This window comes from Phycodurus eques, chromosome 17 (assembly GCF_024500275.1).
Source record: "Phycodurus eques isolate BA_2022a chromosome 17, UOR_Pequ_1.1, whole genome shotgun sequence".
NCBI classification, from domain to species: Eukaryota; Metazoa; Chordata; class Actinopteri; order Syngnathiformes; family Syngnathidae; genus Phycodurus; species Phycodurus eques.
This window is the reverse complement of record NC_084541.1, coordinates 12600451-12742101: the sequence shown is the minus strand read 5'-3', so window position 1 is coordinate 12742101 and position 141651 is coordinate 12600451. Positions and strand designations below refer to the sequence as shown.

General features: G+C 41.1%; 11 protein-coding genes across 20 annotated transcripts in view; 6 read left to right on the top strand and 5 right to left on the bottom strand.

The window, feature by feature from the left end:
• The window catches only part of st6gal1 (ST6 beta-galactosamide alpha-2,6-sialyltranferase 1), a 14826-nt gene extending 7749 nt beyond the window's left edge, over positions 1-7077 (top strand). The window contains exons 3-9 of the mRNA XM_061703128.1: positions 214-420; positions 607-963; positions 1346-1610; positions 2419-2516; positions 2585-2686; positions 2829-3003; positions 4286-7077. Of these exons, the coding sequence (XP_061559112.1) occupies positions 214-420; positions 607-963; positions 1346-1610; positions 2419-2516; positions 2585-2686; positions 2829-3003; positions 4286-4545 (1464 nt within the window). The 3' untranslated portion in view covers positions 4546-7077. The remainder of the gene's footprint in view (positions 1-213; positions 421-606; positions 964-1345; positions 1611-2418; positions 2517-2584; positions 2687-2828; positions 3004-4285) is intronic.
• A 14051-nt stretch (positions 7078-21128) lies between these two features.
• Positions 21129-26931, top strand: LOC133415568 (post-GPI attachment to proteins factor 2-like). The gene is made up of 6 exons (XM_061701681.1): positions 21129-22200; positions 22743-22923; positions 23218-23467; positions 23611-23717; positions 23859-23967; positions 25121-26931. The coding sequence occupies exons 1-6, from the start codon at positions 21692-21694 to the stop codon at positions 25249-25251; spliced, it is 1287 nt and encodes a 428-aa protein (XP_061557665.1). The 5' UTR covers positions 21129-21691; the 3' UTR covers positions 25252-26931.
• rhogb (ras homolog family member Gb) lies at positions 26029-34995 on the bottom strand. 2 transcript variants are annotated; one of them, XM_061701684.1, is made up of 5 exons: positions 34883-34993; positions 30697-30758; positions 29270-29410; positions 27279-27449; positions 26029-27184 (listed from the first exon to the last, which is right to left on the bottom strand). In XM_061701684.1, the coding sequence occupies exons 3-5, from the start codon at positions 29396-29398 to the stop codon at positions 26909-26911; spliced, it is 576 nt and encodes a 191-aa protein (XP_061557668.1). In that variant the 5' UTR covers positions 29399-29410; positions 30697-30758; positions 34883-34993; the 3' UTR covers positions 26029-26908. The 2 variants fall into 2 exon arrangements, with proteins under 2 accessions (XP_061557668.1, XP_061557667.1); XM_061701683.1 differs by lacking the exon at positions 30697-30758 and having other exon boundaries at positions 34883-34995.
• A 2424-nt stretch (positions 34996-37419) lies between these two features.
• Positions 37420-53314, top strand: stim1b (stromal interaction molecule 1b). Of its 2 annotated transcripts, XM_061702465.1 has the most exons (14): positions 37420-37562; positions 37895-38002; positions 43677-43807; positions 43889-44003; positions 44218-44329; positions 44435-44550; positions 45353-45527; positions 46691-46868; positions 46953-47120; positions 47935-48035; positions 48156-48391; positions 49282-49368; positions 50190-50253; positions 52416-53314. In XM_061702465.1, exons 2-14 carry the CDS (start codon positions 37897-37899, stop codon positions 52801-52803), a joined length of 1977 nt encoding a protein of 658 aa, XP_061558449.1. In that variant the 5' UTR covers positions 37420-37562; positions 37895-37896; the 3' UTR covers positions 52804-53314. The 2 variants fall into 2 exon arrangements, with proteins under 2 accessions (XP_061558449.1, XP_061558450.1); XM_061702466.1 differs by lacking the exons at positions 49282-49368; positions 50190-50253; positions 52416-53314 and having other exon boundaries at positions 48160-48271.
• A 3446-nt stretch (positions 53315-56760) lies between these two features.
• dub (duboraya) lies at positions 56761-61635 on the top strand. The gene is made up of 7 exons (XM_061702051.1): positions 56761-57009; positions 58102-58182; positions 59065-59133; positions 59367-59432; positions 59507-59743; positions 59864-60220; positions 60303-61635. The coding sequence occupies exons 1-7, from the start codon at positions 56980-56982 to the stop codon at positions 60321-60323; spliced, it is 861 nt and encodes a 286-aa protein (XP_061558035.1). The 5' UTR covers positions 56761-56979; the 3' UTR covers positions 60324-61635.
• A 267-nt stretch (positions 61636-61902) lies between these two features.
• Positions 61903-66749, top strand: guca1d (guanylate cyclase activator 1d). Its single transcript, XM_061702053.1, has 5 exons — positions 61903-62042; positions 62155-62616; positions 63028-63177; positions 63934-64021; positions 64109-66749. Exons 2-5 carry the CDS (start codon positions 62419-62421, stop codon positions 64228-64230), a joined length of 558 nt encoding a protein of 185 aa, XP_061558037.1. The 5' UTR covers positions 61903-62042; positions 62155-62418; the 3' UTR covers positions 64231-66749.
• Positions 66750-67660: 911 nt separating this feature from the next.
• On the bottom strand, positions 67661-74576 carry alg8 (ALG8 alpha-1,3-glucosyltransferase). Its single transcript, XM_061702050.1, has 13 exons — positions 74482-74576; positions 73701-73779; positions 73402-73595; positions 73199-73308; positions 72736-72803; positions 72535-72661; positions 71884-71987; positions 71681-71801; positions 71241-71380; positions 70233-70372; positions 70043-70140; positions 69046-69118; positions 67661-68114 (listed from the first exon to the last, which is right to left on the bottom strand). The coding sequence occupies exons 1-13, from the start codon at positions 74568-74570 to the stop codon at positions 67883-67885; spliced, it is 1575 nt and encodes a 524-aa protein (XP_061558034.1). The 5' UTR covers positions 74571-74576; the 3' UTR covers positions 67661-67882.
• Positions 74577-75026: 450 nt separating this feature from the next.
• ccdc90b (coiled-coil domain containing 90B) lies at positions 75027-77771 on the top strand. Of its 2 annotated transcripts, none has more exons than XM_061702744.1 (9): positions 75027-75155; positions 75272-75391; positions 76304-76407; positions 76516-76617; positions 76694-76732; positions 76892-76963; positions 77023-77076; positions 77222-77336; positions 77474-77771. In XM_061702744.1, exons 1-9 carry the CDS (start codon positions 75104-75106, stop codon positions 77527-77529), a joined length of 714 nt encoding a protein of 237 aa, XP_061558728.1. In that variant the 5' UTR covers positions 75027-75103; the 3' UTR covers positions 77530-77771. The 2 variants fall into 2 exon arrangements, with proteins under 2 accessions (XP_061558728.1, XP_061558727.1); XM_061702743.1 differs by having other exon boundaries at positions 76691-76732.
• Positions 77772-78719: 948 nt separating this feature from the next.
• pcf11 (PCF11 cleavage and polyadenylation factor subunit) lies at positions 78720-90695 on the bottom strand. Its single transcript, XM_061702735.1, has 17 exons — positions 90356-90695; positions 87807-87932; positions 87382-87564; positions 87076-87252; positions 85726-86666; positions 85429-85600; positions 84951-85245; positions 84729-84872; positions 82745-83916; positions 81686-81749; positions 81455-81577; positions 81251-81362; positions 80274-80457; positions 80023-80178; positions 79618-79710; positions 79216-79251; positions 78720-79131 (listed from the first exon to the last, which is right to left on the bottom strand). The coding sequence occupies exons 1-17, from the start codon at positions 90587-90589 to the stop codon at positions 78904-78906; spliced, it is 4440 nt and encodes a 1479-aa protein (XP_061558719.1). The 5' UTR covers positions 90590-90695; the 3' UTR covers positions 78720-78903.
• Positions 90696-92178: 1483 nt separating this feature from the next.
• On the bottom strand, positions 92179-104965 carry ncbp3 (nuclear cap binding subunit 3). The gene is made up of 13 exons (XM_061702693.1): positions 104733-104965; positions 103240-103305; positions 103043-103148; positions 101594-101719; positions 101318-101437; positions 101103-101248; positions 98467-98575; positions 98279-98378; positions 97756-97865; positions 97320-97632; positions 96799-96968; positions 93027-93209; positions 92179-92651 (listed from the first exon to the last, which is right to left on the bottom strand). The coding sequence occupies exons 1-13, from the start codon at positions 104910-104912 to the stop codon at positions 92347-92349; spliced, it is 2034 nt and encodes a 677-aa protein (XP_061558677.1). The 5' UTR covers positions 104913-104965; the 3' UTR covers positions 92179-92346.
• A 1050-nt stretch (positions 104966-106015) lies between these two features.
• LOC133416145 (rap1 GTPase-activating protein 2-like) lies at positions 106016-139883 on the bottom strand. 7 transcript variants are annotated; one of them, XM_061702839.1, is made up of 25 exons: positions 139657-139883; positions 132642-132677; positions 122924-123008; positions 122698-122733; positions 121132-121179; positions 120365-120397; positions 118833-119063; positions 116934-117037; positions 116480-116558; positions 116297-116350; positions 116132-116215; positions 115818-115918; positions 114747-114876; positions 113621-113776; positions 113459-113530; positions 112497-112583; positions 112217-112363; positions 111620-111724; positions 111408-111499; positions 111220-111324; positions 110551-110638; positions 110241-110307; positions 110025-110095; positions 109893-109944; positions 106016-107849 (listed from the first exon to the last, which is right to left on the bottom strand). In XM_061702839.1, exons 1-24 carry the CDS (start codon positions 139698-139700, stop codon positions 109933-109935), a joined length of 2067 nt encoding a protein of 688 aa, XP_061558823.1. In that variant the 5' UTR covers positions 139701-139883; the 3' UTR covers positions 106016-107849; positions 109893-109932. The 7 variants fall into 7 exon arrangements, with proteins under 7 accessions (XP_061558823.1, XP_061558822.1, XP_061558827.1 ...); XM_061702838.1 differs by having other exon boundaries at positions 109913-109944; XM_061702843.1 differs by having other exon boundaries at positions 109913-109944; positions 122924-123001; positions 139657-139681.
• Positions 139884-141651: the final 1768 nt, after the last annotated feature.

Here is a 141651-nt window from a genome sequence, read left to right as displayed (position 1 = left end):
GATTCTAAATTGCCCGTAGGTGTGAATGTGTGTGCGAATGGTTGTTTGTTTATATGTGCCCTGCAATTGGCTGGCGACCAGTTCGGGTGTACCCCGCCTCTCGCCCGGAGATAGCTGGGATAGGCTCCAGCACGCCCGCGATCCTTGTGAGGATAAAGCGGTATAGAGAATGGTGGATGGATGTATACTTACAGGCGTCCCGATATGTTCCAGATTCCCGGGGCAGCGATGGACCGCGTGAGCCTGCTATGGCGTCTGCGGCGTCGTGCCCGCCGCGGTGCCCTCTGCATGGCGTTCTTCTGCATTTCCATGGCGCTGCTCTACGCCCTCTGCGCCGAGAACAGCGTGCCCGTCACCGACGCCATTTTCGGCGTGCGGGCGCGGACGCGGGCCCAGCCTCGCACGCACACCGTCGTCAAGGTACACGTCGCCGTGTTTGCCCATGGGTCAAGTCAATAATTTTATCGATTAATTCCTGTTTATTTGTTGAAATTGAAGTTGAAATTGTTTTTTGTGCAAAAAAATAATATTTTATTTTAAGGGCATAGTGGCCAGCCCTAGCTGCTAATAGGTCATTTTAATTCCAACCTGCGCCCTCCCCATCAGGTGCTGCGAGGTGGCGCCAAGCCCGCGTACGTGGATCCCCAGAAGCTCCCGGGCGTTGTCCCCGGCGACCCCCGCCGCCCCATACCCGTACTCTCCTCGCCCAACCGCACTTCTGAGCACCAGACCACCAAGCCAAAGCCCAGGGAGGTCGAGAGTTTCTTCGCGCGCATGTTGCCGCAACCCTTCCTGCGGGCGCTGGACACCCTCTTCGGGGGCCGCCGGCGAGGCCAGCTGAGCGGCAAGGGCGGCGATGCCGAGCTCTTTGGGCCCAACAGCCTTCTCGGGAAGGTGTGGAATGAGCACATGTCAAGTAGCATGCTGGGAAACAGGCTGAAGAAGGTGGTGAACAACTATCAGGTGAGGACAACGACAGTAATAGAATCAGAATCAGATGACACTGATTCGGCATTCACACAAATGGGTAGCAGAGGCTTTAAGTAGCCAAATATTATTATTAGAAGAACTGAAGGTTAGATCGGGGTGTAAATATTGTTACTGTGACATCGCACTGATGAGTGCAAGTTTTCCGACTAAAAGATATGTAAAACAAAGGTTTTTGGAATGTAACCACTGGCGAGACGCAGACCCTTCCTCCAGCATGATGGGTCCACAAGAGGGAGGGAAGCGGGGGGTGAAGCGAATGTGGGAGAGAGAGACAGCGCATTTAACGGCACAGCACGTGAATGTATTACAGTGCGTGTGTGCGAGACTTTTGGCTTGATTACACTTCTAAAACCAGGCGATGAACAAATATGGCGTCAAGCTCCCCGACGCGGCGGCCATGGCCGGCAGGCCCACGTTGAGCGGGCCGGAGCTCCTGTGCCAGCTCCACGAGAAGGTGGCGTTGTCCACGCTGACGGCCGACCTGCCGCCTTTTTCCTCTCTGCCGTGGGCCTCGCAGCTGCCGTCTAAGCCGCTCACCTCCGACGTGGGGCCGTTCAAGAGCTGCGCCGTGGTGTCGTCCGCTGGCTCGCTCCGCGACGCGGGCCTCGGCAAAGAGATAGGTGAGATATGCTGCCCAAGACACAAAAGATCCTTGACATGCACTTTTTTCTACCCTTTCCTTTCCATTTTCTCTCTTTTTTTTCTTTTTTGCCCTTTTCTTCTTTCTTTTTTCCTTTTGTTTTTTTTTCTTTTCTCCTATTCTTTACCATTTTTCCTGGTTTCCATTTTTTGCTTTCTTTTCATTTTTGTCTCTTCTTACGCTTTTATTATTTTCCCCATTGTACAAATTTCTTTTCTTTTCCCTTTTTCCTGTTATTTTTTTTCCTCTCCTTTTTGTCATTTTACTTTTGGCTCTTTTTTTCTTTTCGCTCTTTTTTTCTTTTGTCAAATCTTTATTGTCTCCCTTTCTTCCATTTACCCTTTTCCCTTTTGTCTTCATTCTCTTTTTTCACTTTTCATTTTGCCGTTTTTATCCTTCTTTTTCCCCCTTTTTATTTTCTACCCTTTTCATTTGTCTTTTTCTCTTTTTTCTGCTTTTTCCTTTTTCTCCTTTTTCTTTTTTGCTTTTCTCTAACTTTCTCTCCTTTTTTCTTATTTTATTTTTTCAGTGTTTCTTTTATCGCTACCTTTGTCTTGTTCTTATCTTGTTCCTCTTTTTCCCATTTTTCTTTCCTTTCCTTTATTCATTATTATATTTCATTTTTTCTTCCCGTTTTCTCCCTCTCCTTTTCATCTTTCTCTATATTCTCAGTTTTAACCCTCTTTTCTATTGTATCTCCTTTTGTCTCAATTTTCCCTTTTTCCCCCCCTTTCTCCTCTTTTCTTACCCCCCCCATTCCTCTTCTTGACATTATGCTTAAATGACAGATGCCCACGATGCCGTGATGCGCTTCAACAGCGCCCCCACCGCCCACTACGAGAAGGACGTCGGTTCCAAAACCACCATCCGCCTCATCAACTCACAAGTAAAGCCGCAGTAATAACAGCAGTAACTAACTTTACCCCTTTAGATTATAACTTGGATGTCTTGTAGGTGATGGCGTCTGATGACCACCACTTCCTGTCCAGCTCGCTGTACAGCTCGGGTGTATTGGTGGCCTGGGACCCCGCTCCCTTTTCCGCTGACCTCACACAGGTGTTGCTTACTATATATATATATATATATATATATATATATATATATATATATATATATATATATATATATATATATCCACATTAAATAATAAATTAAACAGTAAGCAGCCAACATTTTGCTGACAACGTCCATTTTGCAGTGGTTCAACCACACCGACTACCCCATCTTCACCCAGTACCAGCGCTACAGGCGGCTGCACCCTCAGCAGCCCTTCTACATCCTACAGCCGCGCTTCATCTGGCAGGTGTGGCAGCGAATACAGGACAACATGCCGGAGCCCATCCAGAAGAACCCGCCCTCCTCTGGCATGCTGGGTAATGTGCACTTTGATTGAGTTTCACTGTTGATCCCTCAAGCTAATCTAGACATTGTTATTGTTTTTTTTGTCATTGTGTCATTACATGGTAGCATATTGACAAACTAATTACATTAGTTCATCAATAATACATTAGGACATTTAATTGGAGGTATGATTTGATGGGCTTTTCTGCAAATGATTTTCTTGACCCCCTTACTAGTGAACTCTGACCTTGGGTGATCCCCTTAATGCTAACACCAATCACGAAAAATGAACCACCAGAGCTACTATCTACCTAATATGTAAACACCAAGTTTAAAGGGAATTGGATAAAAATTGCATACATTTTCAGTTTTGGGGGGTTTGACGGACATTAACGGTGACCGTTTGACTTGTGAAAAGGTCGAAAGCCAGAGAGCCAATATGGTAGATGTGCTGATTTGTCAGTTTAGTATGTGGTAGACAATGGCAGTGGTGGCTGGTCAACGACGCAACACAATAACAATATCAAGACAGTTTGAGTGACAAATGAGGACCGTCAGACTCTGAAGACACTGAGATCCATTTGTGTTAGTTTTCATGGAAAGGCATATGAAGCAATAGGAGAAAAATCCTATATATCAATAAATTCTTCTATATCAAAAATTCATCTTCTGAAAACATGTTGCAAATCATGAAACCTTTATTTCGGACACCTAACGGTCAAGACATTTTGGCATTCAAAGTTTGACAAATATTACTTTAGAGTGATTTTTCCCCTTAAAACAATTATGACCTTTTGATTATAACAACTGCCAATAATTCAAATACTCATATCAGCAATATTAATTGATTTTGAAAAGGAAATCAAATGATCAAATTATATGATATTGATCAAATTATATGAAAATGACTCATATCTACTTTTAGATGAGCAGGACAAATAGTGAATAGGTAATGAGTTGTTTTATTTATCTCTGTTATCTGTTTTCGTGATGTACATCTGCGCTGCGGTGCAAAAATCTTTACCCAATGACTCGTTAAGGCGCAACTTTCCAGCGCCCATGCTGGTGACATCACATCCGATTGTCGCAGCTCGATCACCATGGATTTCTATTGATGACAGCATAGGCTCGATTCTTGGATGTTTATGAAAGATTATCCTGAGCAATTGTCCTGTAATGTGGGGTTTGTTGAGAGTGATGGTTCCGCCCAGGGCTGACGATTTTAAATTTGAAACCTGTTAATCCAAGCAAATGAGGAGAAGCTTTAACTGTGATCCTTTTCCTGACGGCTTTCGTTCTCTTTCCCCCGTTCAGGTACAGTGCTGATGATGTCCATATGCGACGTGGTCCACGTGTACGAGTTCCTGCCGTCGCGCCGCAAGACGGAGCTGTGCCACTACTACCAGCGCTTCTACGACGCCGCCTGCACGCTGGGCGCCTACCACCCGCTGCTCTACGAGAAGAACCTGGTCAAGCGTATGAATCAGGGACTCGACCGCGACATTTACACACACGGGCGCGTCACGCTGCCTGGATTCAGCAGTCTCAACTGCAAAACAACGCATGCAGGTTGACGAGCAAACGAGAACAGACGCCGCGCTGGAACACACACTGGAGTTCAATCCTATATAATAGATGTGCCTGCTGAAAACATGTGTAATATACACTATATCCTGAATAGGGTTGCAAAATTCGGGAAATTGTCAAAGTTGGAAACTTTCCATTGGAATAAAAGGGACTAAACCAGGAACTTATACAATTGAAAGTTGGCCCTTCATAGGGAAATTAAATATAAATAAAAATATTAGAAATGAATATGAGTATATCATATAATACGTACATATATACGTCGCAGATCAAGTGAAGTGGGCAAAAAATAAGATAAAATGAAGCAATTACCTAACTCATTCACTGCCAGCCATTTTTAAAGCAGAACGCCCTATATTGCTAGCAGTTTGAGAGCATTCTTACTGATCTTTCAAGACCCACAGAATATTGGGCTCTGTGACAATATTAGCACAAAACCCACCCCAAAAAAGAGTAGACTCTATCTTTCAAGAAGACAAAAAAGATGGTCTCTAGCTTTTTCTGTTCTTTAGTAATCAGCAGTCGAACATTTCTGATTTCTGACCAAAAAGCAGGGAGCTTTTTGTGAAACCAAACGTGTCAAGCAGAACAGTGACTATGACGCTAATATTTTTTTGCTTTTGTGACACCACAAACTTTTAAACAAGACTGAAAAAGGGCTTTTGATGGGGAAATCATTATTTACAGATGGTACAGAAATGCACCTTGTGTGTCGCTGACTCACTGGAGAGCTTTTTTAAAGCGAGTTTGTTATTCACTCCATTAACTGTCATCTTTACGCCAGATCGTGACACACACTTTCTAGTACTTACTGCGACTTATACTCTGTTTATACGATTTACTGTATATACATACTCTGTCCGAGTGTGAGGTACCTGAACTTGTTTGACTTTCGTGTTGGGATTTCTCTCCCTCATAATCAACGTGGCAAGCCGAGATTCACGCCCTGATCTATCTTCAACTCAAAAGCCGTGCTGATCTCAAATCCGAAGCGATGCAAGGCCGCCATCTACTGGCATCTGTTAGTAATTACAGTGGTTTACAAACCTTAATTTCACAGACAAGCTGGGTCCTCTATGCCTACTCTTTGAAAAAACGTACTTGACAAATAGCAGAAACAGTTGGATTGACAAATATAAATGTCCTCGCATGTGGGCAAGGAGAGCGTTCTATTTTGCATGGATGTCTGTTTATGATGAAACTGTTTCTATTTATGCTTGCATGTAATACCTTATCATTGAATTACTGTCAATTCCCAGTTATCCTCATGGAAAGTTTCCACTTTGCAATATCTCCAAAACCAGAAAGTTTCCGTCCCTTTGTAACTAATCCTTAATGGAAAAGAAACTTAAGACAAAATACTACACATCATCTCAAGGAAAGAAAAAGGCAAAACGGGCAGTTTACTACGTCCAGTTGTAGCATACTTGATAACTGATCATTTTGGCGGGCTGAATGTCTTCAATTTGCACAACTCGACGTATTTTTTTTTTCTGTTGCTGAGCTGGAGCCATCCCAGCTGACTTTTGATGAGAGAAGTACGGTACAGTAAGATGGCGCCAAAAGCAATAGTTTTATATTAGACTGTTAGAATGTTATATTGAATAACGGAGGATCAGTTCCAATAGGTGAATCAGCGAGTCGCAAGGTACATACAGAAAAACTTCCATTTACATTTAAACTTATTTAGAGTTGTCCATGAACCCAACGTGTCTTTGGAATGTGGGGGGGAACCAGTTCCCCAGAGAACCCACGTAAGAACGGGAAGATTCAAACTCAGAACTTTACAACTGCGAGGCAGACGCGTATTCCACTGTCTACAGTGTTGTCTGAGAGAGTAGTAACTGCTATAGGAAATTTCCCATCCAAATTTTCAGCTTGGAAAGCTCATTGAAAATAACTTTTAAATTCAAATTTTGTTGACAATCTAACCGTAGACGATGCACCAAGGAGGAACCATTCAGTGGATTTTTTTAAAATTTGAAGGTGAACGCTCTTAAAGACAATAGAAGCATTTTCACTTGTGGAGGCAGCCCTTCATACACGCCATGCACTTGTCAGTTCGCAACGCAAAACACAAATACTCCCCAACTTCCCCAACCAATCAAGTATGTACCACTCATAAAAAGCTACCACTGTTCGCTAATGCTAATCTGTGCAGCCAACAAAACAATGCAGGTCTGCTTACCAAGTGGACATTTACATGATAGTGTCGACCCCAGCACGTTGACAACTTCACCAGACAATCGCGTGTGTGCCGCTTATCAGAAGCTAACATTGTTCGCTAACGCTAATCTGTGCAGCCAATAAAAGTTGGTGAGCTCTTCTTACCTTTTGGCTTTTTAGGCCTTTTTAGTCACAGGGGTGATTCAACAAGTATTTTGCTTCTTCACACCAGACATGCAGGACTGCATGACTTAAAATGATATCAAAATGACAACATTTTTAGTATAAGAACTATACAAATCTTCAAATGTCAAATTTAATTAGACTGACAGTTTCTGTGATGTCATATTCACAACAACAATATTTTATGATTCTTTTTTTTTTTTTTTTTTTTTTAAGTCTGACATTTCACCAATCAAATGTCATTTATCGATTTGTCGTCCTGTGTTTTTCTTTTCTGGCCCCTGTTGAGGTGGAGGCACAGTACAAGTTGCCCGTGAGCTGTCGCTATATGAAAAACTGTTTGAGCATTTCTAAGATACAGTATCATTCATATCCAGTTTAAGGTCTATGTACTAGTATGCGCTTTGCCCGCAATAGTAAGACAGTTCAGTGCACTTCTAGAATGATTAGCATGCATTGGTAATACGAGCATGTCTCGCTAGTAACGTGTTTTGACAAATGCCATCCACTACTGTACGACTTTTCTGCATACTACTAAGACAACTTTGGAATACAAGTAGCAACTATGTATTGCTATTCAGGCAAAACTGTGCACTAGTTGACATCTGTGCACTACTAGTACTACTATTGAAGCGCCAGATGTTAACTAGTAGAAATTCAAAGTAGTCCTACGAGTGAGGACAAAAGGTACATGGAGCTTAAGCTGGATATCGAGGCTATTGACAAAATTTTCAAACAGCTTTACATAATGCTGTCACCTTTGTGGCGTGTTCAAGTGCAGCCCTTTTTTTTTTTTTTTTTTTTCAGGAAGAAACACAAAAGTCAATGTCGGCCTCATTTGAGGAAGCTAAGCCAAAATGGAGCTCAGTAGCAACTTTCAGTGACTTTTAATCAGAGGAAAAACAGAGCGTAAAACAATGTTTGTTTTTTGTTTTTTTGTCGATTTCTATGCTTGAGGCAAACAGCTGAATAACGGATGTCAGTGCATTTCTGAGGGCAGCATTTTATCTCTCTCTATGCAGCCACTCACCGCACCTTGCATGCTTCATTTCTGCTGCACTTTGCGGAGAGCCTCTTAGCTTTCTTTTACCTCAGAGTCGCACGTCCTCTAGTTTTGCCTTCCTAGTCCTCTAGAGGATTCATTGTTGCTTATGTCAGGGGTGGGGAACCTGCGGCCCTGAAAAAAAAAACATTGCATCCAACCCTCATTCAATTCTCTAATAAAAGCACCAAAACATTGAACCCAGATATCTTCATATTATACAATAATGAACTTTTTTTTTTTTTTTTTTTTTTTTAACATTGTATCATATTTTTAATAGATTTAGTGTGGCCCTTGAGTGACTTCCCAGAAATCCCACACCCCTGGCTTATGTTGCATCATGGTGTTTTGTTTGTTTTTTGAGAATCTCGTTCACTTCCTTATAAGAAACCCCACAGACTTTTGTTAAATGACAAAAATTCTTAATTTCCATTTGGGTGTTTTCCAGGGGTTCGAATCCCACGTATGTGTTACGTTCCGTTCTGTCTTTCAGTGTAGGAAACATCAAGAATCAACGTCACTCCGTAAATAATAAAGTAGAATGTGGTAAAGGACTCTGCTTCAATGTTTCATTACTTTCTCTTAAAATGATATACAGTGTTATAAATACTCAACTAGTATCTGTCCAAAATTTGATGTTAGGATTAAAATTGGAGCAGGTATGGAAAGCCATTTGAGCATTTATTTGCTGTCACGGATATCAAAGCTGAGTATTTATTCGATAGCTTTGATTCCATCTTAAGAGGGACTTAAAATATATTTATCAGCATGTTGGTTGTGAGTCCTGGTTGACAAATCTGTTCATATTTTACAGTTTTGAAGGTATGGGGCTGGAATAGAAAAATCATGCCTCATTTTTGCGATTAACCCCTTCCCTGTGGAGCTGGCCACGCCCATTTTGGGGGTTTATACACTTGTATTATTGGCCCTGGACATTGTGAAAGCATACATTTGTGTGGAGTTACAAATAGTTGATCTCAAATCTAAAATGGTGCATTGCTGCCATCTGTTGGCGGTTGTGCCAGTAAAAACACACTTTTACTTAACCATTTGTTTATTCGTTTCAGTTTTCCATTCATCCATTTTCTGAGGCACTTATTCTCACAAGGGTCGCGGGAGTGCTGGAGCCTATCCGAGCTATCATCGGGCAGGAGGCGGGGTACACCCTGAACTGGTTGCCAGCCAATCGCAGGGCACATACAAACAATTAATTAACCTACCATGCATGTTTTTGGGACGTGGGAGGAAACCAGAGTGCCTGGAGAAAAGCCACGCAGGCACAGGGAGAACATGCAAACTCCACACAGGCGGGGCCGGGGATTGAACCCCGGTCCTCAGAACTGTGAGGCAGACGCTCTAACCAGTCGTTCACCATGCCACCTCTTTTCAGTTTTGAAATGTGTAATTCCTGTAAATCATTTAGACACGTAACGACCACCAATGAATGAACTCTAACCCACGAAAACCAAAAGTGAGGTAATGTTTGTATTCCAGCTCTTTCACAAATGCACAGTACATATTTTTGGGAGCTGCAATGTGAAATGGAAAGATGGAAGTGGGAATTTTTTTTAAAAAATATTTTTTTTATCAAGAGCAAACTCTTCATGTTGGAGTCACATGTGATTCTGTAAAACAGAAATAGAGCAACAATGTCAAACAGAGCCACATCCATGATGTAGATTACGAGTGATTTCAACAGCACAAGGTTCATTCAATTGAATAACAGTTATGGAAAACAAAAACAGATGTTTAATTTAAAATGGTTTATAGTCAGATGAAATCTACTTGTCAAGAAAAGTTAAGTGATCCTAATTACTTAAAAAAAATGGTGTACCCCATGGCTATATGTTGGGTCCCATTTTATTAAGAATCCTTGACAGATAAAATATTTCCTCAAATAGTGACTGTCCCTCTGATGAACAATTTTGTCGCCTCTGATAGACAAATTTGTCACCAGGTGTGTCATCAATTTAGGAGAAATAAATGCATCCCTTTTCCTGAACCGGTAACTGTAACTGTAATTACCTCAGTTTGTTTGTCGCTATCGGTTCAACACGTGGACATTAAACAGTAAACGTCTGAGCCCAGTTAAACTATGTTGTTTACCAAAACAGCAGCACCTATGGATGCACCTAAAAGCATAGTGTGGCTGTTTTAAGTTCCGTGTGCAGTACTGAAGATGATCTTGCGTATGTGACTCTCATGTGATCGCTCCACAATGTTGTGTCCAAGTTTATGTTCATTTGTTCCTCTTGTCTGTCTGCATTTCTACATAAGTCTTTTTTAATTTTCTATTTAACTCCAGTTTCTATTGACCTAAGTCGTACAAATGCATACAAATAAAGTTCACCCTTGAATAGATGTCTCCTCTCATCTGCAGTTGAGTAAATAATTACCCCTCTAGACTATTTATGCAAATACTGTATTTTTCCCCTCAGGGTGATACGAGTGACCTGACATGAGTTTTCGAGATATGGGCTGTAATTCAGCTGAATTTTTATTTATTTTTTTGCCTCGACTGGCAGGCAAAAATTTGAGATGCAGACGCTGCACGGTGCAAGTGAACTCAAGTCTTCACAAAAACCAGCAGTTTGGCAGATAGTGAAAAATCTAGTCAGTTAATTGCTAACAAACAATGCAAAATGCAACAGACGGGCTAACATATAGCATCAGTGTCGTGGTCTTATAACTCTTTAAGTAATGGATATTTGAACAGGGAAAATGGAGCAACACGTAGCTAGATAATAATAACAATACACACAAACATTTATTATTTATCCACTGCGAAGAGCGACTAATATTACTGCAGCTTTCTCAGGAGCTGTGAGTGTCTCCATGTATATGCGTATGTTTGTATTATACTTTCCCCAGGCGACCAAGGCACGCACACCAGAAGGAGCAGCAAAATGTCCATTGAATTGAAGCAAAAAAAATTTCAAAAACTGTTTATTTTCAATTTTGTCCAGGTGTGTATAAAATAAAATTAATATTTTTAAAAATGAATTTAAAGTAAGCCTATTAAGATTAGAGTCATTGCCAACTAGAGTGGGCTAACTCAATTTTTGTCATTTTGCACAAGGGTGATTAAAAGTTTAATGTAATCGTGGTCAAGGTCCGAACAGCCGTCAACTCTATCAATATTTCACGAAAGATGATAAATAACGTTCACTTATACTAAGATTGAGATGTAAAAAATAAATAAATAAGTAAAAATAAGGTGCTGAGTGCAATAATAGACTGCCCCGAGATGTCAAAATTGGAACGAAACCTTGATTCAGACCAGTATTCATCTGTAGAGTACAGTGGCATGTAGTTGTATTGTATTGTGAATTAAATGTAATATATTTCATTTTGGTGGTAATATTTGCTCAGTAATGCCTTTAATCGATAAAAGACCCACTTTAAAGAGGTTGCATTTACCTGACTATAAGAGTGTGAAGGCCAGCACTGAAACACAAATACACACATTTTCTTTAACAACTTTGACAAGTTAAAGACACACCGCATCATTATTACATGATTATATTATAGTTTACTCACAAACCACCAGTGTCAATTTGAGTGAAGCCATGTTGCCAATCAGGTCCTCCTTTGAATGACGACTTGATGCAAAGCTGAAGTTAACTTAAACAGCATTGATGACGTTTGTTCGTCGCTTTATTTGACTTCCAGCTAAAAGCGCATCGATTTAAAGAGGACACGCGACTCTAACGCCTGGTGGGTATTTGCCCTCAACAGTCGTTTCAGAGTTTGGGGGCTAATTGATCTCTGTCGGAAATGAGTCACGTGTCAAGATACAGTTACAATGTAGCTTCTACTGAGCGAGAACACATTATTCAGCAAGTGTGACAGACAACAACACTGCTACTACATTCATTGTTCTACTTTCCCCTGTAATTGGTGCCTGTGCTTCCTGTGGTGTAGCCAGTAAAAGCAAAGACTCTCTGCTACACTCTGCTACCATTACTATACCAGTACAGTAGTAGTAGTAATAGCATTAATATTGCTAATTTACACAGTATTACTATTGTTAATACAACTATAGTGGCGCCTGAGATACAAGTTTAATTTGTTCCATGACCAGGCTCGTAACTCAGAACACTTCAAATCATCTTTCCCCATTGAAATCAATGGAAATGCCATGAATCCATTCCAGCCTCTCCCCCCCAAAAAGCAAAAAAAAATTGTTTTTAATGACAAAACTAGCACTGTGTAATATTGTACTTCATAAAAGCATACATGACATAATTAAATACAATAATAATAATTAGTTTTTGTCACACATTCTCCTTCAATGGACATTGTGCTTCTCAATGTGGTGCATGAGTATTAGCCACCATGGGACAGTATAAAAGAGAAATCACCTACATTGAAGTTTGTTCTCTTGAGGCAAATGACAATATACAGAACGCACAAGAGATGAGTGTGTGCGCTGACTTCCGGACATTTCTGAACCGCAGGCTATCATCTCCATGAACAAGCTTGTGAGAATACAAGCTGAACAAGTAGGCTGCACATCATCAAATTTACAGCAAACTTTTTTTTATTTACGTTAAGGCATTGTAGGTTTTCTCTTGTTGTTTAATTTCCATTGTACATACAGAAAAGTACAAACAAAAAAGATGCATTACCTCGTTATATTGCCGATTACAGAGATGCTTGAGGACCTAGTCAAGTAACACTTTTGCATATATTTGACAAACTATAATGTTGAACTTTGTCTAAAAAGATATGACGTTAGTTTTGTAATACAACAAATTTATAGCCTGACATAGTTTTTTTGATAAAATTACAATGTTATGTACAATTTTCTTCAACTTCATTTTAATAACATTTTGACCCAATTCTTGTACCACTAACACCTTTTTGTTGTTACATTAAATCTTTTTTAAATGATTATTGCACACAAATTGTGTTTTGTATCTTACATTTTTTTTCTCGCTCAACTTAATTGTCGTAACATTGTGGCTGTATTCTCGTAACGTCACTTTCCGGTGTGACCCTCATATTTGTGAGTTTGAAGCTGCAGTTGTTTAGCAAGTTGTATCCTTGAATTATTATCCTCTTTAAAAATTCATTTATTGTTCTCTCAAATGTTTCACTCCTGACCCGATGTATCACGTCAAAAGTATGCATGTATAACCAACAACAGCTGACCAAAAGTATGTTTATTCACAGCTTAAGAGCAAGAAAACATCATTCGGTTAAATGTGTAAAAACAAGTACAGTATTAAAACAGATAGCCTCGATAATGGGCATCGTGGAGGATGTAGATGTAATTCAAATTCATTCCAGTTGACATTACGTGACGGAATCTAGTCAAGAGTATAGATGTTCTCCTGAACTGGTCTTCTCATCCTGATCTCGTAGATAATATGAGGAGGTTCCTCGTCGGAAAAACTGGAAGAAAGAATTCTACTGTCAACTTGCCCTTTCAATCTATCGAACATATACACCAGGGGTGTCCAAACTATTGCCATTTTGTGCCCCGTCGTCCGTTTTTTAGCAGCCCACGTCATACACTAAAATTACCAATTGACAGAAGAATGTCAAAGTGTCCCTTGCATCCTTCCATTTTTCTGTCTGCGGCCCTTGGAAGAAAAAGTTTGAACACCCCTGATCTAAATTATGCTACATCTTTGTTTGCCATCAAAATGCACTAGAGTGAATTTAAAAAGAAATGTGTGCTCACCATCTACTCCTTAAACCTGGTCTGTATAGCCCACCTGCATGAGAAACCACAATGACAACATTTCAGGTCAGTCTTCATTATATTATCAGGCTGATGATGAGGAAGATGAAAACGCACGTTTGAAGGCCAGAGAGAAGATAACAGCAGCAAGTGTTATCAGCACGGCGAGGGAGAGCGACAGGACAGGAACATTGATGTGAAGGGAGAGCGACGCTGGAGGGTTGATCACCTGAAAGACAGCGAGCTTTAGCAGCTAGCTACTTGCGCTAACGAGCTATCACAGCTAGCTACTTCCATTTATCTATTTTAGCAAACTTGTTTTCCAAGCAACCGGTATACCTACTCGGTCTCTCAAGCTACTATCTCACCTAGCTACTTGTCTGTCTGTCTGTCTGTTTGTCTGTCTGTCAACTAATTCAACCTCAGATTAAGCAGAAATATCTATCTATCTATCTATCTATCTATCTATCTATCTATCTATCTATCTATCTATCTATCTATCTATCTATCTATCTATCTATCTATCTATCTATCTATCTATCTATCTATCTATCTATCTATCTATCTATCTATCTAGCTGTCTATCTAGCTGTCTGTCTGTCTGTCTGTCTGTCTGTCAACTAATTCAGCCTCAGATTAAGCAGAAATAAGGCTTTGCGTGCTTGAGTCAAGTTTGTATATGACATTTTGCCCCACTCAAACGTGTTTATCAATCAATTACTTTCAATCACTTTATTTGTAAGTGTTTTTCATACAAAAATATGTACTAACTCAAAGCACTTAAAACAAAAAATGTGCTTCATTTCCCAACCTCATTTTAGTGCAGATAACAAGTCACAAATCTAGGGGGAGGTGAGTCTACAGTACGTAAATGTTTGAAATAAAACATTTCAGGTCAGCAGAGTAATATTTCTTACAGTGATGGTGGTGGAGTGCAGCATTGTTGAGTTCCTCTTGTCCAGCTGAGGCAACTGCTGTGTTTTCTTGTTAACTGCAAAAACGCAGAGAAGGAAAAAAAAAGTGATTCAGAGTGATAAAAGAGATTTAAAACACATTTAAATGATGAGCTATGTGAATTGGGAAAACATTCAAGTGATGTTAATTTGCTATAATTAAGTGAAACATAGAGGGGGGGGGGGGAACATGGAAAGCTAGACAGCGACCTCACATGCAAGTTAACTTACTAGCCAATTAGATGTACTGTGTAAGTGAAACATCGTAAAATGCAAATGTATCAGTACAGATATTTTCGAGAACAATTATTGCACACAACAAACATTTTGACATATCTGCATTTCCTTAAACATGACCATAGATGATTATAATACAATAGTGAAATAGCTTGAAATTGTTTACCCGTGACAGATTCACAGTCAAATTTAGATTCTGTAATAACCTATAGCATTTGAAATAAAATATTTATACCTGAAATAAGACAAATGAAAAGTGTATTTGACATATTTTAACAGGCTCGCTTCGAGGATCAGCCATACGGATGACATTGAAGACCACACTGGTATCCCCTAAAGTTCTGTACTAGGTCTATTGCAGGAGCTCCTCGGTTTAATACGATCCCATTATATGGCGTTTCAAGGTTACGAACGGTCCGCAATGAACCAGTCTATACCGCCATACTTACTGTTTTTCATTTGATTGTTTAATATTCAAGTCCAAGACCAATTTTTCATACAAATACAGTATTTATTGTATTTATGACTTTACGACTGTGTTAGCGTACCTTAGTGATATTACTACGGCACATTGCGACGTAACCCAAATATGCCGCAGGAAGGGAACTCCGTCGTAAACCAAGGAACCCCTAAAGTTTGACCTGACTAATTTCAATGGCCAGCCATAAAGATTACATCAAAGACCACACGGGTGTCCCGCAAGGTTTTGTACTAGGCCCATTATTGTTTCTTAGCATTGAGTGAAACAAGTTCTCTAATGTAATTTAAATGATTGTACTAATCAGTAGATCTGTTGTTGGAAATTGTCTCACCCACGGAAGTCGACTCGTCTGTTACTTTTGCTGTCGTCGTAGACGTTGTTGAAGATGACAACGTTGTTGTAGGACTGTTGATTGAAGCTGACAGAGAAAGAAAATGAGACAACCCTTTAAATAAACCTCTAAACGAATGAGTAAGTAGATGCATTTGTTTACGTTTACCCAATGACAACGCACCTTTGACCACCCGCAGGTTCATGATCACCTTCTTGTCGTTGAAGAGCCCGTCAATGTCCACCCTGCAGCAGTAGGGCCCGCTGTCGCTTCTCCTCACGTCCGCGATGTCCAGGTCCATCTGTCCTTCCAGTACGTCTCCTGTCAGCCGGTAGCGGTCCTCCGCCTGCAGCAGGATCACAGTCAGCTTTAGCTCTGTATTTTTCTATCTCGTCTTTTTACAAACTGATGATGAACCAGTGACAGAATGGAAAATAACCAAAGCAAATTATCTTCACTGGTTTAATACATTAGGTCGAATACACACTGCACAGTGGCGACTCATCAAATCCAACAGTTAACTTTTATATTTAATACAGGGTAATGATTCAATTGCGAATATAATACCTATAATCAAGCTTGTCTCACCTTCTTGTTCTTGGTTGCTGCTTGTTCTAGCCATTTTGGCTGACATAGTTATGTAATTTTTTAGAATCTGATTTTTTTGGTTGGTAGGATTTTGGATAGTGGTTCGCACGTCTGACTCACAGTTCTGAGGTTATGTGTTTCAATCTCAAATGTCACATTTGTGTGAGCTTTTTGCGGGTTTTCTGCGGGTACTCCGGCTTCATCCCAGATTTTAAAAACATGCATGCTAGGTACATTGAAGACCACATTGTCCGTTGGTGTGAATGTGTGTGTGAATGGTTGTTTGTCTATATGTGTCCTGTGATTGGCTGACGACCAGCGCTATAGAAATTGCTGGCCTTGACAGTTTTTTTGCATTACGAGCCGTTACTTGGTCAATTATTTAGCTTTTTGTTGCTAGACAAAATTTGAGGTACGCCACCATGTCCACGAAACAGGCCCATTTATTGAAATATGGGTAAATTGAGTTACAAGGTCAGACACGCAACAAATTAAATTCTAAACTTAAGGTAAAATACCTCCTTACCTACCTATAGACCTTGTTTGTGTGAGGAATTGGATTTCTGCCTTGAACAGATGGAATGTTTGTACTGTATACATATACACACTACTGCCACAGAATAGAGGTTGAAATTGTCCCACCAATATTCCGCCTATGGATGTAGTATCAGAGCCATAACAGACATTTCTGAACAAGGATGTGAAGTTTCATACTCGCAGCTGAATTCTCCTGCTCCGTTGTGGTGAAAGCAGTTGAGACAGTCAGACGACCATTTTACACGGTATACCAAATCTGATTGTGGGATGCTGGTTCTGTGTAAAAGGGAGAGGTGTCGTATTACACCAGACATTCTGTCAAGACTTCACCTTTGAGATGACACCATTCTCGTCGGTCTGGATCAGGATGTTGCTGCACCAGAGGGTCCCGCAGCCGCGGCCCCAGCACACCCGACTCAGGCCATAACGCTGCACAGAGTACTGACAAGACAGGGATGCCACGCCACCTTCGGTCACTTTAAAACAGGAAACGGGAACGCCGCCGCCTGGAGTGAGATGCAAACATTCTTTACATGACTTCCGATTCAATACAGTTAGATTACATATGCACAGAATTATCCATCCATTTTCCAGTCATTTTAGAGTCATTAATGAACCTATCATGCGTGTTTTTGGAATGTGAGAGGAAGCCGAGTAGTATTCAAAAATTCACGCAAGCATGGGGAGAACATACAAATTCCACACAGGAAGACCGAAGCCACGATTTGAACCCTGAACCATGGAATTGTATGGCAAACGTGCTAACCACTCAATCACCGAGTTGCCACATGCAATAAAATGACATGCAAAAAAGGTTCAACCGCAACAAGTCAACATCGTGATGTAGACAAAGAGCTTCTTTAAGCCTTCTCGTTGCTTGCATTTGTTTATTGATGTCGGCAGTGATGCATGTTGTGATGTCATCAGTCAGCGGCTCACCTGACATGAGGAGGAACACAGCAGCGAAGGTCTGCGGCGTGAGACGGCGGCGAGGCGACGCAGAGGCCATCATGGCGTGTGTGTGTGTAGGTGTGTGTGTGTGTGTGTGTGTGTGTGCTAATTGTCGGAGGACTCACACTGACACACACTGACCCTATGACGGAGCTCTTAGTGTGTGTGTGTGTGTGTGTGTGTGTGTGCACGCGTGGGTGGGTGGGTGTTACAGACAATGATAAAGACTTCATTGATTCGTGCTGAATGTTGGCTGTGTGTTTTGTACCCTCACAATTCTATATTAATGATAAAGATGGCAAATGTTTTTTGCAAACTCAAATTAAGTGGATGACCAAGAGAAGTGTAACTTTGATATAATATGTACAGTACTTCATTACTTTAATGGGCCCATATTTTGGCTATTTAGACCTCCATAGAATGACTCTCTAACATTGACTGAATATAAAAATGTCTATTTGATTTTTTAAAAAAAACACCTTGGTTTTGTCATACGAGTGAGTATTCAGAAAAGTTCCAATTGACAGCTACAGTACTTCTGTTTGACCAAGTTTTGCATCCTCCTTGCACATATATGGCTAAGACCGCCCCCTTTCGTCTGATTCATTGCCTCCGTGTAGAAGACCCACTTGTGAGAGCAAACGTTTGTTATGCTGACAGCGCTGGCTCAGAGAGGAGAGGTAGGCGGAGATCTTCGCTCGTGACATAGATAAGCTCGAGAAATTCAAATGACCTGATTTCAGGCCTGATGGCAGAAAAATGTCTGGAACTCAGGAACGCGTGGATGAGTTTAATTCATATTTCACATGTTTACTGAGGCACTATAGAGCCAATATAACATCCCAAATACTAGAAAAGGTTGGTTTGTTAAAATATGGCACCTTTTAAGCAGATGCTGTTTGTAGACTTTAATTTTATAAAGGAGAGTACTCCTTAAAAAAAATAAAAAAATAAAAATACCAGGATGGGCTGATTGATTTTCATTCTTTACAGGGGTAGCTTGAGATATGAGTTTAATTCATGCTGTGACAATGCTCATAACTCAAAACACTGGTATCTCAAATTATCTTTCCCCACTGAAATGAATAGAAATGCCATTAATCTGTTTCAGCCTGCAAAAAAAATTACAATGTGTTTTTCAATTAGGAAAAAAACACCATATAATATTTTACTTTATAAAAACAGAAAGAATATAATTAAATAGAATGTAAAGAATTAAATAATTTATGCATCATAATTCATTGTGACTGTTCTGCTCCTTTTGGTGTGCACACCTTAGCCACAAGGGGACAGTATACTACTACATATGGCTATAAATGGAGACAGAAAGCTATGCCTATGAGTATTGTGATTGTCTGTCTGCATGTGTTGCTCCACTGTTTGTGTTTAAATAGCTGTTGATTAAACAGTTATAACACCACAACCCTGATGTCATTCGTTAGCCCATGTATTGCTTTTTCCATTGTTTGTTAGCATTAAGCTATAGGGAGTTTCCTAAAGCAAAGCTTTGTGGTTATTTCAAATACAACATGTATAATTCTCTTTGTTGTATGTTTTGTTTTGTGTTTGGTTTGACAGTAAACTTCAACTGGGAGCAGCAGTAAACAGCTTGAAGATTTTTGGGGGGAAGAATTTTTCTGTCACTGTACAAAAATAAAGTGAAATGACGACAAGTAACTGAATATTAAAATTGATTTCCTCATTCTTATTGTTTTCGTTTCCTCCATTCAGAATTTAATTTTTTTTTTGTTACGGCCGATGAAAGAAAACAAGAAATTAAGAAATTAAGTGATGGAAGGAAATCAGGCCTACAAAAGGACTTTGTGTTTCTCTCACACACACAAACACGCACTCACACACGCATAAACACTCACACACTCAATGGCCAACTGTGTGGCCACGTCAGAGACGTACAAACTACCCCATTATTTGCGTCACATATTCCCCCTTTCATTTCTTGTTTCTTTCTCTCTTTTATGACACTGACAGGCATTTTAATTTGACAGAACCAGAGGACACTCCAGATGATTTTACGAAATGTAAGATTTTAGAAAAGTGGTCATGGAGCAGCCAAGATAAAGCCCTCTAATGTTTTAAAATTCTGAATTATAGAGAAATTAAAACTGGGCCAAGGTAACAAATGTTGTATGTACGTTTTATCTACTAACCAGAATAAAATGTTCGAGCCCACAATAGACCCTTGGGTCACCCCACAGGACGATTTTTTTTTTTAACTCCATTCAGATTTTGTGGATTATGGTAATTTATGGATTTAACTCGCCTGTTTATTTGGAATGTTTAGGCCACTCTAATGCACTGCAATTACAACACTGTTGAAGTATCACACAGCAGACTATAAATTACGAATACATACAATGAAATCATGGGTTGTGTCTTCTAGTTTTGAGGGATATTTTTGCCTCTCTTCTTGCCAAAAAAGCTATTTTGAACAGCATCATCGAAATAAGGGAAAACACACAAGTAGGACAACAAAAAAATGCAAAGAATAATTAATACGGTATATAATCCAGTAGTCAGCCTTCATACAGTGGGTACAGAATCAGATGAAGTGATTATCTAGATGCTCTGTGTCTCCCCTTTAACTCAGGTTGGCTGATGCTTAATCAGAAAGACATGAAAAATGCCAACAGATGATAGTTTCGCTTGTTGTTGTATTTTTCATTTGTAATCCATTATTATGATAATGTTACAGAACTCGCCTGCACGACTGGTTAGCACATCTGCCTCACAGTTCTGAGGACTGGCGTTCAAATTCCTGACCCGCCTGGGTGGAGTTTGCATGTTCTCCCTGTGCCTGCGTGGGTTTTTAAGCATGTATTTGGGGTAAAATTTTTATTTTACGTTTCATTTTCATTGAATCATTCAGGTTTTTTCTTTCTATATTCAATCACAGTTTTAATGTACAAACTGAACATAATGTTACTGTGTTTTTTTTTTAAAGTTTTACTTAAAAGGTTTGAGAACCACTGGTCTAATGTAAAGCCTACTCGAACTTTTAAGACTGTCTTTATTGAGAAAGTAATTTAACACTTCCGTCGTTGTGTCAACTGTGCTTTTATTTTTAAATCCGCTACCGGAAGTGGTTCCTGTCCCTTATCGGTTATGGACACTGGATGTAAGGGTAAACTTTGCCCGTAGCAGAGTAAAGATGTTTTTAATGGGTCGTTCATATTGAAGTCACCACAACAGTTGAGAGGAAAGGCAAAAAAATGGAGTTAATGTTTTTAATTTGATATCATAATTACATTTTGTGTAGCAGATAGGTCTACTTCGAAGCTCCGTTTAGCCGCCGAGCTAGACCGAGCTAACTGGACTCTTAGGAGGCTGAACGCGGTGGAATGTCTCGGGATAACACGCACAGAGAGCAGTAAACGTGAGTTTTTGACGTGGAAGGGATTTAATTACACACAATAGTGATGCGCAGCGACGTTGAGTCACGTCACGGGAAATATTTTTACACGCTTGACTGGATTACACACTTTAAGACGAAATGGAACACTGACATAATGTAGCACTTTGTTCCGCTGGCTGTCGTTGTCAGCTTCGATTAATGAGCATCCAATTTAAAAAAAAAAAAACAACAACAACAACAACAACAAAAACCATTTATTTCAAGGCCGTATAAACATGAGGTTTGCGTATGTTGCAGATATTAGAGTGAAGTGGAGGCCCAAAGCAAATAAAGAAGACATACTGTGATTTTTTTCACGATTTAACACCTACCATATATTTTTAATAATCGAATGGCAATGACCTATGGGATCCCTCAAGGGTCAGTTCTTGGACCCCTCCTGTTCAGCGTGTATATGCTACCCTTGGGTCAAATTCTTCAGAGCTTTAATTTTGACTATCATAGCTATGCAAATGACACACATTTATATCTGGCAGTGTCTCCACGTGGCTACAGTTCAATTGAGGTGTCGTGTCACTGTCTAAAACATAAATAACTGGATGAGCCAAAATGTTCTTCAATTAAACCACAACAAAACGGAGATAATTGTTTTTGGCAATAAAGAAAAGAGAATTGCTGTTAGTAAATACCTGGAGTCACTCTCTTTAAAAACCAAAGACCAAGTCCGAAACCATGGTGTTCTGAGAGATTCCGACCTGACTTTCAACAGTCATATCAAATCAATTACTAAAACTGCCTTCTACCATCTGAAGAACATATCCAGAGTGAAGGCTTGCATGTGTCAAGCAGACCAGGAGAAGGTCATCCATGCTTTTATCTCAAGTAGACTTGACTATTGTAATGGTCTTCTGACTGGACTCCCTAAAAAGAGCATTAAACAACTGCAGCTCATTCAGAATGCTGCAGCGACAGACTCGGGTCAAATAGTGGAGCACAGAGTCCAAAGCAAACATGGTGAAGCAGCATTTAGCTATTATGCTGCACACAAATGGAATAAATTGCCAACAGAAGTGACGTCAGCCCCAATTGTGAATGTTTTTAAATCCAGGTAACAAACTCGTTTTCTTTTTTCTCATGCTTTTTAGAGTATTTCCATTTTTAAATGATATTTCTTGCACTGTGTGCTGTTTTAATTGTACTTTTATTTATTTGTTTCTTTTCTTCTCTGTTTTAAATGTTTATAAGCTTTTATTTGTTTTTAAATGCTTTTAATCATGTAAAGCACATTTGGTTACCTTGTGTATGAAATGCGCTATATAAATAAATTTGCTTTGCTTTAACATTTCTCAAAATATCCTAAGGATCAAGAATTAAAGTACACTTTCTACACCCTGTTGCTTGAAAGTGACTCGAGTATGGAGCTTTGTCCAACCTAGCTGATCATGTCAGAAATACTGTGTAGACCGGCTGGCTCTCTGACAGACTTATTTTCAGAAATAGACCCATTACAAAAGATTTTCTTGACTGCTTAATTTCATATTATGCTTGAACAGGCATTCCAGAGATCCTATTGTATAGAAGCCATTAAAAAGTTTATTTTTCCATAATGTTCCCACTTAAACCCCTGACCCGGTTTCTATTTTCTGCTAGTACCCAGGCCAGGATGCTCCACCTCCCATACAGCAGTCTGGAACGGGATCGGCCCCTAATCCGGCTTTCCTACACCATCTTCGTCATAGGGATGGTTCTTCTCCCTGTGGCTGGCCTACTTTTGTCCCTGTTCATTTCTATCATATACCACTTTGAAGATGTCAACTACACGCACTGTCATGTAAGTTCTGACCAGAGGTGGCAAAAGTACTCACACTCTGTACTTAATTAGAAGTACAGATACCGGCATAAAAATAAACTGGTAAAGGCAGACGTGTTGATTCTAATCCTTATGCAAGAGTTTAAAAAGTACAGACTCTGAAATATACGTCCTCTTAGCCATTTTTCTGCTGACATCCGCAGAAGTCCCAGTACTAAAAACATGGCATCGTTTCATTTTTGATGGTGAGGTATCGCGGTACTTATGTAGTATCGGTATACTATGAAACTCTGTGCGTGTGTCACCTTCTACCAGGTGTCCAACTACCTCCCGTCCATCAGTGCTGCCATCAGCCACGTGCCGGAGCTCTACATCTGGCGCTTCTGCATCGGGCTGCACTCAGCGCCACGGTTCCTGTTGGCTGCCACGTATTTCAGTTTCTACCGAAATCGCTTTGCCGCCAGGCTTCCGGAGCTGCTCCTGAGCTGGCTGGCGTTCGTGTGCAACCTGTCTGAAAACTGTGCCCTGCTGCTCCTCACCTATGTAGCGTCCACAGAGATCTACAGTGAGTATGCCGGTTCATAAGATTACAGGACGTTTTTTTATATATTTTTTTGCCAATCAGTTTCTACACAGACTTAAAAAAGAATGTGTTTATTGTTAACTGTATACAAAATGTGTAATAGTATCTCGTTTTTCTCTCTGCAGCTGTTCACAAAGGCGGCTTCCTGACGTTCATTGTGAGCTCACAACTGTACATGCTTATTACATGCAGATTGTGGTATTTGATCAAGACACACTATGTGAACCAAGAGGTAAATTCCACTCGTGTTTGTGTGTTTTGCTTTTCTTGTTCGATAGATTTGTCTTGACACCACTGTGTTACGATGATTTAGAGTTACATTTGGAGGGGACGCAGTGCCTTTAATCGATTAAACATATTTTGTCCGGGTCAGGAGCTGAGGTCGTACAGGTGGAAGGTGCGCCTGCTCCTCTTCAACTTGAGCTGCTGTGTGGCTGCCGCGTACTTCTTCAGACGCCACAACATACACTGTGAGGCCGGAGGTGAGCCTATTTATGACTTGATGTCTTTAAAGACTCAGACTAAGTATGCATGTATTTTAATGAATGTACAGTATGCGTAGCCTTCTTAAAACTCTCCTTTTAAACAAAAATCTCTCCATATCCTTGATAAAATGAGTAGAACCTCCGAAGTAAAGCACAATCTGTTCTGTGATGCTTGTTGACTTTATAGCTCAATAGCTCAACTTTAAAAAAAAATAAAAAATAAAAATGTCCTATCTGAAATTGTCTGTTGCCGCAGAGTGTACTAATTTATGATGATACTTAAGGAGACTAGAGGCAATATTTTAAGTGATATTTTAACATTCTTAACATTTGACTGCCATACAAGTGACAAGAGATGTTAACAACTGTTGAATAAACACAAATAAAACTAAAACAGGGAGGTCCCGATCACATTTTTTTGCACCCAAATCTACATCACACCAATCTGATACCACATTGTGATAAAAAACTAAGCTATTATAGTTCCATTTGTAAATATGATACCTCAGTAGTATTTTGTCACTTCATGACCTTTGGGGGGTGGAAAAAAACAATATTCTCCGTTCAGTTGAAAGTTTCATGATCAGCCCCAATTTCAGATGACGTGATCAGATCGCACGGGTCTAAAAGTGAAGTTACAGTACTCACATTGACATTGAGAGTGTCACCTAGTGGCGTTTTATAAGTAGTGCTGAAATTCACAAGTATTGTGGAGTGGATAATCACTGTATTCGTTTGTTATTGTATTGTTCCTATTGTATTAAGCAATCAGACCTTTTCCTATGTCATGTTAAGTGTCATTGTTGGCTCTTTAAATTGTACCACTTTTGGGGGATTCAACTTTGGAGGTTCTATTGTACGTTTATGCATACATGTGCTAAACGTCCTTAAAATCAGCACTCGAATGGCTGTCGTTTTGTAATTGCAAAAAAATTCAATAGTGAGGATGAAGAACATGGTTGTTGACATACTCTTCTGGTAAATACCACATACAATTGGACAATTGATGGAATTTTGGAAAGTCTACAGCCTGCCCCATGTTTTCTGAAATGTTGATTTTCAATGACAACCACGCCAAAATGCAGAGGAGAAATAAATACTTGGTCTCATTGTGCCTACTTATTGACGCTGCTTGCTCTGCTGTCCTCAGTCTACACGCTGTTTGCTTTCTTCGAGTACCTGGTGGTCTTCTCCAACATGGCCTTCCATACCACGTCGATCTTGGACTTTGGGAAAGAATTTGTGGTGGTGGCCATACTGCCTGAAGACAAAAAATACTGAAAACCACAGGACGCAGTTTAAATTCTGTTTAAGTTTACCGTAGTTGTCGGGTGTGCTAAAAGTGATTGTTCCTCCCCTCAATGTTTAAGATCGCCAATCTTTATGTGAGTGGTCAACACTGAGTTGGACCTGGGAAGAATTTGCCACCACAATGTAGTTACCAGTTAAGCTAACTGTTAGCCTAGCTTCTTCAGTTTTTTTTTTCTTCTACTACCACTTGTTTTTCTTTGTATTTTCTGGAAGTCTGGATGCCCTGTGGCACTGTGCTGCCTCTCACAGGCCAGTCTTGGTACTACAGCAGACATCAATGTATGTGTGGCGTGCCGTTGAACGTGTTAGTTTCTATGATGTCTCCTTTTTTAAAAATGGTTACGATGATGTTTTGTAATCTTAAAGAGCCCATAAAAAGTCTAGAACCACAGTGATGTGAACAGTCAGTGTCGCGTTGAAATCTGATCAAATGTTTTTTACAGTTATATGACCACAGATCAGGTATGCGAGAGCTTTTCCCCATCAGGCGCCACTTCAGTTTTTATTGTCATCCTAGGGCCTTTATAAACATGTGTGTATACACACACACCTTGCCCATGAAGTCTTTTTACACTTTCCAGTGGATGTCTTTCGGAGTCTGTATCCATTTCTATTTTTTTAAATAAACCACAATACTTTGTGCCTTTTGATAAGGAACAACCATTTATCGGGGTTTATTGAACATATATTTTCAATTGCTTTTGTAATACGTTTTCAATATTAAAGAGACTTGGTGGACACCCTGTATCACGCAAAGATCAAACAAATATTTATTCTGATATATTATGGGTATTTTCGGTCATTTTGTAACAGCAGTTAGTTTTATAACTACATGGCGGGCCTTAGGTTCCTCTGACAGCTCGACGACGGCTTGAAAGAAAGGGAAAGAGTCTACAGACAGGAAGAGGAAACGGCTTCCCGCCTCCGAGGAGTCGCCGCGGCGGAAAAGGTGACATCCGTAAACGTAGGAGAATTCATGCCATCTCCGGTCGGCTCTTCCTCCCCAAAGGCCTCTGCAGGAACTCTTGTTGTTTGTCATTTTTCACAATCAAAGAGATTCTGAGACAATGTTTCACCGGAAACATTTCATTTCAACTTCAAACGTATAAGTATATGTATTTCATCTCAGGGAATAAATTTCAGGGCACTATTGAAAGACTTTCTTCACTTGTGATCACCCACCCCCCAATCTATTATTACTGTATAGTCTTTATTTCCATAGAAAAATATATTACAAAAGATCGGATTTTGTGAAAATGTTCATACATTTCTCAATATTTACTGATAGGAGAAAATCATACAGTTCTGCTGGCTCATTTTGAGGTGGGTGGGGTCAATTTTGAAGACCCACTTAAATTACCTGATATAGAATTAATATTTTTATTTCCAGTCATTATTTATAATTCCACCCATCCATTTTGTATTGCGCTTGTCATGTGTTGAGCTGGAGGCTAAACCAGTCTACTAAGGTCGAAAGGCGGGTTACACCATGGACTGGTCGCCAGCCAATCTCAGGCCATATATAGACAAATCACAAAAAAAAAAATCCTAATCACATTTTTAAAAGATAAAAACAAGTCTCTTAAGCACAAATGAGACCTGTTCAGTCCAGTCGGTGTTTTGGTTCTTAGAGCAGCACGCAAGGCCTCTTGGTGACGATGGGCTCTGGGTTGAGGAAGGCCCTGACGGCCTCGGTGAACACGTCCTTGATGCCGTCCTGATTGAGGGCGGAACACTCCAGGTAGCGCACGGCTTGGATCTGGCGGGCGAGCGCCACGCCCTGGTGATGAGTGACTGGCGCCTGGTTCTGCTCCTTCAGCTTCCTCTGGGTGTCTACGTCGTTTCGGAGGTCGCTCTTGGTGCCCACCAGGAGAATGGGGACGCCAGGGCAGTGGTGTGACACCTAAAGGGATGAGGCAATGTAAGAAAACCCCGAACACTCACCAAGAACTGTCAATCAAAGACGTCACGTCAGACTTTTTTTTTTTTTTTTTAACCTCAGGGTGCCATTTGTGTTTGACATTCTCGTAGGATGCTGGGCTTGAGATGGAGAAGCAAATGATGAAGACGTTGGTCTGCGGATACGACAGCGTCCTCAGGCGGTCGTACTCCTCCTGGCCCGCCGTGTCCCAGAGGTTCAGGCTGATGATTCTGCTGTCCACTGTCACCTGAATGCACCACGAGCACAAAGTAAGTACAGTGGTGCCCTGAGAAAGGAGTTTTATTGATTCTGTGACCATGCTGGGAACTCAAAACGCAAGTATCTCAAATCGTCTTTCCCCAATTAAATAAATAAATGGAAATACCATTAATCTATTACAGCCCTACCCTGCAACATGTATGTTTTTAATAAGGTAAACTCGCACGCTATAATATTGTACTTTATAAAAAACAGAGCAATAACAAAATTAAATAGAATGTAAAGAATTAAACAGTACCTGCATCATGATCTAATGCAATTCAATTCATCGTGGTGCTCTTTATGTGCCCGCCATGACCACGAGGATGCAGTACAATAAAATTATGCAGACACAAATGAAGAACAGTATTACTTCTGCTTCAGATGCTGTAATATTAGTTATTTTTCATATGGATAAAAAATATATGCCAAGGAGTATTTGTATAGTATTTTCTGTCTGCATGTGTTGCTCCAAAATTAGTACGACTATCGACGCTCACAGTTAAGCGTTTTCGATGGCAATTTCTATTACACAACCTCAATTCCAATGAATTTGGGATGTTGTGTTAAACATAAATAAAAACAAATTACAATGATTTGGAAATCATGTTCAACCTATATTCAATTGAATACACGACAAAGATACGATATTTAATGTTCAAACTGATAAACTTGAATGTTTTTAGCAAATAATCATTAACTTAGAATTTTATGGCTGCAACACGTTCCCAAAAAGCTGGGAGAGGTGGCAAAAAAGACGGAGAAAGTTGAGGAATGCTCATCAAACACTTGTTTGGAACATCCCACAGGTGAGCGGGCTAATTGGGAACAGGTGGGTGCCATGTGCCATGTGCGTGGGAAAATAGTCGAACAGTTTCAGGACAATGTTCCTCAGCGTACAATTGCAAGGAATTTAGGTATTTCATCATCTACGGTCCATAATATCATTAAAAGGTTCAGAGAATCTGGAGAAATCACTGCATGTAAGCAGCAAGGCCGAAAACCATCATTGAATTCCCGTGAGCTTCGATCCCTCAGGCGGCACTGCATCAAAAACCGACATCAATGTGTAAAGGATATCACCACATGGGCTGAGGAACACTTCACAAAACCAATGTCAGTAAATACAGTTCGGCGCAACATGCGTAAGTGCAATTTGAAACTCTACTATGCAAAGCAAAAGCCATTTATCAACAACACTAAGAAACGACGCCGGCTTCTCTGGGCCCGAGCTCATCTATGATGGACTGATGTGGAAAAGTGTTCTGTGGGAGTCCACATTTCAAATTGTTTTGGGAAATTGTGGACGTCGTGTCCTCCGTGCCAAAGAGGGAAAAAGGGCTTCGTAGTAAAAGAGTGCGGGTACTAGACTGGCCTGCCTGCAGTCCAGACCTGTCTCCCATTGAAATGTGTGGCGCATTATGAAGACCGGAGACCCCGGACTGTTGAACAGCTGAGGCAACATTGTTTGATTCTTTTGAATACACAACATGTAATTCTCTTTGTTTTGTGTTTAGTTTGACAGTAAAGTTAAACTGGGAGGAGCATTCAACATCGTGAAGTCTCTTTTTTGATGAATTGTTCACTATTTGCCAAACCGCTGCTTATTGTGATTGAAAAAAAAAATCAGACGAATGATGGCTCATATCTTGAAAATCTTGTGAGTTACGTCACTCATATCTCAAGGCCCCACTGAATATACAGTAGGTTGGTCTTGGACTGACTGGTCCGTATATCACGTATATCTATTGAATAATAATAGTAATTATTTAAAAAAAATAAACAAATACATTTAAAGATGAGAAGCACCTGGCTGCTGTAGTTGTCAAACACAGTGGGGATGTACTCTTTGGGAAAGGCTCCAGTAGTGTAGGAGATGAGGAGGCAGGTCTTCCCCACGGCGCCGTCGCCAACCACAACACACTTGATTGTCTGCATGATCACGCCAACCTGCGACAGACACACGCATATATAATTTATCTGATCGGCCCGCATATCCTAGCTAACTTTAGACAAGAGACAATAACAGTTAAAACTGTAAATATATAACAAACTATCCCAAAACAGTTTATTATCATTTCAGATTCATCTTTCAACATTACCCTTAAAAAAAAAAAAGGGAAAAAAAGACTTACACATGATTTTCATTTGAAAAATGCAAGAGCAAGGAAGTGTGCGTATACATGGACACATGGCGAAGACTCTCCTAACTTTCACCAACAACCCAGGCTAAACTTTGCTCTCCCCCTCTACAAAGGTTGCCTCTCACTCGAGATGTGTCACTTCAAAAAACTTCGTTGACGCCGACTCCGATTTAGACTGGCCTTTGGACAACGCAAATAGGTGAATTTGAATAGGTGAACTGACTAAGCAGGAGATTACTGTACCACCTTTTACATGACAAATCAATTCACACTTACCAAATGTGTGTACAGTTTTCTGAGATGGATGTGAACCTAGTCAAAGACTCTTACGAACACAAAATAACAAAATTAAATCACGATTGGGAACATTAAGTCAAACGAAGGGATGTTTAACACTTAAAGGGGACATTGTTTTCACAATTAAAAACAATTCCCGGGTGTCTTAACAACATGCCTGTGACATGCTTTTGTCAAAAGGATCAAGTATTATAGAATACTTACACCCTGTTATTCAAGCCTAGCAAAGCTTAGCCTATTTTGAGGGGGCGGTCCTATCTGTGTCATGACAGTGAGTGGAGGCTCACCCTGTCTGATACACGACTGAACCAATGCCGAGTACAGCTTGCGACTGGGGATGGGGCTAGAGGCCTGCGACGAGGTAAGCAGGGACGACTTGGGTAAAAGAAGTCCAGGGTGGAGTGTGGGGGTCATTTTGCACACATGAAGGCAGCACTACATACACTTTGCTTTCAATTTTTGATCACTTCTATGCATGTGCCGCATGCGGCGGAGCTCAAAGATCAGCAAACACAATAACCGATCCCCCACCCAAACCGTGTTGACCACTGCACAGAGGAATCGAGTATGAGCTACTTATCAGAAGGTAACATTCATTGGCAGATAACAAAAGGTTTACTTGGTTGTTTAATTTCATGCATGGTAGGTAGGCAGGCACTCTAGAGACCCAAATATTTTCCAAATTATGTCCTCATTAATGCATTTTTTTTGTTTTTGTTTTTTTGAGCAAACTGAATTAGAGAAGTGCACACAAATGCAGTATTTTTTGGGAGACACACAGTATTCTGCCTTTACCTGTCCGTCTTATTGGATTCAATTAATTATTTAGAGACTCGTTACATCCCATCGTCTGGCTCCTGAGAAGAGAAGAGAAGAGAGGAGAGTTTGTCCGTGTCAGTGTTTGAAGATCTGCAAATGCTACATTTTCAGTTACGAACATGGCCACAGAACAAGGCACTTCTGTATTACATGACAATATTACAAATTGTCTCTATTGTAGCTGGAGTCTTATATGATCACAATTGATTGATGTGGCAAGTCAACTTGATTCAAAGAATTACTGTCGGTTTGAGTAAAATCAAATCATTCACGTGATAATCACCTCTTCACCTGTAAATTCAACACAGACCTGGAGTATTAACTCAATTGGAGGCCAGTGTATCTTTGGAAATAGTATTGAGATCCTTGACGTTAGTTATGCGCATAGTTGCCGTGCAGAAAAAGTGATCGTATTATTCCTGTGGACATGGCGCCAAAGAATGAAATACAAACTGTGAGAATGCAGCTCAGCCCAGACTCCTGGGATATGGCCCCACCCTCATCTCACTCTGGGTGGAGGTCTGCTCAGTTCACTCATTCGACAAACTTCAACCTCCACTTGCACTTTGTTTTTAACAAAAACATTATCTTCTGTTGTTATTTGACATCATGTTCATAAGGTTTGCTCACATCTCCCAGATCCCATTAGCTTAGCCACACAAACCTCAACCTCCTCAGCCTGTTGAGAGAGAAGATGCTAGAATCTCCCAGTGGCCTACAACCAGCTGGAGTAGCTTCATCCATGAGGCTGCCAAGATGCCCTCCCAGCCACTCTCTAAGTCTTAGTCTTACTCACCCCAAAAATGTTGCAGAGAGATATGGAGTAGAATAGAGCAGGAAATCATGTGCACAAGGGAAAAATTGTAAAATACATCCATGAATTGTTACTATATCTACTGTGACTATGACAAGATGATGCATTTAAAATGCACTCAGGCTGGCTACGTGGTGACTCAAGAGACGATCAGGAGACTGATGAAAACACTGGACCCGCATGGTGTGCAACTGAGGCGCCGGGATCGGCTTCGCCGGCGTATGTGCCACAATCCTGGCCCAGCAGTAATCCGCCATTAGTGAGTCCGCAAAGAGTCACTTGCAGTTCGCAGGTTCTCGCGTGAGTTCGATGTGTCCCGATAACTCAGAAAAAAATTGGTCAGAAAAGCAGGTGGAAAAAAAATTGTCAGAAAAACGGGAAAAAAAACAAAGCCCTCAAAAAAATTACTCAGAAAAACAGGAGGTTATTTTTATCCAAGTGAATGCAATACGCTTACGAAATTAGGCACTACTATAACTACTACTATTATTACTAGGACTAGTATTCCTGTATCTAAAGTAGACATGCATTTTTCGCTAAAGTTTGAAAGAGTCCTTCAGGTTTCTGAACCTGCCTGTGACGTGTTTGTCAAAATACCCCAAGGATCAAGATTGCAGTGCACCTGTTTTGCCTCATACAAATGAGCCATTGCTGACCCAGCCCCATCTACTGCAGGGCCAATGTTGATCAACTACAACATCCCTCCATTTCCTAGAGCACTTGTCCTCATAAGGGTCACAGATGAGCTGGAGCCTATCCCAGCTGACTTTGGTCCAGAGGCAGGGTGCACTCACCTATGGGCAATTTGCCGTCAAGACGTAGAGGACTGTGAAAGAAATGTGTTGCAATGTTGGAATGTGGAAACTGAAACGTTAAACAAAAAAAAAGGAAGCTTTTCTTAAGCAAAAAGTCCTTGTGGTCTCATGTTGAAATGAAAACGACACGTTTCGAATGTCACACTTTGAGAAATTCTTCAGTTTCTTAGTAATAAAATGCCTGAAAACATTTAGCTCGTAATATATGACGGGGAAAAAATCTATCATCAGATTATATTGTTTCACTTCATGACTGAAATGGCCTCTGTTACGAAAAGGTTCCTATTACTATTACAATAAAACAAATCCTCATGTTATTTTCTAATAAATGCTATTAAAATGACAAGAACCGAGCAAGTCATGTGCGTGTCACAGTATGTTAATGTGAAAACTGCAAGCTGTAAACCGGCCGGACAGAAGAAACGATTGAGTGGAAGAAAGGGGAAGTATTGTGAACAGGGAAAAAAGAGGAAGAAGAATGAATATCAGTCAAGTGCAGCAGCTACAAGTGACTGATGAACATGTTCATTGTGTAAAAACACAACTTCAAAGTCATGTTAAATGATGATAGTGATGTCTTAGAATGTTGATAACCATGCTCTCAGGTTTCACAATATTGTTTTATAGTGTCATACACTGAGGGAAATTAATCATCAAACAATTTAGTATTATAATAACATTAAGCTATTATCTTTATTGAAAGTTTAATGGGACCGTAACGAACGAACGAGTCCTCTTTATGCGAGCATTATAAGGAAGTAACAAAATGCTTCATTTCCTTCTGGTCAGCTGAGCCCTCTATTTTTACTTAATCTCGCTCGTTTTTGTGTCTGCTGACCTGTTGAGGAACTGCCTCATCCCACGGACGAAGACTTGACGGGAACATTTCTAATAATAGCTCAACGTTGGCTTTCTTGCAGGTGCATCATCTTATTTTTGTTATTTGGTGTGTGTGAGTGGGGGTGGGCGGTTCTTGCAAAAAAGCAGAAATCCCAAATTTGTCGGGTGAGAAGTTCCCTCTCTCCAAAATGGCAGCTGACCTTTGGTGTCAATTGTGTGTGGTACTGTATTTTTTTTTTAAAACAAAGATAAGCAAAAGATGGTTATGAACAAAAAGTATACAGTATTTGTCTTTTTGACTCACATACGATTTTGAAATGCAACAATACCAATAGCATTATGCTAAATATGTTATACCAACAATCTCTTAGCTTATATGATAGATCGATACATAGACAGATAAGAAGAAGAAAGAAGTTATATTGCTAGCCCAGATATTGAATAAACTATCCATCCATTTTCTGAGCCGCTTCTCCTCACAAGGGTCGCGGTTGTATAAAAATAATAAAATATATAAGCTATGTAGCTAGATAAAACAGAGCGATAGAAGAAAACTCGCTTGTTAAACGATACATCAATAGCATCTTTGTAATTAAAAAATGAGCTTGCTTAAATTGGTAAGTTAAGTAGCTAGTCAAGATAGATCAATATTATGAGTAAACTAGTTTGCGTTAATGGTTAAGTAGCCAGATTGGACAGATAGGCTAACTAGCTAGCTAGCTAAAGAAAACTAGCTTGCTATAATAGAAAAGCTAAGCAGCTAGTCAAGATAAATAGATGCACTTCATTAATGAAAATGTAAAGGACGTGAATCCAGTTTTTATTTCTATGTTGCTGTGGTTTCATGTTATAGTTATACAATACCAAGTAATACTGTACTACAGAGAGATGTGCAGATAGGTGAACCTGTCTTTCCACTGATTTCACATTCCGACTGGAGTTCATGCGAGTGTGCGAAAGACATCCATGTTTACAGTATGCCATCTTGCTGACAATCGTGCCTCTCATAGTCTCTCAGACTGACAATAGAGGAACTGTGTGTGTGTGTGTGTGTGTGTGTGCGTGTGCGCGTGTGTGCGTGCGCGTGTGTGTGTGTTGAAAGTCAAGCAGGAAAGGTTTGTCACTGCTACTCTTCATCCAACGCCAGTAGCAGCAGCATCCAGAATGAAGTATGACCAACTATAATAATGTAACCAAAATCAGACGACCATCAAAACATATCATGGAATATAATAACAGTAATTTAAAAATGTAAAATATTCAAATTGAAAAAAAGAATCAACTGCTATATTGATTGTCAGTATTATTGAAGTACTTTATTGTTAATGTGTTCCAATGAGACAATTTTCTGTTTTTTTTCTCATAACAGTTGAATTACCCTTTAAATTTACATTTTACTGTTTTATAGTGGTATCCATTTGTCTTCTGCGGTTAAATCACCAGGGCAACCAATGCATACATGTACTTGTAATTCAATATTGTTTAATAATAGCTGTCATTTCCATAATTATCAGTGATGTTAACATAATTATATCATGGTTAATATGTGTTATGTCAACTTCTACAAACATGGTCCGGTGGTGGGCCACTTGGAATATCCTATCTTTGCTTGACTCAAGTTACTGTTTTTTCTGTTTGCTATTATTAAAATATGTATTCAGACACACTCACAAAGAGTCAAAAAGCTACTCACCGTCATCAGTCCTGCCCGATCACACCCGCTCCGTTCACTTCTGCTCAGTGTGTCTGTGCATGGTTGTGGTGTGTGGATGGGTGGAGCATGAAAGCAGCAGCAGCAGGAGGAGGAAGAGGAAGTTTACTGGCGTCCGCTCTGTGGATGTGTGTGCGTGTGTACTGGTATTCCTATCTTTTGTGAGGAGTTTAAGCGGTCCAGTGGAGGCCTCGGGACTCGCGTCGGTTGTGACTTAGTGGAAGCAGTTTGACTGTATCAGTGGTTCTCAACCTTTTTTTTTTTCTTTTTTTTTTAGATCTAATACTACCAAAAAAAAAAATACTTAGCTCTCCAGGTACTTCATGACCAATAATAAATGCAGTAGGGTAATAGGCCTAAGTCCTCATCAAAAAGGACACAGAAGTGAGAAGTGAAGAGTGAGCCGACGTGGTTTTCAAGATACAAGCCGTTGTTTAGATACAAACCGTACTTTTGCTTTGACTTACAAGCTAAAACTTTGAGATAGGACCACTGTATGGTGGCAGGGAATTCAACTCACTTCACGACAGGCAACGGTTTGGCATAGTGAATAAATATTCAAAGAAAGAGGCTTCAAGTGGTTTAATGCACCTCCCAGTTTACTGTCAAACTAAACTATATCTTTATCCTTTGTGAAAAACACTAATATTACTTACAGTGGTTGAGTGAAACTCGTCTTCGTTTGTTTACATGACTGTATTATACTTCCTCCCGGTGGCCAAGTCGCACACCACCACTTTACATTCTATTCAATGATGTCATTGTTTTATGTTGTTATAATGTACAATATTGTAGATTGCTATTTTTCTTATTAAAAACATTACTACAATTTTTTATGGGGCAGGCTGGAACGGATGAATGGCATTTCCATTTATTTCAATGAGGAAAGATGATTTGAGACGAGAGTTTTGCGTAACAAATGTGGCCATGGAACAAATTCAACTCATATCTCAAGGCACAACAGTTTCATATTATTGAAAGCCACTAACATTATGCGCAGTTTGAACATTAACACTGCGTAAATATAGGAACATTAAAAACAGTTCTTAAATAAGTGGTCAATTAAAATGTACCACTCATAAAAGTAAAAAAAATAAAAATAATCCTAAATCAAAGTTTACAAACAAACAGTACTTAAAGATGAAAGTCAAATGCATTGTACTAAAAAGTTAAATAGAGCTGAACTATACTTAGGATTGTTTTGTATACAGTTAGAATGGAGCCTGTGTGCCACTAGTTGTACACGAACCACACTTTGAGAATCTGGTCTATATCATTGCATATTATTGTCCTCATAGGGGACTTCTTATACTGTACATAGTTGTCTTTGTCAGGGTAGTATTTCTGTAAAAATAGTAGTATTTTGTTTGTTTGTTAACGGTTTACTTGTACTGTAGTTGGTTTCCCTCCTATGGCAGGATTTGCACGTCCTGTCTTTGACCGTTAGGGGGCAAACCCTGACTGCGGAATTATAGGAATGATGCCTTCCGGTCTCAGTTGCTGTCGGAAATTAGAGAATCCTGAAACAAACTGGGCAGATCAGAGCAGCATTTAGCTGCCAATTTTAAAAAAATAAATAAAATAAAAATAAAAAATACAGCTAAATTTTAGTAGGATTGCTGTTGTTGTTGTTGTTTAATCTTAGGACACAAGGGTCATGTAGTTTGTAAATGATTTTAGGCTGAAAAAGCTGTCATATTTACAAAGGAGTATTAAGGCCACGCTAAAAAGGGAAAGAAAATGCAGACAAAATGGTTAGATTTGGGGGATGGTTGTTCTGGAAATAAAATTCACAATTGTATGAAACAAAGTATTTTTTTTTTTCCAAGGAAGAAAGTTGCATATTTTAAAAAGTCCTGTAATTTTGAAGGAGAAAATTATTTTAGAGGGTTAAACTGTTTTTTGTAGGGAGAACAAATATTTTTAAGAAAAAAAGTCATCTTAAAAGAAGAAAATCGTATAGTTTTGAACAAAATAATTTCTGTGGAAAAAAAGTTTAAAAACATGCATGCAGGTTGATTGAAGACTCTAAATTGCCCGTAGGTGTGAATGTGTGCGCGAATGGTTGTTTGTTTCTATGTGCCCTGCGATTGGCTGGCGACCAGTTCAGGGTGTACCTCGCCTCTCGCCCGAGGATTGCTGAGATAGGCTCCAGCACGCCCTAGTGAGGATAAAGCGGTACAGGAAATGGATGGATGAAAGTAAATTAAGGATATTAGAGAAGCAGTCAGATTAAATTCCCGTAAAATAACTTTTTACATTTTAAAAAACTACAGCTTAACACTTCATTTTTATAAAAGTGAATACAGTGTTTCAAATTCCTAATGCTGTGCGCTAGGCAACCTCTAAAATTCAATCGCAGCATTGAGAATAAAGATACAGTTCACATAAGAATATAACGAGCATTGCAGGAAATCATGAAGTAACATCTTTAGGTGAGGGTTCCTGAAGGCAGCAGAGGCGGATCGCTGCATGCCCCCCCCCCCTCCCCCCCCTCCCCAACACACAAACCCCTTCTCAACAGCTGTTCCAGTTTGACTCTGCCGGAGAAGTAAAAGTGTCATCATAGGTGCTGCTTTTTTAATGATTCCCCCTTCTCGTCCGCTCATTCGGACCTGATCGGACGGCCCCGATGGATTAGAGAAGAGGCCACGCTGCACATGTGAGTGATGATATGAGTTTGAAGGCGTTTGTGGACACATTTCACAAGGAATGTTGATGTTAAGCTGAATAGCTTCCTGACTTCTGACCTCCAGCACAAACTCTTATGAGGAAATGGAAGATGTTGATGTTTGGGGAGGGGTTCTCTTCCTGTAATTCAGTTTAAATACGTATTGTGATTTGCATAAGTCTTAGAGTTTAGTATCAATCTTTTTTTTGTATTCTTTAGTTCCTTTTGTATGACAGTGTGATTGTATGTGCTGAGGTGTCACATTTCTTTTCATAAGCAGATCTTTTAACCATGTCCTGGTCTGTCCTGTCTGTCATCCCCAGTAATGGCGCATGTGTGTTTGTGGCTGGTGTGCTTCCTGAGCGTCCGTGTAGGCAAAGGTGATCATGCCAACCCAGACCATCAACATCACCGTTACGACGCAGTCTCAGGTAGGGGACAAAGCTCTGTACGTGCGTGTGTGTGTATTGGATTAATTTCATTTTCAGGCATTCATTCGTTTTCCGTACCGCTTATCCTCACTAGGGTCCCGGGTGATTTCATTTTTGGCTACCAATTTTTACATATAACACCCTATAATGACAACATGAAAACGCTGCCGCTTGAGTGCTAACCCGATCTAGGAGAATAAGTATTCACAGCTTTTGTGCAATACTTTGTTGATGCACCTTTGCCAGCATGTAAAACCTAAAGTTATTTTGAATAGGATGCCACAAACTTGGCACACTTATCTTTGGACAGCCTTGCCCGTTCCTCATTGCATTGTACACATATCTACAATATGAATGACCAGCCCCATCTGTCCCTTTTCAAAGAATCATATGAGCACAAAAGTTTGCCCACCCCATCCCAAGACTGTATTAATTACAATTACTCTATACCAGGGGTCACCAATGTGGTGCCCGTGGGCACCAGGTAGCTCTCAAGATCCGCATAAGTAGCCAACGGGTCTGTTCTAAAAATAGCTCACCACTGATGGGTCATAGTGATTTTCTAGAAATACTGTAGGAGTGATCATTTGAAAATATAAACACTGGAAGAGATTTATAGAACTAGTTTATTTAAAATGTATCAGTTTCCTAATTATAGTGAGAACTTATTAACATGATCAGTATCTTCACAGAAATGATTATCATTAATTATTAAGAATAACATAACGATAACATTATTAATGGTAATTTGAGCAAATGTGTTCTTTCACAAGTGTGTATCAAACAGGTAGGCCTTTGCATTAATCAGTGTCCAACAAGTAGGTCTTAGTTTGAAAAAGGTCGGTGACTGCTGCACCTATAACATGATGCTAAAGGTAATGGATAATAAGATTATACTTTAAGAAAGTCAAAAGTTCAATTTTGCACATACATCCAGTGCAGCTCCATGCAAAAGTCAACATGGCATTTTAAGGGAAATAATTTACATATGACGACGACTTAACATGAGTGTGCATCAACGAGAGTTAGCGGTTAGCAGCTCACCACAGCTTCCGTACAACGTCACAGGCAGGAAACGTGACAGAAATAGATCCTTCCTTAAGTTAAGTCTATGTGCTAACAGTGTTTTGTTTGTTTTTCTAATTGTAGTAGGGAGATTTAAAATGAACATTACTGGTTAACATCCCATTGATGCTATTGAGGGAGAGTAATTTGATAGTCGTTTTATTTGAAGTCGTTCAGTTTTTCCGTTGTAATGAATTGGTTATGTGTGGGATGAGGGTCAATCATCAGATGGTGCTGACTATATTTTTTTTCGAATTGTCGAGTTCAGTGGCATTCGGTCACTTGGTGTACACTACAAAAAAATGGATTGATGTAAATTTTCAGATTTCTTTCAATCAAACTAAAATTGAAACTGAACAAAATGGTAATTTTCAGAGAAAAATGTTATCATAAGTCGTCAGTGTTACGCGAACGCTGACTTTGACTTGACCTTCCGGCTGTTTCTTTATTTTTACCCTCCCAGCTGTTGACTTTAATCCTATAATTCAACGATGATGTCACTTCATCTGTCTCTCTTTACCTCAGGGTATCCCCACTTTATATTTTTTATTTTTATTTTTATTTTATTTTATTTTTAATTTTTGGGTGATGTACAAGCGCCCAAACTGACCGAGGGCCAGTTTGATGGACAGGGTTGATGACCGCAGAGAGCTTTTCCACTTCCCAAACAAAACAATGGCCACTAAGTTTCCACTGATCTCTTGAGGCCCTGATCTTTTACTTCCTTTTTGACACGTATCAGTCCCTTTAATAGACTAGTCTACGAGACACTGTGCCCCAATTAGATGCTCATCCACGAAAGAAAAATAAATTCCTCCCTCAAATAGATGCCATTTCATAGACGCTAATGTTCACATTCAGCCTTTAACAATTAAACTACAGAGCACATATGAACACTTTTTCAAAACAGTAGCACATAGTCTTACCATTGATAAGATTTTCATTTTACTATCTTGACTATCATAGCTATGCAGATGACACGCAGTTATATCTAGCAGTGTCTCCAGATGACTACAGTTCAATTGAGGTGTTGTGTCACTGTCTAAAACAGATAAATATCTGGATGGGCCAAAATTTTCTTCAATTAAACCACAACACAACTGATATTGTTTTTGGCAATAAAGAAAAAAAGAATTGCTGTTAGTAAATACCTGGAGTCACTCTCTTTAAAAACCAAAGACCAAGTCCGAAACCTTGGTGTTCTGAGAGATTCCGACCTGACTTTCAACAGTCATATCAAATCAATTACTAAAACTGCCTTCTACCATCTGAAGAACATATCCAGAGTGAAGGCTTGCATGTGTCAAGCAGACCAGGAGAAGCTCATCCATGGTTTTATCTCAAGTAGACTTGACTATTGTAATGGTCTTCTGAGTGGACTCCCTAAAAAGAGCATTAAACAGTTGGAGCTCATTCAGAATGCTGCAGCTCGGGTTCTGACCAAAACAAAGAGGTCAGAGCATATTACTCCAATTCTTAAGTCTTTACACTGGCATCCAGTCAGCTTGAGAATAGATTTTAAAGTTCTGCTACTGGTCTATAAATCACTAAACGGTTTAAGTCCTGAATACATGAATGAAATGCTAATGGAATATAAACCCAGTAGCTCTGAGATCGACACTCAGGTCAAATAGTGGAGCACAGAGTCCAAAGCAAACATGGTGAAGCAGCATTTAGCTAGCCCTGGCCCAATGGTTAAGATCTTTGCCTGCCGCCGTGGGGGACCTAGATTCAAGACCCCGACTGGACCATCCGCCAACATCCCCCAGACTCACGGCTGTGGTGTCCTTGAGCAAGACACTGATACCCAGACATGCTCCCCGGGCGCTTCAGCTGCCCCCTGCTCCAGTGTGTTCCACTAACGTGTATGTGTTCACTGTGATGGGTTAAATGCAGAGAACAAATTTCATGTACATCCATGCATGTTCATGACAATAAAATATGATTCTTCTTCTTCTTCTTCTATTATGCTGCATACAAATGGAATAAGTTGCCAACAGAAGTGACGTCAGTTTTGTTTGTTTTTAAGTCCAGGTTAAAAACTCTTCTTTTTTACCAAGCTTTTTACAGCATTTCCACATTAAAATGATATTTATTGCACTCTATGCTGTTTTAATTGTATTTTTATTCTATTTTATTTATTTATTTTTATTATTACTTTATTTTATTTTTTGTTTTGTTTATAAGCTGTTTTTTTTAAAAAATGCTTTTAATCATGTAAAGCACATTGAGTTACCTTGTGTATGAAATGTGCTACATAAATAAATTTGCTTTGCTTTACAATGTTACCCTTAAAAATAATTGGGTTGCAGATTATTATTATTTTTATTTTTTTTTCCAATGCACCAGAAGTCGCATGTACAATAACATTTGTACATCTGGCGAAGACTCTCCGTAACTTCCACTGACAACCCAGGCTCCATGGCATACAAAGATTTTGTCTCTTAGTCGAGATGCATCACTTGCACAATACAGTGGTACCTTGACTTTTGAGTTAAATGTGTCCATAACCATCCATCCATCCATTTTCTGAGCCGCTTCTCCTCACTAGGGTCGCGGGCGTGCTGGAGCCTATCCCAGCTGTCATCGGGCAGGAGGCTGGGTACACCCTGAACTGGTTGCCAGCCAATCGCAGGGCACATAGAAACAAACAACCATTCGCACTCACAGTCACACCTACGGGCAATTTAGAGTCTCCAATTAATGCATGTTTTTGGGATGTGGGAGGAAACCGGAGTGCCCGGAGAAAACCCACGCAGGCACGGGGAGAACATGCAAACTCCACACAGGCGGGGCCGGGGATTGAACCCGGGTCCTCAGAACTGTGAGGCTGACGCTCTAACCAGTCGTCCACCGTGCCCATAGCCAATATATGATATATTAAATCAATTTTACTCATTGAAATGAATTGAAATGCCATCAATTCGTTCCAACCTCTCCCCACCCCCAAAAAATTGTTACGCATAATTGTCAGCTCATAACTTGAAAAAACTCGTAACTCAGGGAACTCGTAAGTCAAGTTACCACTGTACTTCCTTGACATCAATTACTGCTACTTTCCGATTAGCCAGGGCTTTGGTACCATCTTGTGCCTAGGTTTTACAGATAAAAATGCAAATAGGTGAATTTGTGAATTGCAAACCCCTAATAGATGTTGGTTCACTGTACTTGTTCATACATGTAGTTCCACAGTGAGCAGCAACAGTAATTTATATACTATATAAATAAATGGACACATGCAAGATTAGCTAGTGTGTGTGTTCGTGTGTGTGCGCGCGTGCACGTTTAACTTGGAAAGGTATCTGATCATTTACAGTCGGTTTAAGTTTGTCGTCCACTGCTTCCCAGACGATGAATCCTAAAGACTTCAAACCTGCACAAAGTGTGTTTGCCTTGTCGCTTCCATTATGGTACGCACGCATGTAAGCGCGCGCGCACACACACACACACACTCGCACACGCACAGCCGAGCGATCATCCTGAGATTCTCTCAAGAGGCTCGAATGACCAAATGTAGGCATAACGTCCCTGCTGTGATGTGTGCAACTCAACTCAGTTGTCATGGCGACCAAGCCAGCGGAAGGCATCAGGTGACAGCTCAATGCTAACTGCTAACTGTGGCTAACGGGAAGTGGTTAGACCATTGCTGCAAACAAGACAATAACTTTTTTTTTTTCAACACAAACAACTTTATTAGGTACACTGAACTATCCATCCATCCATCCATTTTCTGAGCCGCTTCTCCTCACTAGGGTCGCGGGCGTGCTGGAGCCTATCCCAGCTATCATCGGGCAGGAGGCGGGGTAAACCCTGAACTGGTTGCTAACTAATGGGATTATCATGGGTACAGGGAGTATATAGACAAATTACACATTCACACTCACATTCTTTAATGAACCTAATATCCATGTTTTTGAAATGTTGCAGTACCCGGACAAAACAAACGCAATCCTGAGCTGAGATTAAAATCCAGAACCTCTCGACAGTGAGGCAAATGTTCTAACCACTAGCCCATAAATCAAAATAGTTATTTTAATACTTGCCGCTTAACACTACTCAAAATTGAGCATTTTCATCTGTATAAAGGTAAAATTTTTAACACAGCTCTTGTATAGGACATCAATAGATTGTACTTTATATTTCGACAAACGCTATTCAGGATGGGGCAAAACTTATACTTATTTATTACAATTATATTTATTAAACACTGTTCAATCTCATCCTTCAACACCGCAATTTACCATGGCTTGTGCTGGAAGATGAGACAACAAAAATGTCATGTAAAGCTTTTTAGAACATCTGAACTTTATTTGATGTTTATCAGAGGCACTTTAAACTGTGACAGCTGTGTGCTGACTCCCGTTTAACGAGTTTGAACGTGTTTAGTTAATTCTGAACACAGCCACATCACCAGTTATAAGAGCGTGTGCACACTTGTGTCACCACATTATCCCAGTTTCTATCTCAGTCATGGCTTTTGAACAGGGGTGCGTGTACACTTTCTGTATCCACCATACATACAGTATCTGCATATATTGGGTATTCAAATCTAAAACTGCCATAGATTTGAGCAAGTTTCATTGTGTGCTGTACACATGGTCTGTTGCAGGTCTGTGTGCGATGGATCAGCAGCTGTGTGAGGACGAGAACGCCCTGTTGAGTTTCGAGGCCATTTGCAGCATCCACAAACAGATGGACGACGACGCCGACGGCACGGTGGACGCGGCCGAGACGGACGAGGTGAGGACCCATCCCCCTCCCTCCACAAAAAAAGAAAAGTCTCTTGGCTTAAGCCTGACTCGTATCTCGACTTTTTGTCAGTTCCTGCGGGAGGATCTCAAGTATCACGACCCGAAAGCCAAGCACAGCAGCTTCCACCGTGCAGACCTGCACATTAGTGTGGGGGACATGTGGGACGCCTGGAAGAACTCAGAAGGTGAGTTCATTAAAAAGGACAGAGGGAGAGAAGGTGGGTGTAGTTACTGGAAAGTTCAAATCTATGGTACTTTACAGCTTTTTTGTAAACACACACAGAGGAAGTGTGATTACATTTACTACAGTTATTGCTGTTAATTCAGAGCAGCGATGGCAAAAATATGACTTTGAATATAATACATTTGTTAAGCAATTGTAATACTGTATGTTTTCAGTATATAACTGGACAGGCGAACAGGTAGAAGAGTGGCTGCTGCTGAGCGTGGAGCTTCCCCAATACGCCGAAACCTTCCGGAAACACGGGCTGGACGGCAAGGCGTTACCAAGGTAACGCTCAACTGTACGTGTCACACTCGGCCTGTGAGGACACGTTTATCGAGCTTGAGGGCTCGTTGTTGCCTCTGTGACCTCATCCCTCTCTTTTCCCATCAGGCTGGCGGTGAAGAACACCACCCTCACCGGCTCGGTATTGAAAATTTTAGAGCGTAGTCACGCTCAAAAGCTGCAGCTAAAGGCTCTGGATACTGTGCTGTTTGGACCACCGCCAGGTATGCTTAACACTTCCTGTTTAGCCAAACATCACACTAGAATAGCACTTGGTAGATAGAGCGCATACCTCAGCTAAGGCCAAACAATTCTTAAAATGATGTGCCTGGTGGGACTGTTCCACTCCAGGCCTGTAGGTGGTGATCTTGTGTACAAAGTTGTAAGAAGTGGTCTGCAGTAAACCCCAGCGAATAGCATATAGTACATTCCAGTGGCAACCCGTGAAGCTCTAGGATTTTGGCGTTTTCATCATTGCTGTTAGCAGCAGGCCTTTGACTGCATGATTTACCAAGAACAGATCCTGTTTCGAGAAACGTGCCATGGATGGCAAATTTTGCAACACTCCTCCAATGTCAATTCACGAACCAAGGGCAAAGGAATGATTCGCTTAGAAAAATTTCCAAGCCTAAGATGTCAAATGCTGGTGGCCTCACATCTGTCCAAATAATCCCTAAAAAACGAACTAGAAATATTAAGTGTAGACTAGAGTGACTTTTGGGACACCATGTATAGTATTTAATGTCATTATGACTTTACTACAGCATTAGTGATAATGGAACTCACCGTAAACTGAGTACCCCCTTTATGTATTATTTTCCTAGTCCTAAATAACGGACAAACTAATAAACCCACGAGTAGAGGTTCATATAAAACTAAAGATCAGGCTTATAGTACGTTTGGAGTTCAAACTACAAGTCCTTTTTAGCAGACACTCCATCACTCAATGACACCCTCCTCGTCCATCTATTACCGTCTGTTTATATAACCCTGTGTGTGTCTGTGTGTTTTCGTGCGTGAGACTAGGCCGACAGAACCGGTGGAAGGACCTTGTTCTGGGCGTGTCTATCCTCGCGGCGCTGGGCGGCTGCTGGTTTGCGTACGTCCAGACGAGGAGGTCCAGGGACGACCTGAGCAGGCTGATGAAGGACCTGGAGGGTCTTCAGCGGGCTGAGCAGAGCCTGCTGGACATGCAGGAGAAGTGAGTTGAAAAATCGACCGTAGGAACTGACTCAAGGGTGCTCACAAATCTGAGTGTGTGTGTGTGTGTGTGTGTGTGTGAGTGTGTGTGTGTGTGTGTGTGTGCGTGTGTGTGGATCGAGCAGTGAAGAATACTCCGGTTTAAACTCCTTTTAAGGACAAAGGGAGACGAGGAGCTCCCTTTACAGTCTGTCCTATGCCCGCTTGAGCTCCTACACATGCACGCACGCACACACACACACACACACACACACACACACGCACACACACACGTTTGGATTAATGCTACAGACTCCTTCTATTTGTTCCATCACAATGGCGTTCTATTGTCCTATACTCAGCTGTGCAACTGATCCAGTGTCAGTCAATTCAACTCAAACAGGTGGTAATGTACCCATGACAAAAGTTTCCTCTCCCAAGTGTGTGTGTGGCATGTTTTCACACACTCTTGAATTTCTTCTCCATTCGCACATCGTGTGGCCACAGCGCCACCTGCTGACAGCAAGGTCTGACAGCGTTTAAATAAAATAAGTAATGTAAAAAAAGAATTGGTAATGTAGTCTAGGTGGAGCCGTGACACCTCACTAAGAACGTAAAATCATATGAAACATAAGCACGGTACTACTAGCGGTTAGCAGGTCTGCTTCACATTCGAGAAGTTCTAGGTTTGAACCTCGTGGAGTTTGCATGTTCTCCCCGTGCTTGCGTGGGTTTTCTCCGGGTAGTCCGGCTTCCCCCCACATTACAGAAACATGCTTGTTAGGTTTATTGAAGACTCCATATTGTATGTGGCGCCTCAAAACCAGACAGGGTTCTAATATTTCCTCTGCAGTCAGTGTGCCAGTGCATGTACGGTGCTCAATCCCTTGGTGTGTGGCGAAGTGTCGCCAACTGTATTTTTTTCCACAATTGCCCAGTAGACTCGCTTTGCGGCCGTGTCGCTCGTTGTGCGGCGGCCAAAATATGCTACAAGATGGCAACGAAGCCCTAGGTAATAGGAAAGAATATAGGGAAGTATCAAAATTTTTGGGGTGCTGACAATTACTTGTGATTTTTCGCTATTCGTTGTACGGCTCTAACTGCAGAAAATACTGTTTTACTGTACTTCAATGCCGTGTTAATCTGATTTACAAAAGTGGCCGTTGTTGTTGTTGTTGTTGTGAGGCTGCAAAAGGCCCAGGAGGATCAGCGCTGCGTTCAGGTGGAGAAGGTGAAGGTTGAGGAGGAGCTGAGGAACGAGATCAACACGGCCAAACAGGAAGCCCAGCGGCTCCGGGAGCTCCGTGAGGGAACCGAGAACGAGAGGAGTCGCCAGAAGTATGCAGAGGAGGAACTGGAGCAGGTCGAGGACAGCGAACGCACCGCAGCTCGAGTCTTAGACATAGGTCTAGCGAGGAAGGTTTTACTTCCGAAGACCTGATTGCAGGTGAGGATGGCACTGAAGAAGGCCGAGAGGGAGCTGGAGTCGCGAGCTCGCTGGTCGCCGCCGGACACGCTGCAGATGTGGCTGCAGCTTACGCACGAGATAGAAGTTCAGTACTACAACATCAAGAAGCAGAGCGCCGAGAGGCAGCTGCTGCAAGCAAGGGAGGGGGTGAGTAGATGACTAGTCAAAGTCACACAGTGCAGCTTTACATTTGTTCTTTTACACTAAGGTCACGTTTACACGACAACAGCTTAGTAAAAACACATTGCATGCCAAGCCACTAGTTGGCGATGTTTGTGAAGAAGCACTACTCGCATGCACATCTGCTAGAATTTACTCTCATACAGAAACGAAATGTATTAAGGTTACCGCATCTGGATATACATAAATTAGTGATAAAGATTAGAAGTATAGTTAGCGAAAACACATGCATTTGAAGTAAGAATAATAATAATAACCGTTGCCAACAGCCTCTTAAAATATCTACACTCTCTCCTTCATTGTCACCTTTTACCTCTTCTTTGTGGCCATCCAATTCTTCCTTGACAATTGCATGTTTTTGTTTTTCAATTAAAAAAAATAGTACAATACAATATATTTTACGTGTGGCCTCAAAGCCTGATGCAGGGTCACATTTTTTCCATTGCAACTCACTGGTAGTTTGCTTGGTGTGGTGTGGAAGAGCTGCAATTTTTTTTTTGCAAATGTTCAATTCAGTCACTTTCGGCCACGTTGTTCAGTGCGCGGCATGCTTTAGGTTTAGGTTAGTTGAAGATGCCAAATTGTCCATGTCCATTGGTGTGAATGTGAGTGTGAGTGGTTGTTTGTACCCTGGCTGGTGACCAGTACAAGGTGTACCCAGCCTCCTGCTCAGTCAGCTGAGATTGGCTCCAGTTTACCCCCACGACCCTAATGAGGCCAAGCAGTATGGAAAATGGATGATATTATGACCATAATGATGATGATATCGCTGATATTTCAGGCCGAGAAGATCAAGAAGAAGAGAAGTTCTCTATTTGGGACATTCCATGTGGCTCACAGCTCCTCGTTAGATGACGTGGACCACAAGATCCTCTCTGCCAAGTTAGTGCTCTTTGACCCATGGTTCCATATATATTGTCAAAATGTCTGTAAAAATGTTAAAAAGAACCTCTTAAGTCATGCATACTGTACCTCAAATCAACATCCAGATGTCTCCTCCAGACAGGCCTTGGCTGATGTGACAGCCGCGCTGCGAGAGAAGCTGCACCGCTGGCAGAATATCGAGTCCCTGACGGGTTTCTGTCTGGTCACCAACCCTGGCCTGGGTGCGCTGGCTGCCGCCCTCAATTTGGACCCGTCCTTCCTAGGCCTGCGACCGGCGACGCCGCAGCACCTCCTCCTGTCCGATGACCTGGACGACATGGACGAGGACATCCTGTCACCCGGGACGCTAAAATGTGAGTTGTTTTCACTTGAACTACATTGATTTCAGAAAATGTGTGAGCCCTGCAATTTGTAACTACTGACTTATTTATAAATAATTTTTCATTAATTATTATTTATTATCAATATCTGTCATTTCTAGGTCTAAACAAACACTATAGGAGCCCAACGGTGAAGTTTATAAGCATGTTACTAATTGTTTTGACATTAAGGTCATCAAAAGTTACAAATGTAATGAGAAATTGTGGTCTGTGTTTTTTTTTTGTTTTTTTTTTTGTGGGGAAAGAGAACCACGTTATCGCTGAAATTGAAAGAGTTCTCATTAAAGCACTTCACCATAATTGGTGGTCTTTTCTCGAGCACTGAAATGGAAAGCGGCCGCATTCAGCACATCATAATGCTGGATCCTCTCTTCACTGAAATTTAGGCAGCTGCATTAAATTCACTATTCTAGACAGTCTCTCTGCAATCACTGAACTTGAAAGAGTCTGCATTAAAATACTTTGTGATGCTAGATTGTCTCTATCACCAAAATTGAAAGAATCTGCATTAAAACACTTCACCATGGTGGATTGTCTATTCCTGATTACAGAAATTACAGTATAAGACTCCATATTCTGCACCTAATAATGGTGGAAGGTCTCTCCTCGATCACTGAAATTTAAATAGTCGGCATAAAAGAACTTCACAATGCTGGACGGTCTCTTTTCCATCACAATGTGCCTCCTTTGCTGTCTCAGCTCAAATTCTTCTTTTCCACTGCTCAGTATCGTTTGGGCTCAACTCTACTCGCTTCGGTTTGGGGTCGTTGCTTTTCCAACGGTAAAGCGTCTAGAGCCAGTAGAGACGCATCAATCCGAGTAGGTCTCCTCTTAGCATTTCTCTCCTGATCGGCTCCATCTAGATGCAGCCTGGCAGATGGACCGACGAGTGAGCGACCTCTGGCCACTGAGCGGCATCGCGGACAACCAATCGCCGTGGAAGCTCTCTGGTTAGTCCCTCCCTATCCACTATGAACAGTTTTTAAATTTGTTGTTCTCAATATGCCTTTTTAATGGGGAAAGTTGGGGATATTGGGCTTCTGGGTGACATCCCAGAATGAACCTAAAATGCACTCTAAAACCATTACAGGTGAACTGGTTTAAAAAAAAAAATGGTGTGTCCACGTTGAACATTCACACATCCTCCCAGCTTTCCCCTCTGCTCAGGAACTACTGGGGGAATGCTAGGCGCTAAGTTTAGGCTACTTGCTCCACACCAGCTAAGTTATCGCTGCTAAACACTGTCCTATCACGACTCTATTAAGTCACCAATACTGACTTCTGTGGCAGCAAATAAGCTACACTTCTGACAGGTATCATCGAGAAGCTCATTAAGATGGAGAAGGCACGCTAACCGCTAAGCTAACGTGAAATGTAAAGCCGCGAAACACCTTGAATAAGTGCTCAAGTGATACAGTACACTTTTAACATAAAGCCTGAAGCGCATTACACAGCGGAGAGTAACCAACTATGAACAGCAAATTAACATGTTAATGATTTGTTTCGGGAGAAAATAATACAACAGCTACACAGTAGGCAGTAGGTAATACATATAGTAGATTCAATATTTATATCAGCAATGTTATTTGTGTTCGTTTGCACTATTGTGACCCATAGAGTGTTGGGTTTATATTGTGATATTTTAGGTTACCATGAAGGTATTTACTTTATACCCTGATATGAATTTCAGGCCGTATCGCCCAGCCTTAGCTTTGGAAACGTATCCCTAACTTTTTGTGACTAGTATGTCACCTTTTTGTATCACCCACAGCTCAGAGTCTGACGCCCCTGCAGCAAAGGACGGGAGACTCCGCTATGATGTTCAGCTCTCAGAGGTTGGTTGACGCAAATGTCCCGCATGAACAGGAAGGGTGTGGCCCAAGTACCTGCCCTATGGGGGGGCCACGCACGGCAGAAATGCAGCCGCTCCATCGGCCAGCTGGAATTCTTCCACGTACCCGCCCCGCCTCTCTCATCTCCCTCTCTTACCATTCTGTCTACCAGGCCTCGCTTCCTCACTCCACTCTTCTCTCACTCTGTCGCAAACCCCCTTCCCCTTCCCCCTCCTCCTCTATGCAAACCGTCCACTTCCTACAGTGAGGGAACGCCTTACTTTTCTTCTCTCCTCCTCCAATCTGCAGCGGCGGCGAGCCGGAGGCAGCGCTGTCGCTCCGACAGCTCGGGGTACTTCGCTCTGCTCGGCCCTTTTTCCAAACTTACTGTTGTGCGTGTGTGTGTGTGTGTTTTTTTTTTTTTTTTTTTCTTTGTTTGTTTGGGGGTTTTTTGTTTGTTTTTATGTTGCACCAAAGTACCATTGACATGTGCTATTGACCGAGTACCGACGACAGTGGATTTTTTCTTTTGTAATACAGTACATAATGATAGAAATGGATGACTAGGAAAATTATTATTTGTATCAATATGCTTTAGTTAAAACGCTGTATGATCACACTGTGATAATATGGAATTTATTTATTTATTATTTGATTTGTACTATAAGAGTAGATAAATTGCTTTGTTAATACAGTAAGCCAGACCTGCAATGAATGCAACGTTATCATGTTGGTAAGATTAGCATTTCCAGCGTTGCTTACTGGGGCTGCTTTTACAGTGCACAATTCAGAATTAACGCCGGTGTTAAAACAATTTTTGATGTTGTCTTTTTCCATATACATTTCAAGAGACACATATTGTTAGCCTAACAGCATAATTGCCTACGTCATTTTTAACTTACTATTACGATAGCAACAAAAACACCAATGCACTTGGTAAAAATTCAGGTCACGGTTGGAGGTTGAATCGAGGCAACTGAACTCTTCTTGTTTTTTGAATTTGTTGGTTTTTTTCTTGTATTCCGAAAACGGTCAAATATGACTGAGGCAACACTGCTGTTAGGTTAGCCAATATGGCTGTGTTAATACTGATGGAACACAAGTAAACAGTAATCCATAAATAATACAAATATTAAACTTTACATAGCGTTTACTTGGCCTGGGCTGACTCTTCCCTCCATTATTTAAAAGGAGTGCAAACTTAGGTAATTATTTACCTTATTTAAGAATTAACACACCTTAATTGTAGCATATTTGATGGTCTATGCTTTCGCTCTAAAGGCTTGATTTACTGTGATTCCACAGCGGGTTCCAAATTGCATGTGTTACCCACTAACAGATTGTGGCCGCTACTGGCAACAGATGTAAAAGTGGTGGAGGCCGCTGCATTTGCAAAAGAGTTTAGCGCTTTGATTGTTTTCACCGTGGAACATTTGGGAGAGCACCGCAAGAACAAAATGAAGTTTGCAGTGATGGAATTGGAAGTGTTAGTACAAGAGGCAAACAAATAAATTACTGAGTTACAGAAAATAAATCAATCGCTCCGATCATTTTGGGGAAGCCAGCAACCACATAAACTCGCCCCAAGTGCATGGCGATCGGATGCATGTGCCCGTCTTGTATAACAATGCGTTTAAAACATGGTCCAGCGCACTCGAAAAACTGCCCTGTGAGAGGCCAGCACCAATTGTCACAGTGCACTGACATGTTGCACGAGAAATTAACAATTTAAAGTTTTGTCATATATGGCATGACGCCTTCTTGTGACTGGCTTCAAGTCAGCCTGCTCTAAAATTGCATTGCTGAATAGAAATACATTGCAATCATTTTTGTTCCTGGCATTTCAATAACTATTTCCTGAGTGGAATAGTTCGCTCCGCCGCCTCTCACTTTGCGTGTTGTTTTGCACCTGCCTTTTCAATGCCATATTTCAAGACGCAAAACCAGCCATCTTAATTCATCTCAGTTTTGATGAATCACATTGCGCATAAATGTTTCCATATATTTTTTCAAGCTACGCTCCGATGATGCATATTCCGATTGTTCCACTTGAGGGCAAAAAGTCTGAATTGTGTCTTTTGAACTATGCAGTGTAAATCCAGCCTCTGATATCAGACGAGTAAATTGAAGTCTTAATTATCCAAACGATTCCTTTTCACCCTCAGGGACATTATGGATCGCTCCAACTCGGACTCCCCGCTCCTGATCTCTCACAGTGAATCAAGAAGCCCGTACGGTTCCAAGACTCTCCTCTTGCCCACTCGACTCCAGCAGACTCAGAGCCCCAGAATCAGAGGAGGAGGAGTAGGAGGCCTAGAAAAGAGCTCAAGCCTCGGGGAGCTGAGGGGTACTTCCGCCGCCGTCCTCTCCTCCTCCTGCTCTACTCGCTCGCTGTGCATCACGGCCGACACCGCCGACAGTCCCGTCCTCTTTTCGGCGGTTCAGACACCCCCTAGGTGGAGTCCTGTGGAGGACGGACGCGAAGAGGGTGACGTGTCGGGTGGCGGGCGTCGCAGAAACGCCTTTAATAAAATCTTCAAAAAGAAGAAATGACATCGCTGAAGAAAGACTTCAGAAACTCTCACTCTCTAATAACCAGTGACGAAACAATACCATCTAAAAAAAAAAAAAAAAAAAACACACACACACACACACACAACACCAAAAAAATAAACAAATATCATCAACACAATTGCTTTTCTTGAAAAGGGGGACATGTTCTGTTTAGTCCGCCAGGTAAAAAGACCTGTGAGATAAATCCTTCAGCTCAAGTTTTTACAATTTAGTGCTGACACTTGAAGGCAGCATGCAGAGTTACACGCAGGCACGTGCGCGCACACACACACACACATATTAATTCATAAATCAGGTTGTGTGTTAAAGTGTCATGTCCAAGGCAGGATGTTAAGTCAACTGTATTTACTCTGAACAAAGTGAAAAGTATATTTATGTAAAGAAAACAGCTTTTCCAAAATATTCATTCCTCACATGTCCAGTTTTTGTAGAAGTTCCAAAAATAGAATATTATTTTAAATGTATTAATAAATAACTGCAATAACGGTGATGACGTCAGTGTTCTTGAGTCTTGTTAACACAGTCAGCAGTACTTTTTTTTAATTATTATTTTACAATTAAATTAATGTGCTGCAACAGTGGTTCGGCAACGTTTTACACCAGGTACCACCTCAGAAAATACTTGGCTCTGCAAGTAGCATCATCATGACCAATATTAAAATTTTGTCGTAACAGTAAGTCCATCCGTCCATTTTCAACACCGCTTATCCTGGTTAGGGCAGCGGGACGGTGGAGCCTATCCCAGCTGACTTCGGGCGAAAGGCGGACTACACCCTGAACTGGTCGCCAGTCAGTCGCAGGGCACATATAGACACGGACGACCATTCGCACTCACATTCACACCATCACTGAGTGGGAACTGAACCCACGCTGCCCGCACCAAAGTCAGGCGAGTGTACCACTACACCATCAGTGACCGTACCAGTAAGTGTTCATCAAAAATGATAAAGTGAATCACAAATAAAAAAATAAAATTGGAAGCTACTGTAACATTATACACCCTTTGAACATTAATACCGCGCTAAAATGTAGGAAAATAACTACTTGGCGATTAATTAAAATGTATTGCACATAAAAGTTCAATCAAAATGGTGCCCAAATAAAGTTGTAAAGGATTAAATGCAAACATGTGGCACTTTAAAGTTAAATACAACTGAACTAGGTTGAAAATAGTTTAAGCCACTGTAACACTACGCACAGTTTGGAAATTTCATTCAGTGATTGTTTCGTGTACCACTTAAGGTGCACGTGATGTACCAAACTTTGAGAATCGCTGTGCTCCATGGTACAAGTACGAAGTGTGTTTTATGGGCGGAAGTAAAGGAACACAAAAAGAGAAGTGAAAGCCGTTTGCTCGGCTGTTGTGACTCCATTTCCTTTAAAGGTGGAGACATCTTTCAGCGCTGCGGGTTCCTCTTGAAAAACTGTTCCCATCCTCTGAGAAGCGCGCCTTGAATCAGTTTTTTCTTTTCCTGCCCCATGAATCACTGACACTGGCTGGCCACGTACTGTACAGGTATTTTAAATTAGCGAACTGCATTTGTGTAAAAGATTAAAGTACAGCGGTGCCTCAACATACAAGTGACCCGACTTACGAATTTTCCGAGATGCGAGCCGTCATACCGATTCCTTTGTGTTGACTCACGAGCAAACATTTGACATACAAGCACTGTATGGTGGCAGTGAACTCAACTAACTTATAAACAGGCAGATGTTTGGCAGATGAGTAGTGAATAATTCTTTTAAAAAGAGGCTAAAAGCTGTTTAATGCTACTCCCATTTGAACTAACCATAAAACAAAGAATTACACGTCTATTTACAACAACCACATTGATTTGCCTTCGGAATTTCCGATTAGCTTAATGTTAACAAACAATCCAAAACCCCATTGACATGACAATGGTTAGCATCAATCGTCGCAGATTTAAAACCCTTTAAGTGACGATTATTTGAACACAAATGGTAGAGCAACACATGTAGACATTAGATAGACAATATCACAATACTCAGAGAGAATAGTGGCAATTTGAAACAAATACTGCAATTGGGTGTTTTCGAGTATAACAGGGGATGGGTTCCCCTCAAAGTGTCCTTGCACAGGTGAATTTGCGAATGCCGAATCGTGAATATGTGGGTTCCACTGTAGTTAGATAAAAGAATGGTATGTAAAATATTTCAATCTATTAAGTCACTCACTGTAAGTAAAGTAGTTAAAAGTAATCAATAACTATACAAAATAGACTACTTAAATGTATATAAAATAGTTGGTTCAAAATAATCGTATATAAAGTACAGTATCTCAATCTATAAAGTAGCTAACTATATTAAGTCGTGTAAAGTGGTTAACACTAGCTAACTGTTAAAATAATGTATACAAAGTAGTATAACTGTATATGACATAAAGTAGCTAAAACTAGTTAAAACAGTGTAAAAGAGTTGAGAAAGTGAGAAAGAGGAGTTAACAGAACTCATCAAACCCTACTTTATATAAAATAACATCATGTAGTTCATATTAAGTGCTTCAAAATAGTTCAGGGTATATTAAGTGTTCTTTATACATTGCTAACCATTAAAAGTACTTCAATAGCTAACTGCATACACAAGTAGTTTCCATTTTGGAACATATTCAAAGGAACACACCTCATAGGGGATCCGATATTCGTGGGATTGAGCTTTTTGTTTTTTAATTAAAGAATGCAGAAGGAGCGTGGTCTGCATCTGAGAAATGATTAACATGTGACTGAACATGAGCTGCTGTGTATCTGTAGTGTTCTATATTTAACCCGCGGGCCTGCTCGGTCTCTCTCGCACATACTCGACATAAAGCAGCCCAGACGCCACCAGCGGGATGGAGGTAAAACTCTTCTAATGTTACGTCTGCCTGCTTTTGTGTCTTTTGTTTTTGTTGCAAAGTTTGGATTTGAGCGGCCAGACAGACATGCAGCAGCTGCTTTTATATCGCTTTTTATTATTGCTTTATTCTGACTTATTTTGGACTAAATATGCCAATGACTGACACGGCTCATATTTGCTTTTTGCATTATTTTGAGCGTATAATTTTAAATTATTAAGCAAAACCTATTTTTTTCTCTGTTGCATACAGTTTTGGTTGTTTCGATGCATAATATGCTTCTGCTTTTTAAACAACATTAAAGCATGCAATACACATGTAACACGACCATCAGACTATAATCTCTTGACAAATAAAATGGACATTTCATACATGCAGTGCTTTGTTAAACCACCTGTCCTTCCTCAAAATACAAAAAGAGACAACCTTTCCTTTCCAGTGATCGGGAAGAGACCATCCAATGTTGTGAAGTGCTTTAATGCGGACTTTTTCAATTGAATTGATCGGAAAGAGGCCATCCAGCACTGTGAAGTGCTCTAATGCAGATTCTTTCAATTTTAGTGATTGGTAAGAAACCATCCAGCATCCTGAAGTGCTTTAATGTGGACTCTTTCAATTTCAGTGATCAGGAAGAAACCATCCAGTGTCGTGAAGTCAGTGTCGTGAATTACTTTGATCTGGACGCTTTCATTTCATTACTCAAGAAGAGACCATCCAGCTTTGTGGAGTTGCAGACTCTTTGCATTCCAGTGATCAAGAAGAGACCATCCAGCATTGTGAAGTGCTTTCATGCAGACTCTTTTAATTCAGAGGATCTTGACACTGGCCGGTGGTCTACTAAAAGTCTTGGGCATTTTGTTTTCTAATCCTTTCAAAAATAGAATGATTAGTTCTCAAATGTAATCAACAGCTTTCGTTGCAGTCGTCGGCTTTAATTCTTATGTTGATTGGTGGCACAGGAGAGTTCCAAGTGAACTGAATCTCTCACTGAATGAATCAATCAGAACAACAGCAGATTACTGTCAAGCTTGTCAGTAATTTGTGTGTTGAACTGATGTTATTTTGAGTTGTGCTGTGCTGCGTTGTGATGAAATAGAAAGCTGCAGAGCTGTCTGACTTCCTGCAAGCTCTACGTGAGACACACGCCTCGTGTTTGCCACAGCGATAGAAAAGATATTCTTTTAAAGTAGTTGCTCAAATATTGCCAATTTTGTTTATATTTGTAAACAGACGATACAACGGCGTACAAATCAGTGATTGGGTGAAGTGGCTGCTGGAATTGCAGTTTTTACAAAGGGAAAAAAATGCAGGAAGAACGGGAACAAGAAACTGAAGTAAGTAAAGATTTTTTACCATATACTCTTTTCTTCAAAGTCAAATTAATCTTTTACAATCTGTTTCTTCATTGACTAAGATACGAGTGAAAAGCCAAAGCTAATCAGCGATCATCGCTGTATGTGTCAATGTCTTCAGTGATGATCATTTTGATATGAGGGCCATGTTAGTATTTGTATTTTTTTTTTAAAGTCTCTTAATATTATGTGCAGTTGGCCACTTGCCACAATAGCTAACCTCTTCCCCAATCTGATTTTCTTGGTGTAATATTGCTTGCAGCCACTACAGGGCGCCTGTAAGGCTCAAGTGGGTTCCTGTACACCTTTGACTTCAACACTATGTGAAATAATAATTGGTTGGAATATGAGTTAGGACAGCACAAGGTCTTAAGTCTTTAAAATGTACATTTTTAGTCATCAAAGTTGGAAACTAGATGTCAGGAATCATTCCGAGTAGCACTCACGCACACGGACATGCAAAGAGAAACACGTAGAAAGAGGAAGTGGTGCAACAGTTGGGTGTTTGTCCTTTTTTTTTTTTCCTGTCAAATTACAACTTAACTGCATGTGGTGCACACGCCCATGACCCTAGTGAGGATAAGCGGTCCAGAAAATGGATGGATGGATGTTCTCAATGTACAAGTTGGTCAAAACGACCCCACAAAACTTGAACATGTCGGTGTATTTGTATGTGCGAATAATCTTCCAGGCTGCGTGATGAATTCATTATCTGTTGAATGTGAGCAATGTGTGCCCTTCGACTGAAATGGACATGGATCAACCGCACATTAACAGCTGTCTGTGTGTCTGTGTGTGTGTGTGTGTGTGTGTGTGTATGTGTGTGTCTGTGTGCGTGTGTGTGTGTGTGAGGGAGAGAAAGAGATAGAGAGATAGCGGGAGAACGAGTGCGGGAGTGAGTAAGCGAGCGAGACTGTGTGAGTGAGTTAGCAAATGAGAGTGTGCGTGTGTGTGTGTGTGGCTGTGCTCCAAAAGTGACATAAGTCTGCGTGCACGTGTGTGTGCGTACGTCAACAAAATGTTGTGTAGAGGTGTCACCTGATTGTAACTGAACTCCCTTCCATCCTCCCTCAGGAGAGGACGGCGTCCCGGCCCACTGTGGCTGAACTTGCCGGAAGGTTCAAAGGTGCATCTCCACCCCCTGCCAGCGAGACAGTGAGTTTGTTAACCATACATCGTAGTGACACTGATATAATAGCAGGGAATACACAATTCAACAGTCGGGTTGCGCTCTAGAGTGGGGTACACCAATCTACAATCAATCTGCTCCTAAAACTGTCAGGCATCGGTCGACATTCGACTATTGCAAATGTTAAACCTGTTCAATATTTGCGTTTGCTAATCTTTGCAATTTGTTGTTCATTAGATATTGTGGTCATTTTGATGTTTTCTGGTGCTGCTGTAGAAATAATCACTGTCAGTGCGAAATATTCAGGATATACAATATCTATATCATAATACAGTGATGGGCAAAGTGTGGTAGGAATACCGCTACTGGTACGCAGGCTCTCTCTAGTGGCATGCGAAATAATTATGAAATTCAAAACACTAAATGTATAACATTTACCAGATGCAATATCAAACAATAAAATAAAGCTTGCCGCTATTTCTCCAGCCGGTTTAAACTTTTTAATAATCCAGCAAAGTACAGTTCAGTTCTATTTAACTTTTAAGTAGAGTGCAATACATTTGCATTTGATATTTGCGTTTCATTTGCATTTAATACTGTATTTAAGCACACTTAGTTTTCAAATATTGAAGTGGAATTTTTTAAACGTTTTAAAAACTTTTTTAAAACTAACCCTTATCGCAATATATTTTAATTAAATCATCATTTAACGTGTTAACGTTACAGCTGTGCAGAATGTTAAACGTCTTTTTTAGGAAAAAAAACTTTACCTTGTTTTTGTAAACATATAGGCCTACTACATTATTTTAATATTGGTCAGTAAGGTCATTACTTTTTGAGGAAGTACTTGGTGTAAGAAGTTTGAGAACCACTGACTAGTATATTATGATTCAATGTATGTTTTTCAGGAAAAGCCAGCCAGACGTCGACCTCCTCGCTCCTTACAACTGCCCAAAACCCACGTAGACGAGCATGAGGTGAGAAGTGAATCCACTGATCTGAATTCTGGTGGTTAGAATTCATAGCTCCACCTCCATGTGCCTGAATTTTATTTAGATTCAAGCATTACCTGCTGAGAAATCCCACAGTTGAGAATCCCTGATATAAAGCGAAAATACCTGTACATGTAAACAAAAACGTAAAAAGAAAACAAAAAACATGACCACAGTTCAAAACATTTACCTGATTGAGCAAAACCAATGTTTATCAGAGGCCGACAGGTGTGACTTCCCCTGTCAAAGCCAAGAGGAACTCTGCCCTGATTGAGAAGCTTCAGGTGAGTCCACGCTGCTCATCCTTCACTCCACCATCACCATCACCCCTATGACATCATCATGCTTCCTCTTCCAGACCAACCTGGTTCTGTCCCCCGCTGCCCTGCTGCCCTCACCCAAAAGCCCCGGTTTCAGGCTCCTGCCACACTTTAGCCCGCCGTCCTCGCCCAGCCCCACCACGGGGAGCCCCTCCTCCACGCTGACATCTCCCAGTCCCGTTTCCACATCTCTGGTGACCGAGGAGGAGGGGCCGGTGTCGTTTGAAGCCCCTCCCACTGCGGCGGAAGGATCCCTCTTGATAAACGTGAACAAGGTCGCTCAGATAGTCACTGTTTTTTCTCCCTTAATTGATTAGCAAGAATTCTGCTGATTGCAATAGTTCAAGCATTGTTGATCAAGGTCGTTTACTAAGTTCTGATTGGCTGTCCTCTAGAGCCGAGCTCGCCACTCCCTCAGGCGACGCCCTCCGTCCCGCCGCCACAGGAAATCCAGTAGTGGAGAGGAAGTGGGTGTGGCCACCGAGGAGACGGACACCCCCGCGAGTGAATTAGACCATAAAACAACACAAGGAGAAGGAGAAGATGTCTTCAGTAATACGAATGGAGATCATATGAAAGAGGACAAATCAGACCAAACCCCAGAAGAAGGCCAGACCAATGGGGACATCCATCTCCGAGGAGAAGAAGAAGATGAGAAGGAGGGTCAAGATGGAGTCAGTGTTGAGGAAGATAACCAGGAGAAAACCTCAGGAGAAAATCCAAACAACAACCAAGAAGAAGAAAAAAGTCTTGTGAGTGTTTGTCATGAAAAGTTTTAGGGTATCTCTGTTTCTTTTGCCCATGAAGGATTTTTTTTCTTTGTCTGCCCTATAGGGTTCCACGTATCAGAGTTGATGAGAAGTTGAACAAGGTCGTGGTTTCTGAGCCACTCCAAGGGTTTCTTAGTTCGGAAGCACTGTGGGACCAAAGACTTCCAAAAGAGAGCGGAAACAAACTCTTTTCCACAGAGATCCCACAACATTGGCACATCAGCGCTGTCACAGAATACCTGGCATCAATCCGCCTTTGTTTTTGAAAGACAGCATGAGACAATGAGACTGAGACTCTTACATAAAAAACAATTTTTTCCCCTCTGTGTTTCATTTTTAGGTGTCAAGTTTTGCACACTCTGATCCTTGTCGCTACTTCTGCAAGAGTTTTCATGACATAAAACTACCAGTTTACAACACATTGACTTTGTGTTAGCTCATGTTGCTCACACACAGATAACAGCACTAGTAGTACTGTTTATCAAGGTCACTGAAGGGTCTGCGACTCGAACTAGTCATCTCCTGATTACCCAACAGCCGCTTTCACACCAATACAATGCGCTGTTAAGAAATATTGCGGGAATCAGACTCACAAAGGCAGAGAAATACAGGATAATTAAAAGTGTAGTAGTAGTGTGAACAGTTCCGCAGTCAAACAATTCAGAATTTGACCAAAGAATCACGTCTGAAATGCCCTCGATTCCAAATGCCATGACCGAAAGGTGTTATTTAACTACTTAAATCATGGTCATTCAGCAGCGCTGATGTCTCACATCCTTGATCATGTTCAGATGACAAGAGGATTTCCCTAATGTTGGCCTCCTTCCACACTGTTCAGCCACCCTTAATTCTCACGAAAGTTAATTTAGGAAATGACCAGAAGGTAAAACTTGCCCTTTCGCTGTGGGTTTAATCTAATTTTGATAAGCGTTCTGATCTGATATTCAATCGCACTGTTGCCGCAAATATACACACAGGTGGAAAGTGAACACTCACTGACCAGGGAGGTCAAAGGCAAACTGGAAGGGTATTTGGTGGTCTTGGTGGGTAATGACCTCTTTCAAAGTGAAGACAAGGTTTTCAAGATGTCTTTTGTGCCTTCAGTTGAGGTAATCCAAGATCATGACAATTCAGACAGATCCGGATCACAACACAATAAAGACTATTAGACAGACTGTATATACTGTACACGCCCCTCTAAATTGCTTTAAATTCCTTCGGTTCGACATCCAAAGATGAGACGAGATAAACATTTTATCATTGATTTCCAGGTATTTACATCTGGATCAAATGCCTATTTTAGAAGATAGTAACTTTTGTCTGAATTTACTCGTTTTTTCATGAGAGAAATGTATTGGACTGACAGGAGCGTTTTGTTGCCGTGATTATTCGAACAATAAATTGTGCCTAATGTCAACAGTCCATTTCTGATTTGGGTTTTGTCTGTGAAGACGACGTTTTTACTAGTTTAGAGAGCTGTCAACGAGTGAAAAACAAGTAATTGTGAAGCTGAGAGAAGATTATTTTAGAGTGGGCTTAAGCTCTGTATCAATTGGTCTTGGACATACTGTATGTCATGCAGTCTACATTTCTAGTGGAGAGTCTCTTGTGTGGTCACCTTTGAATTAAAGGTGACAAGGTGCTGAAACAAGATCCAGCGGCCTTCTATCAACCGTTGTGGATGACCACGACCTAAAGAACTGAGATCTTTCTTGGCATGTTGCATTGTGATGACAAACTGCCGACTCATGATGAGGGCATGCTGTTTGGGCCGCCCAGTGGTGAACCTCTCCGTATGACCAAGGTATGTTATGTAACCAGGACCGGGGCAGGTAAAGCATCAGGACACAGCGGCATGGCTGCCTGATCCCATTAGAGGTTTTATTTCAGGATCTTCTTCTTCTTTCTCGTTCCAGGACCTAATAGGGTTAGAGTGTCCTGAAGTTTGCGCTCTGCCTGCACTGTCACTGATGCAGGGCCATTTGACCATCCTGGAGCTTGCTGGCCTCACTGCCATGGGGTTTTAGCCTTTTTTTCCTCCAAAAACGGACTGAATCCTCACAGCTAAATTTGTAGCTAGGGTCTTTGAATGAAGCCCTAAGCCCCCTAAAAGCATCACTCTTGACCACCACCGACAAGACTCTTCCAAACGAAGACTCTTCTTCCTTGGTCCGAGTCGGATGATGGGCAACCGCGGCTCCAGCCTGGACGACATCCTCGCTGAGGACATGCACCACTGGTACAACAAGTTCATGCGCGAGTCGCCGTCGGGTCTCATCACGCTGTTCGAGCTGAAGACCATCCTGGGCCTGAAGGGCATGACCGAGGATGCCAACAGCTACGTGGACCAGGTTTTCCTCACCTTCGACCTGGATGGGGTGAGCCAATCCTGATTTAACTTGGAAAGGTCCAGTCTAGCCGTGTAAGGCTGGATTATATTGGAAAGGACATTGTGGTTGCCTCAAAACGGACAGACATCTTCAGTACAGTATAGTGTCTCACTTGCTAAAAATACAAAATACTTTTTCCGTCACAAATCAAAGTGTTTAAAATAATCTCTTTAGTGAAGCAGAATCTTTGTCAGATCGCTGTCTAATTGGCTTAGGAGCAACAGCGTGCAGAGCCATGATCCCGGCAGTGTATTTATTGGATTCAGAGTCATGATGAGGGGGATTTAGGAAGTTCAGTAAACAACAAAAGCGATCACCAGTTTTATGTCATTTGGCATTTTTGGTGGGGTATCAGGATATTTTCACGAGAAATAACAATGACATGCTCTCTCTATACAGGATGGTTATATCGACTTTGTGGAATACATCGCCGCCGTCAGTCTAATGTTGAAGGGGGAAATCAACCAGAAGCTGAAGTGGTACTTCAAACTCTTTGACCAGGATGGAAACGGAAAGATCGACAAGGAGGAGTTGGAGACTATCTTCTCGGTAATTAGGATGCATATACAATAATACAATACAATACAAAGGCTTAACCCATGATTCTGTTTTACATTCCGTATTACTTTTTTGCTTCTTTACATACTTTTTGTCAGACAGACTGGACAGATTCAGGCCAGATGCTTAGTCACAAAAATCACCTATTTCCAAATGTTGTGAGGTTGTTTTTTTTGTTGTTTTTTTTTGTAATAACTGAAAAACCTGGGGGGAAAAAGACAAAAACTAGAGACAAAAGCTTCTTGTTGGAAATATAGTCAAATGCTGTTAAAAGAAGAAAATACCATTTATTTTGAGATGTGGTATTTGCATTTGGCAAAAATCTGACTTCCTGTCCATACACTTTTACCAAATTTAAATTCAGGATTAAGGAGACGGACACCCCCGGAGGATTAAGTGCGAAATCAGTCAAGTGCTAATCTGCTGAATCAGATCAATGCATCAGCCATTAGCAAGCGGCAGGAACAGGGACTGCCGACCCTGACCTAGTTTTGTTGCTCAGCAGTTAACCCTCATAGCACCACCTCTCCGACGGGGATTCCTGTTTGCGTTGGAACATTTAACCACTTACTTATAAATATGCACAATAACCAATAATGTGATGTTATTTATGTAGATAAACACGAAAAAGCTGGGCGTTTACGTGAAAAGTTGGACTGATAAGAAACCTTATGTGACCTAGCGGAAAACAGAAACGTGACTTGCGATAGGTAACATTAGCTACGACGTCTTTGTCTCCTCTTACAGGCCATCCAGGACATCACACGAAACAGAGATATCGACCCTGAAGAGATCGTCACTCTCATATTCGAAAGAATCGATGTGAAAGGAGACGGTAAAGCACACTACAAAAATAGACTGATAGTTGTCCTGCTGTTATGCTAAGCTAATGCTAAGGTACCTCCCTAATGTATTTGCGCAGGTGAGCTGACCCTGGAGGAGTTCATCGAGGGTGCCAAAGACCACGAAGACATCATGGACATGCTGAAGAATCTGATGGACTTGACGCCGGTGTTGGTCATTATTGTGGAGGGTCGTAGGTAATGAGGGGTCAAGCTGACCGGAAAACAAAACAAAAACTGTTTAAAAAAAAAAAAAAAAAAAGAACCTGCTTCAACCCCCAGAGATTAGTCAGTGACGGACCGTCGTCTCCGGCGATCAGGTGGGCAGAAAAACTCCAAACCAGAAAATTTGGGATTTGCCTGTATACTGTAAAAGTATAACACATAGCTTTGATTATGCATCTTTGACGAAATTCAATATTATAAAAAAGTTAATGGCAAAGTGTATTACTTTTCCTTATATAGTTAACTATTGTGCCTAACACTATAAGTTCTGTTCATAATATTAACATAGGCTACTTTAGGTCGTCAATAATCTATCAAATCAAAATTAATTTGGTCATTTATGCTGACTCACGACATTTTTATCTCTGCTGTCATGTATATTTAGTGACACTATTCCGCAGTGCATGTTGTGGTTCTGCTGTGGCTCCGCTGGTTTTTGCTCTGATCCTCTACACGGATTGGCTTGTAATGGAGAACCACATGAAGCGCCTTTCAACAAAGACCAGTAGTCCTGTCCATTGGGAATCATTTTCAATGAAAGCTTAAGCCAACAAGTGTCTAGATGATTGATGTGAAAAAATATTTTTTAAAGGAGAGACTAGTTTGAAAACTTTTTTATACTGTGTTTGTAATAAGATCAAGAGGCTAACGTACATTAAATTCTAAACTTACTATTGTGCTCCAGAGAAAATGAGTAGAAATTAATAATTACCTGCTAGTTGACAGCTGAGCTTGCTAGCAATAGTGCTAACGTTATTGTTCATTTGATTAGAAATCACTGCTCAACTTGTAACTAACAGTTGGATTCAGTTCAAAATTTGTTAAATTGGTTACAATGACTGCTAAATGACAGGTGAGCTGGTTATAATTCATGTTAAACTAGACTACCTAAACCTGTGCTAACCTAGTAACTGATACCCAAACTTGTTAGCATCGGTGCTAAGATGCTACTTGCTTGGTTAGTGATTAAATTACTTACAGTATAAACTTATGATAGTTTAAATGGTTCAAATCACTTCTGACAATTTATCTAGCTTTAACTAATTCTATTTCATTATCTAAGTGGGAAAACCCTGTGGTAAACCTAGTAACTGATGGCCTAACTTGTTAGCATCAGCACTAAGATTCTAATTCATTGCTTAAAAGATGAGAAATCACTGATAAACTTATGATAGTTGAACTGCTTAAAATCACTGCTAACTGACAATTTAACTGGTTTCAATGCTATGCTACGATCCAAGTGGGAAAACTGCTCACCTGGTAACTTATAGCTGAACTCTGAATACAGAGTCCTCTAGCACTTAAAGCAGTTTGAATGACTAATATAGCAATAGTCCGGTGCAATGACCATTGAGCAAAGGGCGCCGAGACTTCAAGGAGTGTATGCAAGTTTAAAGTGACTAGTAGCGCGATAATCTGGGACAATGTTGATTGTGCAAATGTTGCAGATACTCCTCAGTCAGTGTGCAAGTGGTGCAGGTGCTACTCTGGCATGAGTGGCCAGTATTGGTCAACAGATATGCAAATAGTGCAGCATGACGAGACTACTACAGTGAGTGCACGAGTAGTATATAATTGGCCCGACAGAAATGTGAGAACAAACTCAAGACAAAAAAAATGGCAGCATGAAAGAGGGAAGAAGCTGTTGGAATGTCTGCTAGTTCTAGTTTGCATTGATCAGTAGCGCCTACCTGAGGGAAGGAGCTGGAAGAGCTGGTTACCGGGATGTGGAGGGTCCAAGAGGATTTTGCATGCTCTTGTCTTAGTTCGGGCAGCGTGGGTAGGGGGTACTTGCTTACATTGTTTAGAATCAGTGCTAAACTTGTATCCCATAGTTGAACTGGTTAAAATCACTGATAACTTATAGTTGAAGTGGTTATAACCAATACTAACTCACTATCAAAGTGGGAAAAATGACTAATCTGGTAACTGACAGCCACACTTTTTAGCATCAGGGCTAAACTGGGTAGCTGCAAGTGGTAATGTAAGTGCTAACCTGTTAAATAGTTACTTAAATTGGTTAGAATCAGTGCTAAACATGTAACTTAAAGTAGAACTGGTTAAACTCACTGCTAACTGACAATTGAACTGATTATAACCAATGGTAACCTACAAAGTGTGGAAAAATCTGTGCTAAACTGATGACTGACAGTCAAACGTTTTAGCATCAGTGCTAAGATACTAATCAATAACAAATTTGGTTAAAATCGCAATTCTAACAAATAGTTTACTGATTGAAATAAGTGTATACTTGGGAATTAATCTCTGACCTGGTTGAATTCAATGCAAACCGGCTCACTAATAGCTGAAGTGGTTTGCAATGAGTACTAACGTGGACAGCCGAACTTGTTAGCATCTGTGCTAAGCTGGTAACATGCTTAGTTACTGATTATCAAACATTTTTGTGCAATAGATTTTTTACAGTGAGTCCCCTTAAGTTCATTGTAACTAATCAAGTTGTGTGTTGCCTTATCAATAAAAAAAAAGTGTTTTCAATGTTTGTTGTTTAACTCCCTTAATTAAGAACTGAAAGTTGTTGAGCGTCATTATGATCTATATCTTATATATATACACAATATACACACACACACACACACACATACAATTTAATCACTACTATGCAAACAGAAAATTGTTGAATTAAAAATGGTATATAGTTGGTTGAAATCCCAAAGTACTCCCAATGAAACCTGCATGGAGCTTACGGTATTGATTGAAGGATAAATTATTTTCTCAAATCAATTTCGCACCAGGTGTGTAATTTATTTAGATTCCTCCTTAATGACGGACAGTACTGCCCCATACAATTCTGGAATCGAATGTGACAAGAGGGATAGCCTCCACACCCGCGACCCTAGTGAGGATAAGCGGTTCAGAAAATGGATGGATGGATCTTTCCTACAGCTAGTATCCTGTCTTTTGTTTTCTTCTCTTCCTTTATTATTTAGCTATCTTTTCACTGTCATTTCCTTTTCTTTCTGTCACTCCACTTTAAAACTTCGTTCTGTCCGACTGAAATTTTCAACTAAACAGTGGCAGTATCATGAACTCCAACATGGCACAGTAAAACTCTTCCAGCATAAAAGGGATACAGATTCTCCAATCTGCTTGACTAACAGCCGAACAGGTCGTGTAAAAAATATAAATAAAAATGACAAGACCGTAACTGCAATTTGATATAGTTTGATACTGTGCTGTATTCATCCCCTGACCAAAATTAAATTGTAATAATACAGTATTTTGATTTGTTATTTAGAATGGTCCTACATTTAAGGGTGTCACTATTAACTCAAAATCGTTAGTTGTTAATTAAATTAAACATATGATAGCCTAAAAAAATATATATACACACACTAATTAAATACAGTTTAAAAAATTAAAAAACACTCCAGTAAGTTTTGGTCCAATTGTCTTTAATTAAAAATGGGAAATAAAAATACATATCTATTCAGGATAATAAACAATGGGACACAAACACGCTAACAGGCTAACACACGCTGAAGCGCTGTTATCATTAAAGCAGAAACTTTACTGATCCCTTGTGGGAAACAGTCCAGTTGCGTCCCTGCTTGTTGCCCGGCCGACTAACTTCACATTCAGTGCAGGAATCAAATCCGCAACCTGGCGTCTCACAGCTGTTTGGATTTTCTGCCACCGCCCCGCCGCAGTATTGTGATGTATAGACGCACGAAGGAGTAGGAGACGCCCAGCGAGGCATACACGGATGTCGCCAGCAGCGGCAGGAATGGTAGCTTCTGTTGCCACGGCGACAGAGGAAAGACTAGCTCGCAGGCGACGGCCACCACAACCAGGCCCGACAGGTAGACCGCCTCCAGTGGACGCAGCAAAGACCCCTGCGCACTGAAATGAGCCAACAGTTCAGCAACATAATCTACACAAAGCATTGTGCATTCTATAATATAATATGATACGATATATTTCTGTACTGTCTTCTAGTTATACTTGTACGGAGAAAACAAAGAATAAAGTCATAATTCAATGAGAATAAAAGTGGAATTTTGTGAGGAAAAAAGTTCCATGTTAATGAAGTTGGAACGTTATGAGAAAAGAATAAAGTCCTAGTTGGAGACTAATGCATTACACAGAGAAACACAATAAAAGTAGTTTCATTTAAGAATAAATTCTAATTTAAAAAGTTTACATTTTACGAGAATAAAGTAATTTATGAGAAAAAAGTAATTTCACTCGTCTTAAATCTTAATATTAGACCTATAATTTACGAAAGACGTTACGTTCAAGTCAAAAATTGAGAAAAAGGTATTTTGATAATTGTATGATAGTAATAAAAGAAAGGTCCTAATAGAATAACGTAAAAGGAAAGGCAATTTAATGAGAATAATATTGTGATTTAATGAGAATAAGGTCGGAATTTGAAGACGATTAAGTCATTGTAATAAGTCATAAGTAATATTGTGATCATAAAGGTATACTTCCATTAAGATGACCGTTGAGGATTTGGTGATGATAGACTATGATAAACTTGATAAACACTAAAATAGAAAACATCCAATTAAATCCATTTTATGCTGGTAACATTACAACTTTTTCCTCACAATATTTAAGAACATCATCATCATCATTGTAGTTGTTTCTCGTACTCTTTTCAGTGTGGTCCTAATGCAATACAAACGTACTGTAATTCATAGTTATGATGTGAAAACATGGTTTACTTCCCACCATCGTATGACGATACTTCCAAACAATATTAACTCATGTTGTTCTTATTTATGGAAACGCTCAGAGATAAGGGAGCGGGCCATGTTTCTCACACCTGTGGAGTTTCCCCAAGGCATCGAACGAGAAGATGGTGAACATCAGCATCAGCGCATATTTGATGGGCAGCTCTGCGTAAGAAACAGTCGTTTGCATCACCTCACGATCACAACACATGCGGTACGATTAATACAGAAAGATTTGAAGTCTAAATACAGCGGTGCCTTGACTTACAAGTTTACGTTCCGTGACCACGCTCACACCTCAAAACACTCTTCTCTCAAATCATCTTTCCCTATTGAAATGTATGGAAATGCCATTAATCTATTCCAACCCCCCAAAAACAACAAAAATGTTTGTAATGTGTTTTTAATAAGAAAAATAACTCTCTACCGCATTGTACTTTATAAAAACATACAGTAATAACATTGTTAAATAGAATGTGAGGAATTAAACAGTTTGACATACTACACAGATTTGATGATGAAACTTGGAAGATCGTCGCAACTAAGCTGCAGAGAATAAAGAATATACAGTGGAATAAAGAATACACAGTTGAATTATCATACTGTCTGTGTGTATGTGTTCCTTTCGTTGGTGTTGAAATATAAGTTGTTCATAAAGTTTATAATTACCACAACATCGGTGCTGTTTTGTTAGCCCATCTATGGTGTTTCCATTATATGTTAGGTTAATGCTAGTGGATTTTTGTAAAGCAAAGTTATGCAGCAATTTTCTTTGTTCCATTTTAAGTTGACAATAAACTTCAACTGGGAATGACAATAAACTGCTTGAATCAAGCACTTGGCGTCTTTTTTGAAGAATTATTCACTATCTGCCAAACTGCTACTTTTTGTTAAGTGCGCTGCCACCAGCTAGCGCGCTATCGCAAATTTTTGCTCACAAGTAAAAAAAAAAAAAAAGAAAAGAAGAAAAAAAAGCCAAGGAACAAAACCTTGTAAGTTGGGTCACTCGTAAATCAAGGTACCGCTGTACAGAGTGAGTTTACAGATGGTGGAATGACAGCTAAGACGGTCAGACTCCATAACATGTACCTGCTGGAGTGAAGAGCAGCGGGAATAGTGAGTAATGACCCGTGGTGCTCAGAAGCAAGAAGATCCCAGCATCCTCTCTGCTCTCCACTGCCAGCAGACTACGTCGGGGGGAGAAAAAAAAAAATACACAAATCTTAAAATGACCAACTTGTATTCTACATAGGAATAACAAAATGAATCAGTGGTGGACCTGAGAGGCAGAATAGCGATGAGGATGGCTTTCTCGTGGACGTGCCAGCCGAACGCGAAAGAGGCGAGCGCGCACAGCAGCAGGCAGCGCAGGAACCCTCGAGGGCCACGAGGACGGCACCAGATGGACGACAACGCCGGCTATCAAGTCACACACAAATGTCGAAGGACGTCAAGCTTACGTGCTTCAAATTTGGTAGCAATTGCACAAAAATAGTCTTTTGAAAGAAATGGGCAAAGAGCCAAAAATGGCTGCTTTAGACAAAAACTGCAGACTTCCTGTGTTGTTTCCGGCATGGCTTTTTCACGGTTTGTGGATTTACTTCACAGCTGTTGAGTTGTGGCCCATGAAAGCTTGTCACAATTTTTCCTGGACTTCTGTTTAAAAGTAATTTCCCGTCATAAAAATCATAATACAGTGGTGCCTTGAGATACGAGTTTAATTCATTCCGTGACCACGTCACTCAAAATACTCGTATCTCAAATTATCTTTCCCTATTGAAATGAATGGAAATACAAAAAAATGGTTCCGATCCCTCCCCTCCCCCCAAAACAAATGTTGTTTGTGGTTTTTTAATCAGGAAAAATAGCACTCTAGATTTTAACATAAAACATAGAGTCAAAACGCAATTAAATAGAGTATAAAGAATTATACAGTTTCTGCATCATGATTTATTTAATGCCGCAATCCAATTCTCTGTAATGCTCCTTCTGGTGTGCCCACCTTGGTCCAACCAATACAGACCAGTAGAACACAGTCATGTCATGCAGACACAAATGAAGAAGAACAGTATTTCTTCTACTTATACCCTGAGTGACTCAGTAAGATACTGTAATTTTAATTATTTTTCATAGAGAATAAACAATTTACCGGTATACCTGCGATTATTGTTATATTACATATACATGTGTTGCTCCACTGTTTGTGTTCAAATACCCATTGCCTGCTTTGATGCGAAGTGAGTGCTCTGACGAAAAAAGCAACAATAACAATAAAAATAGGACTGACCAGAATGGACAGCAGAGTGCAGACGAGTGTGACGGACGGAGTTACAGAGGGAAGGACCGAGTGCTGGAACTCCTGAACCAAACCGCCCGTCATGGAGGCCTGAGGGAGCGTTGTCTCATTCAGAAGCTTCAAACGAACACCTGGAAAACACTAGACATTATTTGTAAGTCGTCACTGTGGATTCCAAGTAAATTGACGCAACAGTAGAATTGGGATTGTTTTTTTCCCCGCTTTTGCGTTATGGACAGAACTCACCAAAGCAGGACATACAGTATGTGTGCTCAGACTGCAGTCCCACCACGACAGTGGTGGGACTGCAATTACTATTTTACTGTTTCATAAATTTAAAAAAACAAAAATATCACCGAATACATGCTTCCTGCCATCTGCAGTTGAGAAACTACATTATTTTCAAGAATATGTTCCGTTTACATTCTTACCCAGAATGGCCATGCTTTTATCCAGGACGTTGTAGAGGGCCCACACGTTTGGCGCCCAGTAGGCGTGACAGAGGCCTCGCTTGAAGGGGAAGAGGCGGGACAGCACCTGAGGAAGTTGACCCTGTAATACACACAAAACACGGTGATTCTTGAGTCCAGCCATCCATTTTCCATAGCGCTTGTCCTCATTAGGGTCACCTCACCATGGCAATAAACGGGCCGAAGGAAAGCGCGCAGACGGCCACCACGATGCTGCCGAGGGCGAGCAGGCGAAGCGGACTGAAGCTCCTCCATTTTATGGAGCCGCCTGCAGACAAAAACACAAAAAGTGATTCTGATTATTGATACAGGTAACATGTTTGCCCACTTAGAGCATAGGGTTGCTATAAGCACTAGGATCTTATTTTTAAGCATTGGAGGTGGAGAATCTTTTTCTTAACGAGGCCCATTTCAGTTTTAATCAAACTGAAATCTTGCATTGCCCACATGTTCAAAAAGGCACATGTACAAGCCCGCCTTACGTTTGTACATGGACATCTAAATGACTCAGAGGAGGCTTAGGAGAAAGTGATGTGTTTTATAACTTTTAGTCTTTTTTCAACATATTTTAACTGCTATTCTGTCTATTACCATAATCAATAAGCAACCATAAAAATTAGAGACTGCTAATTTAACCGTAAATGAGCAAACTTACAAATTCAGCAAAGGTTCAAATTATTACTGAATTTCTTCACCGCGTACACATTTTAGACTCATCCTGGAATTTTACCCCGAAAGCCGAATACAACCCCTAAATTTGTGTGAGTGAGGTGTGAGCATTTGAGGATCGAATGTTTTAGGTCTCTGTGTCATACCAATGTCGTCCTCCGTAAAGCAGTAGCTCCTCAGAAGGAAGATGCCGTACGCCGGAGCAACGTACAGGTAGATGTGCTTCAGGTTGAGCAGGATGGCAAAGAGCAGCGCCCCCTGCAGGTGCTGAGACTGCTCAAGACATAAAAGACTAGGTTCACGTATGGATTTGACAAAGCAAGAAGGCCTTTTCGAGTCATCTTAACCTGCAGGTGTTTGGCGACAGACAGCAGCAGGAAACCCAAGAGGAAGCCGTTGTACTGAAAATGAATGTCTGAGGAAGGACATCAATGCATGTTAAGGGAAGACGTTATATCAAGTAACCTGATACCAGTGTCCGCATTTTGTTGTTTTTATGCCTTATAGCGGTTAATTAAAGACTTATTACCACACTTCTCCCATTTAGTTAAACCACACCTAGTATGCAACTTGTATCGCGCAGTGTTTCACCCCCTTACATCTGGATTTTGGCCTGTTTTACTGCCACTTCTGCTCTCTCCTTGATCACTCCTCTCCTGCTCGGAAAATTGGCTGTCAAACAGTATTGGCTGTACCCTGCCTCTCGCCCAAAACTCAGCTGGGATAGACTTCATTTCACTCACTAGGACAAGCACAGCAGGTTTCGAAAATGAATGACTGGAGACGTTCAACTTGAGAACTGAAGGATACGATCAACAATTAGAAGGCCAAAGTTCCAGAGCAGCAGGACAGCAAGGACAAAAGACGGACGATTAAATATGTCCCGGGCACCTCTCCGATTCCGAACACACCTGCAGCACCTGCACACAAGATAAATAAAAGAATATCACTATGACGGCCAAATAAATACACAAATACTTACACAGATTTACACTAGTGGTGGCCACACTCACTCTCTGGCCGCGTAGATAAAAAGCAAGTCGGAGAAGATAACAGAGAGTCTCTGAAAGAGGACGGTGGCCGGACTGGCGTAGTTCAGGTTGTCCACGGCCAACATCTCGTTGTCAAAGTGCCGAGCGACATGGGAAAGGCCGAACTCAAACCAGGCGAATAGCGGCGGATAGTCCAGCGTCCACTCAGATGTGTTCTGCAAGGAAGACAAAGAAACAAAGACAACATCTTGTAGAAATTAACTCCCCAAATCAACACTGAAAAGGAAAAATAGGGGGGAAAAGCAGTGTTTTAAACTTACCTCGTGATACCACCTCGACACTGGCAAGCTGTGTGTGATGGCCAACCAGTTCCTGTGGACCTCAAAGTCTGTGGAGTGACTATAGAGACGCAGGTAAAAAGTCAGCAACATAAAAATCAAACACGACAATCGTTGTAATGTTTTTATTTTATTATTGGTTTATGCTGCCATAATATCCTTCCACTCATCCACAGTGCTACTCATGTCATAATAGTCAAAACAAAACGAAATAACCTGTTGTTGTTATTTTATGTACAGTATTCTTAAAAGGTATATGATGACACCAAGGGAAGGATGCTGTCATATTTACTTATACCAGATTTGGTACCTTCATGGAACGTATTAAGGATACGAACAGTTGTTTTCTACTTATTTGTATTAATGGCCACGACTAGAGATTTTCATTCAAATATTTATTGTAATTAATAAGACTATACTACGAGAGTACGCGAACTAAAATTCAGCCTCAAAAGGTGAAACAGCGACATCTTGTGACTATGAGGCTAAATGCAACCCATTTAAACAGACGTCATGCATTAGTGTGAAATTTTATCGGTGCGTATACTGTACAAGTGGCAGTATTTAATGTTAAAAAAAAAAACTCTACAATCTTCATAAATTCGTTATTTTAAAAAACTAAACCATATTGTTGTGGCGTTATTATCATCTTGAGCCATTCAGTCTGTGTTAGCCCGGATTCTAACAGGGTTGTTCTAAACGACCGTCTGGCTCAAATGGACTTAAAAGAACACATGTCTCACTTAAAATATATTCGACTCACTAGGCGTTGATAAACAGAGCTTTGAGCAGGGAAACCCCCAAAGCTAACGCTGGAAACCAACTCCCTCTGTCCACCGTGGCGGACGCCATGATGGCTCTTCCTTGATTGTTTGAATTCAAAACTTTACTGATAGCAAAGTAAATGAACAGTGTTAGGAAGATTACGTTGGAAATGTAGATACAATTATAAGTTAGACTGTTGTAAATGCAAGACGTAGTAGTTTTACTATTTCAATTATTTTATCAAGGTAATATAATTAATTAGATTTGATTACTTTTATAATTTTGAATATCTGCATTAACAGGATCCTTGGAAGTGTCCTCCAAAAAGTGGATTAAAACCATAAACATAACTACATTACACATAACTCGTGGCCACAAGTTAGCATTTTGTAAGCGTCATGCCTGTGATTGAGAGATGTATGTAAATCCGTGGATTTAATTCCAAACTATGTTTTGTTTTGTTTTGTTTGTATTAGCAGTTCAAAATTCCGAGAGTCCAGGAAGGCAGCACCTGCGCTCTGTTGCTTACATCCGGGTCGTCATCCAACAAGGAAGTGTCGCAGTTCATCACATTTCCATACCTAAGTTTTACTTCACTTTAAAGTCAAAACGGGGGCCGAATGAACACATTGTTGCGGCGCTGGACGCTGCGGCGGCTCTCAAACTTGAGAGGTAAATAGCTGTGGAACATATAAACAATGAAAATGATTGTGCAGACCTTATAAAGCCCCCTCCATCTTGTCCTTGTCCCCTCAACTCAAGCTGGTGAATTTGTATTTGTGTGACAGATCTCCATGTCGGCGCCCCGGTGGCGACTTTTGACGTGAGGAAAGTTGAATTAACTCCTCTGGAGCAGCGAAAGCTCACGTTCGACTCCCATGCCATGGTGACAGAGTTGGCGAGCAGTGGTGAGGCAACTACTTAGCAGTTTTGGGACAAGGCGAAAGTCACAACGACAATTGGCACTTTTCTGGACCCTCGAGTGCCCCCCCCCCCAAAAAAAAGAGCAATAAGCAACAAATAATGAACAGACAAACATCAAACAAATGGCACATGCCAGCCATTGCTTGAAAGTGAGTCTGGATCTTCCCCCAGTATAGCTGGTCAAGGCATGGGTGGAGGAGCTCGCTGCGAGGGTGTTTAAAAAATAATAATAATAATCATAAATTCGCTAATTTGCATGTGTATGTCACAGTCAATTATCCACAATTCATCCCCTTTAAAAAAAAAAAAAAAAAAAAAGGTTTCTGACATTATTTGGTCAAAAAACACAAAAGATAAACATTTACAACACTTTGTATCCACCTGTCACATGCTGGTTCAAATCACTCAGTTTCTGTAATGAAAAAAAAATAAGTGTTGCCAAATTAGCGACTTTTTCGAGACCGCTAACGGCTATTTTTTTTTTTGTTTTTTAAATAAGTAACAACAAATCTATTGACTTTCTTGTGGGCGACTTCTCACTCTGAGACTCCCACCAGAGAAGTTTCCAGACTGCAGATGAATGGTGCATGCGCAAAGCCACCACTGACTAATTCATTTATTCTTTTCCTTTTTATTAATTCCACATAGATGGAAAATCAGTAAGATGTACAAAAAAAATCACACCCATCTCAGTTTACAGTTCACTTACAACCAGTATTCAAATGCAGATACTGTACATATATTTTCCAAATACAGAGGGAAAAGTAATACAACCCAGGTTTGCATCTCTTAACAACACAATTTAAAAAGCAAGGAAACGAAAGAAAACACTAAGAAATAAGGCACCACTGTAAGTAAGTTCCTTTTCCTGTTCTGTGGTTATCATCACACCCCAGGTTTGGACAAATGCCAGGCCGAGCTGATCGTCTCCGCCCTGGTGACGTTGACGACGGCCAACATGGACATCGTCTACAAGGACATGGTGACCAAGTCGCATCAGGTAAGGAAAAGTGCGCCGCCATCACCGAGAAGATGTCGCATTCACTGTGCTTGTAGCTCTGTGGATGACTATCGATGAAAAAAAACAAAAAAAACATTCTCGTCACAGGAAATCGCCCTCCAGCAGATCATGGCCCACCTGGACGCCATCAGGAAGGACATGGTGATCCTGGAGAAGAGCGACTTTGCCAACCTGCGCTCTGAGAACACGGTGTGATTCACAAACAGATAGATACCGTGAGCGGTCGACTTAGCTTGAAACTCTCTCGCTCTCTGTCTTTCAGAAGATGAGGCGAGAACTGGAGCAGCTGCAAAACCGACTAACTGTGAGTGAGAGAATGGGTCTGGGTGTGGTGTGAGAGGGAATGAGAGTGTGTGTGTGTGAGAGGGTGAGTGTGTCTGTGTGAGAGTGAGCTAGACAAAGAGAGAGTGGGTGAGTGACTCAGTAAGGAAGCAAGTAAGTAATCAAACTGTCTTGTGTTTAGGAGGAGAGTCAGAAAGTCAGAGCGGAAACCAAACTGGACATCAACCTGGAGAGAAGCCGTGTTTCTGACATGGTGAGGATGTGTACATGCGTGTGTGTACTGAACGAAACTGTTCTCCTTTGTTCTATCAGTTCACAGAACAGGAGCGGAAACTAATGGAGGCGAGCACAGATTTCCATCAAAAGGTCAATGCAAATTAACACTACTACTACTATCCACGGGCAGCACGTCGCACTAGTGCCGAGCACGTCTGCCTCACAGTTGTGAAGTTCTGGGTTCTAATTTGTTGTAGTCTAATATGTCTTTGTTGTATGTTGACGTGCGCTGAAGAGAGCCGAGCTAGAACATGACAACATGGAGACCAGCAAGAAGATGGACCTGCGCGTGGCTTCGCTCAAAACCGTCCTGGAGTCACTCAAGCTGGAGACCATTCGATACCTCGCAGGTACCAATTCTGATAACCACACGTCATTTTAATTAAATCATATATTGTCTGTATGATCATTTTTAGGATTTCTTTTTCAACATATTATAAACTGTGTCTTTATAAATGAATGCATAATGTGTTTTGTGTCTCCATAGCGACAGTGTTCTCCTGCCTGGCCATCGCTCTGGGGGTTTACCGGCTGTGGAAGTGAAGCGTTGTAAAGCGTGTCGTTTTCATACGCCTCACAAAGTAGTGCCAGCCAGAACCGCTGCTTTTAAACTCCCTGTTTATTTGTTTTTATGTTAAAGTGGAAGCTTCAGTTATATAATCTGTTTTAAAATTGACATCAGGACTGTTTAGTGATGTGTAACACAAGTTTACATACTCGTTTGTTTTTTAAAGGAAAATATGAAGTTCATAAGTTGCCAATCATGATGTTTTGAAGTAAAATTCAATAACAATTGTTTTGTGATCAGCAGTCATTCCACCCCCCCCCCCCCCCCTGCACACACCCCTCGTAAATCTGGGCATGCCACAGATAATTGGGCTGAATTTGCATATTTTTCCAACCCCATGAGATAAAATTGTCTTCTGACATTTTCCTGTCTCAAATAACACCCGATTGTGTGCATCCAGGCAGAGTGGGGAGGTCATGTGTGAGGTTAGTAAAGGGCTGCGGCCTTGTATGTTTTGGATGACCAAAGGCTAGGCTCACCACTGAAACTGGTTAGTGCCAGGAATGGCATCAGACCAGAAAATATTTGCTACAATTATAAATTATTTCCTCCCTGATCTTACTTGGAAAATGGTTTTAAATTGTAACAGAACAGTCCAGGTGTGATGCCCTGAGAATGAAATGACCTGCATGAAAGAGAATATTAACAGGTAACCAACCTATTACAAATCCTTGGTCTGGGTACTGTTAAATCAGAAGTGTCATCCGTGTCATCCAATCATGACCCCTGTGCCTGGTCAGTTTTCAGATTCACCTTTGATTTTTTTTCCAACTAAAATAACCACAAAAATAAGTTATGATTATCAAAAAAAAAAAAAAGGGGGGTGCTAAAATGTTAAATCAGCTTTACCCCACTTTAGTCAAATCGTACAAGCATGAGACAAAAACAAGAAAATGTTTAGATTCACCAAACCTTTATTTTGAACTTCAAAAGCAGAACAATTAAACCAAAGATCACACCAAAAATTTTCTGAACCTTTATTGAAATGACACCAAAAAGGGAAAAAAAAAACACCCCCCCCAACTTTCCAATGAGCATGTGATCTTCCACAGGCCAATGCAATTGATGCTTACCTTCATCATGGCCACAAACAACTCAACGCCTCCAACTGCCCATCAACAAATCAACTACAGCAGTTTCATTCAAATCACTGGTACGCCAGAGATTCCAAAAATACTTTAATGTATAAATTAAATCATTTACACGTTGAGCCCGAAAAGGAAAGGTTTCATTTATCGAAGCAGCAGTGTGTTGAAGCACTCGGCACAAATACCAAAATGTATTCAAATCGCCGACCAACCAAAGACTTTTTCCTTCAAAACAAAGAAAAAGTGCAGCCGAGAAGCTGCTCACAGTCTCTCTTCTGATTGCACGTCTGTTAAAAGTGCCTCCTCCTCTTCCTCCGTCTTCACCACACACTCGCCTTCGCCCTCGTCCGAATCAGCTTCCTGCTTGACTGAGGCAGCGAAGGCACAGGACTGAGAATCCTCGTCTTCCTCGGCCTTCATGAAAACGCTCAGTGGATGTTCGCTCAGCACCTTGTTGGGCGATGGCGTTATGTCCAGGTATGAAGATGTCTGCGGGGAAGGGCATCGGCAGGTCAGACAACACCAAATGGCTCAAAAAAATTTTCAGGTGACATCTTTGCTTTTGATACTCACATTTTTATAATCCTCAAAACAGGAAGGATGGAAGTTCTGTGGTGAGAGAGAAAATGTGACCAAGTGCTGAGTCAGCAAGTACTTTGATACCACGTGTTAAAAATGTGAAAGTAGGGGGGGGGCGGGGGAGTCCCTCCAATGTTCTGAAACGACTCTTTTAGATAAACTCAACTTCAACTAAAATCAGAATAATGGCAATAGAAACACAGAAGGAAAGGGGAAAAGCATAAGTCATGTCAAGCACTGAAACACAAAAATAATATTCCTATTAGAATTTTAGCCGAATGAAACCAAGTTTAACTTGTCTCAGAATGATGGGAGGAGAATGTATGGCGAAGGAAGTAACAACTCATGATCCAAAGCATAGCACATAATGTGTCAAACAAAGAAAGTCCTACACACCTTATCATCAACCTTGATGGCATTCTTGAGGAACCAGTCCTCCTCTTCTTCCACCCAGTACGTCTCGAACGGTTCCTGGCAGATTTCGCACAACTGTAGACACAAATTTCAGCCTTAGGACTCAAACTGTTTTTTCCCCCTCTACAGGGGGTCGTCTGTTTATTTAAATAAAAGATTTCCAATAAGGTGCAATGAATTAGTTTGTGCAGCGGTGTGAGAATACAAAGGCACACTCAAGTTACCGCTGTACTTATTGTATATTGATGGCCTCGTAGTGTTTTTCATTAAAATATAATTTTACAATTGCGTTAAAGATAGGTTAGCAACAAAATTCACCACCGCTGGAACGGAACTCTGCCGTAAACCAGGGACCCAACTGTACCAAAGAAGAGTTCTGGCGCTCACTTCTGCGACTTGGTCTTTGGCAGCCTTCACGCTCTGAAACTCCTTTTCTTTGGCCGCCGCCTGGTTCTTCTGAACCTCCACCTCGTTCTCCTTCTCGAAGAAGAGGCTCTTGGCTCGCTCCTCCAGGTCAGCGATCTCCTCAAACTCGATCCAGTCCTGGCAGAGGAAAAAAAAAAAAAAAAAAGTAATCAATATGATAGCCTCACACTTTGAGACTGAAAGCCTAATAAAGAAAGTGCCTGGTTTCTTACCCTAAGGCCGTAATACCAGCGGCGGTGGGTGATCTTTTTGCCAGCTACCTTGCCGGCGTGGTTCTGCCTGAAGTGCCAATCCAGGTGGTCGGCATACAGGTCTGTCTGCGCGATGGTGAACCTCATGCTGCACAGGCAGCACTGGTTCCCCGAATACAGCTTGGTCACCACACTCTCATAACGTCTGATGGACGGGGGTGGGGTTGGGACAATGAAAGCGTGACTGAGTTAAGCTACTGAACCACAACTAGAGATGATGAATGTGAACGCTACATTATTTTATTTACTCAACTGCAAATAGGGGAGAACGTATCACACATTTTTGGATTCATAATCTATATCAGTAATTCCTTATCGGGTGTGCACTGGGATAGAACCCCATTTTACCAACTTGGTCCAAAAATTATTTTCTACTAATATATCTTTGTTCATCTATGCCAGTGACTTATAGTGACAGACAGAAAACATAATTCTCTTCCACTACTTGGTAAAATTAACCTGTGTATCGAACTGTTTATTCATACAAAAAAATAGCTTTGTGTTCAACTAAACAGGTTCATACATATTTCACACAGAAAAAAAAGGCACATTCATTGCTCACTGCTTTTTTTGAGGGGGCGGGGGGGTCATTACACAAGCTGGAAAAGTTGCTCAATATAGTGACAGTTGCTATTTTGCCAAATGCTTTTTGAGCCATCACGGTAACTAAAGCCTTATTCTGCATTTGCATGAGACAGGACTGTGTCATAAAACAGGGATTTGAGAAAGAAAGTGGCAAATAGATCAAGCATTGTATAATTTTTTATCCTTTGTGTAATTTGACAGGAAGAACATACAAACTTAAAATACCTGGAATCCGTTGTAAACTGAAAAGATTGTGTAACCGAGGACTACTAGATCACTGTGTCTGTCAGGGAACGGCCACCATTTTGGGAAACTAGGAAATATTGTTTGAGAACAACTGTCAAAAAGCTCACTGTTTCATGTCGTCAATCTTGAAGTTGGTGAGGTCGGGGAAATCGTCCTCCAACTCCTCATCATCTTCCTCCTCTGCAGGAGGCATGTCTGGTGCTGATGAAGGAGGTAACTCTGGACCCAAAAAAAGACACGCTCAACTTTAATAAACTGGCATTCCTCACTGGGAGCACTCATCAAAATGTGACACAAAGAGACAGACTGACCGTTGGTGGGGGCTGTGGTGTCCGGCTGTGACCCTTTGATGATGCCAGTGGAGATGAGTTTGGTGAGCAAGTCGTTGACGTCAACCTGACTGAAGTGGTTCTCTGCGTGGGGCATTTGGGGAGCTACGGGGAAACAAAAACGTCACAGTTTAGATACATCGTGAGATGTTATTCATGACTATTTTGACCAACTCAACACGACGACTGTGACGAGCAGCAGCATGATCTTACTTTGCTGTCCAAAAGGCGCTGGGTTCTGAGGCAGGAATGGCTGGTTCATGTTCAACACGTTGACCTGAGAACATGAAAAAGCGACATGAACAAGTGAAAATAAAGTACAAATTTGAAATGTACGGAGAAGCCCTGCCTATTCACAATTTTCTCTGGAACCTATCCTCAGCTATCCATCCATCCATCCATCCATCCATCCATCCATTCATTTTCTGAGCCGCTTCTCCTCACTAGGGTCGCGGGCGTGCTGTAGCCTATCCCAGCTATCATCGGGCAGGAGGCGGGATACACCCTGAACTGGTTGCCAGCCAATCGCAGGGCACATATAAACAAACAACCATTTGCACTCACATTTCACTGAAAAACATGTATTTGTGTTTTTGGGTGCCGAATGTTGGCCTGAGATGTCACAAGATGGCACCAAACACCTGGCTAAAAAGAAAGTAGTAACTGTTTCAGGAATTATGGCCAAGTGATACATACGATCTTTTCATGTCGGGAAGACACTAAATTTGAACGAGTAGGAGTTAGTAAGAGTCTTTGTCGCAAGGTAACGGAAATTTCGTCGTTTGTTGAAAATGGGTAACTAGTAGGAGTTAGGAAGAGTCTTTGTCGCAAGGTAACGGAAATTGGTTGTGAAGGAAACACGTGAACTTTCAGTGCATTTTTTTTCAAAGTCAATTCATCTGTAAGTCATTTATTTTTCAGGTAAATTCAGGGCAATCTTGTAAAAAGAGTTTTAAAACGTGTGTTGGGATCATAGTTTGTGGTATACAGTATAGGGACCACGCCCTGCCTCTGTGAGCAGCGAAAATGTTTGAGTGATCGACAGCCCCGCCAGCCCCAAAAAAAGCTTTGTATCGAGTATAAATACCACAAGATGGTGGAAATGCACTACTTTGGCCAACGAAACTCAGTTCAACAGTTTCCGGGCACCAAGATGCCAGCAAATCACTACTTTTGTCTAAACAAAGCTACTCACCAAATTTACTTCTACATAGTTCCTGGGTACCAGCATGCCACAATATGTTGCCAAAGTAATACGTTTATTGCACTCACCGGCTGCTGCATGTTGATGGAAGCCACTGTGCTGTTGAAGAAGGGGGTGGCACCCGCCTGGTTGAATGGAGGGCCGGGCAGGATGTTGAAGTTGGCCGCGGGCTGAATGTTCGGCAGCGCGGGGAATGCCATTGGCCCCGGGTGGAACTGAGGGTTGATGGACTCCGGGAACGGCTGCGGGGCCATAGTGAAGTTTTGCGGTGGCTGAAGGGCGTTGTCGTACATGGGAGGGGGCATCGGCCGCATAGGTATGTTGAGTTGAGGCGCAAACCTGGGGGGACCCTGCTGGGCAGGTGGACCATCAAAGCGTGGGCCCTGAGGAGGTATATCAAACCGGGGTCCCTGCTGGCCAGGTCCCTCAAAACATATTGGACCAGCAGACCCTTCCAGACGCAATGAGGGGTTCTCAAAGGGAATCGGTTGCTGCTGCTGGAAGCCCATTGGTGCAGGACCGGGCCCCTGGTTGTTGTTAAAGCATGGGACTGGATTTTCAAAGTGCCCAGGACCCGGTCCGTCAAACCTTGGGGCAACCTGTGGGACCGAAGGACCGTCAAAACAACCCATATTGTCTGCGCCTCTCAATGGTCCCTGAGGCATGTGTGGTCCATTAAACCTCTCTGGCATGTTGTGATGAGGGGGTCTGCCTTGAGGACCCTCAAAGTGGGATGGCTCATTGTACCAGCCTGCAGGGTTTGGCCTAGATGGGCCCATGTGTCCGGGAGCGTCAAACCGGGACGGTGTGGGGCCTCCGTCGTGCGGAGGGGTGTGTCCTGGGGAATTACTTGGCTGATGAATATTAGACAATAGTGCCCCGAGCACAGGCCCCTGGAGGATAGATTGAGGAGTAAGGGGAGCGACAGAGGGGAGCGGCCCGTCATCGGAGTGTACGCTGTTGGGACTCTCGAAGCGCGGAATGGGGCTCATGTCACCCATTTCCTTCTGGTGGAGCGGCGATAGGCGTTCACGCTCAAACATGGGGGTGGTAGTTTCCAGAGCGGTCGGGCTTGGACAGTTCCTGAGAACCGGGGCGCCGGAAGGGGGGAGCCCATCCAGACGCCGAGGGTCGGGGTGTCTTGAGTCTGCCGACGGGACGTACCGCCGCGGCGCGTCGTAGCCGCTCTTCTGCTCCTCACGTTGACGCTCAGTCAAGGGGGAGTTCCACTCTCTCTCACCTGGAAATAAAAAAATATAAATCATGAGATGTTGCATCAGATGTTACCTTTTTTTGTCATTTCTCTGCCATTCCCCCCCGCTTTTTTTTTTTTTTAATGATTCAAACCTTTCCACCATCAAATTCTGCTTATTCAGGTCATCTAGGTAACCATTTCTCACATTCCTGCACATGTGCATTTTCCATGAAAAAAAAAATATATCAATGGAGGAATTTTTTTTTTAATATAAATGCAACTCATCCCTTACATATTTCTCATATCACTCAACCAATTCAAAGCATTCAAACTTTCTATGCGTTTAGCTCATTCAGGACATCTTGTAGGGTTTTTGAAAATCTGAAAATAGTTTCCATTTTTCAGCATTATGCATTTTCAGAGATAAATCAAGACATTTTACAATTGTAACCAATCGTTTCATATTTCAAACAATTCTAAATTCCAAATAACTCATTCAGGACATCTGTGAACTTTTTTCCACATTCCCACTTCTCAGAATGGTAAAATCAAGAGATATTTTACACATTTAGGTGTTCATTCCACAGTTGTCAACTGATTCAAACCATTCTAAATTGTTCTGCTCATGAGGAAAATTTGCAGTTTCCATACAGTGGTTACTATTTTGCTATACATTAACAGGTCAACTGCTTTTATTTCACCATGGTAAAAATTGTATTATATAAGGAAAAAAAAAAAGCCAAGTACTACATTTCAATTAAATTATACAGCATTTCAGTTCAGGGCTAAATTTTAGGTTTGCAACTAAAACACCAGTTCGCCAATACAATGTGATGCAATCCATGTTGTATACTCACTGGTCTCTCTGGGGTCTGCCCTCCTCCTGAAGCGAAGGCCTGGCAAAGATTTGAGTGCGGGGAACTCTTTGCCATGGTTGTACTCCTCTACCATGGGGGCGAGCGGAGGTCTGGATTCTTCACGTTCTATGCTTCTCCTCTCACCTGTCAACAAATAAACAATTTAAAGATTAACACATCCAAAATATTATGCCTGCTGGCTTCTTAAGATCAGTTCCTCACCCAGCTCACGTGGCGCCCGGCCTGGCCCCTCACATTCTTCCAAACTTTCCCAGCCTTCTCCAGTGGAACGGTGCGCCACTTGTGTTTTCTTCAGCTTGGACTTGTGCTCAAAGTATGTCAATTGAGCCGCGTCCATGGGCTCGGGAGGCGTGGCCAGCAACGTCTTCTTGGCAGGGCTCCAACTCTCTGGGCGCTGTTGCTTCTCCTCCTGATACTGGAAGAAGTTCTTGATCTTGTGGGCCATGTTCAGGAAGTCTTCCTGCGAAATCTCACCACTCTCCAAGCTCTTGCTTGCCTGTATATATCAAAATACTAGTCATGAATTAAGTCAACAAATAACTACAATGAACCCATTTTTGTATGTTGGTAATTTAAGATAATTTTGAAATGATCAACGGTTTTATGGCTGTATCTTTATGTCCTGGTTTACTGTTCTTGGATGTAAAAAGTTCATATATGTTAGGCAGCCTAGACATACCCTTCTGAGCAGGTCTTTCTTTGATGCAGAGTTGAGGGCTTCAGGTATCTGGAGGTTGGCATCCACGCTTAGACGGTGTTTCGGAGTACGGGGGGTGGTGGGACGTGTTGGCGTGTTGTAGGGTTTATGCCTCTGGGGTCCAAGCTTTGCGTGAGAGTCCCCTGGCTTAAGACTGAAAGTGCAAAGATACAACTTTTTATCAGAGTAAAATAAGAGTACATCTATTAGGGCCACCTTAACTGTCCACAACGTAACAGCAGAGATGATTATGAAGCCTTAAGAACATGAGTGACTCACTGTTTGTTCTCATCCCAGCCACTTCTCCAGCGGGGAGGAACATCTTTGGCTTGGTTGCTCCCTCCATCGTGGCTCCGTGGAGACTCTCTGGACTTGGAGCGGCGGTCGTCTGCTGGAGTCTTTGAGCGCCTGCTCTCCGCTTGGTTCTTCTTGGATGCCAGCCGGTCGTCCCGGGCAGTCTTACTGTGCGGCGGCTCATCACCCCTGGCCCTCCTGGGTTTCGCCACCTTGCGCGATGGGGATGGTGACAGGGAGCAGCTCCTGGTTCTGCTCTTGGGTGACCGCCTGTCTTTCCTCTTTGGCGAGGTGGGAGACCGCGATCTGGACCGAGAGCGTTTCCTGGCGTGCGTCCGGGCGTTACCGCCGACCGTCTCTGCAGACTCGCCGCGCTCGTGTTTGGTCACCAAGCCGTTCTGCAGCCTTCCTCTGTAGGCTTTTGGCAGCTCGGCTCCCCGCGCAGACTCATCTCGCTTGTTGTTGCTTCTTTTCTTCTCCTTCTGCTCATCATCATTGTCATCTCCAGCCTTGTCAAGGCCACGTTTCTTCAACTGGGGATCTTTCTTTGTGTTGTCTGCAGATTTCTGGTTCTCAACCTCAGCATGCTTGTTCTTACTCTGGATGTTTTTAATCATTGGAGACTTAATGTTGGGCTTGTCATCCTTTCTCGGGATCTGCGGCTTCTCTGACACCCGTTTCTCTGGTGTAATAACAGGGGTTAATATTGTGGGAGGGGTTTCCTTTTTCCCAGTAGGGTGCTCTTTGCCTTTGAACGGTCCTGGGGGTCCAATGCGGTTCAGACGTGGGTCTCTAGTGGGTAGCTTTGGCTCAGTCTGAGGCTGAGGAGTAATCACCTGTCGGACCACGGGAGTGGGCTGGCCAACCGGTTTCGGGGTTGCCATGGGAGGTACTGGAGTTGGCATTAGTAATGAAAATCCTCCTGCCTGGAAGAAAATAACCTTCTGTTGGAACTAATTCAGACTGATCCCAAGCAAAAAGGTGGTAAAGAGCCTTAGCAAACACTTCCTGGAAACATGTTTAATTTCAAATACTAAACATTTCACTCTCTAAATAAGGGCTGGGAAGCTACAGCCAGCCCATAAATCCCTGCATTGTTCTTCATAAATTTAGAACTTAATAAAAAAAAAAAATGACCTAAATAATTTACAATGTCTATACTTAAAGAAAAGCTTGTTTGCTTCACAGATATACCGGTCAAACACTACATTTTCTACTCAGGCCAACTTGGCGTTCAACAAATGAACAAAATACTAAGTACTGAATACTAATACTAGTGTGCGAACACAAAACAGCAAAATTAAAACTTTTTGGAATCCAACTTGTTTGCCCTACCAGCTGTGCTTTGGTCTGCTCCAGTTCCAGCTCAATTTTCTTCTGCTGAAGCTCAAGAAGCTGCTTCTGTTTGGCCAGCAGCTGCTGTCGGATGAGCTGCTCTTGGTTCAGGCTTGACTGAATTACCTGCGGCGGCGGTTGCGAGGGGGTAGGCCGTGGAGAAGGTGCCTCCTCAGACTAAAGTCCAGGAACCGGGCATAGAATGGACAGAAATGACACTTTTAGAGACCACAAAGTTGACTCCCTTCCAGGTACGATGGTGCCTTTACTTTTCCAAAAGATCAATCAAATTATCTTACTACACACCTGTTTTAAAAACTTTGGGTTGACATGGATGCTGGCATTGACTGTTGGCGGCAGAGGCTTGATGGGCCACGCCGGGTCCACAGAATTGACTCGTACGTCTAGTGCGTACAGTTTCTTCAGAGGGAACACTTCGTCCCATGTCGATCGCAACTTGAACAAACTCTTTCTAGTGTTCTCATCCACCTACAAACAAAGGACATTGCTTGGTCCAACGCTACTCGCATAGCAAATGTGAGCTCATTAACATCGCAATGATTTGTCATTTAAAGTTGTTTATAGCTTAATCCCACCAATAACTTTCAATAGCACAACACTTAAAACACAATATGCAAGAAACTACAAATTAAAGCAAGCAACAAGTGTGGCCGCTACGAGTGATTTGTTTTTTTAAAAAAAATGCAAAAATGCATCAAGAAGAACTTTACCTTTTCAAACACACATATAAATGAAGTGATTAGGTTTTTAGCAAACACTGCGAGGTACTCTCCTCCGACATTCTTCACTATGGAATCCACTAAGTACAAAACTGGAAGCTTCTCAGCTGCTGGGGCCTAGAGCGAGAGAACTCGACAAGTTTAGAACACAACAGGGGTTAAAAACATTTCAGAACAAATGCAGATAAATGTTCAACAGAAGCAAAAAGAGCCCCCAAAGTCTTTAGTAGGTGAGTAACAGCGGTCCGTGTGGAAAAAAACTGAAGACCCAAGTTGGACCATCCTCTTTTAAAAAAAAATTTTTTTTTAATACAATTAAAAAAAAAAAAGCATCCCCTCCAACAATCAGCAAAAAATGTCCAGGATTTATAAAAAAAAAAAAAAAAAAAAAAAAAAAAAAGTGTATGGAGTCCTTGAGAGCCAGTTTACCTCCAGAGAGGGGTTTTCCCCCACTCTCTGTACTTTACCCGGGCGACACGTCAGTCTTCAGCTCTGCGCCCAATGGTTTCTTGTCACTTTGTTTTGCAGTCATTTTGAAAATGTGGGGAACAATTACCCTTTAAAAACAGTTCATTTATTTTGGGAGACATTTTAAAGCAACTGCTTTTAAACTGCTGTGACTCAAGTCTGTGACTTAACCATGCAGCATCTGTTGAATGTTTTTTTAACAGCCAACCGGATCAGGCTCAACTTTGTCAGTAAAATAAACCAGACTTGTACCAATAAATTACACTGGGAAATAAAAAGACAAAAAGCACATTTCACATTTTTTATTATTAAACATTTTAGCCAGTCAAGAACAGTTTCAAATTTCACTCCCGGATAAAAGCAGAGGAAACGAGATCGAAATCAGACTTGTTTCGTCATGCATCAAAATGCAAACAATGAGCACTAAGGCACACTGCTGACTGGAATTTACGTAACTCGAAGCCCACATCTGTTGTCCAGCTACCCTTTCGACTCCATTTATCACTTTGGAACTGATGGGAGGAAAAAGAATATCACTGTTGTCTCAATGGGCAGGTTTTTATTGAACTGCAAGAACATAGGGAATGGCCCAACAACTGCACAGGTAAAGCAGAAATCCACCATGAAAAAAATAAATTAAAAATTACAGCTACTGAAACACTATTTAACTTCTTCGGTAATCTTTACTTGTACTGTGCTCAAGGTCGAAACTGTTTATTCCATCTGGAGGTCATATGCTGGACAAAATGGACCCCAACTCTTTCGTTAGAAATACCCTGTAACACGCCAGTACTAAATTAAGTATCAAATAGATACAGTATATGATACTCATTGTTAGTAACATTTTACTAATGTTTACTGTTAACAAATGGCACTAACTTTTTGCTTCATGACACAATTGACCTTAGAAATGACTTACCCTGAAATTATCCCAAAATACATGCCATGAAAATTGGGTAGAAAATATACACTATATTGCCAAACGTATTCAGTGATGTGCTTTGAGTTGCATTTAAAATTAAGTGACATTCCTTTTATAAATCAAGTTTTTTTTAATATGATGTCCATCCACCCTTTGCAGGCCTCAAGTCCTTTGGGAAGGCATTCCCATAAGCTTTCGGTGTGTTTATGGAGAACTTTGACCACTCTTCCAGAAGCACATTTGTGGTCACACACACACTGATGTTGAAAGAGAGGGCCTGGCTCTGTCGCTGCATCCAAAAGGTGTTATATGACTTCTATCGGGTTGAGGTCATGTCAGGAAGAACTGTCAAAAATTCCCATAAACACACCCCTAAACCTTGTTGAAAGCCTTCACAAAAGAGTTGAAGCTTTTACAGCTGCAAAGTGGGGACTGGCGTCATATTAAATCCCAAATAGGATGTCACACAAGTTCATGAGTGTAAAGTGACTAAAGTGACTGTAAAGTGACTACTACTAACTTCCTTCTTGATGTAATGGAGGCCTCTAAAAATTAGTACTGACCATTAAAATCGGCCCAAATTACACGCCAGGTCTAAAATCGGGTATCAACAAAATAAATGTCTTAAAACGGGGCTTATCCCTCTTTGCTTACTATTACATAAAAGCACACTAACTTCCTGCTAGACGGCGTTTTTTTAAAGACCTCTAAATGTTAAAACAACGACGGTTAAAAATGGGCCTAGACTGCTAAGTGACCGAACACAACGGCGCTAAATGTCACTGTTGATAGTAGTAGATAAAATTACTGTCGCAAATTTACAAAAAATATGTTTGTTTTTTTTTTTTTTAATGGTGGACTTTGCGTCACTTTCGGAGCACGAAGGAATTCCGAGTTAAGCGACCTTCGATTAACTTCATGTAACAAACAATGTATGACTAAAATTTCACATTTAAAATTAAATAACTACAGATGAAATAAATGAATTCCACTTTCGCGTTAACAGGAACGTAACCAAGCTAAGGTGAGGCGACTTGTTATAGGGTAACTAACGCCCGCCGCCATGTTATAGCTAGCAAGCCGCTACCACACATCGACAAAAACAATCAGAAATCATTTGAAACAAAAAGAATATTCTTATCATAAAAACCTTGCTTATTTGTGCTTCAATTATCGAGACGATATCCTTGGCGAAGTTGACGTTTTCCTCGGCCAGAATGGTCAGCATGTTGATGTGCGGCTTGCTGTTGAACGTCAGGTCTTCCAGCGAGGACTTATATTCTTGGCAGGCATCTTCCCTCGCCGCGCTGTCGTCCATCTTCGAGGGGGGGGAAGCTACACCAAATTTATCGCCAGCGTATGCATTGAGCAGCAGGCAGTCCATAAACTCGTATGGTGAGCCGATTTCGTCGTGTACTCTCTCGCTGTTTGGTTTCGGCTCGTTTACGTTGTCGAGCAGCGTCCGTTGGACCCTCTTCACCCCGCTTACGCCGACAACAAAATGGCGATTCAGACCAAAGGCCTTTATACGTCACCAAACACGAAACGCATCCGCGCGTTACCATTGGCTCGTTTCATTTAAACGGAAGCGAATGTTTGATTATCATTGGCTCCTCCTCATTAACAGACAGGACGACTAGTCAATCAGAGTTGGGAAAAGTGGTGCCAGTTCAATAATTACGTAACGTGTGTCGACGCAACGTTTAAGTAAAACATATTTTACTTCACAAAAAAGGAGAAAAAACCCCATCGAAATACTTTAGATTATTGCTGAAAGAAAACCACGTAGTATTGTCTTCCTCTGCGTTCATTATGAAGACTACACTTTTTGTGCTAACTAGTTTTGGTCATGTATTATGGCTACGTTTGAAACACTAACGGCTATTTGCTAACGTTGGACAGCAACCACTTGTTTTTCCATTTAAAAAAACGGCACATTGTACTAAGCTGCCCCCAATTGACTGGAAGAGTGAAAATTTAGTCACGCGACTACCGACGTACCGGTACAGTACTTTACATTTTTAAATTTGTTTTATATTCATGGCATACAAGGGTTGTTTTGTCAGACAATTTTATATATAATCAGTTTACTTTGTCGCCTTAAATTGAAATGTCTCTTGCCAATCTCATATCAACTGATTGAGAACATAAAACGAGGGAAAAACCCCAAAGAAAAATATTTAAAATAATTTGAATCACACTTTATGCTCACAATTTGAACGATTTCTATTGGAAGTGAGCCTCCTATTAACTAAAACACTATTGAGTCTTGGAATAAAAATAAATAAAAAAAGGACCATGTTTTATTTCAGATGGAAGCTCTCTTTATGATCCATTCATGCTCATCAAAAGTAGAATCAGTCCATTACTGCTATCTGCAGTTTCACCACATTTTATTTTAGCAAGCTACTTAATTTTTTGGTGAGCCTATTACTAACAAATGTCTTGGCAGCAATTTGTAGGAGGGGGGGGGGGGGGGCGCTTACACTGATGTCTTGTGATGCCAATTTTCCTCAAGAGGGCCATGTTGATATTAAAAAACATGACATGGCAACGACAACGAAGCATTTAGAACATGTACAAACCTAATTTCGAGCTCTCAGAGGTGGGGAACTTTATTATGATACAAAATTAGTATTGTGAGTTAAATGTTTTGTTCCTCTGCGGTTTATTTGTTTCTTTAATTGCATGGCAGGCCTCGTGTGTATTAGACAGGTCGACAACTGTTCCACACACAAATGACTATTCAGTGATGATGAAATAAAACATTAGGTCCCGTTTGAGAAGCTTCCCATGACGCTAAAAACGATTACCTTATCAAAATGTTTGCTAATTAACCTCATGTCATCAAACAACATCACGGGGTAATGGTCCTTTCATAAAAAACGGCATTGTTCTGTTACCTGTACAAAGTTCTTCAAAAAGGAAATTGAATTCAAAATATAAAAAGTAAAGTTGAATGCCACCCAAAGCAAATATTGGATGTTCTGTATTAAAATAAACAATGTGACACAGGAGGGCCAGCGGGACCAGTTGGAGGGTCCAGAGAATGTGCCAAGCAGATTCTCTCAGTGATCCATCCATGTACAGGATTGACTATGCGCCACAATGAAATCCAGACGATATTGAATTGTTTTAGTCTCAAGCATCAGAGTCCTCGCTGCTATCTCGACTGATCTCAATCTGCAGTGACGGCAGGTTGTCCAGCCGGCTCTTCTTCAACTTGTGGCTGAGGCGCTCTTGCTTCTTCTTGATCATGGCGCCCCACACCTTCTGCAGCGTTGAGTCGTCCTCTTCCTCGCCTTCCTCCTCCCTGCCCTCCTCTTCTCTCTTCCCTCTGCGTCTCCTGCTGCGCCGTGACGACGAGAACAGTCCCGACGACCCGCTGCTCGGTTCGCGCTCTCCCGTCTTTTCCTCTTTGTCACCCAGTCGGCTCCATAGGCTGCCTGCGCACAATAGAAAAAATAAAAATTATGTTAAGTAAATTACCACCTAAACTTAAGACCAGGCAAGACTACATAATTTGTTTTCATCATTAAAATGCAAATGGGTGGAAACTTCCTTCGTTCACCCGTTTATTTCCACTCAATTTGGACCAAGTTTCAAAATTCCATCCATTTTCTATACATGCATTCCAAAAACATGCAGGTTAGGTTCATTGAATACTCTAAATTGTCCTGCAATGGGCTGGCAACCAGTCAAGGGTGTATCCCGCCTCTCGCCCCCAAAATCAGCTGAGATAGGCTCCACCTCACCCATGTCCCGAATAAGGACAAGTGATACAGAAAATAGATTGATGGATGGACGTATGATGTACTCACTCGTCTTTCTGTCTTTGGATGACTTGGATGAGCCGCCTCTGTCCCGGCTGACAACACCCAGTCGGCGGTGCACATCACTGATTGGCTCTCTGGTGGGGTGAGGCGAGTCTCTCGGGGAGATGGGGGAGGGAGAGTGCCTTCTTTCAGGGGAGTAGCGCCTCTTCCCAAGTCGCTGTCGGACATCTTTAAAAACATCAACAGCGAAACATCTGCCAGCGTACCATTTGAAATGACTGTCGCATTACAGTGAAACCCCATTTATGGTGGGGGGATATGTTCCCAACTGCTGGGGAAATTTCTCTTTGACCTCTCTTCTCCCCACGTATAATACACACCATCGATTTGCTGGTATCCATTCTTAAAACAAGTATATTGGAAACAGGTGAGTGTCATGAGTATAAAAGAAGCATCCTCGAAAAGCTCAGTTATTCAAAAGCAAGGATGGGGTGAGGTTCCTCACTTTGTGAACAACTGTACAACTTTGTGAACAACAACTGCAAGTAGTCCACAGTTTCTCCATGTACAATTGCAATGAATGTAGGGATTTCATCATCTAAGGTCCATAATACCAAAAGATGCAGAGAATCTGGAGAAATCTCGGCACGTAAGTGGCAAGGCCGAAAACAAACATTGAATGCCTGACCTTCGATGCCTCAGGCGGCACTGCATTAATAAACGGCATCATTGTGTAAAGGATATTGCCACGTGGGCTCAGGAACACTTCAGAAAACCATTCTCAGTTAACACAGTTTGTCGTTACATCTACAAATGCAATTTAAAACTGTCATGCAAAGCCAAATCCATACTGTACATCAACAACACCCAGAAATGCCACCGGCTTATCTGGGCCCGAGCTCATTTGAGATGGATTGACACGAAGTGGAAAAGTGCTGGGGTCTGACGAGTCCACATTTCAAATTGTTTTTGGAAGTTAGGGATGTCCTGTCCTCTGGGCCAAAGAGGAAAAGGACCATCCGGATTGTTATCAGCTCAAAGTTAAAAAACTAGCATCTATGATGCTATGGGGGTATGTTAGTGCCCATGGCACGGGTAAGTCGCACATCTGTAAAGGCACCATTAATGCTGAAAGGTACATACAGGTTTTGGAGCAACTTATGTTGCCTTCCAGGCAATGTCTTTTTTGGGGACATCCTCCTTACTTCAGCAAGACAATGCCAAGCCATATTTTAAATGTGTTACAACAGCGTGGCAAAATAATAATTATAAAAATATATATATATATATATATATATATATATATATATATATAGATCCTCTTTTCGATTTTCTGACTCATCTTGACTTGAGAGGGGGCTGCCCACCTCTCCCGAAATATCAGAAGAGTACAATCATAGGCAAAAAAAAAAAAAAAAAGCTTAGTCTTTTTAAAAGTGAAGACATTTAGCAATTTTGGGATTTTAGCAAGAAACGAAGTCGATGCACATGATTTGCATTTGCGGGCCACACAAAATGATGCGGCGGGCCGGATCAGGCCCTCAGGCCTCGAGTTTGACACCTGTGCTCTAGAACATACCCTACTGCTTCCAGACGAAAAAAGTATCATGTGACTTAAGTGTGGCGGCGTTAATGTTTCCCACTAACCCTAACCCATTGGAAACCGCCTTAAGCCTCAACCCTAGCCCTAAACCAAACCATAAACATCTTTTTTTTTCCCCCTCTCTCTTTTGTGATGGGCATCTCGTTCCATCTCCCCAGCCTGCCTTTCCTGTAATACAGGAGCCAATCATATTGCAGTGGGGCGTGTCCTGCCTGGAAACTGCGAATCCTAATGACGCACCCGCGACAGGTGAAAATCTGCAGTAGAGCATAATTTATTTATTTATTTATTTATTTTTAAAGCTTTACCGCTGCCACACTGCAAATGTTCTTTGGAGGGAAACAAATTGCAAGCATATAATGTAGAGAAAATAGTGTACAAATTGTCGTGTCTGTGCACATGCATGTGTCTTTTAGAGGCAGGGCGTGGGGTAGGGGTGCCGACTAACGGCGGTGAGTCTGTGTGAGTGTCTGGGTGAGAGCTGTGGCTGGCAGCAGCTTCTGCATGAGTTTGATTATGTACTTAACTGTTCTCTCGCCGAACAATAAATGGCTGAAAAGTGCATTGGGGACTGTGTCTCTGATTCCCACATGCAATGCAAAGACATTAAAGTACAGTAAGCAAGCAGCCAATCATATTGCAGTGGGGCATGTCCTGCCTGGAAATTGCGAATCCTAATGACGCACCCGCGACAGGTGAAAATCTGCAGTACAGTGACCATAATTTATTTATTAATTTATTTATTTATTTATTTATTTTAAACTTTACCGCTGCCCCACTGCAAATGTTCTTTGGGGGGAAACGAATTGCAAGCATATAATGTAGAGAAAATACTGTACAAATTGTCGTGTCTGTGCACATGCATGTGCCTTTTAGAGGCAGGGCGTGGGGTAGGGGTGCCGACTAACGCCGGTGAGTGTCTGGGTGAGAGCTGTGGCTGGCAGCAGCTTCTGCATGAGTTTGATTCTGAATTTAACTGTTCTCTCGCCGAACAATAAATGGCTGAAAAGTGCATTGGGGACAAAGACATTAAAGTACAGTAAGCATATTGTAAAAATGCCTAAAAAATAAAATCGCTTAAAAAAAAATAGAGCAGTGGGTGCGCATGATAAACCACGATATAGCGGAGAAACGCTGTAAATTGAACCCCCGCATATTTGTGGTTCGGTATTTTCTTTAACCTAACCTCCAAAAACACCTATTTACTGTTATTGTGCAAAGAAATAAAAGCATTGGTTTGACTACATCTTTGTGCCAATGAGATATGTTGAAGTGAATTAAGGGGCTTAATTTTGTGTCATCTTTGTACCAAAGGACTATGTTGAAGTGAGGGGTTTCTTTTAGACAAATCTAGTGCTTTGCCGCCACCTTGCGGCATCTATCGGAAATTATAAACATTAGCGTCAATAACTGGCAGATTTTTGCTATTCGCGGCAGGGCTGGTTCCCGTTACACTAGAGGTGTCAAACTAATTTTTGTGGTGGGCCCCATCGTAGGTATGGTTTACCTCGGAGGGCCGTTATGACTGAACTAGGGATGGGCGGGTTCCGATACCAGGTGTCGGCATTGGGCCGATACCGGCCTCATTTCAAGGTACTTGTGAAGGCTGTCGATACCAGCCACAGATACTTAAGGCAAAAAAAAATTTTTTTTTTAAATCTGACAAAAATTTGAAAAAGTCCTAATGGGCAATAGTTGGCACTACACTGCGACCTTTTGACACATCAGTGAATGATTATGTTGATCAGAATGAAAGATCTTTGTTCACAATTATCTGTCATTGTGTGAATTGCAATTGTATATATCAAAAGTACTAGTCGTATTGGTATCAGTGAGTACTTGAACTGGTATCAGTCCGAAAACAAGTGGTATTGAACATCCTTAATATAAACCCATACAAATGTATGATCCCCAAATATTATTGCATAGTCACAACAAATTAACGGATAACTAGATTTAAAAACTAAAACATTTTATAAATTTTCAGTAATACCTTTTAAATTTATTTTAAAGGGGGATTGGTAAAAAAAAAAAAACTAAACTGAATGCTTGCTAAATCTAAATCTGCAGTTTTTGTATTTTAGCAAGAGATGAAGTTGACGCATACGATTTGCTTTCGCGGGCCACATGAAATGATGCAACGGGCCGGATCTGGCCCCCGGGCCATGAGTTTGACACCAGTGCTTTACATTGTAAACCAGTTATGGGGCTTACCTGTCTTCCCGCTGTTCACCGCCGGGGGCTGTTGTCTGTGCTGAGACAGCTCCTGTCGTTGCTGGGACAGCCCCTGTCGCTTCTCCTCGAGCAGCTGCCGCACGTCGGTCACCTTGCTGGGTGACGGGGACTTTGCCCTGCTTTGTGATGCGGACTCTCCCACCCTGTTTCTGCTCAGGACAAGACACTGGATCAGCACTGGCTGACATCACATCACATAGACTAAAGTGCCACTATTGGTGTCCATCAAGATATCTCACTATACAGGGAATGCATGGGTGATTCCTTCCAGACCTAACTTGGAATCTAACTTACCGTATTTTCACGACCATAAGGCGCACTTAAAAGTCTTAAATTTTCTCCAAAATGGACGGGGCGCCTTATAATACTTTTGAAATCAAGTAATCAGTAACGTTCCAATGTTACTTTTAAAGGCGTAATTAGATTATTTATTTAAAGGCAACTGTGGCAACCTCTAACATCTAAGCATAACAGCTACATAGTGATGATGCAGGTCTGACCTAATGCTCTTCAGCTGGCCCTCCAGCTCATCAGCGTACATCGTCATCTTCTTGCTCTTCTTCGGGGACGGCGTGGAGATCATCTTCAGCTCCAGGTCGTAGTCCATCTCATCTGACTCGGACCAGGGGGGCGGCGACCGCTCCAGGCTGCTACGGGGCCCCACCGGCAGGGGTCGAGAGGACAGGGCACCTTTGTCTCCTTTGTCTTTGAACTCTACCACCCGGTCGTCTGAGTCCATGTCCTCATCGGCGTAGTCTTCCTCCTCCTCTTCCTCCTCCTTGATGGGCTCCTCAGGCAGGTTGACCAGGTCGGCTGAGGTGGAGAGAAGTCTGTCAGTCGTGGTGTCTTTCCTGGTTGTTTTCTTTACACGGATGAGTCACAACTTAAATGTTTTGTTTGCTGTGCAAGTTTTTTTTGTTTTTTTCTTTTAAATACCAGAGTGTCGATGTGTGTACGGTGGAGTGTGTCCCATGCTGTCGCCAATGAGAGGCTTCTTGCTCTTGATGACGTCTCGCTGGATCCGTCGGTTGTGGAACCTCCTCTTCCTGGGGAAAAACACACAAGCTGACAATCACACCATAGGTATTACAACTCTCTATTAAGTTCCCCCACCAATCACGGTTGGCTACTTGTGAAATCACTTACAATATTTGATAGATTAGGCAATAGTTTAGGCAAAGGATATGTTAACAAACGGTGCAGCAAAACATGTAGACAGACATTCTAACAATACTCAGTCATATATTCTTTATCTTCTGCCAAAAAAGACTAATATTACTGGATCTTGTGGGCCAGTGTGGTGCAGAGGGTAAGTGTAATTCCTGCAACCAGGAGGTTCGTATCCCCTCCGAAGCGCATGTCCTTATCATGCGTCAATTACTTGTGTTTTTTTCCACTATTAGCGGCATGGCTCGATTCCGACTGAAATTCTAAATGGTGACAAGGTGTTTGGACCCACCAGGAGTTGCTGAGGATTCCCTTCATGCCGCCATAATTCGGGTTTCCATACTTCATGTAGTAACGACTGCGGCGGGAAGCACCCAGCTCCTTTTTGTCATCTGAAGTAGAACATAAAAAAATTCTCGTTTAGTTCAGACATCCGCTCTTTCTCACGTGGTAGGACAGAGATGCATCTCGAGGAGAGACCTTCAGTGGCAAAGCGCAGAAGGATCTGGTTTCCTTTGAAGGGTTTGATGGCAGGACGCAGGTCGTTCCTCAGCAGAGATTGTGTCTCGGCCTGCGACAGGTCATCCCCCTGAGATCATATCAACAAAAATATTAATGATAAACATCTATTAGCATCTATTATTTATGTTCATGTAAAATTTATATCCTATCTATCAATGTTCTTATTTCAGGTGGATGCCATGATTGGGTATAAAAGGAGCTTCCCTGAATTGCTCAGTCATTCACAAGCAAAGATGGGGCGAGGTTCACCTCTTTGTGAACAAGTGCGTGAGAAAATAGTTGAACAGTTTAAGGACAATGTTCCTCAACGTACAATTGCAAGGAATTTAGGGATTTCATCATCTACGGTCCATAACATCATCAAAAGGTTCAGAGAATCTGGAGAAATTACTGCATGTAAGCGGCAAGGACGAAAACCAACATTGAATGCCCGTGACCTTCGATCCCTCAGGCGGCACTGCGTCAAAAACCGACATCAATGTGTAAAGAATATCTCCACATGGGCTCAGGAACAGTTCAGAAAACCAATGCCAGTTAAGTAGGAATAATAATAATACAGTTCAACGCTACATCCGTAAGTGCAACTTTAAATTATACTATGCAAAGCAAAAGCCATTTATCAACAACACCCAGAAACACTGCCGGCTTTTCTGAGCCTGAGCTCATCTAAAATGGACTGATGCGAAGTGGAAAAGTCTTCTGTGGTCCGACGAGTCCACATTTCAAATTGTTTTTGGAAATTGTGGACGTCGTTTCCTTTGGGACAAAGAGGAAAAGAACCATCCAGACTGTTATGGACGCAAAGTTCAAAAGCCAGCATCTGTGATGGTATGGGGCTGTGTTAGTGCCAATGGCATGGGTAACTTGAAGATGGGTAACATCTGTGAAGGCAGCATTGATGCTGAAAGGTACATACAGCATTTGGAGAAACATATGCTGCCATCCAAGCAAAGCCTTTTTCATGGACGCCCCTGCTTATTTCAGCAAGACAATGCTAAACCACATTCTGCAGGTGTTACAACAGCGTGGCTTCATAGTAAAAGAGTGCAGGTACTAGACTGGCCTGCCTGCAGTCCAGGCCTGTCTCCCATTGAAAATGTGTGGCGCATTATGAAGCGTAAAATGCGACAACGGAGACCCCGGACTGTTGAACAGCTGAAGCTGTACATCAAGCAAGAATGGGAAATAATTCCACTTACAAAGCTTCAACAATTAGTGTCCTCAGTGCTCAAACAGTTATTGAATGTTGTTAAAAGAAAAGGTGATGTAACACAGTGGTAAACATGACCCTGTCCCAGCTTTTTTGGAACGTGTTGCAGCCATCAAATTCCAAGTTAATGATTATTTGCTAAAAACAATAACTTTATCTGTTTGAACATTAAATATCTTTGTAGTGTATTCCATTAAATATAGGTTGAACATGACTTGCAGCAAATTGTATTCTGATTTTATTTAATTGGAATTGGGGTTGTATAATGCAACAAATAAATCTTTTAAAATGTATTTCAGTATCAGAATCATCTTTATTTGCCAAGTATGTCCAAAAAACACACAAGGAATTTGCCTCCGGTAGTTGGAGCCGCTCTAGTACGACAACAGACAGTCAATTGACAGAGAACACTTTTGAGACATAAAGACATTGACAAAAAAATAAAATAAAAACAGTCACTGAGCAGTAAAGGGTTGTCAGTTATCTGGTAATGCCGGTACATTTTTGTTTTTGACAATTGTGCAAAAAGATGCAGAGTCCTCTAGCACTTAAAGCAGTTCGAATGACTCATTGCAATAGTCCGGTGCAATGACCATTGTGCAAAGGGGGCATTTACATTTCATCATGTTGTTGTTAGTTTATTATTTGTATAAAGAACAAATGTTTTCTCTTTTCCAGGGTCAAATTTAAGGTCTTCCAGCATATTGATAGTACATAGTTCAAATGACTGCTTCACATAATCACATTTCATATACCATGCAACAAATAAAATAAAAACTGTAATAGGAGAAGGAAATGTGTCACAATGTCAGAATATACACCTCGACAGATACAATTTTTAGCACTTTTAAACTTTGAATATGCCAAATTATGATCATAATGAATATTGTGGCTCAGAAGGTCAGTTTGGTGATTGTGGTCCCAGGTCATTTTATCCCAATTCCATGTAAATTTCTATATAAATAAAAATGATGACACTGTCAAACTCGTGACCAGAATTTCAATGGACAGTTTTGTTATTATGAGCATAGCATGATTACTGTTGCAGCATTAATAGTATTTTCAATGTATATGAATGTAAACATTGGATAGACGTGCAAAGTAATATATGGTTTGAAGTCTTTCACAAAAACCTGCAGGGAAACTACTAAAGCCCTTCAAGAAGCAATCGGCCGGCAAGAAAGAGAGGTCTTTCGGATCTCCAGCATGCGCCACCGTGAGTCTTCCCGCGATACTGTGAGCTTCCACACGATATTGCTATAATTTTCGTACCGTAAGACCGTGACACAACCGAACCGTGAGATATAGATATACGTTACATCCCTATAGTCAAGTCAGAATTTCTGTAAATATTCGTGTAAAAAAAAAAAAAAAACACAGTTACCTGAGCAGCTTGCACCTTCGCCGTGTGCTCCGCTTCCCCATCGCTGTCTTTCGCGCTTTCCTCACTGCTCTTCTTCACCTCCTCATCCACCTCACCCTCTTCGTCGTCATCGTCAACATCATCGTCCGACCCTCGACTCCGACAAACTGCGATCAAACCTCCCGTCAAGACATTTGTCCAGACCCTGTTGGGGAATCGTTTGCTTCTCTACTGACTTTTGCTGGGCTTGCCCGTCTGGTGGACACTTCCCGTATCGACAGCGTGAGGCTCAGGCATGTGGCTGGTGTTGATGAATGCTCTGATGGCCGTGTTGTCATCCAGCCAAACCACATTGCCTGGGGAAACCAACAGGTATTAATTTAAAGGGTTCATATTATGAAAAATGCACTTTTTATTGCTTGTATACCAATAGTTAGTCTCTGGAGTGCTTGCCCACCCATCATGTGTGAGATTACACAACCAAGTAAATATTTGGTTAATCGCATGCTCACAGGAAGTGTCGTCGATCCACTCAATGTGCGCGGGGGGATATTCCTTAAAGTACCCAAAGACGTCCTGGGTGCTCATGTCATCGACGCCCGTGACGTGGACGGCCTCCATGCGAATTTTGGGGATGGCTGAAGGCATTTACAACATAAAAAAGATTCATTAACCTCAGCAGTTCACCATCCATTTTCATAGCGCTTATATGGCCAAAAAAAAAAAAAAAAAGTAATGAAAAAAGGAATAGGCTACAAACTCATTTTTGTGATGTAACAAAATTAGACCAAGATCAATAATTTCAAAACTTTTTTCACCATTGTGCCCTCTAACCTGTGCAACCCATTTGAAAAAAATAAATATTTTAGCAAAGCAAAGTTAAAATAAACAACTGAGATAGTGGTTGCACAAGTGTCCCACCCTCTTATAACAGGATGTCGCTGTGTTCAGAATTAACCAATCACATTCAAACTCATGTTGATCAGAATTCAGCACACGTGCCACCATTTAAAGTGCCTCTTATTAATCCCAAAATAAGATCAGCTGTTCTAATAGGCTTTTGCTGACATGGTTTTTGTTTTCTAGCAGAAACCCGAAGGTTTAACACTAACACTGACTGGTATTTGGAACATAATTCTCTCCACCTCGACTATATCCCCATTTCCAGCCAAGAAAAACAGCCCCAAAGCATGATGCAGCCACCACAATCATTCTTCAACTCTTGGTACGGTGTTCTTCAAGTGATGAGCACTGTTGTGTTTGCACCAAACATACCTTATGGGAATTATGATCAAAAAGGTTAAACTTCCCCACATGCATTTGGGAAACTTTAAGTGTATTATTTTCTTCTGTGGAAGATAAGGCTTCCGTCTTGCCACCCTACCCCATAGCACAGGCATATGAAAAAGATGGGTGATTGTAATGTAATGTAATCAACTGCCAGGACTTGCTAGAAATTCCTGCACAGCCTTCAAGGTTGCCGTCGGCCTCCTGGCAGCCTCCCGTACCAGTTTTCTTCTAGTCTTTTCATAGATTTTGGAGAAACGTCCAAATATTGCTATTCTCTCCACTTGATGATGACTGTCCTCACTGTGCTCCATGGTACATTTATATCCTTGGATATGCTTTTGTAACCCTTCTCCTGACTCCTACCTTTGATACTGTGGAAGCTTTCTGCAGACCACGGCTTGAGTTCTAAGATGTGACGACAAAAATGTCAGGAAATGTCTACTAGAACATCTGAACTTTATTTGGTGGTAACTGGGAACTTTAATTGGTAGCAGGTGTGTGCTGACTTCCATTCAACATGAGTTTGAATCTAAGTGGTTAATTCTGAACACAGCCACACCCCATTATAATGAGAAAGAAGAAATATCTTGGCAAACAAGTATATTCTGCCTTAATTTGAGATATTTCAGATTGGTTAGATTATACTTTTTGCAGTCTACGTGACTTCTTACCTTTCTTTACAGCATCTTTATCCAGGAAAATGTTGCGCTGAGTGGCGTTCACCTCCCCGTGGAAGTGGAAACGCCTCGCTCGCTTCTCTTTCCTCTCGATGGCCTCCTAGTGGAAACACAATCAACACGTCACTCAACGTATAACCGCAGAGAATGTGCATCCATGTGGAGCAGTCTTCTTTTTTTTCCCCCCCAACCTTTGAATTGACATCAATCCCGGTGATGAAGGCTCCAGCTTTGTTCTCATAGCGCCTGCTGGTATCCTGCGAAGAGAACAAATCACCACTTGTGACAAACATGCGACCTCGTGGGTCTGACCTGGATGGGAACTTGATCTTCAATCAATAAGAGCCAGAAGAGTGAACTCAAACAATGCAGTAGAAACAAGGACAAGCCTCCGCCAAGGCTTAAATTTTAATAACCAGCTAAATCAATGAGTGACCAAATACAGCAGTACATTGTAATTCCTGGTACTGTTTAATTTGGGCAACAGTAAATCGAAACTTTAGATTTTAAGTGTCTGAACACAGGTTGCAAGTAATGATTTTAATAATCAATTAATCTGTAAATTTTTTGGGATTAATCGATGAATCTGATTAAATTTTTTAATTCCCATCCCTTTGTTAAAACAAAACAAATTGTTATTTCAAATTGAAAATGCACAAACAAATGGATTATGATTCAATTGCTTGTTTGGGCATGTAGGAAAATAGCCAAAATTGTTTACCATCATCATCATGCATCATTGTTTTCCAAAGTAAACGCACATCAGTCTGCTTTCATGGAGAACTACAGAAACAGAGTTGCTATCATTGAGAGGTTGAAATTCCAAGGATTTAAGTTCATTTTAAGTTAAATAAGGTCTCTATACGATTAATCGATTATCAAAATAGCTGTCAGTTAAATTGATAATCGATTAGTTGTTGATTAATCAATTGATTGTTGGCCTCGAGTCTGAACGTTATAAATTGGGTTTAGGCAGATGTGCTAACCACTTGTCCATGGTGCCACTGTATGATGCCACAAATGTGTGGATGCCTGAATTTAAGGGAAGATCTTGGGAAGACTTCTAACTTTAAAAACAAACCCTAATTCATCCCAGTGTAAACACTCGTCGCACACAAATCACTAAACTCAATCAGTACGAATAGTAACCCTTCAACTCAAACGTTTAAATTCGCTATGTCACTAACGCCGCAAGTAGCGGAGAAATTAAAACTGTTTAGACCAAAGCCCACGCGAGCGAAGGGAAGCAACGACACAGAAATAGCCTTAAAACCCGATAAATAATAATACATATACTAATTGTGAATAAGCCGAATTAATGGGTGTTAGACATCACAACGGAATAATCTAATAGTGTCAAGAACAACCAAGCGCTTGAGCTCTTAAACATGCGAAGAACGTTGAAAGAGCACTTTCCTGAAGGGAGTTTGGAGGCAACGCCACAGGATGATGCTAATAGGCAACAAGTGACAGAAACGCGTGACTTTATTTTGCCAGCCGCGTCCCAACGTGACTCAAATAACCCACAGTAAATGCAGTAAACTGATGTTTACAACAGGCACCAATTGTTTCTCAGGCTGAGGGAAGGTCGTTGCTAACGCAGGCCGGCTAACCCGCACATTTCCTCGGGACGCAGAATAGACGCCAGCGCCGTGTCTGGTGAGGCCCAACTGCGGACACCTACCGTCAGCAGCTCCTTCAAGGACCGGTTGACGGAGATGTCTTCCGCCTCCAGCTCCCCTTCCTCCACCTCCATGGGTTCGGCCTCGCGGGCACCTCTGTCGGACTCGGAGTCAGAGGAGTCGGAGCGGTCGGAGCCGCTGTCCGATTTCACCAATACCCCTAAGCCTCGCACCGCCGCCATGACACTGCTGCGAAAAACCACAACGGCCTGATGCTTCTGCAGTTGGCTGCTTGCTTCTTCTTCGTTGGTGCGACATGCCGCGTTCACGAACAGTGGGACCACTATGCGACGCATCCAGCGAGAGGGAGGTGAACTCCTGTTTTTGAGCAAGGGGTCGATCATATGTTTTTTTTCTAGAAGTGCAAAATTTATAAACTGTTGTTCCTTTAATGCTGAAATAATGTCAATAGTGTTTCAGTGTGAAATGAAAAGCCAGTGACAGTTCTAGGGTGGGCAGTAACACTGGGCTATATACATATATATATATACACATATATATACATATACATATACATATATATATATACATATACATATACATATATATTTTTTTTATTATACACAATACCTGTTTTAAAAATTTCGGAATAAGAGTTTACCTCTTTTATTAACGTGTAGTACTTGAACTGAGAAGAAAAAAATGGGTGGCATAGCGTAGAGGCTAAGTCTATGCCTTGCAACTGGAGTGTCATAGTTTTGTATCCCCGCTCGAGCGCAGGTCGTCGTCATTTGCCAGCGTGCATTTTGGAGCCAACAACATTAAAAAAATAAAAATAAATCTCTTAAATAAGGCCATGGATGGGGAATATCTTGCTTCTCCGACTCTGCTGCGTCATGATCGTCAATGCTCCCGATTTTCATGTTCCGTCATGCCGCTCCTGTCCCCGTTTTTTTTCCTCCAGATCTCAATCAATTTATCAATCAATTATGGTTGACTTTACCTCTACTTTTACTCTATTAATTTTTATGTCGTGTCGTCATCCATGAAGGTTGAAAAGATTAAAAAGCTTATTTTGACTTTGGAGTAGAAAGTACAGATATCGGTTGTCAAATGCAAGGTGTAAAAGTAGTCCGAAAAATAAATATTAAAGTATTACTTTACTAAGTATCGATACTACATTACTTCCCACTCACCACTGGAAGTGCTCAATGCATAAATACAACAATTTTATCCCCCAAAATGTCCTTACACGGAACTTTAATAGGTGAATGCTACAATCTTACAATTAATATTCCACCGTATTTATTGCCATTGAACGACCATAAAAACACATTTCACTGGAACTTTATTGAAGGTTTTTGCCTTGAAGTGTAGCTATTTTACATTTAACTTTTTACAGTGCATTTCGGATTCATGGAAACAAATGAAGATTTTCCTTGAAAGAAACACATGATAATCTCGATCAGCTTGAAGGGACACGGGACATGGGACAGAAACAAACATGCTACATTTGATCATCCTCTTGATACACAGGAATGCATGGGCGAGGATGTAGGAAAGTAATATATAAGGAATGTTGTGCTTTCAGGGCAAAAACAGTGCAGTTTTGTAAAATCTTTATGTTCAAATCAGTGGTTGTCAAACTGGGGTACTCTGTTCCCCATGCTGTGTGGTCAGGGTACCCCAAAAAGTATTTAGCAATACATTTATGTCATGTCATTTTAAGACGTGCATACCTCTACCTATGGGGACTGCTATGCCATTAAAACAAATATCCTAAACCAATTACCCCTTCCTACCACTTAAAAGCTCCGATATGATCGTAATCCCTGTATGTGTGCACTTTATTTAGCTCTCTCACACTATTTTCTTATGTAGAGTTTTACAGGTGAAGCAAGACGAGCTCGGAAAGGTATTTGCGGCGTGGCAGCACATACCTCGGGTCAAATGTTGCGTCAGTCACTGCTTTTGCAATCTATAAATGGGTAGCATGTCTTTGGCAATGTTCAACGTGATTGACTCTTTGAGTGACTTCCACCAGGCTCCGTTCTTGTCACACCTAAACACAGGGGATTGAATTCAATCTAATTTGGTTAAGTTCCTTTCTATTATACGTCTTGTGAATATTGAGGTTGAAATGTTCCTTATGGCATTTAGGGATGCACGTTTGCTGAATTTCATTTGAGTCAGCATTATGTGGGGGTTCTTGGGGGGGAAAAAATTACTCCCCTGTAAGGGATCCCTGGACCCAAAAAGTTTGAGAAGCCCTGGTATATACTGTACACCTTTGAAAATAATCAAACTCGTTCTTGTAGTGCGACATTTTCTATCACTTTTTGGGTTTTTGCTTCAAATGGTAGTTCAACTTGCACAAGGTGCAACAAAGTGTCAAACAAGCCAATTCAAAATAAATGTTGAATGTAACTATGTAACTCTAGGTAGGTGTGGAAATGTATTTTGTTAAAATTTGTGATTACAACTCTTGTCCCAGGAATTACTGTATATTTCATTTATGAGTGACAAAAATATGGAATATTATTGCAGGGGAAAGTGCTGCATATCATTTTTAGTCAATTATATTCCACACAAAAATACATTTTTCAATGTACACCCTCATTCGGTTGTATCCCTGATTATTTAATTGAATGCATACAGTACATCTATGGCAGTTTTACTGCTCTCGCCGATTTAAGTGTTAGAACAGACTTTTCACTTAAACTGATCACATCAGATTCTAAGGTGCTGACACTGCAGAAATTGGGGATTACTGTAAGATGTATTTGAAGACCAAATGGGAAAGACCTTAAAGAAGAGCAAAAAGATGGAATTAGCTCATCTTGGCATCAAATTCTTCTACATTTCCCATGATTCAGTTGGAGGGTGTCCTTGCATGAGCCTCTCCCCTTGGTAAACAGTTACTCGCCTTCCAGCCAGTGTTGCTAAATCGCTGGTGGCGCTGTGACATCATTGGGGTTATTTTCACTTAACTGACACATTCATTTGCCATTCTCATGGGGCGGAATCACAATGTGCGAACCGATCATAATCATAAGTCATGGAGAGACCAGTTGGGAATGACGGAAGCCACGTTGCACAAGTCTCGATGCTGACTCATCATCCTCATCAGTGACACCGGCTGGTGTTCTGGCAGATGAACACACTCGAGACTCTGACAACTGAACAAACAGAACCAATCAATTTATTGTAAGATTCCAATTCCAATGTAGTTGGGACTTTGTGTTAAACATAAATAAAAACAGAATACAATGATTTGCAAATCATGTTCACCCTATATTTAATTGAATACACTACAAAGACAAGATATTTAATGTTCAAACTGATAAACTTTATTGTTTTTAGGAAATAATCATTAACTTAGAATGTTATGGCTGCAACACGTTCCCAAAAAGCTGGGACAGGTGGCAAAAAAGACTGAGAAAGTTGAGGAATGCTCATCAAACACATGTTTGGAACATCCCACAAATGAACAGGCTAATTGGGAACAGGTGCTTCCCTGAATTGCTCAGTCATTCACAAACAAAGATGGGGTGAGGTTCACCGCTTTATGAACAAGTGCATGAGAAAATAGTCGAACAGTTTAAGGACAATGTTCCTCAATGTACAATTGCAAGGAATTTAGGGATTTCATCATCTACGGTCCATATCATCATCAAAAGGTTCAGAGAATCTGGAGAAATCACTGCATGTAAGCGGCAAGGCCGAAAACCAACATTGAATGCCCGTGACCTTCGATCCCTCAGGTAGCACTGCATCAAAAACCGACAATGTCTCAAGGATATGACCACATGGGCTCAGGAACACTTCAGAAAACCGATGTCAGTAAAGTACCGTTCAGCGCTACATCCGTAAGTGCAACTTGAAACTCTTCTATGCAAAGCAAAAGCCATTTATCAACAACACCCAGAAACGCCGCCGGCTTCTCTGGGCCCAAGCTCATCTAAGATGGACTGATGCAAAGTTCAAGTTGTTTTTGGAAATTGTGGACGTCCTCCGGGCCAAAGAGGAAAAGAACCATCCGGACCGTTATGGACGCAAAGTTCAAAAGCCAGCATCTGTGATGGTATGGGGCTGTGTTATTGCCAATGGCATACGTAACTTACACATCTGTGAAGGCACCATTAATGCTGAAAGGTACATACATGTTTTGGAGAACCATATGCTGCCATCCAAGCAACGTCTTTTTCATGGATGCCCCTGCTTATTTCAACAAGACAATGCTAAACCACATTCTGCACGTGTTACAACAGCGTGGCTTCGTAGTAAAATAGTGCGGGTACTAGACTGGCCTGTCTGCAGTCCAGACCTGTCTCCCATTGAAAATGTGTGGCGCGTTATGAAGCGTAAAAGACTACAATTGAGACTGAAACTGTACATCAAGCAAGAATGGGAAAGAATTCCACCTACAAAGCTTCAACAATTAGTGTCCTCACTCCCTAAATGTTTATTGAATGTTAAAAGAAAAGGTGACACAGTGGTAAACGTGAACGTGTTGCAGCCATAAAATTCTAAGTTAATGATTATTTGCTAAAAACAAAGTTTCAGTTTGAACATTAAATATCTTCTATTTGTAGTGTATTCAATTAAATATAGGTTGAACATGATTTGAAAATCATTGTATTCTGTTTTCATTTGTTTAACACAACGTCCCAACTTCATTGGAATTGGGGTTGTATAACAATGAGTTTTATACATGTTAACATGTTTATTGAGCCACTGAGAACGAGAGTAGGCTTGACTCACTTTTTGTCATTTTGCAGAAGAGTGGTTTGAAATTTTATGGCTGCAATACAATCTGGGCCATTTACATCTTGCACTTGTATTAACATACAGATGCACTGGCACCCAAGTTAAAGCATGAGTTACTTTCTGAGTTTTCCATCTCTGAACCTCACTTTCTCTAACATTTTTGTGGGAAGTGAAGCCTGGTTTCATGGGCTCGGAAATGGGTGTTGGCCCAATTGTTGTGCTGATTAATCGGGAAAAGGGCTGAGTGCAATTATAGACTGCCCTCTATATGTCCAAATTGGAACTAAACCTTAATTTAGACTGGACAGATGTGCCTTTTATCTATTCATTTTTTCACTTAACTTAAAAAAGAAAAAAAAATGGAGTTAGCCCACTCTAGTTCTCAGTGGCCTAATTCAGACACTGTCTTTGGAAACATTAGATTAAAAAAAAAAAAAAAAAAAAACACTCACAGTTAAAATTTTGCAAATACCTGTTCCTTGTCTTTGGAGTCTAGTGTCCCAGCTAACGACACAGATGAGGAGGTAACAGTTAACCAAATAAAACACAAGCGAGCAGTAGATGACCACAAAAGTGAAACTTACTGCGGCAGAGTGACTCAACTTGTCGAAACGAAACTTGAGGTTAGATCGTGGGGAGTTTTTGTTTTTCGTTTCTGAAAGGTGCAAAAATGACAAAACAAGAGCACAGTAACATATAGATGGGAAAGAATACAAAGTCACTGTAAGAGATTAAATGCAAAAATGCACATTGAATCAGAGACAGAGCAGAAAATCTTGTTAGTTTGTCAAGCTGTCAACCTGTGGGGCTTCGACAGACGGTGAGCGGACTTGAACCTTGACTCTCTCGTGTCACAGCAGGGACAAGCTGCGGAAACAGAGGAGGAAAAAGTGATGCATAAATTGCTTGCTTTCTTTGTATATTCAAAGGCAAGGTTATCCATTCCAGACTGCAGCAAATACAAAGTATGAGTTAAGCCTGTAAAATGAAACGATTTATGTGTCAATTCATTTATTCTTCCTGCTGGCTTCCACATTGTGTTATGCATGAGAAGAAAACACATCTTTGAGGAACTGCTTCAATAAGTTTGTGTGCGTGCGTGTGTCTCACCAGGTGCGCGTCATCTCCAGGGAGACTGAAGCTGCACGTGCTGGAAGTGGATCTGGAAATTTTACTGCTGTCCTTCTTCATGCAAATTCTGCAAATAGATGAGCAAAAGTCAGTGAAAACCATCATCTCAGTAGGAAACGCATGGTTGACGTATTTTGGGAAGTTAACTTTTTATTGGCTTGTATACAAATAGTTGGGTCTCTGGGGTGCCTGGCCACCCGTTAAGTGGGAAATGAAACAAAGTAAATGTTTTGCTATATGAGACTATTTCTAAAAATGTGCCTGTGAGTGTGATGCGTTACACTTCTGTCCCACTGTTAATATGGCTAATTTAAATGATTACCACTACCACACAGAGTTACCCGCCCGTGATTTGATCAATTAACAGGTATTGGTAAAGGGGCTGCTATACACAGACACACACACACACGCACGCACCCACCCACCTAGGGGTGTAGCACCATATCTCCCTTCACGGAGAGCCCCCTACAGAAATATTTGTAGATGGGAGTGCGGGGACGCGTGGCATACGATGGTTGAACATGTTTGAAAATTATTTGTCGATGTGGGTGAGGTTTTGGGCCCCGGACAGCCAAGGGCCCTAAACATGCTCGGGTTCCTGGGGCAGTTATCCCCCTTTTGCCCCCAGTTCAATGCCCCTGCACACACCTGTCTTGTTGCCCCACCTCCGGAGAGCCGGGATTGGATGGCAACTCTGACTTCACCTCCAACATCGGCTGGGAACTGTCAAAGCTCCTCTGGTCACCAAGGAAACTGATGCAACCAAAATATACGCAGGAAAGACTTCAGTGACATTTTTGTAGGCTTATGGAAACACTGTCCAAGTCAGCAGTTACCTTCTCTGGCTGTGCTTCTCTGTTTGGCTGTCAATACTCAACAATCGAGGGAAGAGACCCGATCGTCGTTTCACTGGAGATTTTACATTACACTTGGGAATAAATGTAGTAAATTAACATAATTACGCAGCAATTATAAATATTATTCAATACAAGAAGCAGCAAATCAAGAAACCATCACTGACACTGCAAAAAGTACAACCTGTGCTCACCTCAGCACTGATATGTGCCAATCCCCCACCACTCAAACTGGTGGGCAGCCCCCCGCCACCCCTTGACATTGTCTCCATGGAGACGCTTCGTCCTCGCATGGCCCTCTGAAACAGACAGAAGTGAGCGATAAACACTGAAGGAGAAGTAACCTAGCTTGATCTAGCAGGCAACTTTGCTCTGTTACTCGTCCTTCTGAGTCTCAAACTTAATGTTTAGTCTAATAGTATTAGTCATCTCATTAAAGCAGTGATGATTGCTGTGGTATAATACAGATCATCAGGTGCCCTGTGGAAAATTATCCAATTTCACTTAATTAGGCCAGAAATGATTTATTTGCTCTAAATAATATAGTAACAGGAAGAACAAATAAATGCTCTTCCACTAGATGGCAGAAGTTACATTATTAACCTGTGTATCCACTTTTTGTGGCATTTGGTGGTGTGCCGCATGATTTGTTTTCTGATGAAAATATGTTCCTTGGCTCAATAAAGGTGGAGATTGTATTGGAGAATGGGTAACTACTGAAAGATATACTGTATTGTGAATTTACTCAATTGTTAAAAAAGAAGCGTTATAGAATCCATATTTCGAGTTACCTTGATGGATTCGAGCAGACCTCCATGAGCATGTCCATTTTCAGCCCGCGGCTCCTCATCGAGAGTCGACGACAATCCCAGCATTCTCTGGGAACCACTCTGCAACTCGTCCTGGAGGGTGTCCAGCAGGGCAGCCCTGGTCCGCTCCTACGAGAACAAAACAGCGAATACATAGAAATCAAGTGAGGATCTCGAAAGGAACCTTGTGGAACATGATGGGTGAACCGAAACTGACCGTATTGCTTTGATTATTATTATACTATTGCAAAGGCAGGATTACCTCCAGTCGGGCAAAGCGGATGCTCTTGTAACAGGCCAGCTCTGCATTGATGATCTTAGTGAGGAGAAACTCCCGAAACTCTGGACCCTGAATCGAAGCAAACTTGTTACCAGTTCAAATCATCCATCCTCAGGACATTCGATTGCAACTGGACTGTTTCGGTTGTTTTAGAACTACTAAGAAAACCAGAACAGTCTAGTTGCAATCGAATCAATACCTTGAGAATGAAATGGCCTGGATGAATGAGAATATTCACGGGAAAAATCTGTCATGTGTGTGTGTGTGTGTTCCGGGTTTTGTCCTCCTCCCTGTTTCACACACACCTGCTCCTGTGAGCATCTTCACCACCTGTGCCTCGTTCACCCTAATTACCCCTTGTATTTAACCTCGTGTCTCATTCCCTCTCGTTGCCAGTTCGTTGTACCTTGTCGTCACGTTCCAGCATTCCTTGTTTCCACGTCACAGACTCACCGTAAGACTTGACCCTGTTCCGATTATCGACCTTGCCTCATGTTTTTGGATACGGTTGCCTTTCTTGGATTGCCTGCCTGTGTACCGACCTATGCCCGTCCATTAAACCTCTCTTTTTGGAAACTGTCCACTTGTTTTGGAGTCGTGCATTTTTGGGTCCTATCCTCTGTTCCGTTCATGACAAAATCATACATCGATTCATCCAGCAATTTTCTACAGGGATTACACCCTGGGCTAGTTGGCAGTCGATCATAGGGCACACATAGACAAACGAGCATTCACAAACCCATTCATACCTATGGACAATTTACAGTCTTCAGTGACCCTAACATGCATGTTTTTGGAATGTGGGAGAAAGCAGGAGTACCCAAAGAAACCCCACACAAAAACACAGGCAATTCAAAACTATGAGACAAACGTACGAACCACTAGGACACAGTGCTGCCCCACTAAAAATAACTAGTACCAAAATGACATCCGCATCTTCTCACCTTCTTAAAAACAGCTGGATTTGGAAGAGGCGGGCCAAAAGGCGGTACGTCCTCTCGCGCTGTAACAGACACCTGTCAATCACATATTGTCAAAGAGTACATTTATGTCATAGAAAAATCTGTGTACAAGCACCTAACAGATGATGTGGAACTCAGCTGTACCTTGTAGATGGTGTTCTCCGAGCAGGGATCCTCCACCTGCACTAGAACAAAGGCGTGTAAAAAGTTGGAGGCGATCATATCTGGTACAAAGGGGGTGGCCTCCTCCTGGAACACCACGGCTACGATGTCGTTCCCTATGTGACGCTTCCTTTGGAGCTGAAGACGGAGCAAATACAGTCAAACAGATTAAAATGCAGATGTGGGGCACTTGAGTCACATGACTGGACTCGAGTCAGACTTAAGTCACTAATTTTAGGAGTTGGGAAAGACTCGATTTGACGCGCTATTCATGAGACTCAATTTAGACTTGAAACACGTCTTGACAAGTGTTGCCCATTTATATTTGAAAATCGACATCTTCAAAATAGTTTGTCATATGTTTTGTTTTTGAAAGAAAAGTAATTTCTAGCAACCCAACAGAAATGATGCAGATCACCCCATGAAGTAAGTATCTTGGAAGGAGGGAGATCTGGAGATTACTACATTTGGATTCAAGGATTATTATTTAGATAAAAGTTTTTGCAACTCAAAGATAAAGTTTTGCAACTCAAAGATCAGAGACATAACTATGTAATCCAACTTCATCCGTTTTAGTAAAATCCACAAAGACAGGTAAGATAACAGTAATGCTTAGCAGTATAGTTTACTGATAGTTGGTCACACATTAACTAAACTTCATGTTTCTTATGGGTTGAATTTAGAAGAAAATAAATTAACAGACAATATAGAGAGTGGTTTGAGACCATTGAAAAAATCTGGACGTGTTAGTACAGCTAATTGCCACAATTTCTGCCACTGAGAGCAAAATGACTAATGAGTGAATATATGTTTTAACTGAGCTAGACGGTATGACTTGATTGATGATTTACTTAATCCAAGTAATGACTGGCTCAACTTGCTTGAAATTTAGTGCGGACTCTAATTGGCTTTGCTATATTTTCGCCACAGTAAATTGGGACTTGCTTTCAAGTTGAAGGTTCAGACTAATGACTTGCATATACTTGACTTACTCCCACCACACCCAGCAAGGCTGACTTGAGTTTTTGCTCACAATATTCACTTGTGATGATATTTGGCCCTGTTACTATGGAGGGTGAGTGCACATCAGTTGTTATAGAATGCCTACCTGCTGGGTGTCTCCCTCAGTAAAGGGCAGCTTGGTTGAGACGTGGAACATGATTTCCTGCTGTCTATGGACCGTGTATACAGATTGCGAACCAGTCTGGCCATGGGACACGTCCAGACCTCCCCGAAACCTGCGGAGGGAGCAGTCTGTCAGAAACTTCCTCTCAATTTAAAGAGGACATAGTATGGAAAAATTACTTTGGAAGTGCTTGGATAGGGTCTCAGTAGTACCTGCCCACCCATCAAGTGGGAAATTAAACAACCAAGTTAAACTTACATTCAAAAAACATACAAACATATTGCGCCCACGCCACATTTGTACTGTAAATCAATGATTTGGAAGCTAGCCTGGGCCAAAATCCAAAACGAAAGTGCTTGGGCCGCCGCTTGAAAAGCGTTCTATCATGTCAAAGCCAAAAAACTAAGCAGAGTAGCAGTTTTAGCACATATTAGTGTTAGCTGACAGGGGTGCGGAGGTTGTATGGTTAAATTAGCCAGTAGTGGCTTTCCGCAAGCACCGTTCACCGATGTGAAGGGGCGAATATCTCCTCTGCTGACACTGACGGCAGTGCTACTGAAACTGGCAAGAAGCGCCTGGCTCTTGCCGCTGTCGGTGACGCATATTAGGAGTCAGAATTAAATAGGTTGAAACCTTGGGGAGTTTTGATAACATGGTTTTCCTCTTGCCTCTTCTCTGTTCAACCAGGATAACTCCACCTCATTTTCCTAACAATGCGCCAACAAGTTTATTTTCCTACCCTATTCCTGAGGCAAGTCTTCACAGTAAGAAGATGGAAGAGTCCATTGCATGAGAAGGGGCAGGACACTTGAAACAATCATGAAAGATTAAGCATTTTGATGTGTTTTTAAGCGTGTAAATGAAGACTTAAACAACAATGCTTAATGCATTTGCTTTTAATCAAAGAAGACTTTATAAATATTTTTTTATTAGATGTTTTGGGGACCCCTGGAAATCTCCGGGCCCCAGGCAAATGCATGTTTACCTAATGGTAAATCCGCTCCTGCTAATTATACTCTATACTAAATAGTAGAAGATGAGTGCTTCACTGACCCTTTAAAGTCCTGCAGCTCCACAGTATCGCCAAGCAGCTGCAGGAACTCTTGGAACGCCGGCGTTTCCTCATTGTTCCTGAACAGCTCCTCCTCGGATACCTGACCGACATCCACACAAGACGATATATTGATTCCTGCGTATCTATCAGGGGTGATGCTATAATGATCGATTGTAAAAACCCAGCCAATGGTGATACAGTAAGACCGTGCAGGAAGACGGGACTCAATGAGAAACCTAAATCAGAGCGGGAGGAGTAATGTGTGCTAGATCAGGGAAGGGAAGCTAATGTATGAAGTATCGACTATTTTTACCTGGCCAAAGTGCTGAAAAATGACTCCAAACTTGAACGTGCTGTTCACTTCATGCTCGTCGTAGTTGACAATCAGCTGAGACGCCTTGAGAGATGCACACAATACAAAATGAATCAATGCCTCAGTCCTGTTAATCAATAACCGATATTGTTGGGCAAGCTTCACCTTCGGGTAGAGGACGGGACTGAAACGGAGAGCGGCTGCGTCGTCACACAGCAGCTGCAGGATAAAGAAAGGAAGAAGAAAAAACACATGGAGGCACAAGTGATCACCAAAGAAAAGAATCAGAAGCGTGACAGGCTAAACGTGCAGGTGTGTGTGTGTGTGTGTGTTTGTGTGTATGTGTACCTTTGCCAGCTCTTGTACACTTGGAATATCAGGCAATTCCGTCACTGACAGTCGCTGATAGATTGTCTTCACTCGGGACCTGAAGGTGCACAAAAGCACAATCATGCACTCACTAGTCACCGTCAAGTGTCAGATGATGAACTCTTAGACAATATATGGACAAAAGTACTGTTGATCAATTAAATAATCAATCAAGACATCTCCTAGACTCATTAAATTCACCCTAAATCACAATTCTAAAGCATTTAAGGACATTTTGGACAACTGTATAGAGGAAGTTTGGGAAAAGCCCACAAGTAAGGGCTGTTTAAATGCATGTTGGGATGATTTTGGGATGAGGTTGAACAAGGCTTCCTGTCAGTGTAATGGCCAGATGTCCTAATACTTTTGTCCCTGTAGTCCCTATGTATCCTGTATTCACACAATGGGATCATTGATTGATTGCTGGATGTACCTGATGATGACGTGGATGTGTTCCTGCTGATTCACCTCTTCATGCCTTACAGACAACAGCACGTTTCCTACACTGCTGGATGGGCAAAAGAAGTTTAAATGCTCCTGGGAAAGGGAAAGCGACAGAGAGGGGGGGGGGGGGGGGGGGGGGGGGGGGTGGAGAGAGAGAGAGAGAGAGAGAGAGAGAGAGAGAGAGAGCGAATCAGAATCATCTTTATTTGCCAAGAATGTCAAAAACAAGAGAGAGAGAGAGATGACAAAACAATTCCTTGCAATATGAAAACAAAAATGTTCAAACCTGCTGTGAGTGGGCATAAATGTAGTATTTTAAGTGAAGTGTAATGGTTTCTGTATGATTAAATGTTGATACATTAATTTTATGTAGTTTTCTGTACAAAATCCATGAAACTAAGAGAAAACAAATATTAAATGTTTATGTATTTATGTATTTATTTATTTTAGTAACATTGACACAAGTAATTATTTGATTAAATAAATAAAATATCCAAAAAAGTAATAAAATAAATTCCAAAAACCTTAAGAGAAAATATATATGTGTTGATGCAGGGCAGATGAGCAAAAGAGAAGACAGCATGTTGGGATATTTCTGCAACTGAAAAAAAGAAAGTTACAATAAAAGAATTTTTCTTCAGCTGACAGGTTCTACTCCAAATAACTTTAACTAATATAAATTTAAATCTAGCATCATGGCCTCACCGGACATTTTTCCGGTGAGGGTTCGACTCTGCCAAGGCTGCCCTTCTTTGTCACAGATTCTGTTCATAACTTTTATGGTGTCCTCAGTATTGCATCTCTGCTTTTTTCAGATGATGTGGTTCTGTTGGCTTCATCAAGCCGTGACCTCCAACTCTCACTGGAGCATTTCGCAGCTGAGTGTGAAGCGGCTGGGATGAGAATCAGCACCTCCAAATCTGAGACCATGGTCCTCAGTCGGAAAAGGGTGGCGTGCCCTCTCCGGGTCAGGGATGAGATCCTGCCCCAAGTGGAGGAGTTCAAGTATCTTGGGGTCTTGTTCACGAGTAAGGGAAGAGTGGAGCAGGAGATCGACAGGAGGATCGGTGCAGCCTATGCAGTGATGCGGACTTTGTATCGATCCGTTGTGGTAAAGAAGGAGCTAAGCCGAAAGGCGAAGCTCTCGATTTACCGGTCGATCTACGTTCCTACCCTCACCTATGGTCACGAGCTCTGGGTCGTGACCGAAAGAACAAGATCCCGGATACAAGCGGCCGAAATGAGTTTCCTCCGCAGTGTGTCCGGGCTCTCCCTTAGAGATAAGTTGAGAAGTTCGGTCATCCAGGAGGATCTCAGAGTAGGCTCTGCTCCTCCACATCGAGAGGAGCCAGATGAGGTGGCTGGCGCATCTGATTCGGATGCCTCCCGGACGCCTCCCTGGTCAGGTGTTCCGGGCACGTCCCACCGGGAGGAGAACCCGGGTAAGACCCAGGACACGCTGGAGAGACTGCATCCTTCAGCTGGCCTGGGAACGCCTCGGGATCCCCCCGGAAGAGCTGGATGAAGTGGTTGGGGAGAGGGAACTCTGGGCGTCGCTGCTAAAGCTGCTGCCGCCACGACCCGACCTCGGGTAAGCGGTAGAAAATGGATGGATGGATGGATCTAGCATCATACAATAATCATACAGACATTAACTTGACAGTAAAAATCATGTTACTCCTGTCAACATGTATACTTGTCAACATTTTCACAGCTGCTGACGGGACAGCTGAATGCGCCACAAGAAAGTGCACAAACTGCAACATACTTTAATGTATTTTTTTTACCTATTTATAGCTCTCTATATATTATACAATTCATATATATATAAAGTATGTATTATTTCGTGCAACTAGAACCACATCATGCACCTGATGTTGCAGCTCACCTTGCCCAAGAAGTACTTCCTGTACGCCCGAGCAGCCTCGTTGGTCTCCTCCAGGCGATATCCACAGTCTGCATTATCCTGGGCCTCTCTTCCTCCTCCTTCTCCTCGTTCTTCAACCCCGCTGGCCTCCTGGGTGGCAGGAGGAGGCGCAGGGGGGGGAGGTTCCTCAATCCAGTAACCTCCAAACTGGGGGAGGATGACCTGGGGGTACGGTCCTCCCTTCTCCAATACCTTCATATACATCCACACACGCACGCACACAAGCACACACCATTTGTCTAAGAGGGGTGGGCAAAGTATGGCCGGGGTGCCACACACGGCCCAAGCCATTCTTTAATTGGGCCTACTGAACATTTACTTTATCAAGAGTCCTATCAAGATTTGCATTATTTTCCTAAATTTAAAATGTGTTTTTAAAACATTAATTTTTTTATGCCTTTGTCTGATTAAATAATTATTTAGTTGATTTATTTTGAAGAAATATAATTCAATAAAAAATAGTAAATTAACAATTTTAGATCAAACAATTGGTTAATCGATTATAATGGAATTTATTATACTGTATATTAAATACTAAAATAAAAATACATTTCTATTTCATCTATTTAAAAAAAATTATTATTTAAAAATATGTATAATAGCTATTTAAGGATGTGACAAAATTGGATTGCTGATTTTAGGTGTGGCGGCACGGTGGATGACTTGTTAGCGCGTCAGCCTCACAGTTTTGAGGACCGGGGTTCAATCCCCAGCCACGCCTGTGTGGAGTTTGCATGTTCTCCCCATGCCTGCGTGGGTTTCCTCCGGTCACTCCGGTTTCCTCCCACATCCAAAAAACACGCATTAATCGGAGACTCTAAATGTGAATGTGAGTGCGAATGGTTGTTCGTTTGTATGTGCCCTGCGATTGGCTGGCAACCAGTTCAGGGTGTACCCCGCCTCCTGCCCGATGACAGCTGGGATAGGCTCCGGCACACCCGCGACCCTAGTGAGGAGAAGCGGCTCAGAAAATGGATGGATTTTAGATGTTTTTCTAATCTATATTAGTATTTTCTATAATATTAGATTTTTTGCATTACACTGATATGCACTTTTAAAAAACAACAACATTCCAGACACTTAAGGATGATCAACTTTTGTTAATCAACTATGGGGAAAATCGACGATTATTAGAAATCGATTCTTATTATTTATTTTTATTTGTATGTATGTATTTTTTCCATTATTTATTGTTATTTATCCATCCATTATCTACACCACTTATCCTGTTCAGGATGTTATCATTATTGATTTTTGTTAAACCATATTTATTTTATAGGACATAAAATAGTGAGGAAAATGCATTTTTGAAATATTGACTATTTATAATAGTTTACTGTTGAATAATAGAAAAACAACAGCAGACATAAATAATCCCTGAATGTTTTGCTCTTAACAGCCTCAAATATTTTTTTGTATTGAAAAAAATGGCCTTGAGCACAAACGTTTACCCACCCTTGTTCTACAATGACATTAATGAGAGAGGGTCTCACCTCCTCAATCCTTGGATAAGGGATGTAGTCATCCTGTTTAAAGAGAAACCTGTCACACACACTCGTCCACACAAATGATCCACTGAGAACTAGAGTGGGCTAAATCCATTTTTGTCATTTTGCAGGAGAATGATGATTATATTGTGGCAATAAAATCTGCTGCATTCTTTGGGGTATTCTTCTTGTGGATACTTGTTTTTACAAACATTGTGTTCTTCCTCAAATTTTAGTTTGATCGAAACATATATTGAAGCTATCAATATTTCATGAAAAATGATAAATAATATTCACTTCTACTAACATGCAGATGCACTGGGCCCCAAGTTAAAGCACTATGTTCTTTCTGAGTCCTTTATCGATCTCTGAAACACACTTTATGGGATTTCTTTTTTATCCTGGTTTTGTGGGTGCTGCCATCTTGGAAATGGGAGTTAGCCCAGTTGTTGCACTGATGATTCACGAAAAGTACTGAGTGCAATAACGGACTCCCCCTATAATGTAGGTCACAATTAGAACTAAACCTAGATTGAAGATGTGCCTTTTCTTTATTGACTTTCAAAAATGGCAAAAATTTTGTTAGCTCACTCGAGTTCTCCGGGGCTCCAATAGTGTCTGACTTCTTAAAAGTCACGTGATGATATGAGACATTGGATGAAACACACTGTTTATCCACTGTTGTTGTCCTTTTTTGTTGATGACAATTTGCGACAAATGGGCAAATGAAAAGATGGCGACGGACGTGAGGACAGATAGACTGACTGACGTGCCTTCCGCCTCGGAGGGACGGCCTTCATCTCAGCAGCTTCCGGAACCTGCTGCATCACAGACGACAGCTTTTTTTAGTCAAATCTTGCTGCTTTTTATCGCTTTCTTTTTTTTTTTTACAATGGTGAGCTAATTACAATTACAAAATAAAAACTGACAGTGTTTTTTGTTTGGCCTTGGTAGACTATACACCGAAAAAGGCAAAGGGTGACATTTTTATCCACTACAAAGTGTGTGTATGTGTGTGTTAAAAGATTTTGTCACTAAGCCAAAGGCACAAACAAATTAATTTATTGAGGCATATGGTTAATATAGAAATAAGCCCAGTTCGAATTCAGAGCAATATGATTGGACACTTAAGTACGTGCTTAAAGACGATGCCATGACATTATTGCTTATTGGTCCTTAAAATCACATTTGATCTACCGTATATTTTATTAAAGTGTGGGATGTGTTGGAAATTATTTCTCTCATGGGATTGGAAAAATAAAGTCATCGAGCTCTCCCGCAAACAGTGATACACTTCGAGTAATTAATACCCCCCTAAAAAAAATTAAAATTGTCTATATATGCCACAAGATGGTGACAAAGCACTACTTTTGTTGAAATGAAACTCTTCAACTCACTTCCACATAGTTTCTTGGCACCAAGACGCCACAAGAAAAGTGAAAAATGGCAAGTAATTGATACCCCCATAAAATCATTTGTAATTGTCTTCATATGCCACAAGATGACAGCAAAGCTTTTGCTGAAATTAAACTCTTCAACTCACTTCAACATAGTTCCTTGGCACCAAGATGCCACAACAATAGTGCCCCCACAAAATGTTTATAATTGTCTTTATATGCCACAAGATGGTGGCAAAGTACTACTCTTGTATAAATTAACCTATTCAACTCATTTCAACATAGTTCCTTGGTACCAAAATGCCACAAGAATAACAAAGAACGCCAGTAATTGATGCCCCCCAGTAGTTTACAATTGCCTATATTAATTATTTTAAAATGTGAATATATCGCAAACTAGGATTCTAAAAGACTTCAAAATAATTTTGAATTCATTTAACAACATCACTCTTAAAATCAAATGGTTTAAAGATTATTTGATTTTGGAAAAAATGCATGTGTACATGCAAATGTGAAAAAGACTCTCCCTATCTTTCAGTAACAACCCAGGCTAAACTTAGCACCTAACTGACTTACAAAGCTTGTCTCTAAGTTGAGACGTACCAATTCAACGTACTTCCTTGATACCAATTCCTATTTACACAGGGCTTTGGCACCATATTGTAACAACTTAGAGTGTTACAAAAAAAAAAAAAACAACAACAACAACAACACAAAAAATGCTGATAGGGTAGTTTTCCAGTGAATAACAGGATACATTAAAAAAAAAAAACAATAGGTGAATTTGTGAACAGCAAACAATGAATGGGGAGAATTACTTTTCAGCGATCTGTCGAGTTTATATTCAATAAAGAATCAATTGTGAACATTATTGTGCTCCAAAAGTTCTGCCTAACAACAAAGAGCCAGGAAATCGTGTCACATGACTAAAATTCCACTTACCTCCATCTTGTCCATCATGTCAAAGAAATGGGCTGACTGCGGATACACACAAAGGAATCAATATCATTGTCGTTATTTTATTTTAGTGTCACATGGTTATCTGTGGCCGGTAACCTTGGTAACTGGTGCTAAAAAGACTGATGGGCCTTATACTGTCCAACTCTTTGGTTCGATGCTTGATTTTTTAGAGGACATTTGTAATGATAGGACATGAGGGAACATTTACCTTGGTGGTGGGCGGTGCCGTGCGGGGAGGCGAGGGGGGGCAGTCGGCGTCGGCACCATTGGAGGCGGCCTGGAGCTCCTGTTTGCTGGAACAACCATCAGCAGGTTATTTAGGTTTGGTTTCCCCTTTAATGATTCCATTAGAACATAGGTGTCAAACTCAATGCCCGGGGGCCAAATGCGGCCCACCACATCATTTTATGTGGCCCGCGAAAGCAAATCATGCTCGTCAACTTCCGTGATTTTTGCTCAAATCTGTACCCAAATTCCAAATTGTCATAATAATGAACAATAATGTCGAGATATTGCATTTTTCTGTTACCAAACCCTTCTTCTACAGTAACTTAAACAATACTTGAACAAACTATTATCCTTGTCTTCTGAGTTCAAAACTATCCATCCATCCATTAATCCATTTCAACACCGCTTATCCTGGTTAGGGTCGCGGGACACTGGAGCCTATCCCAGCTGCCTTCGGGCGAAAGGCGGACTACACCCTGAACTGGTCGGAGTTCAAATCTAGCTATCCCTCAATTTGTTGTGTTGTGGTAATAATGTTTTGGTGATGATTCAACATGGATATGGTTTCGCTGTTCTAACGGCCCTCTGAGGGAAATCATAACTACAATGTGGCCCGAGACAAAAAGGAGTTTGACGCCCCTGCCTTAGAAGTTAATAGATTTTTACAATTCAACAAACACAATTCAGATAAATAATTATTACATGTATTAATACATTTGAATGTAGATATGATAACTTGATAGATGAACAGATACATAGATGACAGCTAGACGGACAGACCGACAGATAGGCAGATAGACAGATAGATAGATAGATAGATAGATAGATAGATAGATAGATAGATAGATAGATTAAAATATATATAAAATAACGCATTTAAATGTAATACATATGCAGTAAATAGTCACATATTAATTGTCTATTTACAAGTTGGTCAAAATTGGACTAAGTAATCCCCCCAAGTCATATGAACAAGTGCAAAAGTCCACTTTAATACAAGACCCACAAAAGAAAAACACAATGAAGTTTTAAATTGTGTGAGAGTGTTTGTCCTGATTTATCCGAGCGTCACACATCATCGTTACACTTGTCACAGTGGAGCGATGAGTGTGCCTCTAAAGATAGAGCTTCAATCTGCCCAGAGCCTCCTGAGAGTCAACTGTGGATGACTTCATAGCACACACACACACACACACACACGCACACACGCACACAAAGCGTAATCAAATCGTCCAACCAGCCAGAAGGACCATCCATTTCCTCAGCCTTTGTCAGATGAGACCACTCTGAATTGCGCTGTCCTGGGATTAAAAACTTTTTTTAGGGTCAATTCATCTGACTTGTATGATCAATCAGATGTGATCGGCGCTTATTTTCCACCAGGAAAACATAGATTGCATTCTATGCAACAACAACAAAAATATTTGGGTAAATAACTGCTGTATATATGGGACTCACAGTTTTTTTTTTTTTTGTACAGTGGTACCTTGAGATACAAGTGAATTAATTGAATTGCGATTCCAATGAGAGCCGAGTCGTTGCTTAGCCGATTGTTTTTTGTCTTGCGATAGGAGCAAACATTTTAGATATGAGTCACCCACCGCTAGATAATGCCAGAACACTTCACTACACCCCACCACCATCCATTTACACTAGTTTACTTGCAGTGGAATTACAATATCAGTTGTTGGCGGTCATGCAGGATTGAGCTGGTTTGCCAACCACCAATAAAATCCACAGGAGAAGAAGAACAACAACAAAGAGAAGAAGAACACATTAGGTACAGTGGTGTTTTGTGCTTGCATTTTCCGTGTTTGCAGGTTATATGGAGACAACATTTTATCAGTGTTTTTATACAGTAAAATACCGTTATTTAAACTCACCAAAATTAATTAAAATAAATTAATTTTGGTGAGTTTTTTTGTGGGGGGTGAGCTCGAAAGGATTAATCGAATTCCCATACATTTCAATGGGGAAAGATGATTGGCGACACAAGAGTTTTGAGATGAGTGTGGTCACTGAACAAAATAATCTTGTATCTCAAGGCACTGCTGTTCAGTATTTATTTCATTTACTTCCATCCATCCATTTTCTGAGCCGCTTCTCCTCACTATGGTCGTGGGCGTGCTGGAGCCTATCCCAGCTGTCATCGGGCAGGACACCCTGAACTGGTTGCCAGCCAATCGCAGGGCACATATAAACAAACAACCATTCGCACTCACATTCATACCTATGGGCAATTTAGAGTTGTCAATTAACCTACCATGCATGTTTTTGGGATGTGGGAGGAAACCGGAGTGCCCGGAGAAAACCCACGCCGGCACGGGGAGAACATGGAAACTCCACACAGGTGGGATGGAACCCAGGTCCTCAGAACTGTGAGGCAGACGCTCTAGCCAGTCGTCCACCATGCCGCCTTATTTACTTTTGGGGTGAATTTAGAAGTAACTTTATATATTTTAATATTTTTCATTTCAATTATTTGCATTATTTTAATATTATGTGTGTTTTATTTACAACTCCAATTCCAATGAAGTTGGGACGTTGTGTTAAACATAAATAAAAACAGAATACAATGATTTACAAATCATGTTCAACCTATATTTAATTGAATGCACTACAAAGACAAGATATTTAATGTTCAAACTGATAAACTGATAAAAAAAATTTTAGCAAATAATCATTATCTTAGAATTTTATGGCTGCAACACGTTCCAAAAAAGCTGGGACAGGTTCATGTTTACCACTGTGTTACGTCACCTTTTCTTTTAACAACATTCAATAAACGTTTGGGAACTGAGGACACGAATTGTTGATGCTTGGTAGGTGGAATTATTTCCCATTCTTGCTTGATGTACAGCTTCAGTCTCCATTGTCGTATTTTACGCTTCATAATGCGCCACACATTTTCAATGGGAGACAGGTCTGGACTGCAGGCAGGCCAGTCTAGTACCTGCACTCTTTTACTACGAAGCCACGCTGTTGTAACACGTGCAGAATGTGGTTTGGCATTGTCTTGCTGAAATAAGCAGGGGCGTCCATGAAAAAGACATTGCTTGGATGGCAACGTATGTTTCTCCAAAACCTGTATGTACCTTTCAGCATTAATGGTGCCTTCACAGATGTGTAAGTTACCCATGCCATTGGCATTAACACAGTCCCATACCATCACAGATGCTGGCTTTTGAACTTTGCGTCCATAACAGTCCGGAGGGTTCTTTTCCTCTTTGGCCCGGAGGACACGATGTCCAAAATTTCCAAAAACAATTTGAAATATGGACTCGTCTGACCACAGAACACTTTTCCACTTTGCATCAGTCCATCTTAGATGTGCTCGGGCCCAGAGAAGCCGCCGGCGTTGCTGGGTGTTGTTGATAAATGGCTTTTGCTTTACATAGTAGAGTTTCAAGTTGCACTTACGGATGTCGCGCTGAATTGTAGTTACTGAAATTGGTTTTCTGAAGTGTTCCTGAGCCCATGTGGTGATATCCTTTACACATTGATGTCGGTTTTTGATGCAGTGCCGCCTGAGGGATCGAAGGTCACTGGCATTCAATGTTGGTTTTCGGCCTTGCCGCTTACATGCAGTGATTTCTCTAGATTCTCTGAACCTTTAGATGATATTATGGACCGTAGATGATGAAATCCCTAAATTCCTTGCAATTGTACGTTGAGGAACATTGTCCTTAAACTGTTCGACTATTTTCTCACGCACTTGTTCACAAAGAGGTGAACCTCGCCCCATCTTTGCTTGTGAATGACTGAGCAATTCAGGGAAGCTCCTTTTGTACCCAATCATGGCAACCACCTGTTCCCAATTAGCCTGTGGGATGTTCCAAACGGGTGTTTGATGAGTCTTTTTTGCCACCTGTCACAGCTTTTTTGGAATGTGTTGCAGCCATAAAATTCTACGTTTATGATTATTTGCTAAAAACAATCACGTTTATCAGTTTGAACATTAATTATCTTGTCTTTGTAGTGTGTTCAATGAAATATAGGTTGAACGTGATTTGCAAATCATTGTATTCTGTTTTTATTTATGTTTAACACAACGTCCCAACTTCATTGGTTGTACAGCTCATTGTTGTCAATATCCTTTGTTAACATAATATTTATTTATTTGATGTGACTGTTGGAGCACAAGTGGCCCCACCATGCATGTGGCAGGTTTGCGTGCAGATTTAAAAAATAATAATATTAAAAAGTTCGAGTAGGCTTTTCCTGATTTTTCTTTTTTTTAATTATTATTATAATTATTTGTTTTTGCTTTCTAGCAAAAGCTTGAAGGTTTTGTGCTAACACTCACTGGCATTTGGAACTGTTTATAATTCTCTCCAACCTTAAAGCATGACGCTGCTACCACCAGGCTTCACTGTAGACACCTACAGTATGAGCAATTTAGAGTGTTCATTGAACCTAACATGCATGTTTATGGAATGTGAGAGGGAGCCTGAAGACCCAGAGAAAAACCCACGCAAACACAGGAAGAACATGCAAATTCCACACAGGAAGGCTGGAGGTGTGATTCAAAACCAGAACCTCAGTACTGTGAGTACTACACCGTGTTACAGTATGTCGACCTGGATGTGTGCATGGATGGAGCGCAACGCCGTTACTACTATGTAGCATATTTTTGATTATTTAATGCATTTAGTGTGTTCCTCCTCTCTGTGGTGTCAGGAAAAGTGAAATTTCCAGGAATTAAAAAAAAAAAGAAAAAAGTGGAGCAGCTGGTGACCGTGCGGAGAGAGGTCCACCGCCTTGAGTGGGTTCAGACAAGGGACGCAATCTAAATTAAGTATGATTTAAAAGACAAAAGCCAGATACAGATAATGTAAGATAATGTCCAAAAATGTGATACTGTGTATCGATTTTGAAATTTGAGTTGTTGGCAAAACATGACAGAAACGTAGTGAATTTTGTCATGGAAGCGACTTAAAAGAAATGAGGAGGCGAACAGACAAAAAGGTCACCGGGATGACCGTGGAGACATGAGACCTGCTGAGAGAGAAAAGGTCACACATGGTGAGGGACTTTGTGTACGTGTGCATGTGTGTGCGTGTGCATGTGTGTGTGTGTGTGCGTGTGTGTCTTGTGTAATAGGGTGAGAGAGCCAACAGGTTGGTATTTGTCTGAAACGTTATTTTGACATTTTGGACTTTGCTAAGGTGAGAGTTGAGTTTTGGACTGTTTTTGTGTCACTCGCACACCAGGCATTTCATTGGGTACACTTCCACACTCTAATGAGATCCAGTACAAGAACTGCATCGGCAGTTCTGCCTCTACAAAGATAAATGTGTTTATTTACCTAATAAAGTGTGTGTGCGGCGTATTTGGTTATGAGTGGGCGTGTTTTGTCACACGCACGTATCCTCTAAATGCAGCCAATGGATGATGGTTTGTTATATTTAAGATCTGTATGTGCGTATGGGGTACACCCTGGACTGGTTGCCAACCAATCGCAGACACGTATCTCAAATCGTCTTTCTCCATTGAAATGAATGGAAATGCCATTAATCTGTTTCAACTTCCCCCCAAAACAACCTGTGTTTTTAATAAGTAAAATAGCACGCGATAATATTGTTCACTATAAAAACATACAGTAATGACATAATGTAACAGAATGTAAAAAAATTAAACAGTTTTTGCGACATTTTTTTCAATTCAATTGACATTGTACTGCTCCTTCTGGTGTGCATGCCTTAACCACCTGGGGGAAGTACAATACAGACATATGCATACACATGCATCAGACAGTCGCAATTAGTCGGTAAGCTGCAGTAACATGTTCTTTGCAGAGGAAAAGAATATAAACTTGTGAGGATTATGTTAGCTGTCTACATGCGTTACCCCACCATTTCTGTTTAAATATCGCTGCCGCTTGTTGTGAAATGAGTTTCGTTCACTGCTACCAGAGCAGAGAGAAAAAAATCGTCCGAATGACGATTCATATCGCAACAATTTGTAAGTCACTGATATCTCAAGGAACCACTGTAGTTTTTAGGAATAAAGCCTCGGGATTTTTTTTGATGAGCACTTAGGCCTACAATGCTGCTGTATTTTTTGTTAAATTAATTCTTCTTCGGGGCATTTTTCTCAATTAGAGCTCTTCTATTGGATCTCGCTCCTGGCGGCTTTTGTGTGATACATATGACGATTGGATTTATGTTGACGTCATCTCTCATTAACTCTGCTGACAGCTGCGTGTCACAGCTGATCCTGTCAAGTCTGACCAAGTTAACACTTTAACGCTGATGTCAAACTGGCCCCGTAGGCCACCGAGTGTAGATCATGACCTTTTTTAAAACATCTTAAACAACAACATGTCCAGGACTGAAACCACAAAACCGTTCAGGTGAGCTTTAGTGTTGATTGTTAAGACCCAGTATCAAACTGCCTATCTATACATCTGTTTCCCATAGCGCTTGTCCTCATTAGGGTCAAAGGTGAACTGGAGCCTATCCCAGCTGACTTTGACTGGTCACCAGCCAATCATAGTGCACATATAGACAAACTAATGGTCACACTCACATTCACACCGACTGTCATGACTAAAAACATTGGCACGCGAGTCCAGTCCACAGTGCTGACCATCTTATGTAACTGTTTTTCATATGTTTTCAGTTTTCGGGAGTATGGAATTTGGTCAAGAAATAAGACTTGTATAAGACAAATTGTGGCTAAAAAGTCAGATTTTAATTTTGCTATAAAGCTCTTGAATTGGATCTCATTAGATTGTGTGTACCTAATGAAGTCCCAGCTGATTGTTTAATCTACCTTGTAAATAATGCTTCATCTTTTTTAGCATGTATAAGATAGTTCCGGTGTACCTGAATTTCTCACGATGATGACAACTGACTTACAGCTAAATGTACAAATGTGACATTTGTCAATTTACTATAGCTCTTGTCTTAATTAAGGCCGCGGGTCCACCCTGGAGTAGCCGCTAATTAGTCACAGGGCATATATAAACAAACAACCTTTCACACTCACATAAACCACATATGAAAAATGTAGAGACTTCAACGAACCCAACTCGGATGGATTTGGAACATAGAAGCAAGCAGGAGTCCCCAGAGAAAATGTTTCAAATTATCACGTATTCGATTACGGTCATTTTTAATTTTCATCATACGCTTACCCCTACATGTTATGGTCTCCTCTGTGTTTTGGAAGAATTAATTTTGTCACGATAGATTGATACGTCATGCACAATGTGGCAAAAAAGGCAGATTTTTATTTTATTATACAGCTTTTGTATTGGATTTCAATCGATTGTACAGCTGAACCTAATAAATTGATCACGTAAATGACGCATTATTTCTTTGGACATCCATGAAATGTCCCATTGTACCTGAAGGTCTCACTGTCATTCAAACGGATTTATAGCCAAATTTGCAAATGTGACCTTTTTTAAGTAATAATACAGGAGGATGAAATGTCAGCATTGTGATAATATACATTATTATAGCATATAAAAAAAGGCTGTACATTCAAGGACAGGTGCATTTGGTGCATCACCCATATTCCATCCTGTTTTAACTGCAACAATAAAAATTGTTTTACGTCCAATGTTTTGCTCTTTATGATGCATTTTGGTCTTCAAATTAGTCTAACATCTCATGTGCTTGTACACGTGCACACAGACTTATGTCACTTTTGGAGCACAGCCACACACACACACACACACACACAGACACGCGTACGCACACACACACATAGTAAATCTGCTCCACCTGCAGGGGCGTCCTCTACAGACATGCCTTTGGTGTTTATCTTTCGGGATGTTGATTGTTCTCATCGGGTACATTATTATTTACTGCGGTCAACAACAGCATGTAGAAGAAGACTAAGAAGAAAACAAGAAATACATAAAATCTAAAATAACAACAACAGCAGGGAGAAAACACACTGCTTTGTAGACGAGTAGGCGGTGGGTCAGGCGGTTTGCCCTTTAGCAACACACACACACACACACACACACACACTCCCACACATTCTCGAGTTTTTACGTTTGATCTTACTAAGATCATATTACAGTCGTAGGATGATGGTCATTTTTATGTCCAGAGCGTTAAGATGATGTAAGGTGTAACTGTTTTAGTGGGGTTTTTTTAGTACGCACTTTGGACACACTCAAATACAGCACACACAAAAAAAAACCCAAGCATTTAAACATGAACTAATTTGTGATGCGGTTCCGTCAAATGTAAGAAAGAATACACACGCGCACAGATGGGAGATAAGGACTAATGCCAGACTCACCAGTGGTCATGTAGCATTGTTCCGTTGCCGTCGGTAACTGAGCATCCCACTCTGATGAGATGCAGCCTCTCTTGCGCTCTCTCTCCCTCCTTCTCTCTCCCCTACTCTCTCTCTATTGCTTTCTCTGAGTGATTGTTTAGTTTAAAATTTATGACATCAAATCACTCATTTACAAGTTGATAGAGATTTTCTTTTTTTTAATCTGCTAGCATGAGAGGAAATAACTCTCCATACCTGCACCGGCCATACCAAATGTAGAAAAAAATACGATGCAATGATGTTTGTGAATGTCCCAACGATTTTCGAGTTACGGGCCGTCACTTGGTCGATTTTTTTTTTTGCTTTGTTTTGTAAGCCAAAATCGGACTCTTGAGTGAAGTCAAAAGAAAATTGGAGCACTTAAGGGACTGTAATGCCCTCGCATGTGGGCAAGGCGAGCCACAGTCGCCGATGCAGTTTCAGTCGTTTATTGAATGAGGCAAACATTCAAACACTCGCAAAGAGCTTGAGTTATGAGCTTGGTCACAGAACAAATTCAACTCGAAAGACAAGATAACACTGCATTATGAGCATTTGTTAGATTCAACATTATTTTTTTAATAACAGTTCCTCTGAGTTTGTATTCATATTACAATTACATGGCGGGCTGGATGAAATGTTCCTTTGAGCCATATATGGCCCACGGGCCGCGTGTTGCTCACACCTTCTTGATCCCAAATCTGTTAAGGTGACCTACAGCGAGCTATCTGTCTGAGTTTACTTGCCTTCTTCCCTGTGGCATTTTTTCCCCTCACACCTCTTCATGGCGATCATATTTCATCAAATCACTTCTTGTTCTGCATTAAAGCGTGTCCTGGGTTTACGGCGGTGTTCCAAAGTCGGAACGTGCAGTCTATCACTACTCTATTGTAGTACTTAATTCGTAATTACGGTAAATATTTGTATGAAAAATAACCACATAACTTTGCCGTAAAGTCCACTAGCTTAATGTGAACACATATTGGGAAACACCATAGACAATTTAAGCAACAGATATGTGAACCCATTTGAAGAGTGGAGCAACACATGTAGACAGATAATGTAACAGTACTCGCAGGCATATGTTCTTTATCCTTCACGAAAACTGATTAATATTACAGCATCTTACTGAGTCAATCTTTATTAGTACAGTAGTTGGCGATTTTGTTAAGAATTGTTACGGCTTCTCGAGTACAGTTAAGTAAATCGACAAGAAAAGACACACTGACCCCTATTGTTTGGGGGTTGAATTGCGAAGAGCTCAAATAAAGGGACGAGTGATGCCTACCTGCCAGCAAATGTATTTTATTGCGGTAAATTACTTCTTCATGGATACATGACAGGTAAAAAACATTTTATAGATGCCAACTTATGTTGTGTTTACATTATTTCTTGTTATATAACATGTCACTCACCGAGCTCTCAGGGCGCTGACGGAAGACTTGTCAATCCTGCGGAGAGAAAGAGACATGCGTTTAAGTTAAACTACTTTCGGACACTCGGATGGAGGTGCATTAAGACAAGTCGGAGGTGTGAAGCACATCTTAACGTCCACACATACTCGATTAACCTTAGCAGCCGAGTGGAGGAAAGGTGTGATTGCGGAGGCGCACGGTAATAAAAGGCACTATTTATTAAAGTGCTGCCCCCCCCCCTCGTTCAATCACATCGCGATGTAGAGGTTAAAAGCGTGCAATAAAACGACACAACACAAAAAGTACGTCATATTAAGCTGTCTGTTCTTTCTTCCATTGCTCGGTTTCATTTTCATATTCACACATTTGGTGTTAAAATATGACCAAATCGTAGCCAAAGAGAGCCAAGGTGATGAGGAAAATTAATGTGGAAATAAATTGCTTTTACAGGCCATACAAAAAATAATTCTGTGAATCTCACAAGCATCCTGAACAGTGGCAGTTCCTGGCATGTGCGAAATGTGCACATGTGTATGTGATGAAAAATTGCTACACTATGTGAAATCGCATGACGACACCAATGTACTACTTTCCTATTAGACAGGGCTCTGGCACCAAATAATGCCATCTTAAGGTGTTTCAAAAAGAATGCAAAAAACACAAATAGATGCATTTTTCAGCAAATAGCTAGGTATAGGGTCCACAGGAGAAAAAAAGTGTATTGTGGAGTTTGTGAATAGTGAACAGTGAGAATAGTGAGAATACGCTGGTGCCATAACATATAATTTAATTTCTTTCTGTGAGCACAAAGGTAACTCAAAACACCCGTATCTCAAATCATCTTTCCCTCTTTAAATGAATGGAAATGCCATTCATCCTTTCCAGCCCCCCCAGCCCCCCCCCCCCCCCCCACACACACAAAAAAAAAGTTTTATGGTCTTTAAATACAAAAAATGGCACGCTTACATTCTTCTTTATAAGAAAATACAGCCCAGACGTAAATAAAATGTAAAGAATTAAACAATTTCTGCTATCTATTTTAAGGCAACATTTTGTGGTTGTTTTAAATATACAATGTGTAATTCTTTCTTTTATGATTAGTTTGGCAATAAACCTCAACGGGGAATGGCAATAAACAGCTTGAAGCTTCTACTTTTGAAAAGTAGTTCACTATCTGCCAAACTGCTACTTCTTGTGAAGTGAGTTAAGTAGCGTTCACTGCCAGCATACAGCGATCATATCTCAAATTTTTGCTCTCAATTCAAAGCAAAAAAATAAAAAATCAGACGAGCAAGTAGCTAATACCTCGAAAAACCCATAAGGGGGATTACTGTACTTCGGACTTCTCATGGAGCTGGATGAGGAAACCAAAATATTATAAATAGCTATATTCTATAGGTGAATCTAATCTGGTAAGTTATTTTTATAGTGGTTGTGTGGGCCTTTGCGATAGGGTAGACTGAGTTAGATTGAGGCAAACCTTATAGAATAGACAAAAACAAAACATCCCTCACCACTTTAAGTGGATTGATGGTAATACATATATGTGCTTTGGGAGTCCAGAGCTGGACTGTGATTAAAATTAACTTCTCACAGAAATAGCAATAAAACTGTGCGTGACACTCAACGTGTTTCCATAGGGAGTCAAAATCTCACAACCTGTCCTTGGCGTTGGATGTTTAACTCAGCTGTACACATTAACACTTTAGTTTCACATTGAGAAGACACAAGCGCTTTGGCCCGGTGACCAGTCTGGGTGTACTTCGCCTCTTGACCAAAGTCGGATGCTAGCCTCCAGCTCTCCAGCGCACCCTATTGGGTAAAAGCGCACTAGAACGGGTTCCCAAACGTTTGGGGTACTAGGATATATTTTTCCAAGTACTCCCACCCAATGTTTTAAACAATAACTACAGTGGTGCTTTGAAATACGAGTGATCTGGCTTCCAAGTTTTTGGGGATATGAAGCCTTGTTCGGCCCATTTTTTTGTGAATGCAAACTTGAGATACAGGTGCTGTATAATAAGCATCAGTTTGGCAGAAAATGAAGCTGTGGATGTGGAAATGCTGGGACATGCCCACTGTCCTCTTATGCGATGGTCAGATGAAGTTTAAACAATTTGTTTACAACCCCAATTCCAATGAAGTTGGGACGTTGTGTTAAACATAAATAAAAACAGAATACAATGATTTGCAAATCATGTTCAACCTATATTTAATTGAATACACTACAAATAGAAGATATTTAATGTTCAAACCGATAAACTTTATTGTTTTTAGTAAATAATCATTAAGTTAGAATTTTATGGCTGCAACACGTTCCAAAAAAGCTGGGACAGGTGGCAAAAAATAACATCCCACAGGTGAACAGGCTAATTGGGAACAGGTGGGTGCCATGATTGGGTATAAAAGAAGCTTCCCTGAATTCACAAGCAAAGATGGGGGCGAGGTACATCTCTTTGTGAACAAGTGCATGAGAAAATAGTCGAACAGTTTAAGGACAATGTTCCTCAACGTACAATTGCAAGGAATGTAGGGATTTCTCATCATCTACGGTCCATAACATCATCAAAAGGTTCAGAGAATCTGGAGAAATCTCTGCATGTAAGCGGCAAGGCCGAGAACCAACATTGACTGCCCGTGACCTTCGATCCCTCAGGCGGCACTGCATCAAAAACCGACATAAATGTGTAAAGGATATCACCACATGAGCTCAGGAACACTTCAGAAAACCGATGTCAGTAAATACAGTTCGGCGCGACATCCGTAAGTGCAACTTGAAACTTTACTATGCAAAGCAAAAGCCATTCATCAACAACACCCAGAAACGCCGCCGGCTTCTCTGGGCCCGAGCTCATCTAAGATGGACTGATGCAAAGTGAAAAAGTGTTCTGTGGTCCGACGAGTCCACATTTCAAATTGTTTTTGGAAATTGTGGAAAAGAACCACCTGGACTGTTATGGACGCAAAGTACAAAAGCCAGCATCTGTGATGGTATGGGGCTGTGTTTGAGTGTCAGTGGCATGGGTAACTTACACATCTGTGAAGGCACCATTAATGCTGAATGGTACATAGAGGTTTTGGAGAAACACATGCTGCCATCCAAGCAACATCTTTTTCATGGACGCCCCTGCTTATTTCAGCAAGACAATGCCAAACCACATTCTGCACGTGTTACAACAGCGTGGCTTCATAGTAAAAGAGTGCGGGTACTGGACTGGCCTGCCTGCAGTCCAGACCTGTCTCCCATTGAAAATGTGTGGTGCATTATGAAGCGTAAAATACGGCAACGTAGACCCCAAACTGTTGAACAGCTGAAGCTGTACATCAAGCAAGAATGGGAAATAATTCCACCGACAAAGCTTCAACAACTAGTGACATCAGTTCCCAAATGTTTATTGAATGTTGTCAAAAGAAAATGGGATGTAACACAGTGGTAAACATGACCCTGTCCCAGCTTTTTTGGAATGTGTTGCAGCCATAAAATTCTTAGTTAATGATTATTTTCTAAAAACAATAAAGTTGATCAATTTGAACATTAATTACCTTGTCTTTGTAGTGTAGTCAATTAACTATAGGTCGAACATGATTTGCAAATCATTGTATTCTGTTTTTATTTATGTTTAACACAACGTCCCAACTTCATTGGAATTGGGGTTGTACATTACATTCGCAAAGACAATATTTACATGCTATTTAAATATTCTTACCAAATGAACTTTTTGTTTTATCGCTTTCAAGTAAAAAAGTTTACTTGGAAATAATGCTTCATTAGGGCTAGGAATATATTTTTAAGTGATAGGTGAATTCACGAATGCCAAACCACAAATATAGTACACAGGGGTTCATTCATTTTATGGTAAAACATGTAGAACACTTTCCACTAGATAATTACAATCCGAGTTGTCCAGAGATTTAAAATCCAGAAAGTAGCATCGAAGATTTTAAAGTTGAGCTGGATTGTTGTTGAAAATGGACGATTTCATGTGAGCAGTTTCCCTGAAGCCGGTGCTGCATTATTCAGTAATGCAACTCTATTACCTCTGTCTGAGCGTAAGGGACGAGGTGCACTGAGGGGAAACGATGGAGGGAGAGGAGCATATGCGGAGTAAGCGATAAGGTGGTATGGACAGAAGGAGTGGTAGAAGGAACTGTAGAAGGGAAGGAAGACTGGTTAGAAGTCTTGCGTAACAGTTTCCACACTCCGCCGCTTGTTCTCTGAGATGTAGTCAAGTGACAATGGCACATACTGTAACTGCTACTGTACACTCATTTGTCAGGATTTTGCTTCGGCTCTGGAGTTTTTTTTTTTATACAACTGCCAGTATTACCATAATAAGGACATTCACTTCTTCTTTTTAATCATGGCAGACAATTTGCACTGTGGTTGCATTTTTTCCCTTCACTTTCAACTCAAGACTCTGACACTTAACTCATGATAGCTGCAAATAAGATATTACAAGCATGTCTGAGTGTGTGTGTTTTATTTTGCCAAACCGTTTTTAAATAAAATGTACAATAACTGTTCTAGCCTTGTCACTATTTATATTCCTTGATTTGTGTGTTTTGGGTAAATATGCTTAAAAAAAAATCATACTTTGTCAATTATCAGTCAGTAGATAAGGTTTATTTAGAAAGCACTTTAAAAACAACAGCCATCAAACAAAGTGTACAGAAGGAATTAAAGATGTTCCATAAAAGATGAAGAGCAGAAGCGTCCAAAAACAAGTAAGAATTCAAGAAATAAAAGAACAGACAGGATGATAAAAAAATAAAGTTGAAAGCCAAGGAATAACAATGTGTTTTTAAATGAGATTTTAAAATATTTATCGAAAGAGCCTGTTTGGTGTAAAGCGGCAGTTCATTCTAAAGTGTATCATTATGTAATGCAGTATGAGGAAAAGTGCACATTTCCACGGTTTCCCTTATTAGTGGCCATCTGAGCACACAAGGAAAGCTCGAGTGTGACGAGTATCGAATATCTTTTCTCCGCAAAAAATGGCAAAAAGTGTGTTTTCAGATTTGTTTTATTTTTCTATTTCTATCCACAAAACAACCAAATTGAATTTAAAAAAAAAAACATTAATAAAAATTACACGCATATGTGTTGTTCTTAATACGACATAACTTCACTTCAAATATATTGCACTTGAAAAGTGAAACATTTACTGTACTGGAGTTTTTAAAAAAGGCTCTATGCACAGATACAGCACAAGCTTTATTCTAATATGTTTGATTGTATTTCATGTTTTAAACATTGTAAAAACAAATTGTCAGTGATCTGAAGACGATATCCTGCACATTGTCTACATTTGATTTGACACTTACTACACACAAAATATTTTCCTTTCATTAAATAACAGGCACTGGTGACAAATAGGTGCAAAATGTCAGCCAGAACAAAACTGGCATTAAAAAAATTGATCCAGTATAGCACTTTTGAGACACTGAGAACTAGCTGGGCTAACTCGATTTTTTGGGACATTTTACAAGAGAGCGATTTAAAGCTTTATAGCTGGGGCCCAATGGTCGTGACTAAAAGTTGAGTGCAATAGTGGTGCAAGTCCAAATATCCGTCAAATCTATCAATATTTTAACAAAGATTATAAATAACATGCACTGCAGTGCTGAGTGCAAGAATAAGTCAAATTTGGAACTCAACCTTCATTTAGAAAAGTCTTTTTCATACAGATATGCATTTTCCCCATAAATGTTCGCATTTCAAGGGAGTTTGCCGTTTTAAAACTGCGATCAAGATTTGAATGTAGCCTCATTTCACATTTTTTCATTAATTAAAAGCTCAAAAGCTATTTAAACCATCTTTAGAAAACATGACCGACCTCGACAGCCATCCCAAAGCTGGACTTTGTATGGCGAAATGAGAAGCAACATTCATTCATTTTCATCCCAAAGAACACTGCAAGTTGCTCATTAACTGCAGCAGCTTTTTTTTTCCTATGTGCAAAGCTGTCAATGGAACACTTTAGTAAACACACCAATTATTTCTCAAAACTGTAAATTTACACTTTGCTCTACTTGTAAATGCAAAGTTGCCCACAAACCAACTGCAGCTAGCATTTGCAGCACACCGCTGCAACTGGCAGGGGAAATAGTTCCGCCCACGTTTGTTCAAATGGCTTCATGGTCATCTATATACAGGTAACACATTTGTTTGTTAACCTGGACGGGACAAGGATGAGATTATCTTAGTGTTTTTGCATTAATATTGCTATTGTAGACCAGTGAACCCCCACCGATTCGCTATTCACAGCTCACACATTTTTGTGTAGTAATTGGTGTTAAGGAGAGATGTTGAAGAGATTATGTTGCTGCCACACCCAGAGAAAAAAAATATTAAAACACATCTTTTTTTTAAATGAAAACATAAAAGTTTAGGGTTTTTTGTTGTTGTTTTTTTACTCACATTCTCCAACAGAAAGAAAAACTGGTAAATAATGTACATTGCCCTGTTTACTTTTCCTCCTTTTTGTTTTTCTTTTCTGACTGACGGAAATGGGCTTCCATATGATTCATTTCTAAATTCCTCATTCCTGTTTTAAGTGGGAAAACGTCAACAGCTTGCTGAAATCGAAAGTCTGCATTAGAGCACTTCACGACGCTGGATGCTCTCATTACGACAGGTGGGCTAATAAATGAGTTGACCCCTGTGTATGAATTAATGATAAGGAACAAAACAAACATGGAACCAAAAAAAAAAAAAAAACATTTAAAAAAGCTCTATCTCCAACAAATTAATGAAAAAAATGACCCAGGACACATTTTGGGTTCTGAGTCCAAGTTTAGGAAGCACTACAAATGGGGCATTGTTGACATTGCAATTGGGATGGATGTGAGGCGTACCCATCCCAAGAGCACCCGCTTCCATGCTGGTGTTGTGATGTGATGTCACAGTGATGTCACTGCAGCACAACCCAGCCTGGAAATAAACTCAAAGACCCTGACACACATGAGTGATAGAAGTGGCCAATTACAAAACTGGTCGAAGGGCTTCACTCACCAGCCGAAGCCTCCGAACGACACGCTTCTCTTCCTCCTCAGCATTGTCTCTTTGTCCTCCTCTTCCTCTTCTTCTCTTATTGTGTCTGGCTGCTCCTTCCCTACCTCCTCTCGTCCTATCTCCTCATCCCGCCAGCTATAAATACTGTGCGAGACACCGTCCTTCGCACCACCTCCTTTTCCCCTCCCGCAGAGTCTCCTCCCGCTGTTAATGTTTCTTTCTTTCACTTCAATTCACTGCACGCAGCCCCGCGAGAGACAGAGAGAGACGGGGAGGGACGAGGGGGAGGGAGGGAGAGACACAAAGAGACAAGTGGAAGAAGCATTTCCTCTCTCTCCCGACCCGCCCTGACGAAGCAGAATAGCAGCAGGGATGCTGCGAAAACTTTTCATGCAGACATAAATAAGTCAAGTTTTTATAAAATGGCGGCTCAGGTCTTCTTGTGCTTTAGTGTAAAGCGGGGTAGAGTAATTCCGCACAAAATCGCACTTCACTATATTTACAAATTCACCTATTCATGTTTTTTTCCCCGAGGGAACCTATCCCCAGATCTTTGCACACACGCAAAAAAAAAAAAAAAAAAAAAAAAAAAAAAAAAAAACAGCTGTTCGCATTTTTTCGTGGGCTTTCTGAAATGGCCTAAGATGCCACAAGATGCTGCCAAAGCACTGGCTACAGTGGATATAAAAAGTCTAAACACCCCTGTTCAAACACCTGTTTTTTGCAATATAAAAAAATGAGACAAAGATAAATATTTTCAAGGCTTTCCGATCATTAATGTGGCCTATGACAGGTACAACTCAATTGCTTTTAAAAATATATAAAAAAATTTCGGCTGAGTTAGTAAACATAAACAATTGACAATGTGGTTGCGCAACTGTGCACACCCTCTTAGAACTCGGTTGTGGCTGTGTTCAGACTTAACCAACCACATTTAAACTTGTGTAAAATGGGAGTCAGCACACACCTGCCACCATTTAAAGTGCATCTTAACCCCAAATGAATTTCTTTTTTTCCAGTGGGATTTTCATTTTATTATTATTATTTTTTGGTTGTTCTTTCTTGGAGAAGCCTGAAGGTTTTGTGCTAATACTGACTGCTATTTCAAACTGTACATAATTAGATTTTCATACACGTGTGTAGTAGAGTTCGTTGAAACCAAGAACAACACTGCTCATCACCAAAAGGAACACCCCCATCCTCACAGTGACGCATAGCGGTGGCAGCATAATGCTTTGGTCCTGTTTTTCTTCAGCTGGAACTGAGGGAATTATGAACAGTTCGAAATAGCAGTCACTGTTAGCGCAAAACCTTCAGGCTTCTGGCAGAGAGCAGAAATTGTCAGGGAAAGCCAACTAGAACATCTGAAATGTATTTGAGGTTAATCAGACACTTTACATACACCAGGCTGCTGCATTAAATGTCGTGTAATGAAGTGTACTGTTTTTGTCAACTCGAGTACACCAGATACAAGTGCTGTAAGAACACACTTGCTGATTTTTTTTCGGCATCATGTGTGGTGTCACTTACATTTTGAAAATCAGTTCAAATGTTACATATTAGTATGTGTATACCCAGCTTATGGTCCGGCAACTGGGCAAGCGTCCGTGAGCTTCCTGATTGGCTATCGTTCCGCTTCACGTCACAAACATGGAGTCGTGGCTCAGGCCAACACAGTGTAATGGCCATGTGTCCCGATAATTTTGTCCATATACCATAACGCTTAAGATGAATTTAAATGATCATTCAAGTTATATTAGGAGAAGATGTGAATACTTTTAGTACTAGTAGATATTGATACACGTGAAATTGAATGGAGGACATCTTCAATCCGGACCGAGAGAGCCGGCGGCAACGACATGTATCCCTCCACAGGAACAGGGGGCAGCAGTCCGTAACAACTAGAACTGCATGTTCAGACAAAATACTGTCAAATCTGAATTTATTTGATTTATTTTAGTTTGTTGATGATCACACTGATCAAGGTGGGCACAA

Excerpts from the sequence above, each read along its gene's own strand:
- LOC133415568 (XM_061701681.1), top strand. The coding sequence starts at position 21,692 with ATGAGCCAAAATGTTCTTCAATTAAACCACAACAAAACGGAGATAATT. Across the intron at positions 22,201-22,742 it reads GTGAATGTTTTTAAATCCAG|TACCCAGGCCAGGATGCTCC; the intron begins GTAACAAACTCG and ends ATTTTCTGCTAG. Across the intron at positions 22,924-23,217 it reads TCAACTACACGCACTGTCAT|GTGTCCAACTACCTCCCGTC; the intron begins GTAAGTTCTGAC and ends ACCTTCTACCAG.
- rhogb (XM_061701683.1), bottom strand. Across the intron at positions 27,450-29,269 it reads TTGACAACTACAGCAGCCAG|GTGACAGTGGACAGCAGAAT; the intron begins GTGCTTCTCATC and ends TGGTGCATTCAG. Across the intron at positions 27,185-27,278 it reads AACACAAATGGCACCCTGAG|GTGTCACACCACTGCCCTGG; the intron begins GTTAAAAAAAAA and ends TCATCCCTTTAG.
- stim1b (XM_061702465.1), top strand. The coding sequence starts at position 37,897 with ATGGCGCATGTGTGTTTGTGGCTGGTGTGCTTCCTGAGCGTCCGTGTA. Across the intron at positions 38,003-43,676 it reads CCGTTACGACGCAGTCTCAG|GTCTGTGTGCGATGGATCAG; the intron begins GTAGGGGACAAA and ends GGTCTGTTGCAG. Across the intron at positions 49,369-50,189 it reads ATCGCCGTGGAAGCTCTCTG|CTCAGAGTCTGACGCCCCTG; the intron begins GTTAGTCCCTCC and ends TATCACCCACAG.
- dub (XM_061702051.1), top strand. The coding sequence starts at position 56,980 with ATGCAGGAAGAACGGGAACAAGAAACTGAA. Across the intron at positions 57,010-58,101 it reads AACGGGAACAAGAAACTGAA|GAGAGGACGGCGTCCCGGCC; the intron begins GTAAGTAAAGAT and ends ATCCTCCCTCAG. Across the intron at positions 60,221-60,302 it reads AAGAAGAAGAAAAAAGTCTT|GGTTCCACGTATCAGAGTTG; the intron begins GTGAGTGTTTGT and ends TCTGCCCTATAG.
- guca1d (XM_061702053.1), top strand. The coding sequence starts at position 62,419 with ATGATGGGCAACCGCGGCTCCAGCCTGGACGACATCCTCGCTGAGGAC. Across the intron at positions 62,617-63,027 it reads TCACCTTCGACCTGGATGGG|GATGGTTATATCGACTTTGT; the intron begins GTGAGCCAATCC and ends CTCTCTATACAG. Across the intron at positions 64,022-64,108 it reads AATCGATGTGAAAGGAGACG|GTGAGCTGACCCTGGAGGAG; the intron begins GTAAAGCACACT and ends GTATTTGCGCAG.
- alg8 (XM_061702050.1), bottom strand. The coding sequence starts at position 74,570 with ATGGCGTCCGCCACGGTGGACAGAGGGAGTTGGTTTCCAGCGTTAGCT. Across the intron at positions 73,596-73,700 it reads TGTCGAGGTGGTATCACGAG|AACACATCTGAGTGGACGCT; the intron begins GTAAGTTTAAAA and ends TCTTCCTTGCAG. Across the intron at positions 70,141-70,232 it reads ATCGCTATTCTGCCTCTCAG|TCTGCTGGCAGTGGAGAGCA; the intron begins GTCCACCACTGA and ends CCCCCGACGTAG.
- ccdc90b (XM_061702743.1), top strand. The coding sequence starts at position 75,104 with ATGAACACATTGTTGCGGCGCTGGACGCTGCGGCGGCTCTCAAACTTG. Across the intron at positions 76,733-76,891 it reads AGCTGCAAAACCGACTAACT|GAGGAGAGTCAGAAAGTCAG; the intron begins GTGAGTGAGAGA and ends TCTTGTGTTTAG. Across the intron at positions 77,077-77,221 it reads GCACAGATTTCCATCAAAAG|AGAGCCGAGCTAGAACATGA; the intron begins GTCAATGCAAAT and ends CGTGCGCTGAAG.
- pcf11 (XM_061702735.1), bottom strand. The coding sequence starts at position 90,589 with ATGGACTGCCTGCTGCTCAATGCATACGCTGGCGATAAATTTGGTGTA. Across the intron at positions 85,246-85,428 it reads AGAAAGACCTGCTCAGAAGG|GCAAGCAAGAGCTTGGAGAG; the intron begins GTATGTCTAGGC and ends TGATATATACAG. Across the intron at positions 81,578-81,685 it reads AGCGCCTTTTGGACAGCAAA|CTCCCCAAATGCCCCACGCA; the intron begins GTAAGATCATGC and ends GTTTCCCCGTAG.
- ncbp3 (XM_061702693.1), bottom strand. The coding sequence starts at position 104,912 with ATGGCGGCGGTGCGAGGCTTAGGGGTATTGGTGAAATCGGACAGCGGC. Across the intron at positions 97,633-97,755 it reads GTACACACATCGACACTCTG|CCGACCTGGTCAACCTGCCT; the intron begins GTATTTAAAAGA and ends TCTCCACCTCAG. Across the intron at positions 96,969-97,319 it reads GGCCAGCTGAAGAGCATTAG|AAACAGGGTGGGAGAGTCCG; the intron begins GTCAGACCTGCA and ends TGTCCTGAGCAG.
- LOC133416145 (XM_061702839.1), bottom strand. The coding sequence starts at position 139,700 with ATGCTGAGGAGGAAGAGAAGCGTGTCGTTCGGAGGCTTCGGCTG. Across the intron at positions 120,398-121,131 it reads CCGTCCCTCCGAGGCGGAAG|GATGACTACATCCCTTATCC; the intron begins GCACGTCAGTCA and ends CTCTTTAAACAG. Across the intron at positions 116,351-116,479 it reads GTGTACAAGAGCTGGCAAAG|CTGCTGTGTGACGACGCAGC; the intron begins GTACACATACAC and ends TTTATCCTGCAG.